Source organism: Lissotriton vulgaris, chromosome 5 (genome assembly GCF_964263255.1).
Source record: "Lissotriton vulgaris chromosome 5, aLisVul1.2, whole genome shotgun sequence".
NCBI lineage: Eukaryota > Metazoa > Chordata > Amphibia > Caudata > Salamandridae > Lissotriton > Lissotriton vulgaris.
Window position 1 is genome coordinate 1,607,599,060 of NC_141693.1, and position 144,179 is coordinate 1,607,743,238.

Sequence of the window (144,179 nt, forward strand, 5' to 3'; positions counted from 1 at the left end):
TCACGACAACTATATTCCACCCCTCTCCCCCTCCACAACCCCAAGGTCAGAATGATTGCAAACCGTGATATACCATGGAAACAAATGCAGAACAGACGAAACAAAACACAACCAAATCCCCAAGAACCAACCCCCCAACAGAAACCCGTTACAACACCCCCCTCCCTGCACCCCTGCTGACTAAAAAGCCACCCCCAACTGCAGTGTGCCTGTCGCCCCATCTTATCTACACAAAGAACCCCCCGAGGAGGAAGGGAGAAATCACCCGTTCCCGCACCGCCACGGGCAAAACCATAAAGCACACAGATAATTTACTCAGTACAGTACGTAGTCTCAGTCCGGACCTCCGGGGTCCCACATTATTCCTGGGCCGTTGCACCACCTTCCACACCACCAGGGCCTCCGCTTCCAGAGTCTTCTGTCGGCAAAGAGTCCAACCAGTCGGCCACACGCTCCGGTTGATCAAAAAAGTATGCACGTTCTCTAAATTCAATCCGTAGTCGGGCTGGAAACAACATGGCGTACTTGAGTCCTCTTTCTCTCAGGCGACGCTTCACCCCAAGGAACCCTGATCGTTGTCGCTGCACTTGGGGAGTGAAATCAGGATAGATAGAGACAGAGTTATTGTCATACTTCAGCGGGCCGTGCTTGCGGGCGGCCTGGAGGATAGCGTCTCTGTCCCGATAGTGAAATAGACGTGCAATGATAGGCCTCGGCGGGCCTCCTGGTTTCACTTGTCCTCCTGGAAAACGATATGCGCGCTCTACGGCGAAGAACTTACTGAGTCCCACCGGAGCAAGTTTGGCAACGATAAGTTCCTCGACCAATAAATCGATCGAGGCAGCACCATCACATTCCGGCACTCCGACTAGGCGTATGTTGTTTCGCCTGGCCCTGTTGTCGTAGTCCTCCATACGCTTGAGCAGCAGATCGTGCGAGGCACGCAGGTTTCCAATCTCAGACTGTGCCTCCGCCATGTCCGTCACCAGACTCGACGTCTTAAGATCCAATGCCTTCACCCGTTCATTTGTTTTGGCTAAATCGGCCCGAATAAGAGTAACGTCCACAGCCACTGTGTCTATTTTGGACACGATGGCCTCGTATTGCTGACTCATATCGGCCTTGAGTCCAGAAATGGCAGCCAAAAGTTCTTGAAGCGATACTTCCGAAGAAGACAGCATATCCGTTTGAGATCCTTCAGCTCCTGCACTTGGAACACCGGGGGAGCCTCGCGGCTGGGTGTAGCGTTCGATCATGTTAGACTGGATCGACCCCCCCCGGGTTGCAGCCTTCCTGCGCTTCTCGGCCTCGGCCTTCGTCGCCATGTCGCCTCTGATGTCGGCCGAGTGGTCAGGTGAAGCTGTGGAACGGAGGAGAAATCCAGCAACTCCGACGTGCAGTTCAAGAGGAGGTATCGCGGCCTCCTTGCCAGTCCAATGATGTAAAGTGCGGATCGTGAAGCAGCAGGCGAGGGCAGAGTAGGAGGAGACAAAGACCATGAGGCAGGAAACCGAAAGCGAAAGCAGTACACCTCCGGTGGACCAGATGCCAGGCAGCCGTTGTTGTTGAGTTACGGGCCGGCCACTGTGGGCAGCCGAGTCCCCGGTCGTGCCCGTGGGCAGGCCAGAAAGTTAAAGACGACACAAAAATGGTCCCCAAGGTCCGATTTCGACCAAAAAAGGATCTCCAGCATCAGGAAGGATAGGACTTCAAAAGCCCGTCAATATGATCAGGATAGGTGCAGGATAGGCGAAGAAGGGCGGCGCGGGTCTCGGGAGCTCTCTGCTCACGCGACCATCTTGGATGCCCGCGTAGCTCCTCCTTTACTGCAACTATTAACCTCTAACTTAACTCCCTAATGAACCTTTTACTTTCTGACTCGCCCCGGCTTGAGCTAGTCTACCCTTTCCCTTTGAGCCTGCATAGCCGCTCTCAACAACAATAAACTCCGGTAAACCATGCCAACTTCTCATTCAGGCGCCACCCAGAAAAAGGCCCTGTCTCGACTATTTCTGCACCCCCATCACACTGCTTATTAACGAATGTTCAACACCTTGGCCAACACGTCTGACAACCGAACCAAATACAGTTCCATACCATATTGTGATAAATGGACACCATCAACATTGTCCTACAGAAGATACTGAAAGCTCTATTCTACCAATCCCACAGTCCCTACAAAAAGATAGTATCTCCTTGTTGTGTTTTCTTAAAGCCCTGTCGATAGCAGCTAGCGAGCCCCGCTCCAGACCTGCCAAAGGATTAACTTAGTCCACAACATGTGGCAACCAGACCATAGGTGCTGGATCTCCTTTAAATCCTCCTTTATGGATTTTAACAATGCTAGCCCATTTCCTAAGACCAATAACATTCTACCCTAAGTGCAGTAAAAAAACACCCGGACATCTACCCCACCATCAACTTAATAAGACAGGGTAGCAGATCCCCCCAACACATGCCTCCTCTGCCATGCCAAATCACGCGATATACTTTAGAATCCAGGCCCAAGTTTTTCCCATGGTTGCTCTGTCTCGCCTGAGTCTCAGCCCACTTAACAAAAGAGTACCCCACAATCCATAAACACAAAACGCAACCTCCGGGACTGGAACCTCACCTGAAAGATACAAATAATACAATTACAACTGGAAAGGACTCAACACTCCCCTCCCCCCTCAAACATAACGCTGGAAATAGTGAGCAGACCATCTACCCAAACCCATGATACTGACCCTAGTACAACCTCTCCTACCCGCTTCAGTTGCTACACCAAGCCTAAATGATCGTGTCCCATTACTTCTTGGCTCTACTTCTAATTGTGCCAGTGCTATGCCCAATACAGTGAACAGTTGAGGTGATGTCACTGGCCTACCGTCTCAGTGCTGAAAGACTCTACTCACCACCAAGTGGTTCTATGCCTGTAAGGACGACACCCAGCGCACCAGGCAGAACGTCTTCACTAAAAATTAAGCAGGACTGATGTCTGATCTGTCTTGGATTTGGGTGCCAAACTTGAAAACCCTCTGCACACTGGTGTACCTCGTCCCATAACACTCCTCAACCCCTTCTATCCCCTGGTAGCTCTGAAACCCGAAACGCACCAAAGAACATCGAAGTCATCAAAGTAGAAAAGAACAGTGTCCTCTTCCCCGCGACAAATACTAGTATTCTGGCTGTCACAGTAATACCAGCGATCGCAACCAACCGGGCTGATACACCATTATTTGGTCAGCTAAACGTCAGGTCCTCTGAGCACTAACAGGTCATCAAACATCATGCACTAACCGACTTTGTGGTTTCCTAACATACATCCTATAACCCATATATATCTGGCCTTTGATCCAGGGTTAGTCGCTGATTCTACACCACCTTCATGTGGGAGCTCCCTGTTGTTAACTACCACATACGATGTGCATATACGCTGAAACGGAGAACATCTCACGTATAATGCCACATACGGTGCCCATAGAGACTGTGTCACCCTTGTGTACTTTTTATCATTTCCCTTGTGAAGACGACATAACTATAATCAGGAGCGCCCCTGGACAAACTCCTCGGTGGGTTCAGCTCGATACTCCCCATTTGTGTATCCCTTTAGCATTCACACTGTCTAAAACATAGATGCCACAGACTGTGCCCTTGAGAATAGAACAGCTGCGTGTATTCCACTTTGTTGCCCCAGTGAGCACTAGTGACCAGGATTGCGTCTTGCGTACACAAACTAGACAATACCACAGATTTAGTTTGAGTGCATTGTGTTGTCCACCTCGCGCAAATATTCACACACTTTGGGAGTTTAGGAGCAATTATATCCTTACTCTTGTCCCCGTGTTTATACCGGGATTTCAATAAAGTTATTGCAAGTAGCTAGGAGAGACAATGCGGTCTAGAGTTTTGCAAACGCCAGAGCCGTCCGTCTCCCCAGCGTGCAGCCTGATTGGTCGGAGGGACGTCTTGCGACGTAACCACTCCCACCACCGGGCAGGGCCGCACGAGCGAGCATATTCCTCATCCCCTTTTTAAACCACTTCCCCGCAGGTACCAAACATCTTCGGGATCCGGTTACAGAGGGAGAAAGCAGGTTACCAGTGAGTGCCTGGCGACTAGGGCGTGAGTCCACAGCTACCGCCGCCACTACAAAGAGCTAAGTACTATCTGAGTGAAACTTACTGTTGAATGGTGTTTACTCTGTTTTTCCTTTTCCTAAGGGTGTGCCGATTTCGCCTCCACCCCCTCCCGTGACCCCTGGTGTGATATTTTCTCACCCTACAAGTGAGAAATTTTAACCTTTCTCTTGTGTGTGGTTTTTATTATCTAATACTCCTGCTTGCCTCACTGGCCATTTTGGTCCATTGATCCTGCAAGCACACTTTCCAAATACTGAATCCCATTGTGTTTTGGCAACGTGCATGTGACTTGCGCCATAACTTATATTGCGGCGTGCATGTATAGTTCTAACCATAAACCCACAGTGTATCTTTGAACTCACACCCCTTGGGGAAGATTACCAAGTATAACTACCTTTCACATCGGTTTGGTATCAACAATATCACTACACTATGAGACGGTAGTCTCTTAACAACCAGAGCACAATATGAATCACTAGATAGACAGACAGTAGACATGCTTTTGAGCAGAGAATAATAACTAACTGTTTGTTATGTCTCCTTTTTGTGTGTCTTTGTCGCTTTTCTTTCAGGTGCATTTTTTTGGTTCCTCTGAGATTGAGGATACCTCAGAAGGAATTTTTTCTTCCTTTGCACTTTTTACATCAATTTTCACTTTCACGCCCCCAGGTTAGGGTGGGCCTTAGCGCGCCCAGACCGCCGGGATGTAGTTCACTTATGGTCCGAATGCCTGGTAAATTTACACCATACACGGCAGAAACATGTTGACCCAGCTATAAGTAAAAGGAAGCAGCCAAACTATCTATTCGGCTCTCTTCCTTCACATTGTTTTTAATATGTCTAATTGATCAACTAATAAAAACAATTTGATACAATTTAGACATTTTTAATTCTAAATCACCATCACCATTACTTACCACTTACCACTTCACGAAACCTGCTCCGCAGTAAATCTGGCGTTGTAGCACACTGGGGAGGCATTCGGCCTCTCCCTGTGGGGCCCAATGATGAAGCGTGTCACCAACCAGGTTGATGAGTGAGGGCCTTCTATACAGACCTAGTTGGTTTTGTATCCCTGTGCTATTTTTTCTCGTGGATGTTATTACAATTATAGCAATTACACTCTTTTTTTGTTTAAAAAAAAAGGAAGATTAAGGTAGCCAAGATTCCAGGTGCCAGATCGCAAGGTTGAGTTGATTGGGATCTGGATGTCTTATCTCTCCATGGTTCTGAGTAAGAAACCCGGGGGAAAGGTGTAGCTTTTGGTGGGGAACTACTGATAGCTCCAATAGAGTTGTGAACTAGGGTTGATGGGCCCATGTGAGAGCAACTAGGATAAGCATCAGAGAGTGCTGTTTGAGTTCCGAACCACTAACCTAATGAGTGGGAGAAGTGGTAAAGCATAAGCAAATATCCCTGACCCAATCATCCATAGTGCATTGCCTTTGGATAATAGGTGTGGATGCCTGGACGCGAGGTTTCTGCATTATGCGTTTAGGTGGGTGGCGAACAGCTTTATCTCTGGGAAGCCCCACATTTGGAAGAATGGGAGGAGAACTTGTGGGTGGAGTTCCCATTTGTTGATCTACTATCGTTGACGACTGAGCAGATCTGCAATTTGGTTGTTTACTCCTAGATGACGTTCTGCAAGGAGATTTATTTTTTACGGTATGGCCGATCTCCAGATGCTCTATGCTAGATGAAGAGAGTGTGTCCCACATTGCTTTTGTATGTAGTACATCGCTGTTGTGTTATCTGTGCGAGCCAGGACAGCTTTGCCTACTAGATGAAGTTGAAAGGCTTTTAATGCTAGAAAAATTGCTAGCAGCTTGAGATGGTTTATGTGGAGTTGTTTTTGTTGCAGAGTCCACATGCCCTGAATGGTACGTTTTTCCAGATGAGCTCCCCAACCAGTGAGGGATGCGTCTGCTGTTAGCACTATCTGTGGAACCGGATGGACAAATGGCCGCCCCTTGGAAAGGTTTGGTATGTTCCATCACTGCAGAGAGCGATCAGTATGGCAATCTACCAACACCAGATCTGCTAACTGACCTTAAGCCTGCTGCCACTCGTGTGCTAAGCATTCCTGTTGGGGACGCATTTGAAGTCTTGCATATGGAACGATTAAAATGCAGGAAGCCATCATTCCGATCAGTTGCATGAACACTTGGCCTGGTAATGAAAGTTGAGGTTGAAACTGATATTAGAGCTTGCATGTTGCGAATCATGACTGGGTTGAGGTACCCTAGAGCTTTGTGAGTGTCTATTGTGGCTCCTAGTCACACTTGTGTGTTGGATGATTGGAGGTGAGACTTGGTGAGGTTTACAGTGAACCCCAAGTCATAAAGCAGCTGGACTGTCTTTCGAGTGTGGTGTGGGCAGCTTTGTTGTGATCTGGCTTTTATCAGCCAGTCGTCTAGGTAAGGGAAGACATTAATGTGATTAGCTGCAAGATACTTGGTGAAAACCCTGGGTGCTTTAGTTACTCCGGATGGGAGAACTTGGAACTGATAATTTTGTCAGTCTACCACACACCTGAGATATGTTCTGTGAGCCGGGTGAATGGGAATATGGAATATGTATCCTTTATGTCTAGAGTGGACAGAAAGACAGTGGGAGGACCTGTTGGAGTGTGACCATGTGAAAGTGGCGCAGCTGACTGATGTCTAGTATAGGACTGAGAGAGCTGTCCTTTTTTGGGAAGCAAGAAATACAGGGATGGGGCCTGGCTTGTGCCAGAAGAAAATGGCTGCTCTCCACTGACGCTCCGCAGCAACTCAGGAGGTTTTCCAACCAATTTCCAGTTACCCATGTTATGTGACTGTTTATCCTTATGGAGATTTGAATTTTTTTTAAACGGTTACCCGCACTACAAACAATATTTTGAGGAGCCCAAATAAATATTTGGGAATGGCAATCATGGATATTTAATAAACTGTCGAAGATAATACAAATGTCTTGATAACATGCTGCACTGTTTCTATCAAGAATATTACTTGTAATTACATTTTACTCAAAAGGTGGCACAACAAAGAAGGGTTTGCCTATGAATATTATCCTTTGAGATGTGGCTTGACTCCAGAAGAGGTTGGTTGTTCTCTGTTGAAACTTTGTGGCATATCAAGAGGTTTTTCGACCTCCTTTCCAACTGCCTGCATATTTATCCGCTGGCTTTGACTCCCTCATTCCATAAACCTTGCTAAATTGCAGTAGTTTGGTTTAATTGATCAGTGAGCAGCTTTGGGAATCTTTTTTCCCTCAGTGTATATAGCACGTTTTTCTTCACAGGTCTCGCGTCCAACTTATTGAATTTCCTGACTGAATCTTTGCTCTTGTTGAATGCTCCTCTCAAATAATTTCGTCATCTTCTCTGTCAACATATCTCCTTGACGGAATATCCATGACAAATTTTCAGTGTCTTTTACTGGCTCACATTATGTGAAGGAGGTGTCTTTTCAATCTTTTGTTTTTTTTGCTATAATAGTATACTGTACAAAGTACTTTTCTCTCACAACTCTAACCTCTTCCAATAATTATTACCATCCTTGTTGTGTGTAAGTACTGTATGTTTTATGGGGAGAACAAAACCAGGGAGGTGTTCCACACAATTGTCTGCTTTGTCATCGCCCCTTGTAGACTATAATCCTTTCAATATTCGTCAGTCCAGCATGGAATAGAGTTCTAGCAATAATGTATCCCTCCCAGTGGGTACTTCTTCACCATCTTCTAATATTCCACTTCCAATTACTAAGCCTTTGCTCAAATCATCGGTTTCCTCTACTCTTTCATCTGGAAAACGTGTTAAAAAATACCCTCCATCTCCTGACACTTCTCTTCCACCCACATCTCTAGACTTATTTTTGGAAAAATGTGTGCTCTTCGTCTTCATATGGTAGAAACTAACAATCGCTTACGAGCTTCGGAGGATAAGTGGTCACACATGGAAAACAAAGTTGTACAAGTGAAACAACGTGTTAATTCTCTTCAAGTTGTGGTAGATCGGATTCCCACAATGCAAACAGAAATTACATCTCTTAAAAAACAAATTGAAAACCTTGAAAACCATAAAAGACGTAACAATCTGCATCTATATAGTCTGTTAGAGGGGCAGGAAGGTTTAGATACTATAACAGTTTTCAAATCTTTTCCTCCAAAAATTTTGGATATTGCGGAGTCTCCAATTCTCAATATCCAAAGATGGCACCGCTTGGGACACAACCCATGTTCTCCAACTTCTTCTACAAAGCCAAGAGTTGTTAATATGTATTTTTTAGAATACACTGACTTGTTGAGAGTATTTCAAGCAGCCAAGATTAAACGCCAAATATCCTGGCAGGGTTCTAATCTCTACTTTTCTCAGGACTATGCGAAGGAAACAACAGACAAAATAAATAAATTTTTAGATATGAGACCAGCATTGCGAAATCTTAATGCTAGATTTGGCCTATTTCACCCATGTCTGTTTAAAGTAACTTACAAAAACAAAACAAATTTTGAAAATCCAGCTTTGCTGCAACGCTTAATCAACAGCTGTAGAGAGGTGGACATGGACGTTTCCAGAGTTTCCAACATTTGATGTTATAATGCATAATTTCTTTCTTTTGCAAAGATACTTATACTACTTTTCCTCTGAAATTGGTGTTAATTGTTCGAGTTTCAAATTGTTTTTCATAGTTTCTTGTTCTCTTGTTTCTTCTATCAATATTAGGTGCAGTATCCTGTTTATTTGACCCTTGTGATTACTGATTTCATTTGGATGGAGTGTCTTACCCCCCGATCTTGCCCTGAGATGTCTGGTCAGTTGAGTCTTCTTCCTTATGTGGTTTCACCACCCTCGTTTTTCGTATTTCTTTTTTGATGTTTTTGTTTTGTCTTACATATATTTAGTGTTTGTACCATGGACCCTACTTCTCCTTTACATCTCATTTTTCTAATTTTCTCCTTTATAATCACATCTTATCTTATATTGCATATATATATTCCAGTTTCCTGTTACTTTTTCGAATCTTTGCTCTATGTTTCGACTTTTTTCTATCTTATTATTACTCCATTTTCTCTATAGTTTTTCAACTTATTTTGTTTAACATGTTTATTCTAATTTAGACGACTTTGCGATTTGTTTCATTGAATGTTAAAGGTTTAGGTTCTCCTATAAAACGTCAGAGAGTATTAACCTAACTTTTGAATTCAAAATGTGATATTGCTTTGCCTCAAGAAATTCATATTGTGGACAAAGAAGTTGCCAAACTTAAATGACAATGGGTAAGCCATATTTTTGCTTCCCCGGGTAATGGAAAATGTAATGGTGTAGCTATTCTATGTCACAAACACTTAGATGTTCAAGTGCTCTCGCTAGACTCTGATGACCTAGGTAGATGGGTGTCTGTTTCATTTAGTTAACAAAATACCCATCACTCTTTACAATCGTTATGCTTCTACCTCTCCGTTTAATGCCTTCTGGCCAGCACTTTTGTCCGAATTGATGACTTATAAAGATGATCATCATGATCATAAGTGGGTTGCGATTGTAAAAAAGTTATTGATCCTATACTTGACCGTAATTCTAAAACAAAATGTATTCCCTCTCTTATACACTCAATTTACTTCTACCATTGCACAACGATCTTTAGTGGAAGCATGGAGACTTGCAACCCCACCCTTTTAGAAGGTAGGCACTTACACCTATTTATTTACAAATTAAGCACTGGGCAATTTCCCTCCTATATCACTTGTTGAAGGGATGAAAAGCCTGTGATGTTCACATGCTTGTTATCGGGTTGTGCTAAGAGTTCCCTCCCGTTTAATCAAGTTTCAGATCAGTATTGGTGAAGTTTCTATTTGTGTGCCAGTTTGAAATTAGCTACAATTCATAGTTGTTTTACTTTGGCTGTGTTTAGAAACACCAGGGGTGGTACTACAAGCAGGAAGACTCTGACATGGAGAACTGCAGCCTATGCTGCTATGGACCCCTGTGCTTCATTAATTTCACTTGCAGATGTAAGGTACCCAAATGGTTTCTTCACCTCCAGAGAATCCTGGGCCCTTTGGACCTTTATTAAAAGCCATTGAAATTGTGCCAAGGCAGGCCCAAAACAATACATGGCACAGTCAGAGAAAAATCATAGTATAGTTCTTCAAAGCAATGATCAGCGAGCAATATGCAAATAGCGAACCACAGATGGTAAAGGAAATAAAGTGTGCTACCTCACAGTTGGTCAAGCGCTAAGAGTGGACAGCCACTGCAGCAAGCTCTATTTGTCTATAGATTTGGGAAAGTTTACTCTGTGGATTGAGATTGCATGTCTTGAAGAATGAAGTTTCCACCTTAGTGGTGGGGAGAGGACTGTCCCTGTTGATCATCGTCATTGTACAACTTTGCTTATTTTTGTACAACTTTGGTTATTTTTCAAAAAGCTGTAAGTATCCTTGTAGAATGGTCAACTGTCCTGCATTATTCAGGTTTGTGCCATAATCATGCCTCCAGTCCTGCAGAGCCACAGCAGGACACCAAATGTCCCGCCTTTTGGTTCCCTCTTGACCCCTTGAGATGCAGCCTTGACAACTGATCACGATCACTGCAAGACTCTGCCTGGGAAGCCAGTGATTTCATAGGAGTACTGATTGGAGTGCACTGGTTCTCTGTGCTTATAAAGTTGACGTGCAGCTGAAACAGTAAAAATGGGAAGGGAACTCCTTTCAGTCTGCTGCTTCCTTTTGCCTAGGGAGGAATGCCATCACCTGACCTGCTAGAGGCTTTTTGTACCATTGCCCAACCATCTCACTTTATACAGGTTTGTTCATTGCAAACATTATCTGCTGTGGGACACCAAATGCCCTGTATTTTGCCAGTCCATAAGGGAACACAGCAACTCCAGACTCATTTCTGCTTTTTTTGGGCCTTTTCAGTAGGGTGTGGCTTACGTCCTGTGGTACAGTGAGCACAGAGCCCACATCCATGTCCTGCATATGAAATTAAGTTATGAGTATAGAGGGGAGTGTGAACTATGTGCACACAGGTGAGCTTGGCCTTTGGTGCTAGAAGTCTACAAGTGAAAATGAGCTAGGTTCACAAGTCAGGCTTACGCATTCAACAGGTGAGGGATTTAATGGTAGACACAGGTGGCTGGTGCTATGTGGATGCAGGTGATCTGAGTCTCATTCCACACAGTTAAAAAGGGCTAACTGCACAGAGGGGAGACGGGTAGGTGCGCAAAGGAAAGATGTGGCTTGGAATGCACAAGTGAGAATGGAACCTATGGTTACACACAGGTGATGAGGGCAGAACATGTATACAGGAGTCATGCTGTGTTATGAATGCAAGTGCACCAGAACTAAATGCACAAAGCCAAGAGATGTGTAGGTGCATATATGTGAGACATAGTTTAGGTGTACAAATAGTGCACACAAGCAAAATTGAGTTAGGTGCAAAAAGGATTTGGGGCCATATTTAGGGCCAAGTGTCGATCGCAGTGCAGCAAGTCACCATGCTACACTGTGTAACAGGGAAAGAGCATAAATGTATCCCAATACGGTGCATTCCTGTCCTTTCCCCAGTGCTGGCACACAATAGGCTGCCTACCGTCAACGCAAGCACCCTTGCACCACGGTGCAAGGGTGCCTCCGTTGCATGATAGATTGTTTTTGTGCAGGAAGGGGCATCCTCCTGCACAAAAGCAATACCCTGAGGTATATTTTTCTTTCTACATGTGCTGCAATACGCATCACACATAGACATAGGAACAAACGAGGAAACAAAGATAAATCTCCTCAGCACGCCTCTCCTGGGTAGGCGCAGCATTTTGGCGCGGATCTATGACGTTACAACGCAGGCTATTACAACGCCTGCTGGTAAAACGCGGTTTTTACATCGCATACCATTACAACGCATAGTGCTTTTAGGCGCTGGATAGTGAATTATTTAATTTACTATTCCAACTCCAGTGCCCGTGGATAGTAGGGAAGGTGTTGGATAGTAAATTAAATATATTCCCTATCCTAGAGCGCCCCCCAGCGCAATGCGTTGTAATGGTTTGCGTTGTAATGGTTGCGATGTAATGGTAGTGCGTTGTAATGCTTGCGTTGTAAGTGATGTTTCCCTTTTGGCGCTTTCCTAGGTTTACCAATTCTGGTAAATCTGGGAATATGTCATAATCCATGGGAGTTGCATGGAAACACCTGTGCTAACGTCCCAGGGCAGAGTAACGCAACACAGCGATTTGTGCTTCTATGATTTAAACTCCAGCCCAAGCCAGTGCCCTCACCATCCAACAGGCCAGCGTGGGAACATGCTCATAGTACCACCTCATTAAAATGTCAACTCTGTCCTGCAGTTATACTTAGATGCAGTCACTGGATTTAACCCCAGACATCCTCTGATAATCATAAAGCGAAGTACCAATATACCCTGCAGTGCTGTTCCCCTTTCAGCCAGCATACCAGCTCGGAAACAAGTACCTTGTAGTTTCACTAAGTTGGCCCTGACATTTGAGTGTCAGGGGCCCACTCCGCGGCTCGTTTAAGGTGCAGTAACACTGTCAGGGCAGTGGTAGGAGGCAGAGGAGCATGTGTATTGTTGACGTATGCGGAAGAACTGAGTAAACTTTACCAGGGCCCCAACGGGACGAAAATAAGACAGTTTTGAACAGTAGAAGCAACCTCGCAGTTTCTCACTGGCATACAGATTCATATAAATTTATTACATTAAAAACGAAGGCAAAGTAAAATACAAAAGAAATCATAAAAGCAAACAAGAAGTACACGTTAGTAAATGATAATCTGAAAATTATTTGCCATAAAAATAGCTGAAGTGGTGTGAAAGAAACTTCCAACCATGTGTTTAATGTGGGGAGTGAAACCGGCCTCCTGCACGCCCCCTGATACTTGTGTTATTCTGGAGTGTGTTGGGCAGATTTCTGTCAAACAGGCCTAGTGTGAGCCTGGAGTGTATTTGGAGCCCATTGGGCATACCTACCTTCTGTGCATGATCAAGGAGTGTGTGTGAATCTGTGAGGACTCTTCAACCCTACTTCTGTGTTTAGCTTTTAATTCTGTTATGTTTTGATATGAAGTCTGGAAGGTGAGCCTTCACATCCCCAGGTGTGCGTGTGTGTGGGAGGGGGCACAGGGGACTCAGAATAAAAAGGTCTTCCATCCCACTCATGTCACCCATGTGTAATCTATCACTTCTCATCATCCATGCAGGTGTGGGCAATCTAAGAGGATCTAGCTGACGCGCCCACACCACCCTTGCTACTCACCTGCTGTCTAGGGAGCTTGATGGGGGGATTTTGGTAAGGGACTATCCCCTCCATTTGTCTATGTGTTACCCAGACCATGTCAGAAATACCGGATGACCACATTTCGAGTATGCTGGTGAGGTCTTCCAAATGGAACTCTAGAGTGCTTGGACTGTTTCCCCACACCATTAATCCAGAAGTGAGTAGCATAAGGTCAGAAACTGTTTACAGCTGCCCCCCACTCCTCGCACTGTTATGCAGATGATCATTTGATGTGAGCGGGAGAGTCCACTCGTAGTGAATAGAAAAATCTATTTAACCAATTTTCACTGCGGCTGTAGAGGAGGTAGCTGATTCTCCTGAGGATCTTTGGTTGTGGAAGGTGCATATCATACAAGGTATGCAGAGGTTTCCCTGTGGGAGGTGAAAAGCCTCACCCTGGACTTAAGAGTGGACTGACCAGGTTGTTTATTGCACAAGAGCCGGTTACAGAGATTTCGGTAGTGGAGCAGGCGTGCCTACAAAGGACTGACACACTGTGATTCTAGATAATTTTATGGGGTCTAGTGGGACACTAACTAAAATATGACCATAGTGTAGGACTTTAACCTATGTCCTCTTCTTTCAGACCCTGTCAGCACTTGCATGGGAATGATGTTGCCTGGGCATGACATCACTCTACACTGTAATACCACTGACGTATGTGTATTGGCTTCACTGAGGCACATTTGTCTTGAACCATAGCACGCAAGACGGCGTCACTACCTTACGTGTATGGTAACCACAAAGGAACATATAGAACATCCATCGCTGCAGGTGTAAGACATCACCGTTTCAATGAGATCGCGAAAGCACAGGCAGCACATCACATGAGGGGAAGGGGCAGGCACAGCACAGCCGCTACAAGTACAGGTTCATCACTGGAAAGAGAGGGGGAGTCAGCTGAAGGACAGCAAAAGGACCAGGGCTCAGCTGGATTGGAAGGGCAAGTCGCAAGTGACCATGCTCAAGGACATATGAAGAGGTGTGGGCATCTGTCCAGGGGCTCAAGTGGCCCACTGCTGCATTGGTCCATATCAGCCAGGCTTGCAGCACTCTTTAAAGCCACTGGAAGCAAAGACACCAGAGGCTTTGTAATCCTGGATGGGTGATGATAAAGGACTGAAGTCTGTAGATAGGAAACAGAAAGGTTGCATCAAACTGTAGCAGCAGTCTTTCTGCTCTCCTGCACCTGCTAGGCCAGCAGCCCTAAATGTTCCAGAGGGCTCTGGGACGTATACCCCTGTGGAGGCTGATTGGTCCGCGTGCATCCCCGCCTTCATTCGATTCCCCTGCCCCTGTGCAGACTGGCAGTCTATGACACCCACTGTCCACACAGGGTGTGGGCAGCTACAGAGGTGGCTCAGAGATCACCGCTGCCAGCAGCCTCCCCCTTCTCTGTGGGGGTGTAGATGGGCGCCCGCTGTTCCTTCGTCTCCTCATCTTCATCCTTAGTATCTGTCTGAGGGTAGACTACTACACACAGCTTCTGCCCGGCCCTTGTCATGGAGTCTAGAGATGGAGACAGAAAGAGAGAAACAAAGGAGTCAACCCTGGATTAGCTGTGATTTTACCTCGAAAAGTGGCATCAAATATTCAGTGGAGTGGTACCAGGCTCTACCAGGGTATTTAACATCCTCTATCTCTAGCCTGGTATTTGCGGTGCATCTTCCAATGGGCATCACCGTTATACACTTTTTGGACGTTTTTTAGGGCTATAAAAAGCCAAGATCGTCTAAACATAAGATACAGAATATCAATGCCTTCCATAGATTTCAGGCTGCAAACTATATGAATTCCAGCTGTCGAGCTTCCGAAGTACTTATAAACAAACTGATAGTTTGTTCTTCCCTTGAAATGTTATGTTATGTTATGTTATGTTATGTTATGTTATAAAATCTTATATAGCGCGCAGCTGCCCCAGCTAAGGGGCGTCCCTGCGCTTTAATAGACAATATATTGAAGTTCTTCTTAGACCTGATTAAAAAGTGTCACAAATCTGCTCCTGTGGGTTTACTATCTTGCAAGAATAGCGATTTCCGAATATTAGGGATTCACAAAGGTTTAGAAAAGTACACCTGGAATTCTGTGATAGCGACAGTGATCTGGAAGTAGTCCTGGAAAACTGGTAATCTCTTTGTATTTGGGTTTAGCTAAGGGCTTTCCCTATGCAGAATTGTACTTAGACTTTGCATTTTCCCTCATGAAGAAATCCCTTCCCCACTCATTATACTACACTGGGCATTGTTATACATTGGTACTTTTATTTAAGAGTGCAAATGTACCTTTTGCAATTTTTTCAGTAGTAAATCAAGCTATTTGTGGGTGTCTTTATGAATCGGGGGCTCTGTGTCCAGAAAGGGACTGTTATAAAACATTGCTGTTACTCATCTTTGCACTTACTGGGCCATGTTGGCCGTAATAAAGATCGACTTGACTTGACTTGTTATAAAACTGATTGGCTGATCTGTCCTTAGTTTGCAGAATGGTTAGCCTGATACCTTCCCTAAAAATATACTGTCATTTTTGTTTTTGAAGTTATTTACTTCTTAAATGTTAAGCAGATTCCACAAAATGTACTTATTTCCATCTTTTTCTGACTTCCTTCCCAAAGAGTTAATTTGCTCCATTCTCGTCGCTCTCTAGTGGGATCTTTAATCTGTTAGTTTGGAGCCTCCAATCCACCCACCAGCCCTGAAGATAATCTCGTCACCAACACTCACCCACAAAGTCGTTGAAGCACTTGGGCTTGTTCTGCCAGTAGACGCCCAGGAAATAGACGGGCACACCAGTCAGCATAATGGCGAGCCCAATGCCGCAGACCACAGGCTCCGACCAGAGGCTGAATACAAGCAGGAAGGCCCAGAACAGAAGGTAGATCACTGGGAAGATGAGGTTCACCTGCAAAGAAAGACACGTCATGAGAAACAGCAACAGACCAAAGTAATTGCTTACACCTCCCACTGCAAACCACTGAAACAGACGTGTACTGAGAGAACAACATACTAAAGACATCACTAGCACCTCCTACCACAACCCACTGGTAGGGAGGGGTTTACCTTCAGAGAAAGACTCGTCTTACTAGTCCCTCTCTGCTTAAACCGGTAGGCAGAGATTCACCTTCTGAGACAGACGTGCGCACGGAGACAGAACAACATACTATGGACAACACCAGGACCTCCCACTACAAACAGCAGTTAGACAGAGATTCACCTTCTGAGACAGACGTGCGCACGGAGACAGAACAACATACTAAGGACAACACCAGGGCCTACCACTACAAACAGCAGGTAGGCAGAGATTCACCTTCTGAGACAGACATGAGCACAGAGACAGAACAACATACTATGGACAACACCAGGACCTCCCACTACAAACAGCAGGTAGGCAGAGATTCACCTTCTGAGACAGACTTGCGCACGGAGACAGAAACATACTAAGGACAACACCAGGACCTCCCACTACAAACAGCAGGTAGGCAGAGATTCACTTTCTGAGACAGACATGAGCACAGAGACAGAACAACATACTAAGGACAACACCGGGACCTCCCACTACAAACCACAGGTAGGCAGAGATTCACCTTCTGAGACAGACGTGCGCCCGGAGACAGAACAACATACTAAGGACAACAGCGGGACCTCCCACTACAAACCACAGGTAGGCAGAGATTCACCTTCTGAGACGAGACAGACATGAGCACAGAGACACAACAACATACTAAGGACAACACCAGGACCTCCCACTACAAACAGCAGGTAGGCAGAGATTCACCTTCTGAGACAGACGTGTGCACGGAGACAGAACAACATACTAAGGATAACACCAGGACCTCTCACTACAAACAGCAGGTAGGCAGAGAGTCACCTTCTGAGACAGACGTGCGCACGGAGACAGAACAACATACTAAGGATAACACCAGGACCTCTCACTACAAACAGCAGGTAGACAGAGATTCACCTTCTGAGACAGACATGAGCACACAGACAGAACAACATACTAAGGACAACACCAGGACCTCCCACTACAAACAACAGGTAGGCAAAGATTCACCTTCTGAGACAGACGTGCGCACGGAGACAGAACAACATACTAAGGACAACACCAGGGCCTCTCACTACAAACCACAGGTAGGCAGAGAGTCACCTTCAGAGACAGACACGTGTGCCTTGAACACCATACCAATAAAGGACGGTGTCTAGCTGACAACTCCGGATTTTCTTTTGAAAATTAATAACAGTGCTTTTTATGTATATTGATTTACCGGGTCATGAATTGCAGACATGCTTTATTCTGCATCGTTGTGGTTTCTCTGATTCAGAAAAACGCAAGCTGAACTCATCTGCTCTCTGAATCGATCCAAAGTGCACCAAGTTTAGTTTTACGCCTCTTTTCCAGGAACCAAATGCAAAATAACTGCTAATCTTGGCACATGCTCAGGGAATGAACTGAACTCTTTGTATCAGGGACAGCTCACAAGCTTGATAAGGACTCCCCTTTCTAGGGAAAACAAATTGCTCTCACAGACACCCTGCCCCCTCCTGTGTATTCTGATGGTTCGCTAGTAAAGAGGGTTTGTGGAGTTTAAATATAAATATGCCAGAGGAATGTCATTGCCCGACTAATCTGTAAATTACATTCCATGCCTAAGGCACTAGCCTTGACGCAAGGCAGAGCAGGAGGACCTTGTAGGTAGGACAGGCTGCTAAGGGGGCCAAAGGGTTGGTGGGTGGGGAATTTTACTTGGCCTCTATGGACTTTGTTCAGCTTCCTACAAACTAATGCATGCCCCTCCGCCCCTGGAGAATACAAGGGGTCTCCAATGCCGGGGTCAGGCTAAGAGACAGACTAAGGGTCTGTCTCTTAGATAACAAGAGCTGGATATATATGCCTGATGGGCTCATAGCAGGTAAGATGGAGCCGCCTGTTCTCACCCCTCAGATTACAGGAGCAGCTGTAATAACCTAGGGGTCATGGGCACCTCAGACTGCCTGAGCTGCTTGGGTGACCCGGAGTCTGGGCCCTCAGAGCACAGATGCAGGCTAGGTGTATCAAGTTCCTGCCTCCCTCAAACTATTAAAGCACGTTATCTGGGATGGAGGGTCTTCGTAGTTCTTATTATTCAGGGCCATCATCACCCACAATGCTGTTGGGGATGAAAGGGCGCCCCATCACAAGAGGCCGCTCCCTTGGATAATAAAATCAGGTCGATTGGTCATGAGGGCTCTTATCGCTCAGGAAAGGGTCTAATAGTCAAGTTCTTCAGATTATAAGACAGGCTAGATCCGATCAAACCACCCTTATCCCTTGGATAATAAAAGCAGGTTGGACTGGACTGAAGGTCCTCGCCCTGAGATTACAGGGTCCTTTCATCATCCTCCCACTCTCGCTGTGACCTGGCTAAACTTCAACGCAGGGCGCTTCCAGGCGGGTGCATAGTGGATACGTGCCGAAGGTTGCTCATGCAGACATGGGAAAATGAGCCAACGTCAGCTGAAAGGTCCCTTCTGCAAAAGAGGAGTCAGCAGAAAACTGAGGCAGCAGACAGAGAAGTGAGGAGCCAGAGGGGCTGTTTTTACAGCCCTGTTTACACCTCAATGGAGCCATTCAGCAGGTGGACTATTGGGGTCAGGGGCCGAAGTCCTGATACTACAGGGAGAACAGATAAGGAGTCACGGGAATCACGAGACTTAATGGAGGGGAAGGGAGATAGAGGATGTGAAGGGGACAGGCGACAGGGAATTGGCCCCGTGGTGCCTGGCTGGAGACCGTGCCACGGGGAGACTAGATAACAAGTGCTGAGACTAGAAGATTAGCTAAATTGGACTGGGAGACAGACTCCTACAAGACACTGACAGACACCTACAAGACACTGCTAGGGGTTGAGAGAGTGACGGCTTGCTCTATCACTGACTTGATGCCACCTTGTGAAAGTCACGCCCGAGTTTCCAGACAAGGAATCTAAGAAATGCCTTCTAAACAGCAAAATAAATGTGCCAGCCTCATCACCACCATGCACTCCACTGTCCGCCTCCTTCCACTTAAACTGCACCCGAGTTCACCTGAACCCTCTCAGGGCATGGTTTAAGGTTTGATGAACCAGCTGCTAAGTTCTCGGTATAGCGGGGACACGGCCTCGCCAGCGCCAACCCTCCCACCCAAAATTTCGTTTCCTACAGCTGTGGGAGGTATTTTTACCAACTAAAATGATACAAAATTAATACCAAATACACAAAATGCAAATCCATCATTTAGCGCTATATTATTGCATGAAATGAGTCCTGATGACAACTGATGCAAGGATGCAATTAGCACTGAAAAAAGTGTGAAAACAAAGACACTGTGAACAATAGCTGCTCATGTTCTGCTGTTCGCATGCACCAGATGTACATTTTTACAGCAAAGGGCAAGGTTCATGGTAAAAAAAAATTAAATTCCTCATAAAGACGTAACGTGGCATAATGGTGTAATTTGGGGAATTTTTACATACAAGCCTAAAGTGAAATTCCTAAAATCATGTGATTTACGCCCCATAATTACAATTTCATTCAAAGCCTAATTTACATATGCAGAGCCTGAGTATGACTTCAACCATAAGCCAACAATGACCCATTAATTGCCTAGGTTCCTTTTACGTTTATTCTTCAACTACCCTTCTTCACTGGGGAGGTGGGGGGAACCCATATGAATGTAGACGAACTTCGAGTTGCAAAGCCATTATTACAGGTAAGTGGCTTCCTTTACAGCATGAAATCATTTCTAGATTCGGGTGGTGAGCACAGATTACATAGCAGATTTACCTCCCCTGAGGAGGTGGGGGTGGGTTTAAAAAGTAGTGGAAGTGGGTGAGAATAAATATTTTAGGACTGACTGTCTCAATGCTACCTTGTTGCATACTTCTATGTCCACAAAACAGTACCTCATTAAAGTGTGCTCTGAAGAGCATGTAGCTGCTTTACGATGTCCTGCAGTGAAATGTTAGCCACGTAAGCCAGCTTTGCCCCATTTTTCGTAGCGGAATGTGCTCTAGATTAAACTTTTCACGTCTTATCAGCCATTCAATAGGAGTGCTCAATGGTTTGCACTATCCATCTTGCAATTACGTGCTCCATCACAGCTGTGTCCAGGGCCTGAGGCGAATGTAAATGTAAATTGATACTTGTATAGCGCACTACTCACCCGCAAGGGTCTCAAGGCGCTTGTACGAATACCACTGTGGAACCCTTCCTGGCTTTACCTGTGAGGCATCCACTCCTGGGCACCCCCCAAGGTGGAGGCCAGGCATCCTTAGCATTGTGGGGGCCGTTGTGGAGATTAAGCAAGCTATTGCCCAGAGTTGCAGAGTGGGACTCCATGATTTGAGTAGGCACCGAGGCGAGAATGATCAGGTCCATGGAATTTTTGAGCCCAAGACCCTCCGAGGTGGGGAATTGAACCCTGGTCGCAGGCCAAACCTCTGCAGCAGGGTCTGCCGCTCTAACCATTGTGCCACACTTGTCCATTACAAAGGCAGCACAGTTTGTCTTAGCTCTGTATCACGTGCTTGTAATACATTACTGCTCTCCTTACATTTAAGGCTTGCAATGCTGTCTCTGCTGAGTTAGTCGGCTTCTGGTGGAAAGCTGGTAGAGCTGTGGTCTGCTTGATGGTAGTGGGTGAAACGATGAACTGAGATGTGGCCCGTGTGATTTGCAGTAGCTTAGATTCATTGAAAGTTTCCAGCCACCACTTTGTTTGTGTTGCATTAAACGACCTAGGTGCGCTGGGTAGGCCCAGCCCTGGGTCTTGTGTGAGGTTAGATATGAGAGTCTGTAAATCATGTACTCTTCTCATAGATGTAATCGCTAACCGGACATTTGTCTTAAGTGAATGATATCTGAGTGATGCCTTTTGCATAGGCTCACACGATGCCTTCATCAGATCCGCTATTGCCAGGTTTAGACTCCACCGTGGTGCTGGGGATGTACATGTGGAGAAGAGTCTCTTCACTCTCTATAAACATTTTAATAACTGGGATTGCAAAAACCTTTTTTTGCATCTAATCCTTTTATATAAGCTGCGACTGCTGACAAATACGCACTTATTGAGGCGTAAATTCGCTTGCATTCCACCACACAGGTGAGGTATCTCACGATCAACATCTTGTCATACATATGTGCTTGGAATTTATACCTGCGGTGTCAGAATAGGTACCTTTTCTATTTCAGGGCATAACACTTCTAGTGGAGAGCCTATATACTTTTTAATAATGGCAAGTGTTTTTTCTGGTAGTTGCAAGCGACTGAGTTCTGCAGTCTTTGGAATCACACCATCGGTGGCAGCTCCCTTGGGTTTAGGTGAAATGCTTTTTCTCCTGCCTTCTTAGTGTGTCACTTCTTATTAGAATCTTGGCAGCATAGCTCACTTGAGCGCTGCACTGCCCACCACACTGCACTGACTAGGGGTTCGAGTCAGCACCTCTGCCCAGTCATACACTTTTTATTTCTTTATTTCGTTATCCCTTTTTCTCTAGTAACATACAAGGCAGCAAATTCTTTTATTGCATAAAAATCCTTTATTGCATAAAATTATTTATTATGTAAACCATTTCGGAGACTTTTTCTTCACTACTGCCACGACAGCCATCTAGGGCACGAGCGCATGCATCTTTCTTCTCTGTCTATCCCACAGATGCTGGCTAGAGAGAGACACACCCACTGAGAGTAGCACTGGGAGCACGCTACTCACACAGACCACACCCATCCTCAACGAGCCACACCTGTGATCAAGAGAGGGTATTTAAAGCCTCCTTCTCCAAGCACTCAGTTCCTTCGGACCTTGCGATCGATCACAGGTGTTCCATTGGGCCTGGAGACACAGCCAAGTAAGTAAGGAGGCCGGTCCCCGCTCGCGGACTTAAATTTTCATTTAGATGATCTCAGCTCGAAGGATACCCTCTCTTTAGTGGACCTCATGACCGCCTGCGGCCTACACCAGCTGGTAAACAGCTCCACCCATCTGGCCGGCCACATCTTAGATGGGGTGTTCTCCAATGACCCCAGACTCTCTACGGGCCCTCCCATCCCCCTGGTATGGTCTGACCATCTGGCGGTACCCTTGGAACTTGAACTTCCCCCCTCCCCTTCCCTGTGCCATGGGTTCATGAACAAGGAACTCAAACAAAACTAAAGGGGTATCACGAACGACTCTCTCACCCCCCTTGTAGCTCAGACCTCCACTTTAGCTGAAAAGGATGCCAGCGATGCTGCGCTGGAGTTTGCAAACTCTATCTCCAGAGCAGTAGATCTTCTGGCTCCTGCCTCCTACCGCTACTCAGCGAGGCGGAAACCATCAGCCCCCTGGTTTACCGAGCCTCTTAGGCTCCTAAGACAGAGCTGTAGGAGGCAGGAGAGGCTATGGCGGACAACCTGGAACCCCAAAGAGCGAGAAAAACACAAGCTTTTGCTGGTAGACTACAAGACAAGGGTCATCAAAGAAAAACAGGCTTATTTCTTTAAGTTCACAACGTCCCTTACCTCCTCTAGGGATCTATTTAAAATTGTGGACTCTCTGTGCTCCCTACAAACTCCTGATCCCATCACAGGATCCCAAGAGCTGTGCGACAGGATTGCGCAGTTCTTTCATATTAAAATTGTGGACATTTACTCTACTCTTGAAATTCAGAGAGCCCAAATGAGCCCTATTCCTCTCCCGACTCTACCTTCCTTAGAATGTTGGGGAAAAGTACCCACAAAGATCCTGTCCGATTTTCCACCCTAAACCCTTGAGCAACTAGATTCTCTCCTAAACAGAACCAAATCAGGCTCGCCACTGGATCCCTGCCCTTTGAAGATCCTGAAAGAATGTAGGGAAACTCTCTTGCCCCCTATTTTGGAGATAATGAACTGTGCCATGATCCAGGGCATTTTCCCTGCTGTTTGGAAGAAGGCTATAGTCAAGCCGCTGCTTAAAAAGCCGACTCTGGATCCTGAAATCCTCAAAAACTTTCGACCTATTTCACTGCTGCCTGCCCCAGCTAAAATGCTTGAATGCGATCTCAATCAGCACTTGACTTCCTTTCTTGAGGTCTCTGGGTTTTTGGACCAATCTCAGCACGGCTTCAGAAAGTCTCACAGTACTGAGTCGGCTCTTATGGTAGTGGTAGACAATATTAGATCTAAGGTTGATCGTGGCCAGACTATTTTGCTGGTCCTACTCTACTTGACTGCTGCTTTTTACACCCTATCTCCTTTGACTTTAACAACCCGGCTAAAGGAGATAGGGGTGGAGGGCCCAGCACTGAGCCTCCTGTCCTCTTTCCTCAGTCAAAGAGAGCAGAGGGTCAAGCTAGGAGAGTTCCTCTCCCCTGCTAAGCCTGTGCAATGTGGGGTTCCACAGGGGTCGACCTTGAGTCCGACCCTTTTTAACATCTATGTGGCCCCACTTGCCAGGTTAGTAAGATCGCATGGGATGGAGGTGGTGTCTTATGCCGATGACACGCAGATCATGGTGTCTCTCTCCCACTCGGTGAGTACCTCCGCGCTCAGCTTCAGGAACTGCATGCAGGCAGTCTGCGTGTGCTTCACATACAGGGCACTGATAATCACATAGATCCCTGTATCACCCCCACACATAGGTCCTGAAGAAAGCCAGTTTAATAAAAAGGCCTGGCTGCAACTAGTCGACCACACTGGACGTGGGAGACCATAAGTCAACCCCTACACGTCCCAAGCCTTTGTTTTTAACCTCTGCCTGGGGCCCACCAATAAAGTAACCGTTAGGGACCACAAGGACAGAATTTTAAAATCTCACGCAACACACCTGCACAGCACACTCACCTTCCAAAAAACCCGCTCCGCAGTAATCTGGCGTCACAGCACACCTGAGGCGCACTTGGTGCCTCGGGTGGGGCCCGATGATGAAGCATGCCACCAACTAGGTTGGTGGGTGAGGGCCTTCATACTAAACCAAATGGTTTTCCATGCAGACACATAGAATACAGACATAGCTAGTTCTCTTTGATTAACCAAAATATGGAAGTACTCAGGCAGGATATTCATTTAGGGGTCTAAGGTCCAGAAAAGGCCTGAGGGACCCATTTTGTTTGCTTATCAGGAAGTCCAGTGAGTATACTCTACTGCCTTGCTCAAAGCAAACAACAGGTTCTATAGCCTATTTGAGGAGGGGACCTTTTTACCGCTTCCATGTGTAGCATTTAGTCTTCTGTTGAAAGCCTGGGTTTGCGAGGTGGAATGGTGGCAGGAGTGGTAGGAGCTCCTGACAAGAACCATTTTGGATAATATCCATCACCCAATGGTCTGAGGTGACGGTTTGCCATGTGGGAAAGAAGCCTTGTAGGTGCCACTGACTGGTGTTGTGTGCTTAGTGAGAAGACCAGGCAAGTCGGGGTATGGTGGTGGTGTAGCTCCTTTTGGGGAGGCACCCTTGCCCTTGCCCTTGCCTCTAGAATTGTTGCCTCTACATGACCTCTATAATACCCACAGGGGAAGGCTTGCTGGCCCTGGGTTTGCTGAGAGGAAGCTGAGGTTTCAGGGGAGGTGGTCTTGGAGCCTCCACAGTAAGGTGTGCGACGAAAGGAGCCACGGGGAGCGGGTATAAGAAGTTCCCCCATCAGCTAGGCTGTTTCTGTATCTTTTTTTATTCTTTCTAAGGTTTGGTCCACTTGTGGACCAAAGAGATGCTGTCCATCAAAATGCAGGTCCTGCAGAAGTTCTAGATTGAAGCCATAGATACGAAGCCAGCATGTCTGTGTAGCAGGATGGTGTCTGCTGTATCTAGGGCACAGAGAATAGAGGTATTAGTTATCTGCCTGCCCTCAGAAACTATTTCTTGCTCCCTTTCCCTGTGCTCCTCTGGGAGATATTGGAGGAGCTCCTCCATCTCTTCACAAAGTGAATCATATCTTGGATGGCTGACAGAATTAGCTATGAGCCATGGGTTTATTTTTGTTTGTGGGATTGGTAAATACTTTTCCACTTCACTCAGGACCCCAGCACAGGCACACATGCTCACTTTTACTAGCCGTTTGTCCAGAAGGGGATACACATGAATGGCTTTCTTTCTTAAATGTGTTGCTACCACTGCTGGAGTTTTGTGAAAGAACCGCAGTGCAGCTTTATGCCAAATGGTAACACCTTGAACTGGTAAGGTACTCCTATTATCCCTAACCTTGGATATTTCCTGTGCGATATGTGTATCTGGATATGGAAGTCATCTTTTAAATCTATAGTTGCCTCGTAGTTTTCCTTTCTAGCATCAATTTCAGGAGAGCTGTCATCTGGAACCTCTGAGTTATGATAAAATGGTTAACAAACTGCAGGTCCCATAATAGATCGCATAGTCAGGTCTTACTCTGGGACCAGAAAATTAATGGAGTACATCATCTGTGCCTTTTTCCTCTTGGGGCAATATTTATATTAACTCTTTTTGTAGCAGTTCTTGTCCTTCTGTTTGTAGTACTTGCATCTGGTCCTTTTGTAAATATGTTGTTTTGCAGGTATTGTGGGTTTTATTTTCTTTACAAAGAATATTCGTGTCTTACCAGGTTTAGCACCTACTTATCTACTGTGATGAATTTCCAAATTCTTAAGAAGTCGCTTAGCCTCTCTCCTACAGTTTGTCTACATGGAGGGAACATCTTGTGAGTCACGTGGAAGACGAGATGAGTTTGCCCCTGTATAGATGCTGCCTCTGCTTTCCTCTGCCTCAAAAAAAGTACATTCAACTGCAGAGGCTGTTACCACTGTGTAGGTGAGGCAAACAGAGTCACTCTCTTTGTGTTTACGTGGTGTATGGTAGTTTGCCCTGCCCTCTTCTGTCAGTAATTCTCCTTGGTCTCACTGAAGGTTTGAAAGACTGCAAAACTCCACACCTCTGGCTGTGCACCTAGACGTCTTCATGGCATTTAATGAGTGTTGCACTTCTGGCCTGAAGAGGTGGTTACCCTTGTGTTAGGCATGTTCACTTATTTCCCTGAGACTTGGATTTAAACGCAGACATGAGTAGTCATGCATATCTTGTTTAAAAAAGTGGCTTTGGCAAGGTGCCTGCTGGCTGTGTCAGCCGCATTGAGACATGAGCTGGCAATATACCTGCTCTCATCTATCACCGCCTTGGCACTTATTTAATATTCCTTAGGTGAGTGTGATATAAGGTCCTTCATGTCCTCCCAATGCTGGTCTGCGTACCTGTTGAGTAGAGGGTTACTGTTTCTGATATGCCATTGTGCGGCCAATCTTTACATCTTCCTTCCAATCACTTCCAGCCTCTTACTGTCTTTGTCTAAGAGTGGCCTCAGAGAGGATGGTGACAATGGCCTCTTCCTAGCCGTTGAGATGATCATTGAGTGTGGTTCTACATGTCACTGCATGTACTCTGGATCCTGGGCGGATGGCTACAACCTATTTTCTATACTGGAAATCTTAAATGTTGCAGAATTGTTAAGAACCTATTTTCCTTTCTTGGGAATTCTTGGTAGCCTGTAGACAGGACTTAAGGTCTCTATTAGAAAGCAAAAGTCTTCCCTCTTTACTTCCATCTGGACGCCAAAAGCATCTGAGGCCCTATTGACAAGTGCGTGGCCCATGGATTTGTCATCCAGAGGAGAAAATCTTGTAGGATCAATGTACACCTCTGTCTATGGAAATCCAGTCTGTTTCCTCCAACATTGTTTCCTCCTCCTCATATGCCTCAAAACCTGACCACTCTGCCTTACAGTGTGTGTTCTGATACTCTTCCTCTCCAGCTCCATTTCCAGCTTTACTTCCTACAGTCTGTCATGTGCTCTATGTGTTTCTAGATCCTGCTGTGGCTTCTTCACCCCTAAAGGTTTTGTCCTCTATGTTAGGACACAGCTTTCTTGAAAGCCCTTTACTTTTTAATGAGGCATTCGACCTTGAACTCCTGTGCCCTCTTCTTCTGGACATCAGTGATGTTGGGGGCCTTTTCATCTTTTATTTTTTTAGGGTATGTGGCGCTCTTCCCCCTTTCAAGTGAAATTACACTCAGAAGATGAGCCAATGCCTTTGAGCAGATCCTTACGTGCTTTTTTCTTTCAATGCCAGGATGGGAAGAATCATAAGCTCCTTCAACTGGATCCTTTTTTGGCATTGAGGGCTTGTGGCTTGTGTCTTTTGTGTCTCAATGCTTTTTGCTTGAAGTCTCCAGCTTCTTTGGTGGCCTGGATATCTTTTATTTCGATGGCTCTAATGATTTGTTTGTTAGGGGCACTGTATATTGAGGAGCTACATTTTTGGGGACTGAATCATTAACCTCATGAAGAACTTCCTTGAGGTCATAGTTCTGATGTTCTCCTGGACTATCCTCAGTGTTGACTCTATTGAAGAAACCCAGATCCTACAGTCCCGGAGCACTTATTTTCAGACTCTCAAGCTCTGAAAGGCCAGCCATGTTTGCAGCCTCCCAAAGGGCGAGTAAGACCTTGGCACTAAAGACTTGGGCTTAGACCTGAACAGGCATAACAATCCTCAGATTTATGGTCCCTTAAAAGGCAGAACATGCATACTGGAAGTTCCTTGTTAAGGGCGAACTTCCTGTGGCAGTTTGGTAAAATTTTAAGATCATGTTCATAATGCAAAATGACGTAAAGGAATACTAGGACACCACCTTCGTCAATGATAATTCTCAGACTATGTTGAATTACCCCGAGAATATCCCTGAAAAACCTCGATTTAGCATCAAGCTTTGATCCCTCGTGCTCTCTCGACCTCTTTGATGTTCTTTCGAGGTCCTTTAACGAACATTCGGTGACATCTTTAGGAGCTCTTTCAGTGCACCTCCAAACCCAATGATAAAACAAGTATCTAAAATAGTGGATATATAGGGTAGTCAACATCATACTCAGGCTCTGCCTATGTCATTGCAAACCAGGGGTAGGAAAAAGTTGTGTATTACAACAGTTCCTGAGTCAACCACTAGACATCGAATTATGCACACCATGTGAATGTAGAAGAGATTTTATGTTGCAAAACCCATTGTTTCTTTACCACACTGATCACAGTCAACCAACAGTCCAAGAATCATGTGTTTATCTCAAAAGTGACTTAAGGATGCCGACCTAAATCATTGAAGTAACCAAGAACTCACAGAAAAAACCCATCCCTCCCACTTTATCCCAACTAGACTGGCTCTCACTCAGATGTAGAATAAAACTGAAGCCCAGTGACTCATGTACAACAATAATAGCTGCCTAATAGTGCAACTTAAATATAAATACATAGGCTCTCAATAGTCACCGCTAGACCTCTCTCATGATACTACTCATCACACCCAGAACAAACTACCTCATAAGAAAATAAGAGATACCAATGCTTCTCAGTGCATGCACGATCTGTAGGACAACTTTCTTGCCAAAACCAGATCATACAACTAACTCACTACTGTCATCTGAGAAAGGCTCATAAACTTTTTTTCTCCACCAGCAGAACCTTGATTTAGGACAGGCCCTTGGTGCATGGCTAAAACTTTCAAATGCTTGTCATGAAACAACCAGGATAGGGGGGAGACACTAACGCGCTACACCCGCGCTGCGACCACTGACCGCCCCCCATCGCTGCGTTAGGCTAGGAGGCCCCTCCCCCCATGGGATGTCGCTCAGGGGTGCTGCCGCACAACGCCCCAGCCTCGGGGGAGACCGCCCACCCTGAACACCGGACTACAGCCGGTAAAGAAACAAGATCATACCCACATTGCGAAACACGGACACAGCGCCTGCTCACATACCCTACTGAACATGTCTGGATAGCGTATCCTCCTCACGTTATTTTTTCTCTTCGATTTCTTTCTACTCCTCCTTCTACATTATAATTCCATCTTTCTCTTTCCAGTTCGCCTCACATGTTCCACAACATGGGAAGGAGCCTGACCCCGAGTTCCCACTTAAGCATTTCCCCCCCCCCCCCCGAACCTGTTTAGACCATACTCCTGGTCCCCCTTCCCGGTTACACCAGTTGAATGTTTAGCAGAGAGTTGACAATGGGACACCACAGTTATTCTGGCAGCCACCAGTTAAGTCATAGACGCGCGACAACACTGACAGTGACAGCCACACCGCTAACCTATATCGCCAGATACGCTCGCGAACCACATAATAAGGCATGACTAAGCAACAATAATCATTTCTCAGACGAGATGGAGGTAACGACTCTCGACTAAAATTGGCACAACACTCAGTGAAGATAATGAGCATGAGCTCACACTGTAAAAAGGAGAAATTGTTATGTGAACTTAATGATTCATTACTACCAGTACTGCTACCTGGGGCATAAGACTAATACAATGTGTAATACTGATGATATCTATGCTTAATGCAAAGCCTACCATGATACTATCTCCGAATGTGTTAATCAAATGCCTGTACGGTGTGATATTTCCTTGCTATACTCTCAATAAAATATATTCAAACAAAAAAAAATGAAACGACCAGGATAGCAGGAAGTTTTGGAGGGTGTTCATGACCAATGTCTCTCAGTGTATGTACCTTGGACTGAAGAGCAAAGTCATAACTAAACCCAACCTACAGGAAGTCCCCCACCTCATAATTAGCACAGCCATATACTATGTCTGCTCCCGTTATGGTCCTCGGCCGCTTCTGTTCCTTTTACTGAACACAGTTCCTGCCGCAGTGAGTTTTTCCTTGCTGTCAATGATATTCACTTTCATCACCAGGGGAACTTTTTCATGTGACAGTGTCTATGTTCAGGTGCCCAGTTAGTAACACTTTGGTCTGATTGGCATGTAAGCTACAGCTAGTGCACACAGGAAGCGGCATTCATAATTTCCATTATTCTTTGCAAAATCTGTCTGAAACAAGCTTTATTGTCTGCTTGGAGCTCCAGACAGGGTTTTTCATTCAAAGCCTACCCTACTGTCTTGTATCTGCCCCAACATAATGCTACATCTAAGCCCATGCCTCTATCTGCTTGTGTGTCCTGCTTTGATAAATAAAAGTCGACATGATTAAAGACTGCCTTATCCTCTTCAGCTAATGATACAAACCCAACTACAGGGCTTGGTCAAATGCATCTGTGTTGTTCCAAGCTCCCACTAGGCCTTAAGCACACAGTGTGCCAAGGTCATATTTTTGTTTAAAAGGCCTGACACATACCTAAGGTGCCAGAACATGCCTCCGCAAACGTAAATGCTTGACTAGGCCTAGGGCCTCTACTTACTCCAAACCTCTGCAACAGTCCCTAAACTCCTGGTGTAACCTACACCGGTATGGGCTGGATCAGACGTTCTTTACGTGCAAACTTGGCCACCTACACAACTGCCAGGTACCTCCAGCCTCCACTTCAGGCCAGCCTAGTTGCTCCACCCATGCTTCTGAATGCAATTCTGGTCTGCTGACCTCACCAAACCTAGAGATCCCCTGAGGCCCACGAGCTCTTGCATTTCTGGAGTGGCTGTCCGAACCCACTTTTGTCTGCTTTTTTGATGCTTTATTGATATTTATTGGTGAAATTGCTTGTTGCCCTATGTTTGATTTTTGGCACACATTTTTACACATAGTTGTTGCGACGAAGATCCACAGCCACTCCCTGGCATGCTGGCAACCCATTGAGTGGTGTCTGCAGGAGAAAGTTGAGGCTGGCCATAACTTTAGGGCAGGTAGCTCTACGTTTCAACCATCTTACCTTGATGGGCCGATGCATGTCAGGCTTCTTCCAGCGTAACACGATCTGACCCGCAACAGTGACACCATAGAACAGGTAGTTAATGAAGCCCACGTAGTTAATGAGGGTGTACATGTCGCTGGTGACCAGCATCAGCAGGGTGGACAGGCACTGGAGGAGGAAGAGACGGTAGTAAACAGAGAGTGGCACTGGAGACAGCTGCATCAAACCCACAGTTTATTTGTGTTTGACCCATCAACCTTCGCTATCAGCTGTCATCTTTTTGTCCAATTGTTTGCGTCTCCTTCTCGCCCTTATTTATATCCCTTCTTTATTTTCAGCCCTGTATTCATCCAATGGTTCCTTCCCCTCTTTTTTCCAATCATATGGTTCTCCTCTGTTTCCTAAAAGGCTTCCTTACTGCTCTCATTTTATCTCCATTTTGTTTCTCTTATCCCTCCCACTCCCCTTCACCTCCCGCCCTGGGTTTCCTTCTTTTCTCAGCATTCCTCGATCTCTAAGCTTCTCTCCTCTTTTTTTAATAGGTTCCCTTCTTTCTTGCTAAATGTTCCCGACACCTCACAGGATACCTTTTCCTCTGGTACGTTACCTTTGTTCCATCTTCGTCTGTCCATCTCATGTGTTGCATCACACAGGTGCGCTTGCCTTTGTCTCTTTAAATAGATATGCCTTGCTTATGCTTTTACTCTCTCTAACCATCCCTAATTTTCTGTCTTGTAGTTTGTCTCTTGCGTGCCCTCTTGAGGAAGCCCCAATTTACTGCCTTGAATGCAGCTGTGCCATGCATGCAACAGATAATCAATGCACAACAACGCTGATCAATAAACAAAGCAAACGTTAGAGAGCAGTCCATAGATGATGGCCGTCGTAAGTAAGGTAAGGAAAACTTGTAAAAGATTACACATTCTTTCTGCTAAATGAGGAGCAGAATCTGAGACTGCATAAGATGGTGGGTCGTTAGTTATAGGTTGCTGGAGTGCTGGTTGTGGTGGAAAATGCTGAAAACGTTAGTGGTTAGTGGAAAAGGCGGCTGGTCTTAAGTTTCTAAGTGACTGTGGTGGCAGACAAGGGTGCAGAGTATTAGTTTGTGTGTGATGGAGAAAAGTAAGCAGCAGCAGACCGTTCTATCAGGAAAGCACAACATTGCCCGACAGGCTGGTGATCTGGAGGTGCAGCTGGGAGCACTGGAGATGTCACATAGTAGAGGTACTGAACCTCCTTCTCAATACAACTCATCCCACCTCTCACTCAATCCACCTCTACCTCTCCCTCTCTGTCCTGTGCACACTTGTCTCTGCCATCCATGCAGTCGTTCACTCTCTGGTCACTCTATCCTTCGCTAGCCCCTCTCCCACTTCCTTATCGCTCACTTGTCCCCTTCCCTATCTCTGCCTCTCCTATGATCCCTTCCCAGTCTCATAGGCTCCCTTGTGCCTTTACATATACCAATTTTCTCTTTTTCGTTTTTCTGAGGATTGCAGGTTTATCTTACTTTCAAACCTTGGTTCTCTCATGCGTTTCTCTCTCTCCCACGTGTTCCCTTTCCCCTCATTCCCCTTTTCTATGTTGTGGTTGAACATTTTCCCTCTCATATTTCCGTTTAATTTACTTTGTCTGTAACTGGAGTAATTCCTTCACTGTCATGCTCATGTGCAGCCCCCTCTGTCATTCATAATCTCTCTCACATTTCCTTCTCGCTCTCATACACTCTCCCACATTCCATTTTCTGGCTCTCTTGTCATTATTTCTCCTTTCTCTCACTCTCTCGTTCCCAACATACTGGTTGTAGAGATGCTTTAGCCAATTACAGAATGGGGGAGAAGGCGGGGACAATATGGTGGAAATTGTTCATCCAATGGAAGATGGATTGGGACGGCTGAACCAATGGAGAGGGAAACAAAACGAGAGAATGGGGGGATGTGATCAATATAAAAAGGAAGGAGATGGTGCAACTATGGAAAGGTGATGGCTCGGCCGGTCTAGGGTGGGATGGCTCGCGGTTGGGAGAACATGAAGTTGAGGAAAATGCTCCAAATAAAAACGAATGGGAAAGAAGATAACTACGAGGGACACTCTGATCAATGGGGTTAATGGATGGTTCCCTGGTTTGCACACAGTGAGAAAAGCGAGGCTGGGATTGCCAGAGGACACCGACTGACTGCTAGGTGGGGCGCTTGATGGGTGAATTGCACAGGGATCGGGAAAGTAATGGATAAGTATGCTCTGAAAGCGTGGATATCTAAACAGTAAAAGCCAGATGAGATGCACAGGGGTTGTAAACATATGAGGATTGTTATGGGTGAGAGGGTTCGATGTATAGGGTGCTTGCATGGAGTGAGTTTTAGTCATGAGTAGATTAAGAAGGACCCAAAAGGTGGGTGAGTAATTGGCTTAAATGATTCATGGTAAAGAGTTGAGAGGGGAGAAGAAAGAGTTAAGTAGACAGATGCATCATGCTTCCTTACGGTAAAGAGCAAGGCTGGGATGGGGGTGCAACGTTTGATGTGGATCATGGCCAAGACGCTGGGCAGGTGACCTTCACGAGCGCCAGCAAAAAATAATCTATAAAGAAACAAAAGAGCGAGGTCAAAGGTGAACAATACTTCACACGCCTAGGAAGAGGTGTGTGAGCAGAGGATGAACGAATGCATCTACCACAACACATGTAGAAACAAGGCGCGCCTGTGAACAGCCCAACACAGTTGTGTGAACACAAAGCTAGTGCTGCCCTGATGTACACTCTGCAGCCAGGCACAATCACACAGAATATACTGCTGAGAAAAGACAATATTTTCAGGAAGAACCACAAGTGTCCAATGAGGTTACCTGTGGCTGTCCTGGACCTTACTTTTCACATCCAAATAATGCAACTAACAGATTTGCTCCAAGACCACTTCCTTTTGTCCAATTCATGGGGAAGACATCAAATCTGGGATAGTTTTCCAACAGGCCAAACTTGTATCTCTTGAATCATAGAGCGGTACCTACTAGTTAAGGCTTAATGACAGCAAAACTGAAATTATTACCTCAGGTTGTCTCCATATTGTTTATTCGTACTCTACACTTTTTGAAGTATGTGTACAAATTAAACGGGTGGAGAGGACACCTGTTACATGCCGATGCCAGCGGATTACAAGGGTGCACTGAAGAATGGTTCCATCTGATATTTCCCTACATTCCAGGCATGGTCATGTTGCTCTTGCTGGAGACTTGGTAACCCTCAGGATATTATTTACTCCTTCAGTCACTCTATTAAATCGGACAGAGGCGGTATTCAATTGAACTTTGGCAGAAGGTTATTTCACTCTGTGAAGTTCACTTCAAAATCTGTGTACTGGCTTCCAAATACAGGGCCGGGTTCAAAACCCAAAAGATAAATCCAGCGCTACAGTCCTAACCAGGCACCAGGCATATCTGTCATTTTTCAATGGCCCCAAACCCCATGTATCTTAAGAGGTGCCAGTTTACTTTCCTGTGCTGCAACAATATTGTGGGACTTCTTGCCATGATGATGGACCTTTCAGACTCTCTCCTGGACAACTGCTTGGTTTTGAAGACTTAATGCTTTGAAGCATGAGTTAAAGAAGATTCAAACAAACACACATACACACAGCCAACATACAGCAGAGAACCATAGCACACATGGACACAGGCTATGGTCCTAGAACAAAAGCCTATGCTCTCCTGGCAGCATGGTAATATACAACCCAACAGGGGCCTTCAGGGCGATCAGCAGGTATTAGCGTGGCTGACCTCTCCTCAGTACTTGCTCACACTCATATGATACTTCACCTTGAGGATGTAAAGAGCGAGCCATTCACGCCTCCAAAGGTGGACAGGGCGACTGATATGGGCATGATCCAAGCCATGACACCAAGCAGTTTCTCACCAAAGGTCTGGAAGAGAGGGAAAGGAGACAGACATGAGAGTGGCCTTGTGGACAAAAAAGGAAGAGAAAAATAGTACAGAGTTCAAATGAAGATTGAAGTTACACAAGAAGAGGGCAACAAGTGGCAACAAGTGTGAAAGGAAGGCCCCCAGACAGCAAAGGGAAGAGAGAAAGGAGTTTTAAAAGGGGAGAAAAGTTAAAAGAGAGAGGGAAGAAGATTGGAGAAGAAAGAAGAGGGCAAACAGGCCAAAGGACATTTGAAAGAGGTGAGGAAGGAGGGCAGATGAACCAGGTAGGATAAAAGAGTAGAAAGAACGAATGATCCCAGAACCAGAGAGTAGTCATGCCAAATATGATCCACAGTTCAAAAAAAGGAACAGGCAGGAAAAATGCAAAGATCTCATCAAAGACATCTCTAGTTAATTATTCTATTTTTCGCCTGGACAGTGAGGTAAGGAAACTCAACAGTTCTTTTCCGTACAACTCTTAATGATTCTCGTTTCACCCACACTTCATGCGAGGAGCAAAGTTGGGAAAGTTTAGAATTATCTAACTAGCAGTGAGGACAATTATGGAACAGGCGCCTTAGAGTGAATATGGGAGTTCTTCCCTAAGGAGCTGTGCCGCACTTCTGCCCTTGTCTTTTGGAAAGACTTTTTAAGAAAACAGTTGTGCCCAATGAAAAACTGCCATAAACTACAAAGGGGTTATCGATTCCTAAGTCTTTTTTTACTTGTCAATAACTCTCACTGATCAGCGAGCTCCTACTCTAGTTTATTACTCCGTGTCCCCTACACCCCACTTTACCCAGGACTTTGTAAAATAATCATTGTTTCGTACCCACTTCCACCCTAAAAGCGAATTATAGTCAACCTGCTGCTGAACAGAATCTTAAGTGGTAACCAGAGGTTTTTTAAAACACTATAGTTGTGTTATATCCTACCCCTCTGACCACTCCGTCTACAACCTCTTGCTTCTTTGCATGTGAAACGCAGGATGCAGTTTAGTGATGCTACCATGGTCTATCTATAGTAAAGCATTAGACATTCATCTCCTATCTTCTCCTCTCTCAGGAGACATATCTACAAACAAACTTTCTCCTCTTCTATCGGTTTCATCACTTCAGGATAAATGATTTGAGCTCATCTGAATATCCAGTCTGATGCCCAAGTAGCCTTGAAAGAGTCAGTCCTTGCAAGGCCACCCTCTGTACTCCCTACAGACATGCAATGCGGCTGGGATCTACTCAGTCTTCCACTCTTACTGACTCTGCGATGCTTTGAGACTGCCCATCTGCAAGGGTGTGCAGTAACTTGTACCTAGCCGAGGCCGCCTTACATCTAACTAGTCACTCTTCCCTCGCTACCTCAACCATTCATGCTTCCCCTTTCACCCACAAGTACTTTCTCCTCCCCTTCGTAACCCAACAGCTCCACTATGACAGATTTGTTATTTTTGAAGCATCATTGGTGCAGGCTGAAGAATACTAGTGATGGAAAGGTAAGCCAAATCACATTTTGCATGGCATTGTCTGACTAGCCATATTTTGCTTTGCTTCTGTATTCTAAAACACTGTCCCACAAAGAAGTCAACATTAAGGATAGTTTACATCTAAGTTTGTGTTTTTATGTCCTATGGCCAGCTGTGAGTAGAGCGAGGATGGAGAAAGATGGCAGCTGTAAAACTTTAACTTTCAGCTTTTAAAATTGGAAAAACAATGACTGAAGTTGCATTAGAAAGCATAAAATTGCTTGATGATTCTAGGGATGCGTGGGACTTCTTTATTCACGTTTCTCAGACGACTAAATCCACTTTTCAAGAGACGCCACTTGTTGTCTAGAAACACCTTCCCTCTATTGTGTGAGCACGGAGAAAGCTGATGGTGTCCTGGGGTCTTGTTCCCCCCCTTTCTTCACTTGCTTTCCCCAGCATGAGAGCTCTCTGGGATTGGCCTGAGCGGCCTGGTTTGCTGCTCAGACAGTGCCTGGGACTCTGTGCGGTTTCTCCAAACCAGCTTTGCAACCAGGCTCGGGTTGGAGAAACCTAAGTTCTCATGTCTTTTTGGTTGGCCTAAGATGGCCGGCCAAACTGAGATGTGCCCTTACAAGTGCATCTACCACTCCTCCTCCCAGTCCCTGCCCTGTTCAGGATTGCCTACCCCACCCCGCTATAGACTGGCGTCGGCTGTCAGACAGAGAAAAATAAAATAATAATAAAATTGTTTGACTCTGCATGCTTTTAGCAGGGTGAGCGACGCTCCTTTGCCATTACAGAGGAGCCGCCACTGTTCCCTGCCCCTGCCTGGGGCACCCAGAGCCAGGAAGGTGAAACCCTCAGGGGTGGGGAGGTTTTTTGGTAATCCCTGTGTAACTGATTCTAAGGGGGGAGTAAGAGAGGCCTGCATTTCCAGATAAAGGGTAGAGGCCGGCATGCGCTGCATACCAGCCCAAAGAGAAAAGACGAGCACTAGGGAAAATGCCAAGAAAAACAGGAGAAATTTGCAAGCCCATACCGAGAAATGAACACACAAAAACAACAACGGTTAACTGTTAAAAATATATTGGGTTGGAACATACTAAGCTGCTGAACAGGGATAGGAGTCGGTATGCGGCCTGGTTTGCTGATTCAAAAACTGTAAAAATAACATTACTCAATTCCTCAGAGGAGAAGTACGTGGAACGGAATACTTCCAAACCTACAAAGTTTTAGGTAGCATCTACTGTTACAGACCACTTGTTAGAAGTAGAAAGCAAGAGGCCAGGTTTTCCCCCCGAAAAAGATGACCTAGTAAGCCACACAACACAGACAGAGCAGGAAAAAGAAGCAGCAGGGAAATTAAAGAGATGTAGGAGGCAGGGACAGCTATAGCATAGCACCATAGATGGTAGAGGAAGCAGTAGAGGATCATAAAGAGTAGGTAGCACAGCAGATGACACCATAAAGAACAAAGCAGAGAGGGGAGGTTGGAATGCACTTACCACAGCAACAGCATTGGAGGCCAACAGTTCTTCTGGCGACATGGCAGTGATATAAGCAATATTTGCAAAGACATACACAAATGTGACCAGTGGAATGGAGATAAAGATCGCCCGAGGTAGATTCCTGCAAAGAGAAAAAGAAAACGTCAGAACGAGTTGATGAAAAACTGATAGTGGACAGGAGGGAAGGCTTCAAGCTAATCACAGGCAGGTGAAGGTTGGTGTGACCACTATGACTCCCTGCTAGCACTTACGCTTTCAGAGATATGTATCTAAATAGGATTTACATCACTGGATGTAAAATAAATCAAAATGACGCCTACCGACTATTCTTCAAAAGACCTATGATACTCTATTTGCAAGCTTTGGGATCAAGTGAAGTAAGACTGGTAGAGATTTCCAAGGCTACTTAGAGGGGTTTTCAGCTGTTGTGGCCTTTTAGGCCAGAATTGTTGAAGTAAAATGGAATAATACAAATTTGTTGACAAAGTGGTAATTCAGGCTCCTGTAATTTCTTTTATTTTTGGTTAAGCTCACTGAACAAAAGATGAACAGAAAGTCAATAACTAGTGGAGGTCGAGTTTTTCTGGTGGTGGTATCTCATAGTCAGGCCTGGCAGGCTTAGTAGTCCTGTCCCTCTTAAGTGGCCCGCCATGGGCATGATCTTTTTGGTGTTCTGGGTTTACTGAATTGCCGCTGCTAGGGTTACGCTATTTCTAACCACCCACCGGGAGTTCAGTAAAAGTACTGCAGGCCTAAGTAAACTTCTGCCAACCAGTCAGTCCCCCAAAAGACTGAAAGGAGGAACAAGGTATGAGTTCTTAAGCCAGAGAAACTACAGAACTCTGCCTGATACAAATTAGAAGTTATATTCTAACATTGATCCTGGACCGCCTCATTGAAGCTTGCACTACAGACGCTTGACTCCTGGGCCCAATGGCTCCCATGCCAGTCTCATACTGCAAGCTTTTTATCTGGCGCACTCAGTCTCCCAGTGAGTTCTTTTTCGAGGACTACTCTTCTGCTAAGTGCAACCTTTTGTGCTGCAGAAATATGAAAGATAATGTCATATCGAACATCCCTTTGGCCCACTAGACTCTGCATTTTTATTTTCTTGAGCTGCCTCTTCATAGGCCATCGTGTTGATATAATCCACTATTGTGATCACCTATTTTACCACTATCCCTAGTATATGCTACGCTATTTTGCAGTAATTTATGGGACACCAACAAGCCATTCATTGGTCCCCATCTTATTTTCCACGTGTGGCCTCTATAATTTGAAAGAATGCTCTAGATGTAGCCTTCAAGCTGAACAAGCTTCTCCAGAAGGGCTTCCTAAATGGGGACAACACTATGAAATCTCAAAGGAGGAGAACCTCTTCTAGAGGAGGTCTCGCCAATGAAATCAGTTTTAATGTCACTTACTTGTGAGGGTCAACCAGCTCTTCAGTGACATAGTTCAAGAAGTTCCAGCCGCCATATGCAAAAGAGCCCTGTAGGAAGGCAAGCGCAATCAGCCCGATGTCTGGCTCCTGGAAATTTTCAAAAGCGTTTTTCGGCTCCAGCCAGAAATATTCCCCTGGAATGCAGCAAGAGGCAGATGGAAGAAGCGAATTAGGAGTTGTGGCATAAGGATGAAGAGGTGAGAAAACAGGGCAAAGAGAAAAAAAATATTAACCCAAGACAAACTTTCTTCTGGATGAGTTCAAGTGCAAAACACCCACCTTTCTCTTCTGCATAAGCGTGAATAGAAACTACAGCAAGTAGTTAGTATTCGCAAACTATATCCAAGTTACAGACTACAGCGCCACCAATTCAAACCCTTCTCAATAATCATGAATACAAAGCATTCAACCCACCTATGCTGTTAACACAAACCCAATATACTGCATAAGCTTGAATTCAACAAATCTAACTATTCCTGTGGGTCATGCTTAAGTAGAACACACAAACCAGTTCTTGGTACAGCAAACTCACATGTCCGTTACACACAAACCTAAGAATAAATAAATAAGAATAACGCTTTCTCTTCTGTGTGCACCCAAACACAGTGCATCCACACGACTCTTCTATGTAACCTAAAGTGTAAGACTGCCATATCTATTACCTCTGTATATGTCCAATTAGAACACATCTTATGAACAGACCAGAGTACAACACGGCCTCCTCCTCTATATTGTACAAAAGTCCAAGTACAATTAATCTGCTGGTTTCTTCCACTCTAGTTCCTATCCACTGGTCTCTTCTGTTTGCTACCTCTTTAAATACAATCACCAGTACCTTATGCAGCAACCACTCTTCATCATTGCCAACAATACCTCCTGTGCCAGCAGAAGTACTCAGGGTTATTAATCCATCGCATTCACATCTTACTTCTGTATAAGTGCAGGTACAACCCAACATTTCTGCAGCAGTCCAATACAGCCATCTTTCATTTCTGCCCAAGCCCAAATATGACACACCTGCTTTTCCCCTCTACACAAGCTGAAGGACCACACAGCCATCTGCTTCTGCTACACAAGACACAGTACAACACACCCATATGTCTCTTCAGCATAAGCCCAAGTACAGGACATTGAGTATTATTGTCTGATTAAGGGTGTGTACAACACATCCACCTTATGCCCCTTCTGTGCAAGTAAAAGTACAGCATATCTTCTATGCAGGCCAAAGAGCAAAGCATTCACCTGCCTTTCTTCGTAAGCACATATATTCCACCTGTCCTTTCTATGCACGGTGGTGCACAATACACTCAAGTATCTTCAGTGCAAACTTGCACCCAGACGATTGCCTGTCCCCACAACATACGTCGAAGAACAGCACATCTGCCTTTCCCTTCTGTATATGTCCAAATAAAAGACATACATGAACCTCTTCTGCATAGGTACAAGACAACCATAAGTATATTTTAAGCATGTCAAAGTCCAACATATATGTATATCCCGTTTGCACATGTATAGTACATCATTTTGACCACTCCCACCTGGCAGGCAATAACGAGCCAGTATAAAAACTCAGCTTCACTCTGCTAGTTGTGAGTTCTCTCACAAAATTGGGAGGTCTCAAACGCACCAGTGCCTCGAATTACTCAAGCAGACCAGTGGGAGCTATTCTTGACAGTGTAGAGGGGACAGCTGAAAACGAATGCACGTTTACGACCCACAAGTTGAAATACTCTGTACCTTTGACTCTTCCCCCAAGTCCCTTTTCTGTCTTCGCTACCTCCTCTTGTGAGTGCACGTACCAACAAGACACCCCTCTCACCTTTGCAGATCTGTACTATGCCCATGATAATAATAAGTCCCAAGGCGAGCAGTTTGCCAGCAGTGAAGATGTCCTGCACCCTTGTCGCCCATCGCACACTGTAACAGTTCACCCACGTCAAAAGTACTGCAAAAAAGAGCAAAAAGTAACAGCATTAAACATAGTATGTTCAACTGACAGGTGTCTCTCGTATTCTGTCTAGTGAGGTATTGTCTATTAAACAGGGAGCATTAAGAGTCAGACATGATAAAGTGGAGCTCTGCCCTAGTACCCCTAAATCAGTATGCTCACACAATGAATGGTATTTTGCTAGTGTATTCTTATTCACTATGCAATATCTGGCTACTAATTAATTATGTGATTCTGAATAATCTTAATTATTATAAACAGCTATGCAGATAATATGCAAATGAAGAGTAATGGTAGGTAAACCCTGATCACACATCCCTATCCAACTAGACTAGTCCCTACCTACATTGTCTAAATACTGAGAACCAACATGCATGTCTGCATTAGTATGCTGCGCCTTAATTATGCGACAAGTACAGTTTCCACGTATACTTATGCTATCATCATGTCAGTAGTCAGAATTCACCCATTCAGCATCTTTCCTCCGCAGCCGGTCCATGTATGTAACCCGGCCACTGCAGATTATGTACCTATATCACAAATGATATCTTGTGGAAAGAGGCGGGTTCACTCGTGCTCCTGCTTTACTAAAAAAACATGCACATAATGCTCTTTTAGAGAAGCATACAGAAACTAATGCTGTTTCTCCCTTCATCCTTCTACTTCCATCTCCGTTGCAGCTTTGTTTACAATATGCACACTAGAGGAGTTGAAAGTTATTTTTTCTCTGTCCTAACAGTTTAAACGGTACCAAAAACATACAGTTTCCAAGTAGAACATATGGTGTTCAAGAACAGATTACTAGCATTATCATTTAAATGATTAGTCCACTTTTCTAGATCCTAGGCCTATTAAATAAATGCCTTAGTGGTAAATGCGGGGATGTATACATGCGACAGGCCTGTCTTGCATAGCAAATCTATTAGTATTATGTGATAGCCTAGCAACACACGACAAGAACACATAGAGCAATATACCCTCAGAGGAACAAACTTTACAAAAAACAGCAGGTGCAGGACAGAAGTTTTAAATATGATAACAGAAAGTCTGAAATGCAGTGGTTGTTCTAGATGGGCACATGGACAGATTCAAGATATTGGGTGGATTCCTTTTTAGGTCTTGTCTTAGCAGCAGAGGCGCTGTTCGTAGGAACTATCTCTCCGAGACATGCTGTATCTCCTCTGTGAGCTTTCAACACGCCCATCAATTGTCATTTGTTGGTTTGTGTGCCTTTCTAAAATCCTTACTTTTCATTTGTAAATTGAGGCTATTTGACCCTCCTTTTAGTGTGTCTCTCCCTCCAATGGCTATTGGCCCTGTTACATGCCTTATTTTGTTTCTTGGCATTTGAGTTAGTTACAGCACACTATTTTTTTTTCGATTACGTTGGTTCGTGTGTTTAGAATGTTGTGTTTATTGGCTTTCCGAGGTGAACTAGCGCAGCTGATGTTTTCAACCACAAGCTTTTCTTTTATTTAAGAAATTCCCTAGTTAGTTGGATTACTGTGTCGGTCTGAAGTATATATATTTTTTTTTAAAAAGACAGCATACCATATGTGGTTTTTTTATTTGAGAAACTCACTAGTTACTATGATTGCTGCGCTCCACTGGCGGCATTCGCTTTTTTTGAACACACATGGCACTCACGTTTTTTTTAATTAACAATAAATACACGCCAATGCCAAACCCTTCCGACTGTCCAATGCCAGAAATAAGCAACCAGTGCAGCTCACGCAGTCGGAGCTGCAGCACCAGCACTACCGAACTACAAGTGTTCTGTAATTTGTTTCAATTCAGCATTGTTTTATTTTTCATGTGTTCCAATCTGCATGCTTTTTGTAGGCACGGGGATAGCCGATGCTGAGATTCGAACCTGGTTCCCCGTCACAAAGTCCACACCTCTGTACGTTACACCACATCCTCTCAGACTGCTAGCGTGTTCTTTGTTTACAGGCAATGGGCACTAAAGAATGAGTCGTGGTTCAGCAATAGATAAGACATTATTTCTCAATTATTCACTGGCTCTGGCATTAGGTGCATAGACAGACTTCATGCCTAGCACTTAGCTGCTACAAGCCTCGCCTCCCTAGGCTGGGCGGCCTCCTGCTCTGGAGTGCAGAGATACGGACTAGGAACTCACTTTTCATTATAGTTATTTGTTTGGCTACGCACAAAACCACGTGTGTGTGTGCCGATTGTTATGCTGACCTTTCTTCAGTTTGTTGCAGTAAATCAACGTACCATGCAGCCCTGTTTTCAATCAAGGGAGCCAGACTGGACTGTAGAAAACAGTTTGCTTTTCTGAAGCACACCTGTTTGGTTGGCACCGAAGGCAGTCTTTTATCTGCTCTGGCTGGCTCTCTCGCTGACATTCTGGTACCTGGAAGTGATGTCTCTAAAGCCAATTTTCTTTTCACTTGGAATGCAGCAGTGTTGATGGACTACATTTAAAAACCCAGCATTGCTTTGATAACATTATTATGTCATTGTTTTTTTGTTTGAATCAGGTGATGCGTTTTGTCAGGAGCTTACAGTAAGATTGCAGTGCTTATCTTACAACAATTTTTCTCACGCTGTTGCATGCCCACTCAACCATGAGGTTATCTTCAGGATAATACCAAGCACTCGTGGCGGGGAACCTTGTGATTCATTTAAGAACTATAATGAAAATGGTCCGATTTCGCCAAGGTTTGCGTGGAGATACTTTTTTCTTTAAATGTTTTTTAGATAGTTTTGTATGGTCTTGACTCCAGAGCATTTTACAGGATGGTATTTGACAAAACAAAGTATAACTATATAAACACACAGTTTTAACGAGTGTGCCAAACTTCTTATCATTAGTGGAGTAGGGTGTGTTGGCATGAAACAGGTGTAGAGGGAGTATGAAAATAAAGTTTAGGTAGAAGGAACTTTGCAAGAGCACGCATTATCGGCATTATGCGATCAATGCATCCCGAAACATGGACTATAAATATTCCACTATTTGTATAATATACTTAATGACACACTTATCTATCGCCCACCAACAGCTAAACCCATCTTTCTAAACTCTAAAGGCCAGCTCCTTGAGCTTAAAGCAAAACTATCTAACTTCACCATTCTAGGTGATTTCAATTTTCACATTGAAAACACTACGGACACAGATAACGAGGCGCTCTAAGATCATATGGCAAGTGCATGACTCAATCAGCTGGTCAAAGAAGCAACTCACTCAGATGGGCACTGCCTTGACGGAATCTTCTCTGACCATTCTAACTTATTATGGAATAAAGCTCTGCCACTCATCAGGTCTGATCACAGAGCAATAATGTTCAAAATTAGCTTACCATCTAAAAGGCCCACCTATGTACCCAAGAAAGCTCTTAGCTCTCGACCCTGGCATAGGATTGAGGGAGACGAGTTAAGCAAGACACTCCTAGGCTCTCATCAACCCACCCCTGTGAACCTGGACGAGGTAGTGAAGAGCTATCATTCTTGGATTGATCTCTCGGGGCAGCAGTTAGCCCCCCTCAACTATGCGGAGGTCATCCAGACGTTCTGAACCTTGGTTCAATGAGTCTTTGAAAGAGCAAAAACAAACTTGCAGAAAACTCGAAAGGAAATGGAGGCTAGCTAACAATGCCCAAACCAATTCAGAATATAGACTGGCCATGCAAACCTATAGCAGCTCATTCTGAAAGCTAAATCTGATTTCATCAAAGAAAAAATTGAAGCAACCAATGGCTGTGCTAAAAGAGTGTTTACCACGGTAAAAAGACTTTCCAAGCTTCCTGAAATTAAAAATCAGGTTAATAGCCAGCAATTTTGTAACAAGCTAGCAAATGCCTTTCAACAAAAAGTCTTTGATGCCTTCGTTCCCCAATCTAATCTGTCTGCTCCCACAGATAAAAACCCAAGTGCTAGTCTAGCCCCTCATGCCAACACAGATAGCCCTTCCACCACCATACTGCCTATGTTTCCGACAATCACACTTGACCGGACTATCGAGTTAATCTCTTTAGTTAGGTCTGGATCCCCCTCTGAGCCATGCCCTCCCAAAATTTTGCACCTGGTCCCAGAAATCGAGGCATTCGATCTCTGGCCTATCTTTAACCACATGATTTCTTTGGGGAACTTTCCCACCGATTGGAAAAGAGCCTCCATATTGCCAAATTTGGATCCTGATGACCCCTCCAGTTGCAGACTAATTTCCAGGATACCGTTTCCTGCTACAATTATAGAAAGATACCTATATGAGGAACTGCATGCTTTTCCCGCGAAAGGTGACATCTTGGACCACTCGCAATTTGGCATCCGGGCAAACCACAGCACTGAGCTGGCCCTAATTACAGCCACAGAGGAACTTAGGCAAACCCTTGATAGAGGTGGGAGTGCTGCCCTTATCCTTCTAGACCTCTCAGTGCCATTCGACACTGTCGACCACAATATGTTGGTGGAACGCCTTGCCTAGCTGGGAATCAGGGATAAAGCACTCCTACTCAGATCCTTCATGTCAAGCAGGCCACAATCAGTAGCACTTGACTCATTTATCTCCCCGGACTTCTCACTCCCTTGGGGAGTACCTCAGGGCTCTTCGCTGAGCCCCACTCTTTTTAATCTGTACGTTACCCCGCTGGCCAAGCTGATAAGAACCTTTGGATTCACGCTGGTGTCCTATGAGGATGACACACAAATCATTGTGTCCATCAACAGTTCGTCTGCAGAAACATGCATCTCAGTTCAAAAACTGTATGTCACATAGGAAAGTGGATGCAGACAAACTGCCTAAAACTTAATACTTCAAAAACGGAAGTTATGCTTTTTGGCAACACGACTATTATCTGGTCACACTTGGCTGGTGTCCAAGTTTCATGGGCCTTCCCCCAACACCAGCCAACAAGGTTAAGAACCTCTGAGTTCTCTTCGACTCTAAGCTCTCATTTGAACCCCAGATTAATCACACCACAGCAGCCTGCTTTTTCATTCTCAAAATTCTGAAAAAAGTACTTCTGTTCATCGCATTAGAGTTAAGGAAAAAAGTGGTCACAGCCCTAATTAGTTCGATGTTGGACTTCTGCAACTCCCTCCTTACCAGTGCAAGCAAGTGCAGTTTACACAGTGTAAATGCCGCTGCCAGAGTCCTGCTTGGGCTCACTCGCTTCGATTCAGCCACCAAGGCTCTCGCAGAGCTACATTGGCTGCCCATCAGTAAGCACATTCAGTTTAACGCCTTATGTATTGCATTCAACGCCACACAAGGCAAGGGCCCATGGCAAATGTCGCAACTTTTTAGACCCTACACCCCAGGCAGATCACTAAGATCATCTAAGAGTGGCAACTTATCTATCCCCAAGATATCAAAAGTACAATGGGGAGGCAAAAGTTTTGCTTACACCACTGCTAAACTCTGGAACTCCCTGCCCACTTCCCTCAAAAACGAACCTAACTTGCTTCAATTTAGGAAGCGTTTAAAAACCTGGCTTTATTAACGCACCTTCCTAATAAGACTGCCTACTAGTCTATACAGCGCCTAAACACCTTTGGGTTTTGTCGGGCTTTATAAATCCCTCATTTCATTTCAATGCAAATAGATCCAACACTTCACTTCTGGTATCATGTACTTGCATGTCAATAACAACTGTGCAAATGTTTCCTGAGGCAGGCATGTATTCCCGAATCACAATGCATGACCCAATGTGTAGTAATTTTATAGAAGTTCAGTCCCTGGCAGCAAAGCACCCAAATAATGTGCTGCATGGCTAAACACTTATAAGGTCCCCAAGGCGAGACCTTTTGGCTATGCCAATGCTTGTTGGGAACAGGCCATCCAGCTTACATTTTAGTACAGGCATAGGTCTCACTCACACTCTCTCACTTGGCAGCTTTATGCACTCATTTCTCTGTAAAGGCTTGCAAATGTCTCCTGTTTTTCTTGGCATGGTTCCTAGTGCTTGTCTTTCTTCTTTGTGTTGGCATGCTGCCCTCTTTAAGTGGAAATCCAGGCCTCTCTCACTTCTCCCCTTAGAATCAGTTGCATTGGAATTACCGAAAAACCTTCCCAATCTTGAAGATTTCACCTTCCTAGCACTGGGTGCCCTGGGCAAGGGCAGGGAACAAGTAAGTAGCACCTCAATAATCACCTTACCCTTGGAGAGACGAGACTGGGTAATGCCCCGGTTACTTACTGGTAATCTTCATTACTCCGAGTCCTAGTCTTCCTCGCCACAGTATTTACTAATGAGCATTCTGCTCCTACAGAAACACCAAGCAAAAGTTAACATACTAGTCTCCCTTTTCCTTCAATATGGTCCCCAGTGGCAACCACCAATCACATAAAAGGATACAAGATCCACACCACGACCTGTAAACCAAAGCTGTATACATGAAGCCACAACAAAGGGCCGGGAGGGAAGGGAAACCATACTGTGGCGAGGAAGACTAGGACTCGGAGTAATGAAGATTACCGGTAAGTAACTGGGGCATTACCTCCTCATCCGTCTTCCTTGCCACAGTAATTACTAATGAGCAGATACCAAAGCAATATCAGCTTCATGGATAATAAATACAGCCTACACACGGAAGGCAGTACAACAAAAAACATCAGTGACAACAACGGAGAGAGACACCTCTCAAGAAACCACCGAGTACGGAAACAAAGAGGCAAAGGCAACAGAAGCACCAACCTGAAGACGGCAATGAGAAAGAAGGCATGAGGCGAAGACCAAGTGTCTGTCCAGCAAAACACAATTCAACAACAAAAGAGAGACTAACGGCGCAAATTAAAAGAACCAAATGGGAGGGCTAGTGATTGCGACCAAAACAAAACAAGGAATAAAGGAGGTATGCGATTTGTGGAAAAAAACTTTTCTTTTTTAAAAGAACCCTCACTCACCAACCTGGTTGGTGACATGCTTCATCATAGGGTTCCCACCGGGAAGACCGAATGTCTCCCTGGTGTGCTGCGACACCTGTTTTACAGTGATACAGTGGCATATGATAATGAATGCAGATGCCTCCTAAATAACACAACCAACTATGTTCGTCTTAGAGAGGATCCATCACCGGCCCTTCGAAAGGAAATTTCGGATTTGGTGACCGAAGCCAAACACAGTGGTCAAATCACTAAACAGGAGGCCGGTTTCCTGACCACGTCAGAGGGGAAAATCTCATATTTTTATACCCTACCTAAAACTCATAAAAATAGGGCACCACCACCTGTATGACCGATTGGCTCTGGCATTGGTTCATTACTTGAACCATTGTCAAAATACTGTGATTTTTTCCTGAAGCCTCTAATACAGGCCACCAGCGCATATATCAAAGACACAAAAAGCCTACTGTCCATGCTCCGAGATATCGTGATGGCGGATGGACCTTGTTTTCTGGTATCCTTAGATATTGAAAGTCTCTACACTTGCATCCCACAGGATGACACCATCAGTGTAATAACAGAAACCCTTAACCAATCCGTTTGGGATTTTAGAACTCCAACGGAATTTGTGGTTGACTGTGCTCCTTTGGCACTTAAACAAAACTTTTTTGAGTACCAAAGCGAGATCTACCTGCAGGTCACCAGCACTTCTATGGGCAGCACATTTGCTCCAAGTGTGGCTGGCCTGTAAGTGTACGACTTCGAATGCAAGTACATCCCAGCTCCCTCCAACCCTTTTTCATCTCATGTAACTTTTTGGCAAAGGCATATCGATGATGTGCTTGTCGTCTGGAGAGGGACGGAGGCACTTCTATTGTATTTCCTAGAGTGGATTAATACATGTGACCCACATTTTAGGTTCACATATAACTATGATAAGAATGAGATGATCTTCCTGCATGTAGCCATCAGCAAAGTGGGTAATCAGTTAAGGACGAAAACCTACCAAAAGCCCAATGCAAAAAACAATCTTCTACACTTTTCGAGTTTCCATTCACGCCCATTAAGGGAGAACCATTCCATTGGGCAATATTTACGCCTTAGACAAAACTGTAGGGAAGTGTCCGATTACAAGAGACAGGCGCAGGACTTAACTAACAAACGACACAATCGTGGATATCCCGAGCGCATTCTGAAAAAAGCTGTAAGAGGGCCAGGAACCAACACAGAGATGCTCTATTAGAGGACAATCCTAAGGACCCGGATGAGAATGTACCACTAACGTGTGTCACCACTTATAATTCCATTTCGAATGCCGTGAGCCGTTCCATTAACAAACATTGGAAGATTTTGAAAAACAACAACCACGACTGGGAAAAACCTCTATTCTCTTACAGACGGGCAAGAAGTTTGAAGGATTCTTTAGTCCACACACGTCCCAAGAACAAACGAAGTGAAGATGAACAGACTGTTCTGAACTCATGGGGTCTTCCCCCGGTTACTGGACACTACCCCTGCGGTGGATGTAGTGTATGTCATCTCACCACTCCCACCAAAGTTTTGGATTTGGAACCAGGCAAACAGTGGTTCCAACGCAAGCACACTAACGGCAACTCGTGCAATGTTGTGTATTTAATCGTTTGCTCCTGTGGACTCCGGTACGTGAGAATGACCACTAGGAGAATAAAAAAACGGGGGAACATCGTTTACATCAAAACATTTACCACGCACTACCATTACAACGCAGGAATTACAACGAAAGTCGTTACAACGACTTTCGCTGGAAGGTGCTGTTGGATAGGGAATAGTCACATTTTCTATCCAACACCTTCCCTACTATCCACGGGGACTGGAGTTGGAATAGAAAATTAAACTATTCCACTATCCAGCGCCCCCCAAGCAAGTCGTTGTAACAACTTGCGTTGTAATACCTGTGTTGTAAAGGCATGCGTGGTAAAAGCATGCGTTGAAAAGTCATACAACCAAACAACGTATCTGCGAACATCGCAGTAATAAGATGCCAAAGAAACACTACAAAACGGACTGCGCACTTCATACAATCCAACCATACCCCTAACGAGGTGGACCATCATTGAGCAACTTCAGTGCAATGCTGGGTAACAGGAGGCCCTTTTTGAAAAGGAACAATGGTGGATATACCGTTTTTTCACCCATCAATCAGGACAAAATGATAATATTCCGTGGGGCACTGTGATGCAACATTAATTCTTCTTGTGACATCACAGGACATTATTCAGTTGCCATTAACAAAAACCCCTTTTAGTTACTGTAGTTGCCTTTCGTCTGCTTTAAACTTTTTCTTAAGGACAGTGGGCAACAATTAATAAAATATAAAAATGGCTGGGTGGAATCGACCTTTAGAGCATCCTTATGACATCCATTTCAAACAGTTTTTATATTATCAGGGGTCTGTATCTAGATAGCGCCAAGATGGGTCAAACACTCACTGTATTTATTGGCAATTCCGGCATCTGCCATATCGCCACATATGCAGGGCTTAAGAATTAAGAGACTCTGAAAGAATGATGCCTGAGACGTTCCAATCTATGTTTTGTTCCGTCTCAATAACGTTTTTTACAAGTTGAAATACACTGGCCCTTTAACCCTTCCCCTGCTGATGACGGAACCGCTCCGTCATCAGCTACGGTTGGGCTGTGCTGATGACGGAGCGGTTCCGTCATGGCCCGGCCGCCGCGCCTGCGCGGTGCTGATTTCGCGCCTGCGCGGCCTTTGTATTGAGCGGGGCGGGTCATGACGGAACCGCTCCGTCACCAGCACAGCTCAACCGCGGCTGGCGACGGAGCGGTTCTGTCACCAGCATGCGGCCGCCGCGCGGCCGCCCTGCCCCGTAACGCTGCGGTGGAATAGCCGCTGCAGCGAAAGGGTTAAAAATTCCGAGTCCAGAAGACACACCGCTCCGTTCGCGGCGCGAGAGTCATGTGACCTTGCTTACATACTTGAACATCCGCACAACGTCCAGTCAACAATATTCGGGCCGCGGATGTGTACGAAGCAGGTCACAAGCGGGATGTCTGAGTAAGTAAATGGGAACCGGGTGGGAGAATGGAGTGTCGGTTACAAGCACTTTTAATTTAACACGCCGTTAGTACAACCGATGCAACTTTTCATCCGACAAACACCCCGTTTTTCCTGATAAACTCTAGATTTACCTGGCCTGAAGATTACCCCTGTCGCGAGTCCCAAGAAGTGAAGCCGATTCTGCCTTCACATAAATCACTTTTTTATTTACTACCAAGTTTCTTCCATACTACGGTCGCCACAATACTTGTTTACATGTGGTAGAACTCTGTAAGCCTTTGGGGACAAGCACAAACTAAACAGGCTGCTAAAGGAAATGAGACACGACTGAATAGAAATCGTGCACCATTAGAGGGCTTGTGTTTAAAAATTGCTGAATGTTTGCATTTCACAAAACGCATGTATCCTAGAAGCCAAACTATGTCACAAAAATGTAAGAATTAACAAAGGGCACCATTGGGTGTATACGGTGTGAGAAACAAGTGTGACCCATAATAAAGTGGTTACAGGTGGAAACACACCCTGGTACCTAAATAAGAGAGAGCAATTTTCATACCTAAATGTTGTTATGTTTGTATATCTTTTCTCTCTTTACAGGTTAGGGTGCCTGGAAATCCCTGGAGCATCCGGGTAAAACCGTGAGTTTTCTCCAGTTACACACAAACACCCCCGAGGTTAGGGTACACCTTAGCGTGTGTATACCGCCCGGGTGGTCCTTTTTCTTTTTGTTCCTGATGAAAGCTCAGCTTAATTGGCATATATGAGCAGAAACATGTCGACCTCCTTACACATTTAGGATACAGTTGGTTCAGGCTTATAACCAACCCGTGTCCGCCCGCTTGTTTTTAACGATCGCTTACTGTTCCTTTATTAAAATTAGTTTTGGAATCAGTTTGCTTTCTTTTAAATCACCATTCACAATTGTAACATCACTTCACAATCCCACAAAAACCCAGCTCCACTGTAAAACAGGTGTCGCAGCACGAATGTCTCCCCTGGTAGGAACCCTATGATGAAGCATGTCACCAACCAGGTTGTTGAGTGAGGGTTCTTTTAAAAAATAAAAGGGTTTTTCCACAAATCACACACCTCCTTTATTCCTTGTTTTGTTTTGGTCGCAATCTCTAGCCCTCCCATTTGGTTCTTTTGATTTGCGCCATTAGTCACTCTTTTGTTGTTGAATTATGTTTATAAGGGGACGAGGAGTGACTCCTAATCCTACCTCTCCTATTGTTGGAATATGTCCAGCAAAACACCCATGGAAACAACCGGAAAGGCGGTCCAAGAAACAGCCACAAAATGAGTAGAACGCCACTGAATCGGACGGGAGGGAACCACCTACTGAAAGAAAGACCAAAAGGAGATCTGCCCAAATCCACTGATAGAGAGGGGAAGAGATTGCAACAGACCCCGACGGAGCAGCCAAAACGACAAACATTAGGCCACCACAGAAAAAGCAGCCGTGTGAAGCAATAATACACCAAGGCACGCTACACAACCAAAAATGTGCAAAGGAGTCAACAGGATGCACCGATCCCGCCAACCGACTAAAGAAAGAGCACACACAGGCACAAAAGAAGAAAGGACCCGCAAGAGCACCCAAACCTTCACAACGCCAAAAACAGCCAGTCCCCCAACCGCAACAGACCAAAGGAAACCCCTTGCAAAACACTCAACACCAAGGAAGGTCCCTCAGGGAGGAGACAACACAGGACAAGGGCGTAGAAGTGCCAGAGACGCGAAAGATGAGTCTTCAAAGGCCCCAAAGGCAGACCAAGAAAAAAACTCCAAAAGGTAGCCCCCCCCCCCGAACATGGAGGGCAGAAAGGGCCACGCCCAACCTACACCGACCCCTTAAAAATATCCAGGACCCGATCATGAGCCAAACCATAGTGCAGACACCAAATAGCAAAGGAGACCCAATGCGTAGTGAAAGATAACAAAAGCAGAGGCGCGCCTGCACAGCAGGATAAGACCCGCAACCCCAAATGAACAATCATCCAGGAACAGGGAATGCATCACAAGAGCCAACCCAGAAGGCACACAGACCGGAACACCGGAAGGGGAACCAGAGGGTCCATGAAATGGAAACAAAAGGAAACAGCAACGTCCAAAGAGGACGCAACGCCGCCACCAACAACTGAGGAAACCATGGGGGCGAAGCCAACCCGGAACCAACAGAGGCACTTATGCCCTATCACACCTAAACCTCAGCACAATCGCCGGAATCAGGGGAACCAGAGGAAGGCAGACAACAGGACCCTCGGCCACTGGAAGGATATCGCATCCATCCTCCAAGCCCATGGAGAAGGCATAAATGCGTAGAAACAACGGAACGTGCCCTGGACCGAAGACGTGAGCAAGTCCACCATCGGACACTCAAAACACCACATCAATGGCTGGAACATATAAAAAGACCCCAAGGAGGGCAAGAACCCAAACAGACAGTCCACCATCATATTCCCCCGGATCGGGAGAGAAACTGCAGACAGGGAGGCCAACCACAATCCCGGCCTGGAACCATGGAGTCGACAGAGGAAACTGAGGGAACAAACATCGCAACCCTCCCAATAGAATCCCGGACTCCAGGGACCGAAAACAGATGGCAGTGGCAATGTCAGTGCATGATGCATGAACACCAAACCAACAGCATCTCAAGAGAGCCCCAATGCATATCCAATCCAGAGAAGGAACCAGGAAACAAGAGAATCTGTGAACCACAAGGACAAGGCAACGCACACGGACGTGGAGCATAGCCCCAGAGAAAAAAGAAGCATACACAACCAAACAACCAGGTAAGGAAGATCATAATCCCCCTCCCATGAAAAAAGCCGAACCAGAGGTGTCAGAACCGCAGCAAAGACACAAGGGGAGGAACACAGGCCAAAAAGCAAAACCAATATGAGAGGCCAAATAGACAGGGAAATGGAGAGAAGCATCCCGCAAACCGAAGGAATCCAGAAACCCAATGAATGAGCAGAGGCAGGAACACCTGCAAGGACACCAACCTGAATATGACGGGATCAAAAACGTCAATCCAACAAAGGGAGATCCACCACCGGACACAGGCCCCGTGAGACATCCCAATAAGAAGAGAACAAAGAATACACCCGGCCCCCGCCGATCCACAGACACCGGAACAATAGTGTCACAGTCTACAGGGCAGCGGAAGCACCCAACAGTGCCTCCAATCATAGAGTGACCTGGGGTTAAGGGGTGACCCGAAACCATCAGGGGGAGACAGAAGGAAAACAAGAAGAAAACCTGTCAACACCACCAGGAGAGCCCAGCGGACCGACACAGACCGCATCCCGCTGACCAGAAAGAGAGACAGCTGACGTCCCACAGGACCCACACCTGGAGCAACTTGCGGTAGTAGAAGATGAGGGAGAGGTGGCAGGGAACCGGGACCAGTCCGAGGAAGAAGTACCCCAGCCACGCCCAAGACCAAGAAGGCCGGATGAGCCAGTCCACGACGAGCAGGAGCAAGTGCAGAATCACTGATCAGAACCATCAAGTGAGCACCAAAAGGCGAACACCAGAAAGAGAAATGCCCAACCAGGCACTAACCAAGCGTGACTCATAACTGCTGAGAGTAAATGAGATCAGGTGTGGGAAAGGACAGAATGGGCACAGGCAAAAGGAGCCAAAGGAAACGAAAGAAAGAAACCGCCCCATTATCCAATCCTGGCGAGAGTGGGAAAATGTCCACGCCCAGTCCAACATCCACCACAACCGAAGTAGGGAACCGAACCGCAAAGTCCTGCAAGGGACAACGTGTACACAGAAACCGGGAGAAATACATTAATCAACATCTCACCATTCAGCCTTCAACACCCTCAAAACAGATGAGTAGAGAGGCAATGACACTGGCACCACATGCCGAAGGTGCACAAAGAAATGAGAAACAACAGGGTGGAACAGAAGCGTCCAAGAATATCCGCAAGAACCGACCCCTGCAGAAAACGACCATTGAGGTCCACAACATCCTCCCCCTCTGAGTCAAGTGAAGGACCCGGAACACATCAGGCCGTTATGGGAGGAGGAAGCAAGCCCTGAACATGCAGGCAGCCGCCACTGCAGTAAACATCATCTGCTGAATCAATGCAAGGTAAGGGACAGAGGCCTGAGTACCAGAAAAACCCCCGTGGCCGCAGAATACAATACAGCATCAGCTTCCATAGCTGAAAAACAAAGAATGACCAGCAATATCACCACAGCAAGTAGGAGCACACAAAAGCGTACCATCATGGAAACCAGAGAAAATAGCCCCAGTCCGGGAGCGACACCCCCAATGTAAACATGCCACAGCATGACCCCAAGAAGGATCCCAGCAACGAAAGGTCTTAACAATGAAGAGCGCCAACTCTATGGGACTCCAACAGCCCTGGTAACACACAAAGCAGAAGTGCAAGCTGGGAGGAAACCCGGGATTGAACCAGGGACACTGAAATCTCCAGGCGAACGCTTTCCCAAGTGTGCAAAACAGGGAGGCCCAAAAAACAAAGCACTTCGGGTACTCTAAAGCAGGACCCAGTAGTAATCAAAATGAGAGGGGCATGTGGGAGAAGGGAACTCGTATGCGACCCACCAGCGCAACCAGGAGGGAAGTCAATAACACCCTCTGAGCTTGCATAAGCGCAAGTGGTGCTGCAGGACCCGAGAAGTACCCGCGAGGCAAGCGACAAGAACCCATATGCTGCAGCGCGACTGGGAAAAAGAAACACACGCTGCATCAGAAGCGCAGACAAACCGCAAGAGAAAGCAGCCCCCCGCACTGCATTAATAAATGACTGCTATCAGGAAACCAAACGCCATGGCATCAATCAGGAAGGCGTGGAGAGCAAAGCACTGCGGACCCAGAAAACACGCCGGGTCTGCATCAAGCATAACAGCGGCATCAGGTGGCACCAAGAAACATGCAGAGTTCGCTAGAGCAGGACTCGTCAACGCTAATAACCAAATCCAGGTACCCAGACAAGACGCTGAGTCCGCTAAGGCAGGACTCGGCAAAATGAGGAAACAAATACAGGCACCCAGAAAAGACTCTGAGTCCGCTAAGGCAGGACTCGGAGTCTGAAGCAGAAACATTACCTGCACTGAAAACAAGACCCCGCGAGCCGGCTAAAGCAGGACAGGGGAACATGCATAAAGTGACCAACAAGGGGGTACAAAAACAGAGAAAAAACAACATTGCATCGCCCCCCAAAACGGGGTTCAAGAGTCCGCTAAAGCAGGACCGCCGCCCCCAACTCACCTGTAGAACAGGAACATGAACAGCACTCGGAGTAGTGCAGAAACAAAAAAACAGGTTGCGGTGTGGATCTTGTATCCTTTTATGTGATTAGTGGTTGCCACTGGGGGCCAAATTGGAGGGATAGGGAGACTAGTATGTTAACTTTTGCTTGGAGTTTCTGTAGGAGCAGAATGCTCATTAGTAATTACTTTGGCGAGGAAGACGGACGAGGAGTTATACTAGTAAAAATTGATACTTGTATAGCGCACTACTCACCCGCAAGGGTCTCAAGGCACTTGCACGAATACCACTGTGGAACCCATCCTGGCTTCCCCTGTGAGGCGTCAACTCCTGGGCACCCCCAAGGTGGAGGCCAGGCATCCTTAGCGTTGTGGGGGCCGTTGTGGAGATTAAGCAAGCTATTGCCCAGAGTTGCAGAGTGGGACTCCATGATTGGAATAGGCACCGAGGCGAGAATGATCAGGTCCGTGGAATTTTGAGCCCTAGACCCGCCGAGTAAACACTTCTCCACTAGTAAACAAGAACCGATCATGCCTCTGGAGGACTGTAGACCACTTGGGCAAAGATCCATTCTTTCATTTTGTTCATTGTCGTCTGGTGAGGCTTCAGGATTGCAGGAGGCAACTTAATATGAAGAGAGGGGAGAATCAGACCCCAGGACACCGCCCCTTTTCCCCATGCCAAAATGATAAAGGCAACAAGTGGCGTCTTGCGAAAAAGTGCATTTAGCCGTCTGAGAAACATGAATAAAGAAGTCCCACCCATTTCTAGAACCATCCAGTAAGTTTATATTTTTTTATGTAACTTCAGTCGTTATTTTTCCTAGTTTAAAAAGCTGACAGTTAACGCTTTGCAGCCGCCATCTTTCTCCGTCCTTACTTCACTCACAGCAGTGCGTGCCTCCACATAGAGAAACAAAGTAGCACATGCCTCTCGTCCACTTGGGGTGCACCAGAGAATAGCAAGGAGGGGGAGAAAGATGGTGGCTCCAAAACTTTAGTTGCTTTCAACCGTTAAAGTTGAAGAAAATGACCGAAGTTACAATGGAAAAAAATAAAATAACCAACCTAGTGATTTTAGTTTCTCTTGGGTGGAACTTCCCAGTCAATTGTGTTATATTAAATGTGCATATCTTACAGCTTAAGATAGCCTTTACCCCACAAGGACTTCATGTCGGGTCTGGTGGCTTGGTGGACTAATCCACCCACTGGAGAGGCCTGCGTTCGACCTCTTGGTCACAGGTTCAAATTTGGGTGGGTCCTTTTGAGGTCGATAAAATGGGTACTATTGTGTAACAATAAACAGCTGTCATTCAGCGCCAACATGCCCTTGGGTGCATGTGTGCTTTTACAAATACACATACGTTTTTCGGTGTTTGCACAGTCAGCCTTCTGGGGAGTTATAGTCCAGGTGGAACTAGAATGGAAGCGGCAACACTACTAATCATTCACAGCAGGGTATCTGCCCAAAACTGGAGCAGGTCTGTAATCCATCTGGAATACAGGAATACTTATAGAGGCTTACAGCCTTTTTGAAAGATCTCCCATATTTTTCTACGGAATTGACTGGTTGGACATTAACAGACACAGAGAATTTACCTTTTTGCCTAGTATTTTCTACAATTCACAGAAAGGACCACTATAAGCTTTAGCAATTGTGCATCTATGCCCTGATAAACTACTGTTAAGCTTCAATTCTCCAAGCCCAGGTCTTGCTCGTCATAACCCTGGAGTCCCCGGCCTTATAGCCACGCCCGGGTACCAAGCATAAATGAAGCTTAGTAGTAATCATGGAAAGTGGAGGACACAGGGCCCTTTTATTGTAACACGTAGGGGAGCCTTGCATGGGGGCGAGTTATAGGAAGAGCATTTTTCTATTTTTTTATTCTTGGGCTTGCTTAGGCAATCCTGCCTCCCACAGGAGGCAATACTTCACTCTGTTAGGGCTGCGGTGCAGAGGTGGCAGTGTGGGGCTTCTGTTAAAGCCGGTTCTGAAGTATAGTTTCTTCCAGATAGCTTACTCCCCTGGGGTTACGGGAGGCTTGCCCCCAGCTGCACTTTACCCCTTCAGATCCTGCATCCAGAACCTAGGTGCCCTCCAGCTGCTCTTTACTCCCACACTTTACTCTCGACCAACTCAGTGCCCATGGGCAGAGCTCAGAGGCCACCTGAATGCTCTTTACCCCTGGACCCTGATATGAGCTGAGAGCAGATACCTCTATCTACCCTTTACCCCTTCTCGCCCGCATTCGCGCAGCTGAAATCCCCTGGCTGCACTCTGTGACCTCATGCCCAAGAAGTAGGCACCCTCCGGCTGTTCTTTGCCCCCTCGCCAAGCTCCGTGGCATTCTGTATGGCTAGCTCTCGGTTCCAGCCTTCAGACACCGACCTTACTGTCGAGAAAGCGCAGATAACGAGAGAAGAGCAGCTGATACGAGCCAGCCTTGAAGACCTCAGACAGACCAAGATACCCGCGCGCTGGAGCCAGTGACGGGAGGGGACGTGCACGTGCAGCGTCAGTCAGGGGAAGACGTCTGCACTGCACACAGGCTGCAGACATGCTCTGCCTGGGCACAGTAACACCAGGGCTGTCTACAAACCCCCTCCTCTGTCTGAACGAGGGTCCATAAAGTTGGATATGTTCGGTTCACAAAGCACACATGGCTACAGGGCGGTGCGACCGGTGCCACCGCACCATGACTCTTCAGGGGGGCGCCTGTTTGGAAGTATTTTATGGTTTTAAAAGCACCTGCTGCTGCATTGCTAGTCTGCGCAATTTTCATATAAAAATAAAAATCCCAAGCTAACTCGGTGATTAATGTTCTTCCTGGAGAGAGAAGGAGTTTTGTCAAGTGGAAGTTTTAGCTCATTTTATGGAAGCACAGAGGATTAATGTGCCTGCTGCAAAGAATGTGTACCATGCAGATCACAAAGTGCATATAGTTTAAATAGGTCAGTGCTTTTGTCAGAGAGATCCTTTTGTTACTACTAGTGTAGATGTTAAAATCCTAAAATGGAAGACTGAGCTAAAAACTGTAAGCGTAATGCGCTAATCTACACCTTACATTCTGCAAGGCATAGATTAGCGCATTATGATGTTTTCCTCAGTCTTTCATCATTCTACTGTCTCAAAAAGGGTTCATTTCGGTTTTAAAAAATCCTTATTATTAAATGTAAACCCCAACCATAGGGTTATGTTTTAAATTCTGAGTCTGTGCTTCTCCAGACCAAGCACTCTTAAACTATACTGTCTACCAGTATGGATGACATGCAACTCCTACACCTTGTAGTCCTCTGTATTATGTAACATTTCCTATACACTGATTTACACACCTATGATTGATTGTCCTTGTGTGGTGTTTGTGATATAAAGTGCTCTGACACCGTAGACTGGTATAGGTGGCGCTATTAAATACATCTGAGAGAGTGGTTATGGAGACTTGAGGGGGTACTGTTAAAGGGTAGTAGTGTGGGAGTCTATGGGAGGCGCCTTTGGGGGAAGCCAACATAGATTGTTACACAGGGCGCCACCAGCGCTTAACCCGGCCCTGCATGGCTACATGAAGACGCATGCCCACACAACCTAGATACTACTCTGCACGCCTGTACGTGATACTGACACAGCGTCTCAAGGTGGTGTCAGCTCACGGTAACAGAGGGGTGGTGCCGACACGTCACACATTCACGGCCTGTCACTGGGCCACAATGGTGATGTCGGCATGCATATACTCGGCCTGCAAACAAAGACGCACCGGTAGGTGATGTATTTGTGAGAGAGCAGCTCAGTTACCCTGTATCTATTGGGAAGTGGAACCGTGAGGAAACATAACACAGAGGGTGGGAGATCAAGAAATTGGAAATAGTCGAATCAGTGTGAACGACGAGGAGGAATGAGAAAGGAGAGATGCAAAGAGAGAGCATAGTGGCGGCACGGGCGTTCGCATATAGTGCCACCTGGTGGTAACTGAGTGCCACTCATTAATCCATTGGACATGGTTGTAAATCGAAATACAAGCACCTACATATTCAAAACACCAGGTCTGACTTCCTTATGCACACATACACAGGTTCACAAGCAGCAGACGCCCATGATTATATGAAATGGCCAGAGCTACATATCACAGAAATGTGTTTTGCGTATATATCGTCTTTAGCTCTTCTATAGAGGAAAATAAAATCGTGCTGGAGAAATGATTGCAGTGCTATTGCTCCAATCGGTTCCTACTGATTACACACTTTCTCACACACACGCCTGGGAGATCACCAGGTGACATGTTTGAGTGTGTCCTGTCTATTACTATAGTCCTGTTGCCATGCCTTAAGAATTACTATGTGTTACGTGGTCCATAAGAAACATGCTTTGAAGATAAATATGTGTTGGCTAGGAAGCCTTAGCAAACCCTGAAAATTAATATGGATTGGTGGTAAATCTTAGCATGCACTAAGAATTAATATGGATTGGTGGTAATCTTAGCATGCACTAAGGATTAACATGGATGGGTGGTAAACCTTAACATGCACTAAGAATGGATATGGAAGGGTGGTAAACCTTAGCATGCACTAAGAATGAATATGGATGGATGAGTGGTAAACCTTAGCATGCATTAAAAATGAATATGGACAGGTGGTAAACCTTAGCATGCACTAAGAATGAATATGGATGGGTGGTAAACCTTAGCATGCACTAAGAATTATTATGGACAGGTGGTAAACCTTAGCATGCACTAAGAATGAATATGGGTGGGTGGTAAACCTTAGCATGCACTAAGAATGAATATGGATGGATGGGTGGTAAACCTTAGCATGCACTAAAAATTAATATGGACAGGTGGTAAACCTTAGCATGCACTAAGAATGAATATGGATGGATGGGTGGTAAACCTTAGCATGCACTAAAAATTAATATGGACAGGTGGTAAACCTTAGCATGCACTAAGAATGACTATGGATGGATGGGTGGGTGGGTTGTGAACCTTAGCATGCACTAATAATGAATATGGACGGGTGGTTAACATTTAGCATGCACTAAGAATGAATATGGGCAGGTTTGTAAACCTTAGCATGCACTAAGAATGAACATGGACAGGTGGTAAGCCTTAGCATACACTAAGAATTAATGTGGATGGATGGGTGGTAAACTTTAGCATGCAGTAAGAATTAATATGGATGGGTGGTAAATCTTAGCATGCACTTAGAATATGAATGGGTGGTAAACCTTAGCATGCACTAAGAATTAATATGGATGGGTGATAAATGTTATCATGCACTAAGAATTAATATGAATGAGTGCTAAATCTTTGCATACACTAAAAATTAATATGTGATCGGTGGTAGATCTTAGCATACACTGAGAATCAATATGAATGGGTGGTAAGTCTTAGCATTAAATAAGAATTAATGTGCATGGGTGGTGAATCTAAGCATGCACTAAGAATTAATATATGATGGGTAGTTCATCTTAGCATGCAGAGAGAATTAATATGGATGAGTGGTAAATGTTAGCATGCACTAAGAATTAATATAGATGGGTAGTGAATCTTAGCATGCACTGAGAATTAATATGGATGAGTGGTAAATGTAAGCATGCACTGAGATAATGTGAACGAGTGATACATCTTAGATTGCACTAAGAATGGTTATGGACGGGTGGAAAATCTTAGCATGCACTAAAATGAATATTTAAAGGCCAGTAATTCTTAGCTTGCACTAAGAATTAATATAGGTGGGTGATAAATTAGCATGTACTGAAAATTAAAATGGATGGGTGGTATATCTTAGCATGCACTAAGAATCAATATGGGATGGGTGGCAGAACTCTGCTGCCACTCAACTGATTAATGCTGAGTGACCAGGTCAAATCTAAGCATGAGCTGTTGACTGCTATTGAGTTACTGGCCCAGTATGGGAAGCAGCGTCCTTACTAGCAATGCATCTCTAGAAATAGATGAAACAACATTTAACAGTAGAGAGAAGGCTTGGGAGCATACAAGAACTCGTTTTCACAGAGAGTAGGGGCATATATTGCAGGAGAAGTTGAAAAGTTAGCAAACGACTGCCTGTATAAAGAAGCAAGGCGAATATAGTACTTAAGCAGTAACGTAAAGATTGTACCCGTGCATGATCTATGGTTAATGAAAACACACGAAATGGGAGGACCACTGTGGACAAGCAGTCTTTAAATTATTTTTAAAACATGCCTCCTTAAAGACACACGGAAACAACTGTACTGAGGAAACAAAGAACTAGCTTGAAACCATATATGGGGCTGTGCTGGCACCTTTAGCTAACAGAAAATGGGCAGGCCAGTTCTGAATAGTCGCCCGTGTGGCATGTACGGATCTTTAGGTGTCTTTAAGTAATCCCTCGTTCCTGCGGGCCCCAAGAAGATTTGTCTTTTTCTCTTGCAAAAATAAATATGTGAGGAGAAACTATAGGGATGCTCATATAGTGCTTTTGAGAGGAGATATTAGAATAAATGAATAGTCCCTCTTCACAGGAAAGCATATTCGAGGTGGAATCAGAATTACAGTGGCAATGCTATACGTGGTCTCTTTTTGGAGAATTCATTTCCAGTAGATGGAGGAAGACTATAGTTTCCAATCCCATCCAGTCCTTGCCATCTTTGGAATGAAGGCCTGCACCCAAAAGTACAGTGCACTCTCTGTGCCCATTCCATACTTGGTTTCTTTGCTGTAATCAGTCATGCCCAGTACCACAATTAACGTATTCCACCTCAAAAGAACTATTATGTGACAAATACTGTGGCGAGGTCGCTCAATGTACACCAAAAAAAAGCTTCCTGTTCTAAGCTTTCTAGTTACAAAATCATTTGCATCATGCGTATTGATCTAAATTGATCAAATGGAATACACAAAGTCTGCAACTCCCCGAATGTATTGATTGTTTTAAAGGAAAAGTTAAGTCTGGAAACCGGGGGTCTATTCACAAAGGGAAATTTGGTTGTAAACATATGTCTAGGACCAAATGTATCTCTTTTCATGCTTCCCCAAAATTGACAAGGGATTCCAGGCAAGAGTGAACACATTTACAGTGGCAGAGATCTGTCACTCCCAGTTGAGAGTCCCACTTAAGGGGTAGGAAGTGGTCTTTCCAAGGTGTGATTTGCTGTGCATGTTTGGAAACACCCACAAACTCGCATGTTTGTGGGCATTCCCAAACTTTCCTCCATAGAAACGGTTGTGGTTGTACTTCAGCTCAGGGCGGGTGTAAATCCTTGTCCAGGATGGGAAGTGGAATTGATCACCCCCAGATTTGGTGGGAGCACGTCTGTAGGGCGCTTTGCACAGGGGAAAATATTTCCCCTCCGGCACAGATTTCCAAGCGGACACTTGAGAATGACTGTCAGTAAGGAGAAGTGTCTGGAGGTGGGGATCTCCACCCATAGTTTTCTGATTTCCATGGTGCGGGTATATATGGCAATTTCTGCCAGTCCTCGTTGCATAGTGCAATCGAATGCATTTCTACACTAAGCAGCCAGGTAGCAATTTAATTTAATTCAACTTGTTTTGCTGCTTCCAAAGAAAGAAAGGGGCTTTGACTTTGGGAACAAAGCAGATGAAACTTTTACGAGTGTTGCACTGTGCAGGCTGGCTCTCCAACACCCAGGCTTTGTTTCCACTGCAAACAATGGCACTAGTACACTAGGGGAGACAGCTCTTAACTGTTTGTACTCGGACAGATGCCTTTGTTTGCTGCAAACAGCCCACTATTTACAATCAATAGAAGCAGTAGAAGTGTGATATGAAGCACTATACAATCAAATATTTACAAAGCCACCAGATCGAGTTTAAAATGCAAATGATGGCATCTCAGTCCGGGCAAATGCTATTAGCACATTAAAGCCATATGTATTGGTTTTGCCGATGTTAGGTGTCCGAGACAAAGCAGCACAAGGCTTCAGCACAGGCTGTCCAGAGAAAAGGCAGCACAAGCCTGTTTTACCGCTGTCTGTTACTAAATGTTGAGAGATTAAAAAGAGCAGCTGCAATGTATTGGTATGGCACCGCAAAGTAACTGATATAATTTGGAAAATGTTCAGTAAACGAGGCTAAAATAATTGTTTCTATGATATAACTATATGTAAGATGGGCAACATTAGCACATACAACCAGTGATATAGAAGAAGGACTATAGAGGCGCTTACAACCAACAACAGGGAAGGAGGACAACAGTGATCCAAGGGAACCAGCAGCGCTAAAAAACGACCACAATGGCGGATACCTGCGACAAACAAGGCCCACAATAGTATATGCAAATAGCTACACTGAAGAAGTATCACAATTTCATTTACAACTAACAGCATAGAAAAAAGGCCCACAATGGGACGATATACAATCTTAGTGAGTGGTCACTGACAAAGAAAAGAAACCAGACGATCTGACCTGAAGCTAAAGCAGGACCCTGAGAGAAATAATGGCACAGCTCTTCACTAAGAAAACTATGTAAACATAAGTATTTGTCAAGTGTATTTTTTAAGACCATTGTATTTTGTGTGAGATTTTTTTCCTCACTAAAAATTGTTTTCTTTCCGAATAACCCATAATGCATCACATACATCTACATACTTCATTTTTAGTTCATAGCTCAAAAGAGCATTCGTTTCCAAGGCAGATTGTTTTTTAGACAGGGAGGGCTCTTCAAGATAGCTTTTCTGTTTGCCAAACAGTCTATACCATATGCTGATAACAGGGCATCTAATGCACTCTAATGAGGGCACTTCCTAGGATGCAGGAGGATACAGCAAACAGCCAATAACATGAGTTGAGAGCAGTTTAATTTCTGAATCTCGATGTAAATACTGCATGTATATTTTTAGAAGCTATAAAAAAAGGTATACCCGCCTGCCCATGTTACTGTACCAATAACCTGCTACACCATGCTTTCTTACACAGGATAAACCCGCCCAGAGGAAGTGTCCATCTCTGATGATGAATCACCCTGTGTATCCGCTGAAATTAGTGATTAGCTTGTTCAGATGAAAACTGTTTGCATATGTGTTACTGAGTGAATGTCTTTCTCCTGTTCTAATGGTCTCAGCTCTGCATACTCTGTGTAATCTCACCATGTGACCAATCATAGGGTCTTGCGTAGAGCAGGGTGTACATGTGGGGCTTGTCAGCCCTTGTAGATTATCACAGAGACCTTCTGGCCGACTGACTCTGTGATTCACAGACTTCCAATGTTTCTTTTATCAATAAACCCTGTCAAACTACAGGCAGGGGTGCATGGAGATCTATTTCCCAAAGTGTGGTGACAAAAGCTTCAGCATATAGCTGCACTCAGCCAGACCTAAAAAGGTTTATTAGCTTCAGCGCTGCAAGTAACATTCATAAATCCAAACGGTGCAAGCATTGGCAAAGCAACTGGGTAGGTCTTTTAGTTTGGAGAATTGTTTTGTAATAGCTGGGTGACAGTGTGTATGTTGCCCCTCAACCGCCCTACAAAAAAAATCTCATAATGAAACAATATATTGTGCTACAACAATACAGAAGCTGGGAATATGGCCCCTTTCCTGGACGGACTGGGCTGCATAACAAGGTTTACCTGATCTCAAAAAATAAGACTGCAATGAAAAGGAACGGGGAAACTAAGTTTTCATTGTAAGACTTGAACATTGAAGATGCAAGCAACAAAAGGGTCACTATTTTCCTTGCATTGTTATGTAGGCCTATGCACACCAGTCTGTGTAGCAAATGAAAACCATTTAAAACAATTGGGCGCACAAGGGTGAGAAGCAAATACCACAGTCTTTATGACAGGCTAAATCATCCAAACAGCTACATTTCCTGAACAAAACAGTCTTAAACCAACAATTAAAATGTCCAGCGACAGAAAACAAAATGCATTAAGGAACACAAAATGAGTGCAAAACTACAAGCCATAGTTTGCATATCACAGCTGCACTTTAACCAAAGGACGGTTTGATGCTCCGCCACCAAAACCTAAAGGAAACACACATTATACAACGTAATCCATGAAATGCTATAGTCTTGATGGAAAACCCTCTTAGCAGTGGCAAACTTTAAAAAACTGACTAAGAGGTCTATAGCAATACCAAAAAGCTGACCTTAGAGAAAGATGGATAGAAATGGGAAACTTGAGGGTGGGGAGAAAGAAAATAACAAGAAGAGAAAAAGGAAATAGTCAGAAATAGGTGTTGAGGAGGAAGAGAAGGAGAGACCAGGGTGAAGAGAGGGAGAGACCAGGGTAAAGAGAGGGGGAGACCAGGGTAAAGAGATGGAGGGATATTACAAGAAAGGGAAGGTAGGACAATACTGAGTAAGAGTAATAGGTATTGAAGGATGAAAAGCGCGAAAAACAACGGAGCGCAGAGATGACGATGATGTCAAGAGCAATAGAAATGGAAGGGGTGGAGAAAGATTAGGAAGAGTGGAGAAGGAGCGAGGGCAGAATGAGGGGATGAGTTGGGCTGAAAGGAGGAAACTGAGATGAGAGAAGGAAGAGAGATCAAGAGCAGGGTAAGTGGTAGTCAACAGAGAGGGGGTACTGAATAAGAAAAGGAAGAGAGTGGAGAGAGTGAAGAGAAAGGAAAGTCAGAGGAAGACAAGAAGTGAGAGGGGCAGGAGAAAGAGAGGCAGATAGAAGTAGGAGACAAAGAGTAGTAAACACAAGAGGGGCATTTTATGAGGAGATGTAGGGAATAAACTACTCCAACACAGTGAATGGCACGTTTTAATTCTCCCAACCTATGAGGCCTGTTTGAGCAAGCTCTTTTGCAAATAAAAGATTTAGAAATGTTGAGGGCCAGTCCATTGTAACATCGCCATGTTATGTCTTCTACTGTTCAATGTCTCCATGCTTGCATCAGATCTTTCCTTGAGAGGCATGATAGTTATGATGGGTTAGAGATGGCAGCAAAGTGCCTCTAGGGGAAATTATCAGATGGCCATATTTTATCAGGGACATGAGATCTCAGGTGGTACTTGTCACCTGCGGATGCCTCTAGCGTTTCATCTTGCCTCTCAACATAGACACTGCACTCACTGATAACAGCATCAAAATCCACCAAAACACAGATAAAACACGATTCTGCTTGAATGTCTTCTCCTATTCAGCCATCCTATGCCTCAAACACTGCCTCCCCCTCACCTAGACTTGGCTGTCCTGTACTCACCTAAAGCTCAACCCCACCAAGACAGAATTCCTACTATTTTCCAAGAAGCCTAGCCCAATCCTGGCTCAATGACATGACCCTGGGTGAATTCAAACTAAAAATGTCACTTACTGCAAAGTCAGTTGGATACATCCTGGACACCAGGCTCATTGTCAAAGCATACACAGTGAAAAAGCCCAGGACGGCCTAGTACCTGCTTTTTCTACTCAAGAAAGTGTAAGCACCCTCTCCAGAAAGCGACCCACACCATTTTCAAAACTATTTGCATCACTTGCAAACAATCACCCACGCATATCTTGCAGACTGGCTTCACCATCTCTGATGGTTCTCAGTACATCCGCAGCCATGATACCAAAAGACTGTAGAAAAAAAAATGTAATAAAGAAAAAACAAGGCATCTATGCACTCAGGATCTGGAACAATATCTCTGTAGCCATCAGATCTGCACCAACGCTGCTCCCATTTGGGAAAGAGCTGAAGACACATCTCTTTAAAGAACATTATATCACAACAAAGTAACAGCGGACCTTCACTCCCAGTACCTAACTTTCCCTCCATCTCTGTCTGGCTGTCTCTATGCCTTTGACCGTGTACAGCACTCCGCTGCCTTTTGGCTAAGTTTGAGCTATACAAATTCCACATACACACAACATTTTCTGAGTCTGGACTTTCCTTTATCATCCTAAGTGCTCTGAAAATTGTGGTTCATTTTAACTAAAACAATTGGACTAAAACGCCTGAAAATAATGATGCATTAAAAGAAATCACAGGCCTGGAATGTGGACTATTTTAATTGTAGAGCACAGAAGGCATCACAGCATTAGTAGGGATTTTACTTCCAGGTATGGTCAAAGGAGTTGCTTTAGACAGTCACTTTCTTTGGCTTTTCGTTAAAGATACTGATTCAATTCAATTCATGGCATTTATAGAGCACACAGCTGCTTCCAAGGAGGTGTCCCGGTGCTATCGGAAAGCTTGTGGAAGTGTGGGAGGAACTAAAGATTACACAACCGTAAGAGGGGTATCAAGCAGAAAGGTTTTGTGATTGAGTCTGAAGACAGATTTTGTAGGGCTGCAGCGCAGACTGAGCGGCAATGTGTTCCACAATTTGGAGGACAGGTACGTGAAGGAACGCCCGCCTCTTCTGGCTTTGTGTATTTGGGGAACATATAGCACCTTGAGGTTATTGGACCACAGAGGTTTGGCTGATGGTAAGGCTTAAGTCTATTCCTATGGTAGAGAGGGCTTTTATGACTAAAGGATCTAAAGACAAAAGTAAGTGCCTTAAACTGGATTCTCTTGAAGACAGGAAGCCAGTGAAGAGGCTGCAGGTAAGGAGACACTGGTGAATGAGCGAGGATCTTCAAGATGAGGTGACCAGCAGTGTTCTGGGTAATTTGGAGCCGCTGGATTAGGAAATCCGGTGGGCCTAAATATAAGCAATAGCATAATCCAGTTTGCCGTAACCAGAGCGTGGATGCCGCATTTACGGGATTCCACCAGAATGAGGTGGAGCATCCTTTTGAGAGTAGCAAAGCAAGAAGCGGAAAAAGACCCAATTTGGTGCTCAAAGGTAAGATTTGGGTCAAATTTTACCCCGAGGTTTCTGGCCATCAAAGTTGGGGGAGGGGCAGCACTGAGTACAGGTGGCCACCAGAGACTCGCCTTGGGGAAAGACTTAGTGCCAAGAAAAAGTTCTCTGCTTTATCTGAGTGCAGCTTGAGATAGCCTCCCTCCATCCATTCCACGACAGACGTCAGGCACACCTTGAAGGAACTCAAATTTGCAGATGTGTTTCACTGAAGGCCAAAAAAACTGGGTCTCATCAGCGTAGGAGATCACCCCCATCCCCAGGACTCCAATAGTCTAGCCAAAGGCTCAAGATCGATATTAAAAAGAGCGGGGCTAAGCGTTGAAACCCTTGGGGATGACGCAAACCAGAGGTATGGAAGAGGAGATGAAAGGTGGAAGGAAGACTGCTTGGCAGCGATCAGATGTGAAGCATTTCAGCCAGCGCAGAGCCAGCCCTCTAATACCAATTCTCTCGATTCAGTCAAGTAGGATGGCTTGAGAGACAGCATTAAAGGTCGAAGACAAGTCCAAAAGTATGACCATCACAGGAGAGCTAAGATCAAGTCTTTCCTTTATGAATTCAGAAGCCTCAAGTAGGGTGAATTTGGTACTATAGTATGTGCGAAGACCTTATTGGGAGGCGTGCAAAAGAACATTAGGTTCTAAAAAGTGTGACAGCTGCTTGTTGACTCTTTTCTCTAAAGGTTTGGCAGCAGTAAGGAGAGGAGAAATGGGCCTAAAGTTGCTGAGAACTAGCAAAGGGTGCAAGAAAGCATGTTCCCAGCAAGGCGGAACCACGTCCAATTCCAGGGAATCATTTAGCAGCATGTTGAGGATTGGATTAAGGACCTCCTAAGTCAGATTTTAAAAAGCCACAGGACAGGGGTCCAGAAGGGATCCAGATTTGCACCTTGCCAAGTCTGATATTGAACCAGTCAAAGAAATGAGGTCAAACCTCGTGAGAATAGGGCCTGGCTGAGTGAGAACAGGGGTGACCACGTACGGTCTGGTTAGCAAAGTGAATTGGTCATAGAATTGTTTTACTTTCTCATAAAAGAAATTCGAACGGTCTTGTCAGAGTTCCCGCAAGGGAGAGACAGCGTTTTCAATTAAAAAATATTTTTTACATTACTGCTGGCACAGAGGTGATCACTGCTGAAACTGAAAGTCTTGCTTGGGGTGGCCACTAATGTAGTCTTTCCTGATGTGCTTAATATTATAACATTAATACTATCAGTAGCTCGTGTTGACTTTCATTCAAGATAATTAGCTCTTATTACAGGAAAGGTTGGAGACCTGCTGATCTCGAGTTAGATGAGGCCTCTGTCACTCATACAGCTAGTAAAGAAGGTGAGGTCTCTGTTCATCGATATCCTGAGTTAGATGAGGCCTCTGTCACTCATACAGCTAGTAAAGAAGGTGAGGTCTCTGTTCATCGATATCCTGAGTTAGATGAGGCCTCTGTCACTCATACAGCTAGTAAAGAAGGTGAGGTCTCTGTTCATCGATATCCTGAGTTAGATGAGGCCTCTGTCACTCATACAGCTAGTAAGGAAGGTGAGGTTTTGTTCATACATACTGAGTTAGATGAGGCCTCTGACACTCATACAGCTAGTGAGGGAGGTGAGGTCTCTGTTCATCGTTAGTTAGATGAGGCCTCACTTTCTCATACCCATCTTCACATCCTAAAGTGAACATGGCCATTTGTCCTATAGATTCTAAGTCAGGTGGCGCCCCAGTCCTCCTACAGGTCCTACAGCTAGTGAGGGAAGGGAGGTCTCTGTTCATACATATCCTGAGTTAGATGAGGCCTCTGACACTCATACAGCTAGTAAAGAAGGTGAGGTCTCTGTTCATACACATCCTGAGTTAGCTGAGGCCTCTGACACTCATACAGCTAGTAAAGAAGGTGAGGTCTCTGTTCATACACATCCTGAGTTAGAGGAGGCCTCACTTTCTCATACCCATCTTCACATCCTAAAGTGGCCATGGCCATTTGTCCTATAGATTCTAAGTCAGGTGGCGCCCCAGTCCTCCTACAGGTCCTACAGCTAGTGAGGGAAGTGAGGTCTCTGTTCATACATATCCTGAGTTAGATGAGGCCTCTGACACTCATACAGCTAGTAAAGAAGGTGAGGTCTCTGTTCATACACATCCTGAGTTAGAGGAGGCCTCACTTTCTCATACCCATCTTCGCATCCTAAAGTGGTCCTGGCCCTTTGTCCTATAGATTCTAAGTCAGGTGGCGCCCCAGTCCTCCTACAGGTCCTTCGGTAGATGTGATCTCCAGTCTTCATACACACTCTGAGACAGATTAGCCCTCAGTCCTCACAGATCTTAAGTTAGCTGTAGCCCCAGTTCCTCATACAGATCAGGTGGCATTTTTGCCTTCCTAACAGGTGCTGAGTTCGATGGGGTGTCCTTCCTTACACAGAGGCTGCTTCCGAGGTAGATGATGCGCCTTGAGGCCGCAGTTTCTCACACAGGCAGCCCGTGAGGCAGGTACGTCATACAGTAACAGCGTCAGCGGATTGGAGGGCAGGGAGTTGTAATGAGCTGCTCAGCCTGGTTATGTGTGTTTTGGAATGCAAATGCATTTAATTGTGCACTGTTCTTTAAATTTATGGTATTTTATTACGTGTGGTTCCTTGAAATGTAAATGCATTCGACTGTGCACTGTTCTTTAAATTTATGGTATTTTATTACGTGTGGTCCTTTAGAAATGCAAATGCATTCGACTGTGTACTGTTAACCACACCAAGCTTTTAAGCTCCTCGTGTACATTTCATGTATTGCAATTTATGCACATGTTGCACTGATTTTATGGTGTGTCCCCACATCTACTTATGTGGTGTGTCCCCATCTATTTAATGTGTTTAACACACATTCGTACTTTCGCACACGTTTCTTTGTGTGTTTTACTGTTTTCATGGTGTGCCCCCACATCTCTTTATGTGGTGTGTCCACATCTATTTAATGTGTTTAACACATTTGTACTTTCACACACGTTTCTTTGTGTGTTATACTGTTTTATGGTGTATCCCCACATCTACTTATGTGGTGTGTCCCCATCTATTTAATGTGTTTAACACACATTTGTACTTTCGCACACGTTTCTTTGTGTGTTATCCTGTTTTTATGGTGTGTCCCCACATCTACTTACGTGGTGTAACACACATTTGTACTTTGGCACATGTTTAATTGTGTCATGTTGTGCGTTTTGCTTTTCGTACTCTTGTATTTATTTCATGTCGGCCCGGCCAGCTTCCATGATTTTTGTACCTGAGTCGCTTCCTGTTCTTGTTGTGGGTGTGTTTTGGTTGTTTGTTTTCAGAAAAACGGAGAATGGTGATTTAGTTGTTTTTAGTGCCTCCTGTCTTCCTTGCTTCTCGCACTACTTTATCTTGTCATCTCTTGTCTATTTTTCATGCAATCTGTTTCATTTATCACATCTTGTCATGTTTTCTCTCGATTCAATTAATGTGATTTTTGTTTTGTATTTTTAAAGTTTCTCCTTTTCATTATAAAAAAGGGGAGATTATGTAATGAGCTGCTCAGCCTGGTTATGTGTGTTTTGGAATGTTGGGAATTAGAATCTTGGTAAGGTGTGAGTCAGTTGATCTATGGGCTGAGCGGCATACAGACTGCTCCTGGTGGGGTTCTTTATTTATGTATTTTCTTTCCTGTAACTTCAATCTTCAATAAATATACATGAAGTTACCAACCTCAAATGGACAATGTTATTTCATAACTTTACAGGAGTACAGCTCCCCACTGTTAGATGTTTGCAGGGCAGGGGTGCAGATGAGAAGGGCATAAGACAGGTACCAGAAGATGCTAGGGGGGCGGGGGGGGAGGGCTCAGACACCACTACCTCCACCCTCACGTCCTGCAATCATTAGATCCTGCCCCCCCCCCCTCCCCCTCCTCCCCAGCACCTGTTATCTGCTCTGGATACCAGGCGCTCCTGCCAGCCGGGCCTCTTGTTTCCGTCTGACCTCCTTGACCTCCTCCTGCCGCGGGGGCCCTTCCTCCCTCCTCCGCAGGGTCACTCTGTCCTCTGAACCTGCTGCCAGGAGACCGCTGGAGGACGCCTACGTTCAGCGATGTCCCCGCCCTCTGCCCCCCCCCTTCCCCCAACACACACTTTATCCCATCGCCTCCATAAAAATACCTTGATTGCATTTGATTAGAAGCAGAGCAGAGAAATGCGCAGTTACTTTGATAAGATACCGTTGTGTGGATTGTTATGTTGTATGCTAGCGCTCCATGAGGTCGGAGCCCCCTCAGAGTGCTAGAATCTGCGCACGCGTGTATTTGTGCATCCGCCCTCTCTCGCTGTTCTTTACCTTTCCCTTTCTCCTGCTCGCTCTCATCTCTTGTTCTCGCCCCTATCTCCGTTGTCTCTTTCTCCCCCGCTCCAGCCTCCCGGAGGAGTCATTTGGTTCAAAATGAGGGCGTGGGCTTCATTTTTAGCCGGACAGAAGGAAGGAAAAGCGCACACCATTTTATGTTTTTTCTATATTTTCAAGTCATGTTCTTGGGAAGCACACTTGCTGTGAAAGTGCCATGTGACAGTGGGCTGTCAGAATTAACCTGCAACCATTAGTGCAATACACGGGTCGTGGCCATGCTGTGTCCATTAACCCTTTGCACTAACCATTGTTGTATGTCGGTAGATTAGAACAGTTGTGTAGTGAGGCTCAGAGAGACCATTGGCGTTGGGGTTCATCGGTCACGTGTACCTGATGTCCAATCACAACGACGAACGGCGGGCTTCTGCAGCGCAGGCTGACGAACACGAGGTGTGAAGGCCGGGTTAGGACAGGCCTGTGGGGTAGTCTGGCAGGTTAGTGTGCGGGCCCTTGCTTTGGCTGGTTGTGGGATAGTACGGACTGGTTGGCCGGTTTTTACTGTTGATTCCCCTCATGTTACCTCAAACAGCCCCCATACCTTGCAAAACACCTATACAGTATATCTTCACAAGTATAAATATGCCCCGATTTCCTAATGTGGGCCCCTGTTTTTAGCTTTCAGGTTCTCTAATGGGGCCAATTTTATTTTGGTTCCTGGGCCTATTTTCTGTCCCAGTCTCAACCTGGTGTCCAGTGGGGGAACCAAGAGGACTGCCAGTAGGTGGGGCACGACCTCCGCACTTGTGCGCCCGAGGCCCAGGCGAAGGCGCTGGAGACTCCCATGGGGTGCCCTGTGAGTGGAGCGCGGGGCACTAAGGAAGCCGCCCAGCCCTCTTAAAAGGGCACACTGCGTGCGCCGCGGGCGTTCTCACAAGCGTCCCAGCAGACACATCATTCTATCCCTGCAGCCGCCATCCTCATGCAGACAGCAGACTCCTCTCCCTGCCGTGACGTTACGCTACAGCCCGCCGTCGGTGCAAAGATCAACCCTTCCTTGCAGAAACTCCACTATTCCTACAGACCAGCCCCCCGACATAGAAGACACGCCATCTGCCCAGCAGTCACGAGACCCGCATGCCGTTCCCTGTCTTCATCACAGAATGTCCCGTCCCAGCGGGCTCTCAGCACCCCGCCTTTAGACTCCCCGTGACGTGACTGTCCTCCCGCGTCGAAAACACGCGCACCCTCCAGCAGGAAATGCAATACTTGGAAAACAAGCGGGGAGCGAGCCAGCTGCTAGCATAAACACACACAGCACAGGCAACGGCGGCCAGAAGAACAACAACAAAATCCATGGCCCCAAGATACACACAGCAGGGCCACGCGCGCGCACATCGCGGACACTACAAGGTACAGCGCCTAGTGCAAGGCACACTGAGCACACACAGCGCTGACAACACAGCCATTGACAATATGAGGCACGAACGAACCAACCACAAGGCAGCACTGACAAAACACACCTACACACATATATATGAGACACCACTGCCGAAGCCAGGTCTGGCAATACCTCATACTACACTCACGCACACTCCACCCTACCCTACCCTATCACCCCAACCCCTGTATTCTTCTCCTGCCTCTGTCCTGCTTTAGTTTAGTGTTGTTGGCCAAAACCAGGAGAGGCTGAAAGGCCCCCTTTGGGAACGGATCTGATGTGCACAGTGCTTTATTTGTAAAAGCACAAGTGCTGGGGCCCAAAGGTTTGCTCAGAAACCGACGCCTGGCGTGGTCAAAGGCCGGGGTGCCCTAATACCAAGGCTGTGCAGTTTTGATTCCACGCCGGGCCTCCCCACCCCCTTTTCTTCACTCCTGCAGGTTCTTCCTGCTTCCTTCCTCTGAGACTGTTTTCTCGTCTTTCTCTTCCTCCTTCTTTTCTCCTTTCGGTATTTCTCTCTCTCCTGATCTGGAGCAGTCTGTAGATGAAAAATAAGTGCCAGTGCCCAAAACGGTGTGCCGGTAGGTCCTAGCAGCAACCACCGGCTCAAATTAAGCACTGATTGCACCCTCCCCTCTTTGGGGCCCTCACCCCGCTCACCTTGAGCGCCCCCATCGCTAGCCTCGAGTCATCTCTCTAGCAGCCCCCTCCTGTTTTGCCTTGTTCCTACTGATTATCTGCTGATTCAGCAGTGGCCTCACATCCTGAAAACAACGAAAATAACCGCTGGCCTTGCACAACCCCCCCTCCCGCCTCCCCCCACCATAACCCGCATACCACCTTCTTCAGATCTCAGAGTATGGAAACAGAACCGGACAGAGCAGGTTCTACACCCCCCATCCCCCTTTCATCCTACAAAAACAGCTGAGTGAACTGTGACCTACTTTTGCAAATCAACAAGGTCCGCATCACTCCGAGCCCAGCAACACGAGCATCAGCGTCGCCGCCAGCCAATAGCGAGAGGCCCCTTGCACCCTGTACTTGCCTCGTCCTTCCTAAGGCTGCAGTGTCACGGAGACGGCCGCCGGCGCTGCCTCTTTAGGCAATAGCGCTGCTGCCAACAAGGCGGGCTGGAGATACAAAGGAGACGCTTGCCTTGTGTTTTTTTTTAATTCAGAGTTTACACAATAGTGTTGCAGCCTTTAGGCGCTATAAATAGCAGGTCCTCCCATTATCCGATGTGATGACACTTATACTACTGACGTCAGAAGGATGGAAGGGCGGCTTAGGCGGCCTTGCCGAGATTTTCGGTTGTGACCTACACAGTCGATGTAAGCGGTGACACTTCGCACACCGCGCTGTCGCGCCGGCTCGGCTTTTTCTAGGGTCTAAGGCTCGAGTGCTCCTTTCTGACAGTGAATGAGGTGACTGCTGAGAGGTGACGTCGCCATGTGCTCGCTACACTGGTTTTGTGTTAGGGGCGAGGGCGACCTTCTGGGGATTCCAAGGAGCTACAAGTCGTTCGGGTTGTTGGGGTCCCCGGGTATAGGCCGGGGACCCCCGAACCGGCGGAGCCTGGAGTATGTCATTATTGAGTGGATCAGGCTGCGCACGCCAGACTCCCAAACTAAGGCTAGCGCGCGCGAGCTTCCTATCCCGGATAGTGGCTGGGGGCAGCTACCAATGGTGCAGCAGGTGGAGTGGCACCGGGGCCCCGAGGGGCCCATGGAAGACTGAGAATTCTATAATTAACTACCACCACAGCAGCCTAAGGGGCCATTTTCCTTGCTTGTTTCAGGGCCCATAGCATCCTTGGGACACTACTGTAGAGTGCCAACGAACCGGCGCGTGACACCCACGACACCCTCCTTCAAACCCCAGGATGTAGAAGGAAGACTCAATTGGTTAATATTAGCGCGTTTCATACGTGTTGCCATTTCTAACCGCTGTGAACAACGCGTGTTACTATTAACCAAGTCAATAGTACCGAATACACTGGCAGCAACGGGCGGAAGGTTGGCTGGCCAGGCCCTGCTGGGACGTCACATCTCAGCGTTGGCGCTCAGCCCCGTCGCACCCTCACGAGAAGAAAGAGAACGCGGAGACAGGGCTTTAAACCAATCTTACGTCTTGGAGCCTCGCATGTACATTTTACACATACTATTGGGTAATTGAAAGCGTATACATTGCTCAAAGCAACACCGTTTTTAAACTAAAGGAATGGGGCATGTTGACAGTAAAACATTTCCATACGAACATTTGTCAAATGAGTAGAACACCGTGTGAGTGTAAATAAAGCGCCTCTGAGCTGCTCCCAGCGCTCTGCTTTAGCCGCCGTTACCCCGGCTCACCGCCCTACCTGAGGCCTGCCGGTGATTTAATAGAAAGGAGACGCCTTGCGCTGTGGCAAGTCGGAGATAAAAGGGTCCCCCGGGTCTTCTTCACACTTCGCGGTCCCTTCCTCCAGGACTGACAGGACAGGGAGGGAGCACTCCCTCCCCGCCGGTCAGGCTCGCCAGGCAAAGCAACGTGAAAGGCCCTAGCTGGGCCTCTGGCTCCATAACAGGAGTTATTGTAGGGGCCCTGGCGATGTTTGAGGGGAGAATTCTGTCTTTTCACCTCACAAAGATAGATGCAAAAAAAACACCCCCAGCAGGAAGCAGGATGTGCCCACGCAACAGATATATATCTGGGCTTGGGAAGCATGATTGCGACCCGAGTGACATCACAGGGATACAGAGTGGGTGGCTATGCGGATGCAAGCACAAACTCGCATGAACACAGCCCTGTACACAGGGAAGCCCGCATGCAGTCACTGCAGTTGTCTGCACAGAGGCGCACACAAGGTAGACACGCACACGCAGTACAGCGATGCCCACACTGGATTTACTGAAGGCCTGCTTGGTTAACATCTCTAACAGGGATACAGGAACCCATCTGCACCTCCACTATCTTCAGTCAGTACCACCAAGAGTCACCCCTATACACCAGGTAGGATGATGAAAGGTTGAGTATGAGGCTCCTCCTCTGCCAGGCAGTATCTATATCTGCCCTGGTGTACAAAAAGTGATGGAGGGAATGCTAAATTAATCTCAGACACTGGTAATAGAGGGAATGCTAAATTAATCTCAGACACTGGTAATTACCTGGTGCTTCATTCCAGTCCATCATTATTGTCACACCATGTCACCTCCGTTTGGACCAAGCCATATGCAAGTCAGTCTTCACCCTGCTCTAATGGGGATAGTCCAGCCTGAGTTGTCAAGCCAGGTCCTCCCTGACCCGGAACAGAAGCAACCTAGGGACAGATACATCCTAATTAGGGCTCCCAAGTCAGCTATAGCTTGGTTTCAGTGAGATAGTATGCACCTGACCCACGTCTGGACATACCAGTCTCACTTATGGCGACTCACTTAAGTGTATAAAAAAGTGATGGGTGGAGTGCTTGAATTAATCTCCGCCACTGGTAATTATTTGGGACTACAGTCCATTGTTATTGTGCACACCATGACACCTCAGTGTGGACCCGGCCATATGCAAATCAGTCTTGACCCTGCTTTAGTGGGAAAAGTCCAGCCCCAACTGCCAGGGCAGGTCCTCCTTGAACCAGAACACAAGCAACACACGACAGGTTTTGCCCTAGTTAGGGCTCATCAGCCAGGTATAGAATGGTTCCAGTGACACAGTGTACACTAGATTTTGTTGCATACCTAGTGTGTCGTCCTAAGTGGGATGGATATGCCTGCACGTGGGCCGAGTGCACAATGCGTCACTGGAACCAAGCTAAGCTATACCTGGCTGCTGAGTCCTAAGTAGGGGGAAACCACTTCTGGGTTGCTTGTGATGTCATGTATTCCATCCAAAGCATGCTACAGTAGTCTTCTTTCGACATAAACACACATACGCACATCATAAAGTCACAGTATCAAGTCCGGACCCTTTCTTAAGAAGCTCTGGCTTGTACCAAATCATACAAGATGGCTGTGCATGTAAGTTCCGACTGGCACCAAACTCGCCAAAGTTTCTGGCAATTCTGGTCCAGCTTACCCCATACTGGAGAAGACAACTATCCATGCAAGCTCCAGATCGCACATAATTGAAAACGAGACTACCCAAAACTGTAGAGCCACCCCGTATTAGCAACATACTTTATAGATAGCAATATAATACTATTGACTGATGCTCATTTATGTAATAATGAGTGTAATGCATGAATGAAGGTCTGATCTGCCCCTCCATGAAAAAGAGGGATGGCAGGTCTAGTCAATCATGGTTGCAACTTGCAAGGATGTCTGCAAGTGGCTGCAGGAGTTGGCAGCGCATGAATCTGAATTATTGGGGTCTCTGAAAGTGTGGGCAATTTATGTGCAAGATCCTCAGGTCACTGTGGAATGCAAAGAGGAAGACATGCATATCTAACAACGTGCTCTCATCCTTGGGATCACAATTACTTTCCGAGGTCAATCAAAACCCACATCACCTCCATCCCCAATAATCGTCCAACCCAATCCACTAAAATTGGATTCAGTTTCCACAGTTTACTCTGTCCTCAGATATGGACATAGCACTAGTAAGCCGCTTCAAACTGATCGACTGGTGTGCACCACTGACCATTCCCTGTGCTACTAAGCGCCTTTGAAATGAGACCATGAAGAATGCCTTCCTGGGCTAATTGCATACCCTAGTATTCCTTCTAACTGAATGATTCCGGCATCATAGATCACCCAGCTTAAATTCTTTTCTGTAGCTTTTCTCTGTGAACAAACATGGGACCTTTTCACCAAAGCACTACATAAATAAGGATAGCTGAGACATAGGCGATGAATTCCAAACAGCAGATGACGAAAAAAAACTGCTGATTCCTAGCACAGAGCTTGGGCTAGTGTTAATTAATCCCCGAAGCGTGACTCCACGCTGCTTGATCACAAATCCTTTAAAACCTACTTTTTCACATGCAGATCTTTCAACGTGTATGCCTTACTTGTTTCTGTTTGTTTTTCAAATGTACCATTTGTTGCATTAAACACAGACTGTCTTTGCTCGCTTGTCTTGCACAGTGGTTTTCTGGGAGCCAGGAGGCACCTTCATCCTAGCCCACAGCTTTCCAAACTTTTGATGTTGGTGACACACTTTCTAGACATGCATCATTTCTCGATACAGTAAAGCAGTGTAGGGAGCGAGCCCGTACCACTTAAGAACATTTTGAAAAAAAAGTGGGCAAATGGTGCATTTTCAAGCAAATTTGAGAAAGCAGGAAGGTTAATAAAGCAATTGTGAATCTGTTCTAACAAACACAGTGACTGGCAAAACTGGGTGTTAATCAGTTTTTCTCTTATTTTCTTTCGCCCTCTTGTTTTGGTATCTTTTGTCTCCTGATTTATTTCTTGCTTTATTTATTTCATTTCCAGGGTGAGAGCTTTTCATTGGAGTTTGAGAATGCCCACAAATGTACAAGCATTTTCTTGAGAGATTGTTATTGAATGTGTCTGCATGTACTTGTCAGTTAGTGAGATCTTGGCAGGGCTCGAGTCTGGGTACCACGTGAGTGGACGGCGTCCCCCCACTTATTTTACCAGGGGGACGCCATCCCCCATGCCAAACAGCTGGACTTCACTCTTTGGCCTCTCTGGGACGAGGAGCTCGGCACCTGTCGTGAAGTCACTTCCTGTCGTGACGTCACTTCCGGTGACAGCGTCCCCCCACTTCTTTTTTTACGACCTGTGCCCTGGATCTTGGGTTACACAACAAACTCAGATTACTGTGGGAAACTATTTATTTGGAACATTACTGCAAGTTTTGGTTGAGATGATTTGTGTTTCCATATCTGTTAGGTGAGTGGTTATCAGGAGTGACCGTCTTTCCTTTCTTCTGCGTTTGTTGTGGGGGGGGGAGGGTGCGGGGGTGAGCTTGAGGGTTAGCGTGAGGGTCCCCCCCCCCCCCGGAGCCGAACAAAGTGCAGGGCAAATCAAAGCTAGTTTCCCCCTCCCTGTTTTTCTTTATTCAGACAAAGTCCACCAATAGGATACTTCTACACACAACTGAATTGAACTAGCTTTGATTTGCCCTGCACTGTGTTCAGCTCTCATCCTGATGCAAATGAAATGTACAAGCACAGCAAAGAGAACAAACGAGTGCCTGCAATCACCCATCTCATCAGCAGTATCCACACGGATCTTCTTAGCAGCTGCGAGACGAACATATGCCGAAGGAGACAACAACTAGCAAGTTGAGCTAATGGAAAACAGCGCTCCAATATTCAAAGTCTTATTCGAGCAAATTGTAGAGCTCATCAAAAGGTGTAGCCTTCATTCTTCAAATGAGCTTTTACTGTAAAAGGTGGTAACAAATGACAGGATGTAACCCTCGCCCAGAAGATATGGCTTACTGTCAAAATTAGTTTTGAACTTTCAAGTTACTACTTGAATCAAATTCAAATTCAAAACAACTTTATTCGGTTTTCAGTATGAAAGCCACAAAAGTACAAATATACACAGTAAAAAAAAAAACCATTAAAAATGTTAAAAGTTCATGATATGTTAAAATTAAGCTCTCTTATACTAGAATACTTGAATCAAGGCGCAGGAAACTCCGCCTTTCATCTTTCCTTATGCTGATAATTTGAATGCAGCTAGCTTGGGTAATAGTAACACGTATTATCCACAGCGGAAACACACGGAAAAACTGTGGTGTGAAACTGTGCGTGGGTGTTTGCTTCACATATCCCTAAAAACAGTTACATTGCTTTTCTGGCAGAGACAGAATCCCAATGTGATTAGCAAAAACACTATATTACACACACAGGCAGCATAAATAATCGTGTTTTATAAACGCCGAGAGAAACAGAATCGTGCTCTGTTAATATCGGTGCTGTAGGTCATTACATTTTTGTATTAGAGTGACAAAAAGCACCGAAATCGCGCAGTTCACCTCTAGAACGTTTACTGTGCGGTGTGGTCAAATGAATGTATCAATACTGTTTTATTTGGAGAAATTAGGGCCGGGTATTTTAATCAGCTGGGGCATATCTTCTCAAATTTGAATAGCGGATTATTTTTCTTATCTGTTTGCTTTTATGTAATATGTTTCCTGCGGCCTTTGACTTATCGAAAGGAATGAATGAACATGTTAGACCCTATGGCAAATACAGGACTTGTTTCTTTGAGTAGCATCCTAGCGTACGACCTCGGTTACTTCTGCAAGAGCTTAAAGCCAAACAAGTCTTGGCTTGAGGTATCAACTGGTGACTGCCAAGAGGAAGGACGAGCCACATGCTCAGCTGATGTGTGAGCTGGTATTTAAACTGCGGCTGCACTTCTTCCTGTTAGCCTTCGCTTGCAGTGCACACCTTGAGGAAACGAAGTAAACAAAGAGTCCAGTTTTTCTGCTGCTTTCCTCGGGAGAAAGTGTCTCTCATACTCGTTGAAATGTCACTCATCGTAACCCTGAAATTATTAAGCATGGGCGAATTTTGCGAATTCGCGATCCGCGAATTTGCGGATTTGCAAATTCGCAATCCGCAAAATTCGCGAATTTGCTCATTTTTTATTTTTGCGTGTTCGAGGGTGTTCGCGGGGAACTTTGCGTATTCGCGGTCGCTTTGCGTGTTCGCATGGTTTTTTTTGCTGGTTCATCACTGCCACCCTCTCGTTTTTTATGCCCTTCTGCCCTCTGTACCACTTGTTTTTGTGCCTTTCTGCCCTCTGCCCCACTCTTGTTTGTGCCTTTTTGCCCTCTGCCTCACTGGTTTCTGTGCCCTTCTGCCCTCTGCCTAACTCATGCCCTCTGTCCCACTTTGTGACCTTCTGCCCTCAGCCATAAGTCAGCTTCAACAGGAAGCACTAATAGATAAAGAATAGCAGGTGCTTGAGTTGAAGGTCAAATTAAGTTACAAAGCCATTAATCACCCCAAGTTTGGGGTGATTAATGATTGTGTAACTGAACTTGAGATTCAACTCTAGCACCTGCTTTACTTTATCTATTAGTGCTTCCTGTTGAAGCTGACTTTTTGTCACTATTTTAGAGGCTCTGGCAGCTTGCCGGCGCCCTTCTAAAATAGTTACAAAAAGTCAGCTTGAACTTTTGACCCAATCCGTTCCGCTCGCGGATTTTGTGGGGAATTCGACTAATCTCGCGGATTGCGAATTTACCGAAAATCTGCAAAATCCGCGAGCGGAACGGATTTTCCGCCCATACTTAGAAATTATGAAAACGTCACACATGGCAATCTGAAACCTTGACAGCTATGCATCATTAGGCGACACATCCACACATGGCAGGCGACACAGTACTGTGTCCCGACACAGAGTTTGGAAAGCTCTGTTCCCCTGTACTGTCAGACCCTTAGGAAGGAGCCCAAAGGCCCACTCGGGTAACACTTGTATTTGGCGCCAACTCTCCTCATACTGCACACCTAATTGGACCCGCCATCAATGCATCAAAGCAATGCCCAACGGTAAATGGTTGAAAAATGGAGGAGATACTCACGCAGACAGACGGCAGCCAGCAACCGCAGACCAGACTCGGGTGCGAAGCAGGTGGGGAAGAGTGGCTGAAGCACATAGTTGGAGAAGGTGAGGGCGATGACGGCCTGGTTGGTGGGATACATAACCAGCACAGCGATCCACAACCTAAGGAACCTGGGAGAAGGACAGAGAGAGAGCCAAGGGACAGGGAGGGGACATGAGGGAAGCAGAGCATGGCACAGAAAGGAAGAAGAGGCAGAAGAGAGCGAAAGGACAGAAGGCAAATGAATGAACAGATGATGAAGGAACACAGAATACAAAGAATCAGTGAGAGGACCAATGAATGAAGAGAGAAGGCAAAGGGACAGAGGGAGGATCAAGGGGCAAAAGGTGAAAGATCAGGTGACAGAAGGACACATCCAACAAAAGATAGAAAAGATAAAGAGGAATGTGGAGGAAGAAGGGACATAGGGTGAATCAAATGAAAGAGAGATGAAAAAGAGATAAAAAACGAAGAGACAGATGAAAAGGCAGAGCCAATGAGGGCGAAGGAAAGAAGGAAGGGTGGTAGACAGGACCACAAAAGAGATAACAAGAGATAGATATAGGGCGAGTTGTGAGGAAATGGTAAGAAGACAGCAAATCAGTCACACGATGAAAGGTACGGGTCAGAGAGACGATGACATGGTCACAATAGGGCCGAAGATGCATCAACATGGGAAAGAAAGAAGTGGAAGTGAGGGATGAAGGGAAAGGGGAAGCAGAGATGGAAGAAAAGAAAAGGTACGTTTAGTTAAAACAAGGTTAGCTTATATTATCCATACATCAATTAACTGAATGCAAAGAGCCTTTATCTTTCTAGTCTGCAGGATTTATTTATTTATTATTTATTAATTAATGAGATTTGTTAAGCGCAGGCAATTGCTCGAAGGCGTCTCGGCGCTAGATAATGACAGCTCAGAACGGGAAGATAACAAAGGTTTATTGGTTAAAAAGCCAGGTCTTTATTTTCCTTCTAAAGAGAGTAAGAGTAGGGCAGGATCTGATGTCTGCATCAAGTGAGTTCCATAGTTTCGATGTGGCAACAATGAAACGGCGATCACCCCATGAAGCTGTTTTGGTTCAGGGCACAGTCATCAACAGGGCATTCATGGAGCGTAGTGTTCTGTTAGGGGCATAGAATGCCAAAGAGTTGATGAGGAAGCGAGGCCCTAGCTTACGGGAGGCTTTATAGGCTATACAAAGTGCTTTAAATTTGATTCGATTGTTTACTGCCAACCAGTGGTAATTTTTAATCACTTGGGTGACAGATTTAAATTTTGGGGTCCCAGAGAGCATTCTAGCAGCTGCATTTTGCACAGACTGTAGTTTGCGAATGACTTTCTGTTGAGCATTAATGAAAAGTCCATTACAGTAGTCCAGGGTTGACATAACAAAAGCCGTAACTAATGTTTTACCTGAGTCGGGAGGGAGAAAAAAGAATCTTTTTGATAGATTTAAGTTTATAGAAAGCAGTTGAAACTATGGAGTTTGCATGAGCAGCAAATGTTAATTTGTCATTTAGTATTTACCCCAGGTTTTTAACTTTAGTAGTATGTATAGGCGCCGCGGGGAGCCTAATTCATTGGGCCACCATGCTCCTGGCCAATTGGGGGACAGATTTCCAAAAATCATTACCTCCGTCTTATTAGAGTTTAACTTAAGACAGTTGGTCGTCATCCAGTTGCTGATAGTCATCATTCTTTGTTGAAAATAAGCCGCAATTTTATCTCCGTTATTTTTTATGGCTAGTATCAGTTGGGTATCATCTGCGTAGGATGTTAGGCTCATCCCAAAGTCCTTGATGACCCTTGCTAGATCTGTCACGTAGACATTAAATAGCGTTGGACTTAGGGATGAGCCTTGGGGGACGCCACAGGGAAGTGTCATCCGGGCAGAGCTGAAATTTCCCAATTGCATTCAAGTCTTTCTCCTAAAACCCGTACAGTAATATGTAATTATTGCTTCAGTGCCACAACCTTCGTTGTCTCCAGCACAGGGCTTAACCTAGATGCTTCGAATGGAATACTAGTTACAAGACTGTATCAGGAGGAGGGCACTACAAACTGAGTAACTGCCTCAAGTGGCTTTTTAAAGTAGACTGACCAACTTGAGTTCTTTCCTAGTTTTTGCCAAAGCAACAGGGCCACATAAAATGTAAACTGATTTTTACGTGAGTGCTTTGCAGTGGTGAGGGGTGACAGGCATATCAAGTAAATGGATGGAAGGGGCAAGCTGGATAGCGAACACAGCACAGACCCTCTGGTGATGGCAGGAGACATTGGTAACAGAATTTGATGCAAGAAACTATCCACATGAAGATCTTGTTGCAAAGCCTCTACAATAGATCCATAATCTATAAAGAGTTGCCTTGTTCATTTCAAATGCCTTGCCCTTGCCACAAATGGCACAACTTTTTATCACAGGTTAATCAGATGTTGTTAGGCTGTTGCAAGAAATGAAAAGATAGAACTGCTGATTGACATAAAATATAGAAACTATGCTCAGCCTATAGTAGGAATCATTTCTAACAACTGTTAATCCTAGGAGGTATGTTAAGTGGTTCTTCAACAGCAGGAATTTCACTAAGGAACCTAATTACATGTGAACAGGGCAACTACAAACGGCACTCAGAATTATGCACAACATGGGGCATGGAAATTCTCGGGTGCGGTATTACAGCACCTTTTCAAGTTCTACCATGAGGAGAAAGAACTACCACAGAAACTGGTGTTTACTGGGGAGAGTATGGATGTTCCTGAACACCTAGCTGCCCTATTTTAGTGAGCAACTTCGGATTTACACTAAATGTGTAAAGAGGGACTCCCTATTCTAGCAGCAATGGAAATCTGCAAGTGAACCATCTGGGTGTTTAGCATATGCCCAGTTGTAGTCTTCATGAATCCAACGTTCAGCTCCCAATCGGAAAGGAAAACCTATTTGGACCAGTGTTTTCTTTAACCCTCGAGAACACTACAAATGGCTGCCACTTTGAAGGAAAGCTCATCATTTGAATTTTCATGACAACCAACACATCAACTTTATAACAAAGCATCTCTTTTATTAGAATCCTATAAACCTATCACACTCCTTACTAGTGACACCAAGCTGTACTCTAAAATTTTAGCCACCTGATTGAACAAGGTAATGCCACTCCTTGTTTCAGTCTGGCAACATGGCTTTATTCAGGGGAAGGGTACGCCGGATCACATTAGGGAAGTAATTACATTACTGGATGCCACGGAGGTTCTTGCCAAACCAATGGGGGGTGCGTTTTTAGGCACAGAGAAGGCCTTTGATAGGGTGTCATGGCATTATCTATGGAAGATCATGGAAGCTAACGGCCTTGGCACACCTTTCATCAAGGCAATACAGGCTATGTATATTAAACCTACTGTCTGAGTGCGTGTAATGGGAGAAGAGTCTAAATCGTTTGTAATCGAAAGAGGAACAAGGCAGGGGTGTCCCTCCTCCCTTTTGCTGTTTGCTTTATACCTAAATCCGCTCCTTTGACGTCTGGAATACTCTAAAGATATTATCCCTGTAAGTCTGCAGGGTTGGGACACTAAGATATTGGCATATGCCGATGATGTGGCCCTAATTACTACCGATTCTCATAGGGCAATACAGGCGGTTGAAAACATAGCAGATAATTTTGTGATCCAATCTGGTTTCTTATTGAATAGGACTAAGACCCAGATCATGATAAATAGGTTCACCCCCACCTCTGGCAGCAGAATTGTAAATGAAGCAGTTGATCTCGGAATAACCATTACAGCAAAGGTCGAGGCAATAGTGGATTTAAATCTGTCCCCTATAATAGGGAGAATCAGGAAAGAATTTCGAGGCTGGGACAATCGGAGACTCTCGATAATGGGGAGGTGAAACTTAGTAAAAATGATGTTTCTGCGAAAGCTACTTCATATTTTTCGAACTATACACCTTGCAATACATAATGACTGGTTTAAGTTAATAGAGAGAGAGGTTGCTAGGTTTAACTGGTCCTGCAGGAAAAAAAGGAGGGCTAATGCATTCTTATGTCTACCAAGGGATAGAGGGTGGTGGTGGCTTCCTAACTTTAAGCTATACTATCTGGCAGCAGTCTTGCAGTACTATGGTCCCCTATTCAGTAATAAGGTAATGTAAGGGCCCAACCCTTGCTACCTCCCTCCAATATTTGGGATCTTGATAGGTGCCAGGGATGAAGGTTGCCTCGTGAAATTCTACGAATCTAGTTACTTAAAAAAAAAAAATTTAAGACCTTAATCACACCATTCCGGAATCTGCCAGGGATCAGGAATCGGCTTAGGATAGGCAGATTTAGCGGATATACCCCCTTCCGCAAGGAACAATCAGGTACCTAGGGCCCTGCAAGATGACTGTCTGGCAAGGTGGGAGAAGGCTGGCTTTTGCAGGGTAGGGGATATTTTGGTTGGAGATCATATAGCGCCCTTTGAGATAGTCGGGGAAAGATGCAACATTAGCCCCTAAGATTTTTTTTTCTTCAATTAAGGGATTTTTCTATACAAGAAAGCTCATGGAGCATCAAGTTTTACACAGGTCCCTCTAATGGAACTACTTATACAGGATGAGAGCCCCTCAATTTCACAGATATATAGTTGTCTATTGGAGGAGGCCCATGATAACCTGGATGAACCTAGCCTGAAGTGGCAGGTCAGGCGAGGGCTCTTAGATTCCTTTTTTGAGGAATCATTAGCAATGAGGGGTCAATATTATGCTCTGCTAGCTTACAGTCACATCGTTTTAAAACCTTGTTTGATTTGTATATAACACCTTCAAATATTGTGAAATAGGGAGGAATGGGAAGGAGCTACTTTTTATAGCTATGTCAGTCTACAGGCTGCGTGACGCTTCTGCCTGACTGGACCCATTACCGCCAACCTTCCAGCAATGGAAAGGGCGCTGCATGTTTATAAGCCAGAGATAGCACTGTATGATCGAAGAGGCAGGAAGGAAAAGTTCAAGGGAAATAGGATCTGGGGGCCACTTTCAGCCTGGATCTCTCAGCAGAACTGAATCAGCTATGTTTTAAGATCACATGTCTGTGACTGCTTTTAGTAAATGAAACTGCTCACCCCTCCGTATGGCATTTAGGATTTTGTTATCCTCCCATAGCAGATGCCTTTTATAGGATTATGAATTATAATGGCTGAATTTTTATGATCAATCTGGCTAATTTCCAATCTTTGTAGTGTATTTATGCTTATGATAATTTTTTTCTAATTGCTGTAACCTTTCTTTGCTCATAAAAAAAACAAAGCATCCCTTTTGTCTAGACACCAAAGATCATGAAAACAGCCCCAGCATAGCACTCGTGAGAGTCAAAGCCTTTAAAATCACCAAATCGAAAAGTCTTTTACATTTAAATGAGTCCCACGACACATGAAATTGTTTCCTGGCTTCTTCAAAAGCTTACATTAATTCCTGAGGAGATCTTCTTTTGAGCCAAAGAATCCAGTATTGGTCAAAGGGGCTAAGAAACCAGCAACTAGTCAAGGGGTATAAAAATCCAGGATTGGTCACGGGGGCTAACATTCCAGGATTGGTAAAAGGGGCTAAAATCCAGGATTGGTCAAAGGGGCTGAAAATTCAGGATTGGTCCAAGGGACTCAGAATCCAGCATTGGTCAAAGGGGCGAAAAATCCAGGATTGGTCAAAGAGGCTAAAACTCTAGAATTGGTCAAGGGGGGTAAAAATCCAGGATTGGTCAAAGGGGCTAGAAATCCAGAATTGGTCAAGGGGGGTAAAAATCCAGGATTGGTCAAAGGGGCTAGAAATCCAGAATTGGTCAAAGGGGCTAAGAATCCAGGATTGGTCAAAGGAACTAAGAATCTAGCATTGGTCAAATGAGCTAAGAATCCAGCAGTGGTCAAAGGGGCTCAAATCCAGGACTTGTCAAAGGAGCTAAAAATCCAGGATTGTTCAAAGGAGCTAAGAATCCAGGATTGGTAATAGGGACTTGTTTGGTAATGGAAATACAAGGATTTATTGGACCTTCACTGAAGGATGAGAGGTCTCTCTTGCTCCTTTTTATACAAGGAAGAGAACATTTCTCGCAAAAGCCACTGGTGTTTGCTGGTATTGGAAGAGCCGATGGGCTAATTGTGATCGAATAGCATTAACACTGAAGACTGGTTCAAAGCTATGATTTGCAGGACCCAAAGGACTTGCGGTGATTTGATCTCAGACAGACAGAGAATCCTTCACCTTTCCCTCCCCAATTTTAGGGATGTGAATACGGAGGAGAAGATGCAATCATTCTCCCCTTGGAAGTGCTCTGAGCACAGATGGGGAGCAGAACGCCATTGCCCCCATCTCAAATGTTAAACGTAGGAAGGGAATGAGAAATGGAATCTAGCTATAAAAAAAAAAAAACCCTTCTATTAGAAAGGACGGGAGGAAGTCACTTCTCCAATCCAAGCTCCTCAAGCAATGAGACAAACCCAGAAGCCATTTCACCCAATGTTGGTGTAGTGTGAGAACAGATGTCGGGGGGTGAATTAGGCTGAGTGTGATTAAGCAAGGGACTTAGAAAGACCACTCATTTTAATGTGTCAGTTTTGCTCACAGCTCCTAACATTTAATTGGCATAACATAAAATACTGATAAATTAAAAGCTAGTTAGAACTCAGTAGCACCCGTCCCAGCCTCATTAATCTAACGTATGCATGCCTTATAACTTGCACATAATCTTCATTTTCGTTCAGAGTAATTTATTTGTCTACTAAACTTAGTGGACCTTTTAGTTGCAACATTAATTAGAATTGTAGTAAATTCTGGTGCCAGCCTTAATTTGTCACAAATATGTTTTCTGGGGTTATGTGTCAGTATTAAAAGTAATGGTGATACCAAATCCTGGATATCTGAGTCATCGTATTCCTCCTTTAGAAACTGTGCGAGGGACAGGTTGTATGGTTCTGGACCAGGGTTAGATATTAGACACAGACACCATATAGCGCTTACTGCTTGGACAGTACCTAATGTCCACAGCTACCTTGATTGTTTCCAGTTTTCTGGGCAGAACCCCTCACCGGTGGGCACTGTACTGGACCCAGGTGTCCACACCTTATGTCCTTTATGTGTGCGTGCCGAATGTAGCACTTTACAACGCGTACTTTTACCACGCAGTACGTAACAACGTGGTCGTTACAATGACCATGTTGTTACCACGCAAGGCATTACATCGCAAGTCATTTCAACGACTTGTGCTAGGTAGCGCACTGGACTTAGGAATAGTATAAATTACTATTCCTACTCCAGTTAGCGCAACAGCAGGGAATGTGTTGAATTTAAAATCCAACACATTCCCTGGTGTTGCACGCCACCTAGCGCAAGTTGTTGAAACGTCTTGCGATGTAAAGGCACGCGTTGTAACAACCGCGTTGTTATGTACCTGCCTGGTAATGTCAGCGTTGTAAACGCTGTTTCTCGTGCGGTACTAAGTAGGGGGGGGGTCTTTCCACGGATGCAGTTTCAAACAATGTGTCCTTTGCAGAACTATTCTGGTAGTGCACGGTTCTGTTCCTCAGTGTCCAGTCCCCCATTTCTGGAAAACTGTGGTGGTCAGATCACAAGAACTGGGGGCAACAGTTCTTTACAATTGCAAAATGCAATAGACCTGAAGTGCTCTTTTAGTAACTTATATCATAAAGTAGGCAATGCTGTGGTTTTGCCATTTGTATTGCTTCAACTCTTCTCAACATGAACTGTCTTAGGTTGTTCTGATAATAAATATTATCAGTCTTTTCTATAGAAGTCCAATATTCAGTGTGGGTTTGTTGGTTTGGGTGGATGGACTGCATTACAATAGGACTTATAAAAATTTAGCATGGTAGTGGTTTGCAGAGCCCTCCTTTGGTCTGGGCCTGTTTCATTCTATTTCTGCACAAACGGCTCCAAAAGCATCGGGATTCAAATCTCCAGAGGCATTTTGGCAAAGACTGCAACAGGTGGTGGCAGCGGCATGATAATGCTGGATTTAATCAGACCCACATAATGTAACAAGAGGAAGCGGAACAGAGCTCGCGTGTGCCTGGGCTGGTGGTTCTGGCAGTGAAGGTGGCTTGAAAAGGCTGTGAGGACAAACAACCTTTGTTCTGTGTAGGAAAACAGGGTACTACTAAAATGTGGAATGAAGATATGCACAAATCTCTGCAGGTTTTCTGGAATAATGCATGTTTTTGGTCTCATGTGAAAGCATGCACTCCTGAAGAATAGCAGAGTTTCTTTGGTGAGTAGCTAGCAGTAAAGAGATGCCTCCCAGGAGTCCTGAATAACAGAGACCATGCAGATCCTGGATGCCCCTGGAAGAGTGCAGCCAGGAGTAAAAGCACAGCCCAACGTTTTGCACTTGAACCAGGTACCTGAGAAGTGAACCATTTTTGGCCTTAAACCAGTTAAGCACGTCTAAGGTTGCCTCATTCAGCAGCAGTCATCGCACTGTGTGGCACTGCTAATAACGTCCTGCTTAAAGGCACAAAATGCTGCTGCTATGAGGGACTTGTGTGATGTTTGTGTTGTGCTTTTCTAAGGATGCACGTGCTATTGAGATTTTCTGCCTGGATCTTAAAAAAGCTTGATGGCATGGGGGTTTTATCTGGGTGAAATTAACAAACAACAATGGATGGCAAAATGATTGATAACATATTTAAAGTATTAATGAAATGCCGATCTTTTGAACACTTTGGGTAGACGAGCAGCACTTATTGTGCCATCATCGTAGTGACAAAGTGAGAGCATGGCTCTAGGTCTGCCACTACAAGTCGGGTAGCTTTTAAACTGCCACCTCAACATGGAAAAATAACTATTTGTGCAAAGTCTAGAACTTCTTTTTTAATATTTGTAAGTGACTCCTAAAATAGGCCTTAAAAACCTATAATGCAGGGTGCATGATATAAAAAAGAACGAGTTGTTTCTTTTTATGTTTTACATGTCCTGACAGTAAAAACTCACCATTGTTGTTTTTAATGTAGCAAGGTTGGTAGTCTGAATGACTAATATGGGGCTATACATTTACACTCCTAAAGTGCTAACTTCCATTTGGGACTACCAAAAGTAGTGCTTCAAGGTATCAAATTAATAGTAACTTTGGAACAGAAACGTTGCTAAAGTTGGATTCAAAGTAACTATTGATGCAAAAGTGACTTTAGAAAACCAACACTTTCTTGCCTAAAGTTTCTAAAAGAAGTTTCTGATTGACTACACCAGTTGTCACCTAAGGCAGCCTGTTGCCTTCCATTCTGGAGGTATGAATGGCTTACCGGGCAAGAGGAAAAGGGCCTGTTGGGCAGATGAGGTGTGACCTTCTCTTGACAGGATGGCCAGAAGGCTGTGGCCACAGGTAGCCCAGCTTCAAAGGGGGCAGCCATCATAGACAAATGCGACTAACACTGACCTTCTCTTTGCAACGGTAAACAGGCTGGCATCTCCCCCAAAAGAGACATAACATGTTGCAGAAGTGCTTTTCCAGGAGGAGTTATTCATTATACATGATACACCTACAGGGTATACCTAGAGGTCTGACCAAGGGAGGAAAGATTGTGACATCTTTGATTTGGGCAGAGAAAAGCACAATGAGATTGGCACTAAACAATCAACCAGGAGGTGATGCAAGAGTGGGTATAATTGAATGGTGGAATTTTATCCTCATTGGCTAGGGGGTCCTCCGCTGCAAAAACTCACAACTGGCATAACAGTGACAACCCTGGGTACCAGGCCTCAGAACACTACTGGACTCAAAAAGAACTGAAGAATGACCACACCTGCTGATCCTGTGGACCTCAGAAAGAAAGGCTGTGCCAAGGAGGACTGCATCTGCTGAACCAAAGTCAAGACTTTGCTCCTGCTGTTAAAGTCATGGAGAGAGACCCCAAAGCTGGACCTGCTCTCACTTGTGCAAGGACCAGTGAGAAGACTCCAAGGACTAATTGTCTAACCTTCTGTTACACTCCAGGAGCACAAAAGCTAAAGAAGCCCTGCAACTGCAAAGTGCCCAGCTGACCAGTTACAAATGGATCTGCCCTAGACCCTGGTGGTGCAGCCAGGGAGATCAAGCTCTAGTCCCCAAGAGGTGCCCCTAAGCCTTAGACCATTCACTGGTGCTAGAGTGTACTCGTCGTGCTGAAAATAACTAAATCTTGTGAGCCTGGAGCTCAAAGATAACAGTTTTACAAAAAAGAACAGGAGGATACCACACAACACAACTCAGCTCCCCATCACCGTTGAAGCCGTCCTGGTACGCTGAATTCAGATTGTACCTGCTGAAATGACTTGCCAGTTTGTGAATAGCCTCAAACTCCCATTGAGAACCAAGGGTCACAATGGTCACAATGGACTGCGGTGTGACCTAGCTCTAGGACACCCCCGCGCCGCACGGCCACCAGCTGCTGTGTGCGTGTTCCCTGCCTTCTGCCTCGCTGCCTCGCTAGCCGAGCTTCCGACGCGTGACCACGCCCCCTGCCTTCTAGCGGCGTGGTCCGCGACCTGCCCCCGTCGTTATTGCTGTTATTTAGTGTTTTTGTAGCCTGTCTCCCTGTAACCTGCTTTTTTGCCTTCTGTTTGTGCTTGTGCGTTTAGCCCCTTCGTCCCCCCTCCCCGCTCCCCGGTTCCCGCCACCGCCGCTAACCCCGCCCATTTTGCCTTCTGTACCCTCCCCGCTCCCGCCTCGCAGCTGCTCCGCCCCCCGCGCACTTGGCCATATATGGCGACCGTGCGGCGCAGGTGAGTGTGACCTAGCTCTAGGACACCCCCGCGCCGGACGGCCACCAGCTGCTGTGTGCGTGTTCCCTGCCTTCTGCCTCGCTGCCTCGCTAGCCGAGCTTCCGACGCGTGACCACGCCCCCTGCCTTCTAGTGGCGTGGTCCGCGACCTGCCCCCGTCGTTATTGCTGTTATTTAGTGTTTTTGTAGCCTGTCTCCCTGTAACCTGCTTTTTTGCCTTCTGTTTGTGCTTGTGCGTTTAGCCCCTTCGTCCCCCCTCCCCGCTCCCCGGTTCCCGCCACCGCCGCTAACCCCGCCCATTTTGCCTTCTGTACCCTCCCCGCTCCCGCCTCCCAGCTGCTCCGCCCCCCGCGCACTTGGCCATATATGGCGACCGTGCGGCGCAGGTGAGTGTGACCTAGCTCTAGGACACCCCCGCGCCGCACGGCCACCAGCTGCTGTGTGCGTGTTCCCTGCCTCGCTGCCTCGCTGCCTCGCTAGCCGAGCTTCCGACGTGTGACCACGCCCCCTGCCTTCTAGCGGCGTGGTCCGCGACCTGCCCCCGTCGTTATTGCTGTTATTTAGTGTTTTTGTAGCCTGTCTCCCTGTAACCTGCTTTTTTGCCTTCTGTTTGTGCTTGGCGTTTAGCCCCTTCGTCCCCCCTCCCCGCTCCCCGGTTCCCGCCACCGCTGCTAACCCCGCCCATTTTGCCTTCTGTACCCTCCCCGCTCCCGCCTCCCAGCTGCTCCGCCCCCCGCGCACTTCGCCATATATGGCGAACGTGCGAACGCGCAGCGGTCACGCGCAGCGGGCGCGCCGATTGTGCGCCGAAGGCGCGCCAAAGGTAAGCCCGTCTACGCCCCTCCGTGCCTGGACAGCGCCCAGTGCCAGGACCCCTGGCCCACGAGGGCCCCGACCGACCCGCCTGACCTACACCGCCGCCACCCTCATCGCACTCAACAACGGCCGAACCCCAGAATGCTACCGAGCCACCCCACGACGCTCCCACGGACCCTTCAGCTGCCACGCCTGCAAGTTCACCTGCATCCGGACCTGCCCGGCACCAGCACCTGCCAAGCCGAACACCAGCAGCAGCAGCAACCACCTCAAGTGCATCCTCCTCAACACCCGATCCGTCCACAGACACGCCATCGAACTCTGGAACCTCCTAGACGCCACAGCCCCTGACGTTGCCTTCATCACGGAGACCTGGATGAACGCCTCCTCAGCGCCCGACATCGCCATCGCCATCCCAGAGGGCTACAAGATCACCCGGAGGGACCGCACCGCCAACCAGATGGGAGGAGGCATCGCCATCATCCACAGGAACACCATCCGAATCACGACTAGCACCGACAACACCCTAACCACCGCCGAACACCTGCATTTCCAGATCCACACCGATCCGAAGACCACCCTCAGAGGCACCCTGATCTACCGACCCCCGGGACCACGCACTCAATTCAGCGAGGACATCGCCGACTTCGTGAGCCCGCATGCCCTCCCCTCCGCTGACTACATCCTCCTGGGGGACCTCAACTTCCACCTGGAGAACAACAACGACCGCAACACCAGCACCCTGCTCGACAACCTCGCCAACCTCGGACTCAAGCAACTGGTGAACACCCCCACCATCGTCGGACACACACTCGACGCCGTCTTCTCATCCAGCAAAGACATCGCCTTCAGCCACGCCACAGAACTCCGCTGGTCGGACCACAGCTGCGTACACTTCACCTTCAAAAGAACGACGATCCACTACCACCAGCAACAGGTTGCCCGCAGAAGCTGGAACAAGATCACAGCCGACCAGCTCGCCACCTCCCTGAGCCAGCGCCCTCCTGCCAGCTCAGCGAACCCCAGCCAGGCCGCCGACAACCTCACGAAGTGGATCAGCAACTGCGCGGATGAACTCGCCCCTCTGAGGACCCCGCCCAGCAGACCCGGCAGCAAGAAAGCCCCATGGTTCACCGACGAACTCAAGAGCTCCAAGAAGAACTGCCGAGCCCTCGAGAAAGTCTGGAGAAAGGAACCTACACCGGACAACATGACCACCCTCAAACTCGCCACCCGGAAGCACCACCAACTGATCCGCGCCGCCAAGAAAACTGCATTCAAGGACCGGCTGGACAACAACGCACAAAACTGCAAGGAACTCTTCAACATCGTCAAAGAGCTCTCCAACCCCAACGCCGGAAACAACGACATCACCCCCTCGCAAGACCTCTGCAACTCCCTCGCCTCCTACTTCCACAACAAGATCGCGGACATACACAACAGCTTCAGCACCCAACCAACGCACGCCACGACCCCAGCAACGCCGCCCACCACCACCCTCCGAGCCTGGACTCCGATCAGCACCGAAGACACCGTCCGCATGATGAACTCCGTCCACTCCGGATCTCCGACCGACCCCTGCCCTCACCACGTCTTCAACAAGGCCGACGCTGTCATCGCACCCCACCTGCGGGACATCATCAACACCTCCTTCGACACCGCCACCTTCCCCGAGAGCTGGAAACACGCCGAACTCAGCGCTCTTCTCAAGAAACCTACAGCAGACCCCACGAACTCAAAAATTACCGCCCAATCTCGCTACTCCCGTTTCCAGCCAAAGTCATCGAGAAGACCGTCAACAAACAGCTGGCCGCCTTCCTCGAGACAAACGGATCCCTCGACCCCTCGCAGTCCAGCTTCCGAGCCAACCACAGCACCGAGACCGCCCTCATCGCCGCCACCGACGACATCCGAGCCCTGATGGACAACAGAGAAACAGCGGCCCTCATCCTCCTAGACCTCTCCGCGGCCTTCGACACTGTCTGCCACCGCACCCTAGTGCAACGCCTCAGCAACGTCGGAATCCAGGAGAAGGCACTGGAATGGATCGTCTCCTTCCTCGGCGGAAGAACACAGAGAGTCCGCCTACCACCGTACAAGTCAGAGGCCACCGAAGTCATCTGCGGCGTCCCCCAAGGATCCTCGCTGAGCCCCACCCTCTTCAACGTCTACATGAGCCCCCTCGCGGCCATCGCACGCCAACACGACCTCAACATAATCTCCTACGCCGACGACACCCAGCTGATCCTCTCCCTGACCAACGACCCCGCCGCCGCCAGAGCCAACCTGCACGAAGGGATGAAGGAGGTAGCCGAGTGGATGTCGACCAGCCGCCTGAAACTGAACTCAGACAAGACGGAGGTCCTCATCCTGGGCTCCACGCCCACCGCCTGGGACGACTCCTGGTGGCCCCCCGCCCTGGGCACCGCACCCAAACCAACGAACCACGCACGCAACTTGGGCTTCATCCTGGACTCCTCCCTCTCCATGACCAGACAAGTCAACGCAGTCTCCTCGGCGTGCTTCAACATCCTGCGCATGCTACGGAAGATCTTCTGGTGGATCCCCACAGAGACCAGGAAGACCGTCACCCAGGCCCTCGTCACCAGCCGTCTGGACTACGGCAACGCCCTCTACGCCGGAACCACCGCCAAGCTCCAGAAGAGACTTTAGCGGATCCAGAACGCTTCAGCCAGGCTCATCCTCGACATCCTACGAAACAGCCACATCTCCGGACACCTGAGAGACCTGCATTGGCTCCCCGTCAACAAAAGAATCACCTTCCGCCTCCTCACCCACGCACACAAAGCCCTACACGATCAAGGCCCGAGCTACCTCAACAACCGAATCAACTTCTACGCTCCCAAACGCCACCTCCGATCAGCCAGCCACGCCCTCGCCGCCGTCCCACGCATCCGTAGAGCGACAACAGGAGGAAGGTCCTTCTCCTACCTGGCCGCCAAGACCTGGAACTCCCTCCCGACCGACCTGCGCCTGACCCAAGACCACCTCTCCTTCAGGAAGAAGCTCAAGACCTGGCTGTCCGAGCAGTAACGGCACCCCCCTCCCCTAAGCGCCTTGAGACCCTACGGGTAAGTAGTGCGCTCTATAAATGTCTTGATTGATTGATTGATTGACTGGACTGCTGGACGTAAACTATCCACTGACAGCCCAACACCGAATCCAAGCTGCAGAGGACAGCGCCTACAAGTTCCATCGACAAAAAAACGAACCAGAGTCTAAGTGCAGGTAAAAGTTTGACAGGGAAACGTTTACTTTCGCCAGATCCTGATGTTCGAGGCTCACAGACTACCACTACAAATGAAAAGCAGTGATTTATGAGACATTTTGAGTGAACTGCAGTGATTTATGAAAACCTGTTTTTTAAAAAAAACAAAACTCCTTGTCAGATTTTTGTAATTTCAGCCTATATTTAAAGATACAAATATATATTATGTGTATAAATTGGAGTGGGATTTTTATTGCATTGTGTCTTTTACTAGACTTAGTTTCCTTCGAGTTAAGCCTGACTGCTCTGTGCCACATCTACCTAGGACTGGACTAAGGTTTAAATCAAAGTTACGTAACCTAACTGGACCTGATACAGAACAGTGACATTATTAGTTGGTATTGTTTCACAGCCACCCCAACTAATACAATTTCTCACAGGGCTTTTTTGATGCAGACACGTGGAAGATGCACAGGGTCAAGCAGATAAAGAAGGTGCCAAAGTCAAGAGAGAAAGGATCAAAGTAGCCTAGCTAATCAGCTAAGACCAAATGCACTGCAATATTTTTCCTCTTTCCAACCACAACAAAAGTGCACCCAGCTAGAAAGGGGCAATTCACTACAATAGCAAACCTCCTCACAAAGAGGGAAAGAAACAAAGGGCAGCCAGCCATGTCCACACCAAAAGTGGTGAAGAGCATGCTAGGCTCCTACCTCTCCCTCGGTTTGGCATCTGAGCTGGATGAAATCTTTTGGAAAGTATTTTACCAGAGAAACTGTGCTGTCAGAATTCTGCAGACTGCACTGGGCAACACAGTTCTCACCTTCACAAATTTGTGCATAGGTTTGCTGCCTCTGTTGGATACAATCCTGGAGGGGGCAATTGGTTAGTCCCTTACTAAGAATGCATTGAGCAATAGGCCAATTCCATTTGTTGTCTGCATTGCCAGGAATTTATTGAAGTAGCTGTGGACTACTCCTGGCTTTGCTGAGAGGCAGCAACTTAAAGGGTATGTTATGTGATATTAATTAGTAGAGTGCACTATCACCCTGGCATAGAGCAAGTATGAATAATGCTGTGCCTATGGCCTAGAGAGGCTGCTCAAAGACCCAGGTCTTCAGCTTCCTGGTGAATTCAGGAATCAAAGAGGCGGCTTGGGTGTGGAGAGGCAGGTGGTTTCATGTTTTAGGAGCTATGTAGGAGAAGGCGTGACTGCTGGATCTAGCTTTCCATATATGTGAGATGTGTGTGAGCAGGAGTCTGGCTGAGTGGAGGTACCTGGAGGGGTTGTGAAAGCAGAAGAGCTTGTTGAGGTATGCTGGGTCTGAGTTGTGTAGTGCTTTTAAGGTGTGCACGTGTGTTAACCCAGTATGAGACTCACACTGCATTCCATTTTCACACGTTTTTCCCACACATGTTGTCTCTGGATAAAAGCATTCAAAAAGGCTCTGAATGCATTTTCCTGCCTGAAATGGGACGGAAAGACATTTTCCAAGACGTTTTTCATTTTACTCACAGGAAGCTACCCCAAGACAGCATGCAGTACTCCATATTCGAGCAGTTGTTTAGAAAAAGTATGAGAGCCACCCTAAATTTATCAATGATATCTGGGAAAGGTGGCATGGAGCTGTATAAAGGTAGTGTTGGCTTGTGCTGACTCTTTCAGCAACAACCTGTGGAATGCAGGGCACAGCTTGGCAGCAAGGTGAAGAAGCACTACCCTGGCCTTGCGTGGCACAGAGAAAGTGGAAAGGCTCAGTTCTCTGGCAGATGCAATGCTGGCTGCCAGTGGGTGGAGGTGGCCGGCCACTGGCAGACCAGTGAAGTTTACTCTTAGCTTTGAAAATGGCCCAGCAGTAGGAGTACAGGGGCACAGACGTCTTCAGAGTGGTGAGGTAAAACACTGCCCCACTTCCCCAACCTCTGGTTTCCAACTTAGAGAGTGAGGCAAACTGCCTAGGCCGCAGTAATGCCAGCTGGAAAAAAAAACACTCCAAAATAAGATACCTATCCTCTAGTAGATACAGTCTCTGACTACTTGCTTTAGCCCACCATCTGCCCCACAGCGGCATTGTTGCATCTGAGCAAGGCCTGCGGCTGGGATGGAGAATGCTGATGCATTGGCGGATACAACCACCCAGGTGAGGACAACGTATGCTAAAACTAAATTTAGGAGAAACAAAGTCCTAGTCTTCCTCCACCTCTGTACCAACCCCACTGGCTATTGCTCTTGCTTTCTTCTTTTGTCTTGATATCGTTACTCACAAAGGAGCTTATAGTGTTTGTTTGGATGTAGCTTCGTCCCTTGCACATCTGCATTCTGGGCACACACCCCATGAGTGACTGAGCTATCAAGCTCCTGCAAGTAAGGTTTAAGATTGTTTTGCTCTCCCCATTGGTCAGTGATGGCCTAGTTTCTGATTTGACAATCCAGGGGTTACGGACCAGGACACCTCGGGATAATCCAGAGCGCACCAGGACGCTATCAGAACCACATGGAGAGACACAAGCCTAAAATAATCACTGCTGACCCCTGGATTGGGCTGCATTATACATGTGTGCACTGCTGAACGATGTGAAATCGTCCTCTCTGACTTGCGTGTATTTGGGTGACTGTGGGTCTCCCCACACTGGTCTCTGCTACTGTTGGCGTCAGTTCATCTTTGCTCTAGAAATGAGCTATTGAATTCTCATTCATACGTGCTCGCTAAATCCCCTGCATGTCAGTGGTTTTATACAGAGGAGGTGGACCAGCGTTTGCCTAGCACATACACTGGTCCTGGGCTCTATTGTACATCCATGCCATTTGCGTACATGAAATCATTTTCGCTGGTTTCCTGCACATATACAAAGAAAATGTGTCTACATTGGAGAATGGAAATTAGGATCCTTCACCTTGCAGCTAGCAACAGAACATGATGTGCTCTGCCCTGACTCAGAAGTCAAAACACCGTTTTTCTAGCCCAGTCCCGACTTTGAACACACCCTGCTGCAAGTTGGCATCCTGTGCCACCATGGATAGGTGTAGTCTGTTAAACGTTTCCAACTTGCAAACAAATATCCCAAACTGTTGGGGCATGCATTTCAGGCTTCCACCCTCTTAATTGCATGATGCAGTCATCCCATGGCCATTTTAGAAAATCCTAGTAAACACACCTAATAACCGAATTACTATAAATTCCTTGGAACACTGATCATGGTTGGATGAGCTCCCACTGCACACCGGGGCGTGTACCCATGGAAAAAGCTGGATACTTCTGTGTCTCAATCTAGTCAATTGAAGGCAGCTAGAACCCGGCAGAAGCAATGTGATTAGAGTGTCTGTGAGGTGGGGCAGGTGGTCTTATTGGTCATAATATTCAATGACAACATGCAAGTGACGTGGCTTGGACCTTACAGTGTCTCACAAGTTCACCTTATGGCTGACAACACCAGCCGTCCTGTAACCTGGCACAGATGCCACACTAATGTGATGACGCTCTACTTTAACAAGGAGAAGTTAGAATTGCTGGCGTCGCCTTGGATCAGTGCACAATAATAACAAAGTCAGAACTCTGGACAGATATCCTTCAGTCTCAGAAGCACGTATTCTGCAGGGTCATAGAAACATCCCATGCGACCTTCTCCAGACAGCCAGGGAGAAAAATGGACTCTGAGGTCTTCAGAGACACCCATCTGCAGGTCACCTAAAACAGCCAGGCCTTCTATGCAAGCAGCAACGAGGAAGATATTGATCTATGAATCCTATAACAATTGCTCTAAAGATCACCCTTAAAATGATCAGCTTCTAGCATTTCTGTATAAATTTCAGAAACCTTAACGGGGCGCTACCTAAAGCAGGCATGCTGTTAGACACCCTTCAGTGCGCAACACAGTTTGGGCATTGCCAGTAGTACCTGGCAGGTGTGGTTGAGGACTAGATGGCAATATGGATCAGGGTATGCCTGTCACCTCAGCTTATTTGAGTTTAATGTTGCACTCTTTGGTATAGGAAACACCGCGTGCAGGAGAGACTGAGAAATTCTGTATGGCATATCACCTGACTTCTAGCCTTCCAGAGCAGTCTTCAGTTAGGTCTGATAAATGCCTGGTAGTTCCAGAGCAGGATAAGAAGGAGAGATTGCCTTTCAACATTTCTGGGTAAAGTAAAAGTTAAGGCCACTGAAAAACAAAATGGAGGTGATCGGCCCACCCCTATATTCAAGATCCAAGATGTCTGGAACCTAGGAATTATTTTTGCACCCTCAAGCAATATGCTTTGCCACTGATGCATCAGTATTTCATGGAAACACAAATGAAGGACTAGCTTTGCAGAATGACATTTGAAAATTCTTCAATCCAATGTTTGCAACTGGAATACTGTACCTCAAACGTGTCTTTTACTTTAGCATTAATTTATGAACTTCATTATGATTGGAACTTAACAGTAGTGTTTTAGCCGGGTCACTATATGTCTGTATTGCCTGAAAAACAAAATAATCCAGCTAAGTAAATGTATATTTACTGGCTAGCCATTATGATAGTGGAATGTGGAGATGCAGCCACCACTTGAACAGTGAAGGCCCGCCCTGTATCAGCCACAAATTATCTCCCTGGGAAGGTGGGAATCTGTGGTACTCTGGGAGATCAAAGATGTGCTTCGTTGTGGGGCCATTACAGGCTTTAAGTTTATTTGCAGTAGCTTCCAAAAGTCAAAAAGGTATTTAGGGATGGGAAATCTGGTGGCATCTTTTGTGAATTATTATTTTGTCCCCCTCTATCTAGCTTTGTCCAGCTCATATGAATCCTGGCCAGGTTCCATAAAGGCTAAACATCCCAACTAGGTTCCGTAAAGGCTTAACCTGGACCACTCCTATTTCGGTGCTAAACTGGTTGAACTGAATTTGAATCTGCTTGAGTACTTCACCTCTTCAAGAATGATCTTGCAAAGCCTGAAGGATTCCAAGGAAGACCAAGGTGTTGTCACACCTGATTAACTGGACAATTTTAAGCTACCTGTGGTTTCGCCAAAGCCCTGGGCCCAGTCTGTTCATAGAATTCATCATGGATGGTGCTTAGAAAGCACTCCTGTGTCACAAGGTGGATAACACTGCAGAAGAACAAGCCATTAGCCAATGCTAGAAAATCTTTTCTCAAGCCTCTTGAAGCCTTAATATCAGCCGCCTCAAGTACTAAACAAGAAGCGTAGATGCCAACTTCGGCTCAGAATTTGTTGTCTTGGGAAACCGACTTACTCTGGTGGCAGGGTCAACACTGTGCCCATAAGTCAGCATTCTAAGTCCTGAAGCAGAGAACGGCTTGGATTTGTGTCCGTGATGTGCGGGTGGAGAGGCATCAGAATGTCAAGAAAACACCATGGAATATAGTCAGGGTGGAGACAGGTCAGTAATGGTGCATATCCATCCACCAGCATGCACCAGCCCCTAATCCAGGGAAGTTCAATGCTGTTAAAAGACTGGATCAGAGGCAATTGCCAAGCTAATAGGAGAATTGTGCGAACATTTTCCACCAAGGCAAAATTCACCCCACTCCAGCATCATGACTGGGTCCACTGAACAAATCTAAGGCGTTAAGCATTACTCCACAGCATAAGGTTCCTCTCAAGATTTGTTTGCCAGAAACCAACTAAATCTGATGTTCCAATAAGTACTGGCACTAGCAGTCTACTTCCCTTCATAGTCCTAACTATAAATTTGTATTTCCCGGAATACCCTTGCTTTCAGTCCTTTACTGGTATTTAATACTACATTTTTGTTATTGTGGAAGTTTAAATTGTATCTATTGAGCTGATCAAAAGGCGATCTTTTATTGCCCACTGCCTCCTACAGGGTTTAAACATTGATCTTGGCCAAGCTGCCAGTGGATAAGCCAGTCACACATTAAGGGGCTATATTAATCTGTGACTAGAAAGCCCATACGCAGGTGGTACAAAAGGAATGTTGTCCAGGATTTCAGCACCTCAGAGGAGTCTCTGTTAGACCTGCTGGACACGCAATAACCAAAGATGGCGGTATGTGGAACTGATTACCGTATTAAGAGACCACATCATTATGCAGCATCGCCGTGAGTATGATAACAGGAAAACTTGTAACACACTCAATGAATGTGAATGTGCGGCTAGGGGATGTGGTCCATGGAAGCTTGAATATACCTCCTGCTCCAGGACAGAGGTTGTGCACGCTGCAGACGGTCTAACTGCAGGGGTTAAACATAAAGTTGTCTTCCTCATGTCGGCTTACTCTGGATACTAATGTGAAAACTAAAAAAAGGCCTGTCTCAAGTTCAGAGCTATGCACGTGTTCTAAGAATCAAAACTCAAAAACAATTTCCAATCCTCTTGCAAAGTTCTCTATTAAATCTGGCAACATGCACAGCAGTTCTCAAAGCCAACAATCATATATGTTAGATCAAGTGTCATCAGTGGTCCAAGCTCTTGCTTTCTCTGTGTGAAGACATGGAGCTTGGAAGGTTGTAGGGGCAGGGCTTGCCTACCCGCACCCAGCTGACCCAGGGCACGGATGTCCTCGAACAAGGGAAGGATTCGATGTTACATGGATCACTATACTTGCACTGCACAGAGGAGGAAGCAAATTAGACATTCACAGTGGGCTCTAGCACATTCTGCAATAGAACAAGACAAAGGAGTTTCCAAGGCATGTGGGTGAACACTTCAGTACAGGCTCCTTTCATTAGAGTTGAACCCTCCAGCAGCCTTTTGATGAGCCCTAAGTAGGAAATTATACCATCAGCTAAGAAATAATTGCAGGAGGCCCTCTTGCTCTTAAGTGGAAAGAGTTCTACAGGAATCCCAAACATTTTTGGATCACAGATGAATGTTTGACCTTTGTTGGGCAAACAGCAAAGTCTCATCCTTAAAATCCTCATACACCTCAAAGATGTGTAAAGGAGGCAATATGTGTATGTCAGCATAAGCATTGATCTTGCAACCAAATGCCATTATGAGCTGCCTTTGTGCCAAATCGCAATATGTTCACCTTTGACGTCAATTATAGCAATTGAGAAAAGTTAAAGTCCAACAAGAGCAACGGTCCACAGATCAGCATTTAGCCGGAGCAAAGTCTACACATCTGTGGTGAAGATCCAGAGGTTTTTAGCACAGAAGATTACTTGCCAACTTCTCCAATCTCTCCTACCCACCTGACGGTAGCTCCCTAAAATGTAGTACAGGCAAAGAGGGCTTATTTTGTGTTACAACTGTGTTCAGCCCGTCAGTAATCACTGAAATATCAAAGGTTCCATGATCTCAGTAAAAAAGAAAACAGGTATTGTAGCAAAAATTTCGAAACAGTGCAACATAAAAAATAAGAGTCACAGAGAAGCATACCTCCCGGCAGAAATTAACATTAGGTAGATGGTCACCTGTGGTGGATGTACTTAAAAAACAGTATTGGGATTGGGTAGCCCAGGGTTCAGTTACTAGCTCCTCATGGGGACGTCTAACTTTGGATTTTATGAATTTTAAAATTGTTGGATTTTATGAAATTTATCTTGCTCTTATCACCATTTCTTTGGACAGGAAACTCTATATGCAGTTTGGCTTTGGATCACTTTGATTAAACTCATTTACTAGCTCCTGGGGGCAGGTATCCACTCCTTCTCCCCATTGTCCCAGGTGCATTTCTGCTATTGAAACCATTGCCCATGTATTTTTGGTTTGCCCCAAGTACTTTATTCCAGACGGAAATTGTTGAAACCAATCTGTAAGTTGCAGGGCCCGCGTTGCCATGTTGAGGCCCTACGTATTCTAAGAGCAGATACCACCCAGACAATCATTTGCGCCATTGCCAAATTCTTTGGTCACATGTGGGCAATAAGAAGGCATTTGTCTAAAGTATGAACATTGTATGCAGATCAATAATTTTTAGATATTGTATTCAGCTATTCACATGCAACTGTTTTGGGTCCATTGTGTAATTTTCTTGATTAGCTCTGAGTACGTAAAAAGTGTAGATACCAGCCAGCATTGTGGGCCACTCAGTTAATTTAGTTAGGGCCCCTTCTTTGGTAATTCTAGCCCAGCACTGAAGCCCTCTTATTTATTGATGGATTTTTAGATTGTGTCCTTATTGTATAATTTTAATTTCTTTGTGTTAGCTTATTGTATTGTATTTATTCATTGTTATTTGGTAGACAATATGCCAAGATTTACTGTACTGTATTCCAACTCATGTACTCATCCATCGGGTTTTGATTGCATTGGTTGGGTTCTAAAATCTGTTTGTATGTTGTTCTTTGCACGTGCACTTTATGGTCTAAACGACCGAAATAAAGTTGAATGATGAAGATAATGATGACTAGAACACAGTGTGTTGGAGAGATCTTTTCTTCCCCAAAATGAATTAGAATGGGGCACAACTCTAAGGACGGGGGTCAATGTCACTCCATCAACTGGGTTGGATCTCATGAAATAGACTTCTAGGAAGGAGGAATCAATGATTTGAGAGTAGGGGGTGCACACACTAGGAGGTGCCCGCACTTCACAAGGTCTGGATCTGAGGGTGTCTATTTCCTGAGGGTTTGGAGGTAATTGCTTCCAGCGAGGCAATGGATCTGACAAAGCGCCCTTCCATGTGTTTGCAGATTTCATCACATTAAACAATAGGTTCCAGTTCCTACACATGCTGTGAGGAGGCGAGTGCCTTCAAAGGGAAAAAACAAAAACTAAGTATGCTAGGCAATGATAAAAAGCAGCCACACTTACCCTGCCAGTCCTCCGAAGATGTCCTTTACATAGGAATAGTCACCTCCAGACTTGGGAATGGTGACCCCAAGCTCAGCGTAGCATAGTGCCCCCACGGCGGTGATCACGCCAGTCACAATCCAAACGATGAGGGCCAGCCCCACCGACCCAGCATTCTCTAGCACACCCTTGGGAGACACGAAGATACCAGAGCCGATGATGTTACCTGTGGGTAGAAGACAAGGGCGTGCAAGCAACAAGTTAATGGGGAGAAAATCTCTGCCTCCTGAAAGAAAAACTTGATCTCCAGGGGGATTGAGCTGCTGTTTAATGTTCAAGTCTCTGACTATAGAGTTGTTGTAAAATCTGAGCTAAGTCTGCAATATGAAGTCTGTAAGAAGGATAAAACTAGACCTAATCCTAAATTATATAAATGCAATGTATTGCCACAGTAGATATTTGTTGCTTTTGTGCATGAAGGAAAGCACTTAGAAACCCAAAAAATATATTTTAAGACATGGGTATTCGGGTATCATACTATCAATTATTGGACAGAAATATTCACTATGAACTATCACACATTGTTGTGGGTCGTTAGGTAATAAAGGTTTTGAAGGCTGAACTACTTACAGGTTTTCATGGGACATATACAACATACTAGGCCTGATTCAAAAAGGTAACTTACACTTTTGAGTAAGTTTACTAATTTTCGGTATTCACAAACTGCACTTTTGTAGCAACTTACATAGTTGTAACAAACTTACACTTTTGCAGTAGGTCCAGCACCACACATTGCCAACCACGTGTACTGCAACTCCCACTGATAGAAAATAATGGATGCAGGTACTTACTACAAAAGTGTAAATAATAGCACTATGTAGCAAGTGCTACTGTAGTACTACAGAACGTACTACAAAGTGCATTTGTGACTCAGGCCCACAATGGTTACCCCAAGAAGTAGCTCTGCTGTCTGAAGGTTGAACCTGTATGATTTGTATAACCTGAATATTAGCTTAGCTGTCAAATATCTGAACCTGCAAAACACATATAACCCTCTGAATAGCTCTGTCCAGAGCATTAATTACCCTGTCAGGTCTAAACGCCAAGGTGTCCTGGGGAATAGATCTTCTGCGGCCGACCTCAACCTGTAAACACTCTACTCTAGGGACAGCAGGGATTTCTAAGTGGGCTGTGGTGCAGGCTTATTCGAGATCTGCCAACCATGGCGGTTCAGGCACGTGCGCTGAGCTTTCACTTCCTTTAAGATTTTTTTTCTTGAAAAGCACTTTATGTACCCAAACTACTGACTAAACCAGTTTTTAAGTCCTCGCCTGATCAGCACTATTTTCTTAAAGAGAAGTGAGACTGCGTCAGAGGAAGAACCCTCAGCACTGGTGGCACATGGGCCACACAGGCTGGCATGAGGTGCAGAGATGGCGATAGTGAGCCAGGGGGTAATGGCCTCCTTCGGACAGAAGTACACATGGGTAGTCATGGCACAGGAGAAGATACAGACACAAAGGTCTTGTTCGGAATCAGGAGGCCTAGCCAGACTTAGCTCGCAGAGCACTGTCTCTACTGCAAGGACTGCCTGCAGTTGCAGGGCGATTGCCATCATCAGTTGCAGAACCCTGGCTGACGCTGGGGAACTTTCCACAAAATATTAAATGCATTCATAGAGCTATTGACGTTGTTGCAGAGCATTGGCTGCTGTCTCGCGACCACTGGCCACTAATAAGGAGCCTCTGATGCTACCTCAAGGGTCTGGCCATAACATATTTGCAGCAGTCACAGAAGCTGGGCTGCTGCAGGGGCGGCCTTAGGCATGTGCAAGCTGTGCACCTGCACAGGGCCACCAACCCCCAGGGGCCACCACGCCAATATATATCCTTAATATAATAATCCTCTGAGGATGGATACATATTTGCGTGGCGGCCCCTGGCAGGGATTTGGCGGTCTCTAGCTCTGTTCCACTTCCAAACACCCTGACAACCCCCCCCCCCCCATCCACGCTCTACCCCGCCCGGACCCCCTCTTCCGGGGCCCCCTACCTACGCTCCCTGCACATTGCCACCATGATCCTAGAGCCGCCCCTGGCTGCTGTGAGGTGAAATTGTTTTTAGGATCTGAATAAATTGACCCAGTAATTTTGGGGTCAATCAGGTCTTTCCTCCTTGTTCCCCCAATTTATGAACCCCCAAAAGACTCTGCCCAACTCACCAACAATGATGCCACAGGCACTGACCAGCCCAATCTCCTTCTTCAGGGCCACACCGCCCCCGTCTCCGGTGCTCGAACCCGAGGCCGAGGCTGTGTCGGCGCTGGACCCATTCCCTGTGTTCTTGTCCGCGCTGCTTCGGAGCCTGGCGCCCTCCTCCATGGCTGTGGGGAGAAAAAACAAGATGGTGGCAGGGGCATTTAAGAACAGGTCTCTAAAACCCAGGTTAAAAACAGCTGGCTAACAATGTCTGTCCCGAGTCACCTAAAGCCAGTCCTGTTTTTTAGTTTTGTTTTAATAGCCAACAACACTCTACTGAAGGTCATATCAACACACTCAAAAGGCCAAAAGGTCAGACCCAAAACCGACTGTTAGGCTGAAAAGTATGAGTCGCCATCACCACAACAAACCTCCAGGTCAGAACCAACAAAGACTTCAAGTAGCAGGTGACAAGCCACCTTCACAGAAGTGATCTCCGAGGTAAGGAGAAAGAATGCGGTAATCTCGCTTTAGCACAGGTTCGGATCGGAATCAGTGGCCAGAGATGAACCTCGCGAGGGAGTGGGGGGCTGGACTTCATCACCCCCCCCCCCCCCCCCCCCCCCGGGGTACAAATCATGGCAAAACAAAGGCTAGGATAGGGCAGGTGGTGCACGATTGCTTTAACGACGCTCTGGGTCAAAATCAGAGAGTGCGGGAAGGAGAAGGGGGTCGTTACTGTAACCCCGCCATCAGAACCAGAGCGGTGGCGGTGAGGTACTGGTGGGACCGAAAACAAAGGTGTCAAGGGAGGCAGCGTCACTTCCGAGATCCCGCCCTACCCCTTGGGTCAGATACAATAAAGACACCATGGGGGGCGGGGGCAGCTGGGGTTATCACCTCTGCGCCCCCGTCTGGTTAAAACCAGGCCATAAACAACCAACCAAAAATGCTAGGCTGCTGTATACTGGGTGTGGGAGGCAGGGGGCCCCAGAGACTCGGGCCCGACCCCACACTCAGTGGCGGTTCGTCCATTGGGGGCGTTGGGGCGTTGCCCCACTAGCCATGGCCCATGGACGACCGTCACGTCACTGACACTGCGCAGGGCATACCAAAAATTTGAACTACGAGCGCAGCGCGGCCAGCGCCGACAGTCATAATGAATTATTTCCGGAGTGTGAGTCACTAACTGTAATGACATCATCGCGTGGCGGAAGGGTGGGGGCGGGCCTGTGGCAGTGAGTGGCAGGCTGGCAGATAGCAGCGTGTCAGGGAGAGCAGCAGTGTGTGCGCATTTAGGACAAGTCATTTTTTTTGACTTGCCCACGCATGCGCACACACGCAGTAGCCCCTTCCCTCCTCCTCCATCTCTAGCAGGAACACAGGCAGAGACCCGGGGGAGCCGGGTCTCATTATGGGCAGTATAAGCCCTGCACGTTAACCAATCCTGGCGCAGTGGTGATGTTATGCTGCGCCAGGATTGGCTGAGTTACCGCCACGCGCGAGCCCTAGAATTTAAACTAGGCCCACCACAGGCACGGGGAGCGCTGCGGCCGCATCTCCAGCGCTGGGTGTCCCACAGCGTCAGCGATGCCCGGAAGATTGCTGCGCCTGCGAGTGTCAGTCAGTGAGCAGCTCATGAAAGCTGCCCTGCAAGACCACCAGAACAGTCTGAGGATGCCACAACCAGGATGAGCGACAGGGCACGGCAAGCCCCGATGTGGCACTGAAGTTAACAAAAAAACAAAAAAACAAAGCCAAACTGTACTCCCGCGGCCCCGCCTAAACTCTCTGAGTAGTACGTACCGGTAGAGCTGCCAGCTGGGTGAGATCCGATTCCGACCTAGTCTCCTGCTTTATAATGCGGGCGGGTCGCATGAGCTGTTAAGGAAAGCTTAGACAATGGATGAGAGAGCGGCGCGCTGTAAGTGTATGCCCCCCTGGGGTCCGCCACCCAGATGTTCCACTCGGGCATGCTGTCGGACTCGGAGAGGAAGGAGGCCGAGATCAGGGAGCAAGTAGCAACAGAGGAGGAGGATAAAGAAGTTGGTGCAGTTCATGCACAATTACAATGACCCAGCCGACCTGCTGCCTTTGGACGGGCTGAAGAAACTGGGGACATCAAAGCCGGTAGCCGGATACTGTGAGTCACTCTGTGAGCATTTACTAATTACATCCCTCCCTCACCCTTACTTTTACGTAGGAACATCTCTCGTAACGTACACCTTTTCCTCCCATCATGGTGTACAGTGGGTAAAAGTAATGTTCAGGTGGGTCTTCTGGGGTGTTTTTTTTTTGCTGGGTTATTTCATCAACGCCTGCCTGCAGGCACTCCAATACCCCATGCGAGCTGTCGGTGTTCCCCCAGTTAAATCGGACTACCTTCGCACTTATCCTCCTGTGCAGGGCCACACGCAGATTGTCTTCACCCCGATGACGTGGTCTTCTGTCTTGCAGATTGTCTTGTTGCCTGAAGTGGTGCAGTGTAACTGAGCTCAAACTCCTGTGTCACCCAGGTCACTTCGCAGTGTTCATTGGGTTCTGCCCATTACTTGTCCCAGAGCTCTGTAGGTGCCTCAGTCATCTCTCACTCTGAGTGCCTTGAAGTATTGTGGTGTAGTCCGCTCGGCACCGAAGACGTGATTTGCTGCAGTGTCGAGGGCATGCAAGTGGAGCGGGTGGAGGGAGAAGGGAGAAAGCCCCCTCATTAGACGGAGACATGCTGCAATGTGTTTGGTGGCCTGCGCGCACTCTCTCACATGGCAGGCCTCTGGTATTCCAGTCTGCGTGCCTGTAGCCATTCTTCAGTCCTCACCATCGTGGGCCTCTAGGCTCCTGACTATTCCACCCCACCCTCCTTCACTTTCTCGGAGAGCTCCCAGCTTGCCCCAGCACTCACAGGTGTAGCAGCAGCACATAATCACCGGTGCTCCAGACAAAACTGTGACCTCCGGCTCCCGACTGCCAATAAATGTTGTGACTGGAGTGGGGAAAGGACGTGTTCAAGGTGAGTATCCATTTGAAAGTAAATACATTAATACAATTGAGTTTTATAAAAATATCCAGAGTCAGTAGGCGCTTAATAAATATAGAGTGTTTTTTTAGAAAGAAAAACTTTGAATCATGGAATGTTTGTATTGTTTTAAGGTGAAGGTGTGTTAGCCTGTGGCAGAAGAAGGTGGAGGGATTTGTAAACAAAAAAAAAGTAGCCCTGCTACTGCATCAGAGATCTAATGGAAGTCCTAATTTTGTTTTCTGTCTTGCGAAACACTCTGTAATCTGCGGCTTCTTCGGCTGTTTCGAATCCAAACTTCACGTAATGTGGCCCTGAAGGCCTGACTTACACAGTTCAGGCAGAAACCTCACTTCCATCAGTTTATTTCTGCATCTGGACTGGAGTGTACAGTTCTACCTTTTTCAGAATTCAGAACTGTTTCAAAAGATGCTCATGTTTAAGCACGAGTAGATATATAAACATGACGGCTCCTCCACGTGAAAACGAAGGCACATTTACAGAGGGGCTGGGGTATATATATGTCCCTTGCTCAAAAGGTGTCTGTCATTGTAGCATGGCTTATTGGAGGTATGCATTGGTGCTCTGATGCCCAGCAGTGGGTACGCCCCCATCCTCAAGCGCCACCTTGCCTGCAAGCGTTTGCTTGCTCGAGAGGTGTGAATAGTGTGCAAATAAAAACAACCCGTATGCCATTTTGCACTCTACTAACAGACACAGTCCTAGATCACATACTCGGGAGTTTCCGATTCATGGTGTAGCACGCAATAATTATTTATACAGAGAGACTGTATGAAATGGGGGAAATGACTCTTTCATTTGTTTTTGTCCCCTCCCCCCGATTCTCTTTAGTGGGATATTTACAACAGCAGCCCTTAACCCTAGAGGGAAGTACGACATGAATATTATATGTTTTAATAATTATAGTATTGCTGTGCCTGTGTCGAAGTTTTATAGATTAAGCTTTTGTTTTTTATAATTTTGTGAAGTGTCACCATCCATCCATGTCGCAGCATAGCACTCAATTACGAATCTTTTACTTGCTTTATGGGACACCGCATTATCGCATCAGTTTATTGAAATGCAGCCTAATCTCAAGCAATTCTAATGTATCCTTACTTACACATGAGTTTAAAGAAACACCACTCGACTAGCAGGTGGCTTGACAGTACAAGGCAGCAAATTTGACATTCCAGTGCTTTGAGTCTTCGCCACAGGGCATATTTTTCCACAGAAATTGTACAAAGTCCATAAGGGAAAACGGAAATGCTAATTTGCGACTATTTATAAACATCTCTAAAATGAGTTCCCACATTTTAGAATTAGCCTGGGTGAGTGATGTCTGTGTGAGTGCAGTTTGAGCAGTGTGCCTGTGTGAGTCTAGGGTGAATGTTGTCTGTGAAAGTGCAGGTTGAGCAGTGTGCCTGTGTGAGTCCAGGGTGAGTGATGTCTGTGAGAGTGCAGGTTGAGCAGTGTGCCTGTGTGAGTCCAGGGTGAGTGATGTCTGTGAGAGTGCAGGTTGAGCAGTGTGCCTGTGTGAGTCCAGGGTGAGTGATGTCTGTGAGAGTGCAGGTTGAGCAGTGTGCCTGTGTGAGTCCAGGGTGAGTGATGTCTGTGAGAGTGCAGGTTGAGCAGTGTGCCTGTGTGAGTCCAGGGTGAGTGATGTCTGTGAGAGTGCAGGTTGAGCAGTGTGCCTGTGTGAGTCCGGGGTGAGTGATGTCTGTGTGAATGCAGGTTGAGCAGTGTGCCTGTGTGAGTCCAGGGTGAGTGTTGTCTGTGAGAGTGCAGGTTGAGCAGTTTGCCTGTGTGAGTCCAGGGTGAGTGATGTCTGTGTGAGTGCAGGTTGAGCAGTGTGCCTGTGTGAGTCCAGGGTGAGTGATGTCTGTGAGAGTGCAGGTTGAGCAGTGTGCCTGTGTGAGTCCAGGGTGAGTGATGTCTGTGAGAGTGCAGGTTGAGCAGTGTGCCTGTGTGAGTCCGGGGTGAGTGATGTCTGTGTGAATGCAGGTTGAGCAGTGTGCCTGTGTGAGTCCAGGGTGAGTGTTGTCTGTGAGAGTGCAGGTTGAGCAGTTTGCCTGTGTGAGTCCAGGGTGAGTGATGTCTGTGTGAGTGCAGGTTGAGCAGTGTGCCTGTGTGAGTGTTGTCTGTGAGAGTGCAGGTTGAGCAGTTTGCCTGTGTGAGTCCAGGGTGAGTGATGTCTGTGTGAGTGCAGGTTGAGCAGTGTGCCTGTGTGAGTCCAGGGTGAGTGATGTCTGAGAGTGCAGGTTGAGCAGTTTGCCTGTGTGAGTCCAGGGTGAGTGATGTCTGTGAGAGTGCAGGTTGAGCAGTGTGCCTGTGTGAGTCCAGGGTGAGTGATGTCTGTGTGAGTGCAGGTTGAGCAGTGTGCCTGTGTGAGTCCAGGGTGAGTGATGTCTGTGAGAGTGCAGGTTGAGCTGTTTGCCTGTGTAAGTCCAGGGTGAGTGATGTCTGTGTGAGTCCAGGGTGAGTGATGTCTGTGAGAGTGCAGGGTGAGCAGTGTGCCTGTGTGAGTCCAGGGTGAGTGATGTCTGTATGAGTGCAGGGTGAGCAGTTTGCCTGTGTGAGTCCAGGGGTAGTGATGTCCATGTGAGTGCAGGGTGAGCAGGGTGCCTGTGTGAGGCCAGGGTGAGTGATGTCTGTGTGAGTGCAGGGTGAGCAGTTTGCCTGTGTGAGTCCAGGGTTAGTGATGTCCGTGTGAGTGCAGGGTAAGCAGGGTGCCTGTGTGAGGCCAGGGTGAGTGATGTGGATGGGTGAATGCTGGCTTACTGATGTGTCAGGGAAGGGTGAGTGATGGGTCTATGAGTGCAGGGTGACTGTGCCTATATGAATGCAGGGAGAGAGATGTATCTGTGCAAGTGTAAAGAGACATGTCTGGCTACTCCCAGAGATGTATTCGCCAAGCCACCTCTTTCTCAAATGTGCTTGAGAATGCACCATTTGCCCACTTTTTTCAAAATGTTCTCGTGGGAGAAGCCCCAACCCCCCCCATAGGTGGTTCGGCCTCACTCGCTGCGCTGCGCTCGCCACAGTGCAGTATTTACGCCCCACCACTTTCAAATGTCACCAGCCGCCACTGCCCACACTCGGAATGTACTAGAGGGGATTGTGGGAGACAGGGACCCGAGAGGCTCCCCACTGGGACTGTAGAGTACTAGAGAGTATCACCGGATCGGTCACGAGGCGGGGACGTCACTTACATCCAGAGCCAGAAATAACAGATGGTCTTGAGAAATAACAAGATGGGGCGCCACTGAATTACCCCCTCCCTCAACTCGGAAAAATATATATCTAGGGGATTTCACCTGAGAGAGACCCTCGGAAAGAGAAACCTCAGACCACTTCCCTTGGAGAAATCACCGTGGCTACTGTGTCCCGTCGCCTCCAGAGGAAAGGAAGCCACCCGTTCTATACCGCAAGAAAGGCAGGTTGCGCAACGAGGCTACTTGTTCATTTACACAGTGCGCTATGCAGACCCCACAACACTCTGCCTGCCCTGGGGACAGACGCCGCGTCCATCGGTCTCATGACTAACACCTGTCAGTGCTGGCACTGCTCCTTGGCAGCGTCACCTGGATTACCGGGCCTCACTGCCAACGCCACCGCCGGCGTACCCTACCAGCTCCATCCACCCAAGGGCGCGTGCCAGGCCTCCGGGACACCCCCGGGTCGAGGCAGGAGTAGACCGTAACGCGAGCAGCCTGCTCATATCGGTGGTACCTGGCCATAGGGTTCATGCCTGAACCGTACATACACTGCGTGGACAGGACAGGGGGTGCCAACACAGGGGCACACGCAGCCCAAATAGACCGTGTGTGTCGGTGGCTATTGCTCGGGCACGAACATTTTATTCAGCACCAGGTAAAACAGCCGGATCCCGTAGAATGCAGTCCTTTCTAGAGGCACGCAGCCGGCACTTGTCGCCCAGCCCCTCTTCCCTCAGCCCCCTTCTGCCTGATGGAGCCGCACGCAGATGGCGCCGCCGTACCTGCGCACCGGGGTCCTCTTGCGCTCCAGGCACCTGCGCTGACAGCCGCTCCGTGTCCTGGCGCTCTGGGGTTTATCAGGACGCTCTGGGTCCCATCTCTAAGGCCATTCAGCCGGGTCCTTGGTCTCCACGGAGGACCGCTCCTGCACTCCGGGGTCGGGCCTGAGCCCCCTCCGAGGCGTCCAGCCTGCGCTCGTCTCCCTCCGCCTTGTTTACCGGCCGAGACTCCCCAGTGTTCCCGAACCGTGTTTATCAAGGAGCGCTGGTTCACTCTGTCCGAGGCTGCAGGGTTTTATTTGCTCACCAGGCTCCACCCGGCCCCGCCTCCTCCCCCAGGCCTGGTCCCCCCTCCTCCTCCGTTGACATAATTTCTGCCATGTTCAGCAGGATATCTTCCTCCGGCTGCAGACAGCTTTCCATCCTCTTCCTCTTATCGTGACAGGTCAGGATTGAGCCGCTCGCGACCAGATCCAGACAGAGATACACCAAAGAATACGATAAAGACACAGCGCAACACAACGCGGCTATACATATGCTCCAATGAGAACACGGCGCAGGCACGAAACAAAAAGAGCAGGCTCCTATGGATATCTACACAGTTCAGGACCAGGAACCTCTGGATATGTTCACGCGGCATTCAGAAAAAGATATAGGTACCATACAATCGAAAAATGCCCCTATGGATGCATACACAATACCCTCAGTTCAAACCGCTATGAATACGTATACCCTCTAATAAGAACAGGTGTCGAAGAATAGACCTCTCTGGATACATATACCCTAAACAAGCATTGGAAATGCAATAGGTCTCGGATTTATTTGAGTTTGAGCTAATGGCATTGTGAATGGCAATGTCTTTTAGCTATGTGTTATGGAGTGTATGCATGTGGCGTGTAGTGGAATTATGTGGGTTGGATTGGAATTGTAATCATGGTGGCATGCTGCGCTTTAGATGAATATGTTTAAAAGTAAAGTGCGCCATGCTTCGATTGCTACAATAGTTAATTGTGGATGCGTTAACAATTGATGTGTGCACTGATGGCTGGTGGTGTGTGTGCCTGTAGAAATTGTGCACTGATGGCTGGGGGTGTGTGTGCCTGGTGGAAGCGTGCACTGCCGGCTGGAGGTGTGTGTGCCTGGTGAAAGCGTGCACTGATGGCTGGTGTTGTGTGTGGCTGGTGAATGTGTGCACTGATGGCTGGTGGTGTGTGTGTTTGGTGAAAGCGTGCCCTGGCGTCTGGTGGTGTGTGCCTGGTGGAAGCTGCACTGATGGCTGGTGGTGTCTGTGCCAGGTGAAAGCATGCACTGACGGTGTGGTTGTGTGTGTGTGGTTGTGTGTGTGGTTGTGTGTGTGGTTGCGTGTGGTGGTGAGTGTGCGGTGTTGAGTGTGTGGTGGTGAATGTGTGGTGTTGTTTGTGTGGTGTTGTGTGTGTGGTGGTGTGTGTGTGTTGTGTGTGTGTGTGTGGTGTTTTGTGTGTGTGTTATGTGTGTGGTGTTATGTGTGTGGCGTTATGTGTGTGGTGTTATGTGTGTGGTGTTATGTGTGTGTGTGATGGGCTTAGTTCGAGTTTTCGTACCCTGCACACTCACACACTGCCCCCACACTCACACACACTGCTCACCCTACACACTCACACAATGTTCACCCTGCACACACACATACACTGTTCACCTTGCACACTCACACAATGTTCACCCTGCACACTCACACACTGCTCACCCTACACACACACACTGCTCACCCTACACATCTCACACTGCTCACCCCGCACACTCACACACTGCTCACCCTACACACTCACACACTGCTCACACTACACACTCACACAATGTTCACCCTGCACACTCACACACTGCTCACCCTGCACACTCACACACTGCTCACCCTGCACGCTCACACAATGTTCACCCTGCACGCTCATTCAGTGTTAGCCCTGCAACTCACCCACTGCTCACCCTGCACGCTCACACACTGCTCACCCTGCACACTCACACACTGCTCACCCTACACACTCAGTCAGTCAGTCAGTCAGTCAGTCATTAAAACTTTATTTGAGTTATTACAACCATAAAAGTATACACTATACATTTATAAAACTTTATAAAAACACAAATTAAAATTTATAAAATTGCGATTCAGTCTTTTCCCGGAGGATAACCCCGACAACATTATTTCTAACAGTATCCTCCTGAGATATTAAAAGCATATGAGAAAACATATCTGACTAGGCCTTCCAAACACAATACATACATTAAAGTACAATCTTGATAACATACGCATATACCTCTGTATTACAATGTTCACCCTGCACGCTCACACACTGCTCACCCTGCACACTCACACACTGCTCACCCTACACACTCACACACTGCTCACCCTACGTAATGCGAAAAGACCTAGCTCTGCTCTTTGGCCTGTGTTGTAATCGTACAGTAGGTTGTGAGTAGTTGCGCTTGATTGGTTGGGGCGTCCCCTCCTTGCTGCTCCCCTCACAGAGCATACGCAAACTCTGCTCTCTCTGGAACACTCATTCTGCTGAGTCACTCTCACTCTGCTGTCACTCTCACTCTGCTGTCACACTCACTCTGCTGTCACTCTCACGTCACTCTCAGTCTGCTGTCACTCTCACTCTGCTGTCTCTCACTCTGCTTTCACTCTCACTCTGATGAAGGTCAGTGGTAGCTGAACCTTCTATAGGAGGTGGAAGGGAAAAGGGGGTCATCTGAGTTTCATCACTGGGGTTCAGCACCATCAATGGGAACTGAAGGTCAATGAAGGATAAGCATACCATTGTTAATATGAATTGAGCATACATAAGACTCGTGGCATAATCAATAGGTGCTGAGCTTAATAAAGGTGAACTTCACACATAGGTCTGGATAAATGCAGGGGACAGCAGCCCGGGGTGACGTGCTTTAGGGGGTGACATAGAGGGATTCCCCTGAGGGAAGTGCCTCCCTAAGGTGGGGGAGGGTAAATGAAATTTGTGATATATTTTATAGGTGTATACATTAGTGTGCACGTCGGTGTGCTCGTCTTCAACAATAAGAATCTCGAGGACACGTAAAGGATGAACCCCCCCGCCCCCCCGAAACAGATCCAAGGGGGTCTCCCTCACCCAGGTCGAAGGCACAGAGCCTTGGTACCCTGCAACCAGAGGGCTCTGCCAAGCAGAGTGGGAAATTGCGAGTGATACTTGTTTTTAAAAATAATCCCCACCCCACCCCCGAAAACGTAAAGAGAGCGAGTTGTCTTGCGGAGGTGTGGGGTGGGGGGAATGGTGGCACAGAGGGAGTGGGCCTCTGCTAACTTGTCAGGCAGATTAGAACATAGTGTGGATTCTCAGAGCAGATGGCGCTTTAAAGAGACATGGAGGGGGAGGGGGAGCGAGCAGGAGACTGTCAGCATCTGGCTAGGGGCAGAGGGGCAGCAGGAGAGAGGCGCAGACAAGAGGAGACAGAGGGAGGGAGGAGGCAGAAACAACATAGGGGAGGGGAGAAGAAGAACCAAAAAAAAGCGTCACACTGGCCGAGGAAGCAGCCTCGCAGCTCCGAAGGATGCGCACGACCCCCGGGCACTTCTGGCCTCCAGTGACCGCGGCTGGGGTCCTGCAACAACCGAGCTGCGGGAGGCCGGGGGAGCGGACTGTCCCTGACGGCACTGCGAGATGCGCAGCTCCGTGGGGTGAGGAGAGACAGAATCCCCGCTCGGAAAGGCAGGACCTGAGCTCCCCACAGCAGCGGAGACCAGGGGCACCTCAGCAGGAGGAACCGAGGGGGCGCCCTGGCATCCGAGCCTAGGGGAGGAAGGCATTGGTCGCAGGCAGCGGAGCTCGGAGGAAATGGGGCATGGGGCTTCACGGCATCGGAGCCTGGAAGGGAAGCCGGGGTCCCACAGTATCAGATCTCTGAAGGACGTGCAGACAGAGCGCCACAGCATCCGAGCACGGCGCAAAAACCACAGCGCTAAAGCCACAGAGACTGTTGAAACTGAAGCATAGAGGTCCGCAGAGCCTGGGCCAGAAAGTCTGAGCTCTTCAGCACTGGAGTTTACAGAGGCAGCAAGAGAGCATCAGAGTCTGGAGAGACAGAAGGACATAGCGCCTAAGCGTCCTAGCCTGGAGAGGCAGAAATACTACGCTCAAAACGTCAGAGCGCAGAGAGGCAAAAATACTGCTCTCCAGACTTCAGAGCCCGGAGAGGCAGAAAGACAGAGCTCGTAAGCATCAGAGCCTGGAGAGGCAGAAAGCCTTGGTACCGGCAAACAGAGGGCTCTGCCAAGCAGATTGGGAAATTGCGAGTGATACTTCTTTTTAAAAATAATCCCACCCCGAAAACGTAAAGAGAGCGAGTTGTCTTGTGGAGGTGGGGGGGGGGGGGAGTGGGTGGCACCGACGGAGGCGGTCTCTGCTAACTCACCGCACCTCACAGCGAACTAGACAAAAAAAAGCCCGCGAGTGGTGCGCGCGCGCCACTGCGAGCACATGTTTTGAATTATCGCGGCTTGACAGCCACGATAATTCAAAACATATGGCGTCTGGTGCGCGTAACAGACACCAATAGGCCATAGGCGGAGCTACACGACCGCCTATGGCCTATTGCATGTTTTGTTAAAAAACAGCACACACGCAAAGGCCAATGAAAATGGACCTTGGATATCCACACGCACAAGCTATGTGGAATTTCAAGGTCCATTTTCGAAACGCCGGGAATAGGACTCTCGCTGCGCGACACTGCATGCGCAGTGTATGCAGAGCCCGGGCCCTAAAAATGAATAGAAGCCTAAGGCTGCATATACCCAGGGTCACTGGAATTATGCAGCAGGGCCAAATTACGAGGTAGAATTAGTAAATTATCCAACAAGAAAATGCAGATTATGCAGCATTATGCAAGACATTTTGTGATAGTATTACTACATTTGTAATGATTAGGTCTAGATTAGCAGCACCCACGCACTGCTTTGAGAGACATGTTATATTCAGTACATGGGCTTCAAGCTGGCCCATCGCGTGTCATTGGTTGTTCTGGGTGCCTTTTAACATTCCTAACTTTTGGTCTGTGGATCCCTCCCATAGCGACTGGCCCTGTAACAGGACTCATTTAGTTTCTGTCCATTTCAGTTTGTTTCACACATAATTTTTTTTAATTGCCTACCCCATGTTCTGTAAATGATGTAAACACGAGCAGCTGACTGGTGTTAATGCTTTGCCCTCCCACCCACCGTTTCTCTGTGTGTTCTCACCTTAGCTTTCACTTATGATCTACAGAGTTTGGGTCTCTGAAGAGCAGTCACAAAGTTAAAATGTTAGAAATTTAACTTTACTCGCTAGCTCCTTTTCACCCAATCTTTAGTTCTTATAATTAATTATGTTTCATTCGCTCAGAGCTCCCCCGTGCTCCATTTCTGTAAACAGGGCTAGTGTTCTTTACCTGGTCACAAATGTGACAGCTGTGTCTCTGTTCAAAGTGATGATTCCCCATTCTTAGTCCTCTAGGCGTGCTGAAGCTGTGTCTCCATTTCCAGTCGTAATTTATCTTTCTTGATTCCTCTAGCTAGTGCTGCTAGCCGCTTCTCTGGTCCCAGTGGTAATTCCTCATTCTTAGTCCCCTAGACAGTGCTGTAGCTGTTTCCCTGGTCCCATTGGTAATTCCTCATTCTTAGTCCTCTATGCAGTGCTGCAGCCGCGTCTCTGTTCTCATTACACACTGTATAAAATAGACTGATACAAAATGTGAAAATCATTTTGCGATAAAATGGTGCATCCAAGATGTAGCTTTTAGTAATACCATAGTGTATGTAGTGCAATTATGTTTTACATAACTGTCCCTTCAACACTTCCTTAGGGGTTCTAAGGGCTATGTAAGGAATATGCTACTTACCGGTATGCATCTGTTCTTGGCATGTAGGGCTGCTGACATTCATATCTGTGCATAGATCGCTGCCTAGTGTTGGGTCCGGATGATTGCACATTGTTGTCCTGGAAGCGTCTTCGAAGTATCACGAGATAGGTGGCTCCTCCCTTGGACTACAGTGCGCATGGGCATCCTCTCCATGCACAGATTGTTTTTCGCCATTGTGGCAGAGATCGAGTATAGTACAGTAAGAGATGTCCATGCAAAGAGTGAATGCTACAGTTGCGACAGGCACCGGGGAGGCGGGTGGGCGATATGAATGTCAGCAGCCCTACATGCCAAGAACAGATGCATACTGGTAAGTAGCATATTCCGTTCAAGGCATGTGGGCTGCTGAATTCATATCTGTGCATAGAATGTATAGCAGTATCTCCCATAGCGGTGGCTGCCTGTGCCAGCTGCAGCAGTCTGATAAAGAGTTTTGAGAACAGCCTGTCCTATAGCAGCTTGCTGTTTGGAATGTACATCTACGCAGTAGTGTTTGGTAAATGTATGTATGGTTGTCCATGTGGCTGCTCTACAAATTTCGTGTAAAGGAATATTTCCCAGGAAAGCCATGGATGCCCCTAGTTTGCGTGTAGAATGCGCCCTAGGGGGAACTGTTAAGGTGCGTTTTGCCTTTAAGTAACATATCTGAATGCACTTAACGATCCATCTGGCTATACCTGATTTAGAAATAGGGTTGCCTTTGTGTTGTGGTGAGAAAGCAACAAACAACTGTTTTGTCTTTCGAAATGCCTTAGTTCTATCTATATAATATAGCAGAGCTCTTTTGACATCTAGAGTATGCAGGGCCCTTTCAGCAACTGTCTGTGGGTTTTGAAAGAACACCAGCAGGTCTATTGTTTGATTTATATGGAACTGGGACACCACTTTTGGCATGAATTTAGGGTTTGTTCTGAGAACTACTCTATTTGCACTACTTGAATGAATGGCTCCTGAATAGTGAGGGCTTGCAGCTCACTAACTCTTCTAAGTGAAGTAATGGCAATAAGGAAAGCTACATTCCAAGTAAGAAATTGTAGTTCGCATGAGTGTAGTGGTTCAAAAGTTGGTCCCATAAGTCTGGATAAAACGATGTTCAGATTCCAGACTGGTGAAGGTGGGTGTCTTGGGGGAATGACTCGTTTGAGTCCCTCCATAAATACTTTAGTTGCTGGCACTCTAAATAGTGAAAGGTGTTGCCTGTTTTGGAGATATGCTGCTAACGCAGCTAGATGTATCCTGATGGATGAGTAGGCTAAATTGCAACGTTGTAGGTGCAAGAGATAGCAAATGATGTTTTGTGTGGAAGCGTGTAATGGGTTTATGTCGTTGTTACTGCAGTAAATGACGAATCGTTTCTACTTAGCCGCATAGCATGCCCTGGTAGTGGGTCTTCTTGCCTCTTTGATAATATTCATGCAGTCTGGAGGCAAGTTTAGGTATCCAAACTCTAGGATCTCAGGAGCCAGATCGCCAGGTTCAGCTGTCGCGGGTCTGGGTGTTGGATTTCGCCATGGTTCTGAGTTAGAAGATTGGGTGTTAGTCGCAGTCTTTGATGAGGCACCACTGACAGTTCTAGGAACGTTGTGTACCATGGTGCTCTCGCCCATGTGGGAGCAAGTAGGACAAGCGTTAGTGAATGTTGGCGCATTTTGCTGGGGGAAAAGCGTACGCAAATTTGCCTGACCAGTTTATCCATATCGCATTGCCCTGCGACTGCGGATGTGGGAACCTGGCGGCAAAGTACTGGCATTTCGCGTTTTCGCTTGTGGCAAACAGATCTATTTCTGGTTGTCCCCATTTCCGGAAGAATGGTTGGAGCACATTGGGGTGAATCTCCCATTCGTGCATCTGTTGACTGTGTCTGCTGAGCAGGTCGGCCATCTGATTGTCTTTGCCTGGCAGGTGTTCTGCCATGAGAAGCATGTTCCTTTGAATGGCCCATTTCTACATGCTTTGAGCCAGGTGCGAAAGCTGTGGGGAGTGTGTCCCTCCTTGTCTTTGAATATAATACATCGCTGTCATGTTGTCCGTCCGGATCAAAACAGTCTTGTTGCCTAAGTGTTTTTTGAATGCTTTTAGTGCTAGGAAGATTGCCATCAACTCCAGAAGGTTGATGTGCATTTTTTTCTGTTGTATAGTCCATAGTCCCTGAACTGTGTAATGCAGGACATGGGCTCCCCAGCCTTGCAGAGATGCTTCCGCTGTCATCACTATTTGTGGGACAGGCTCTTGGAACAGTCGTCCTTTGCAAAGATTTTGTGGATTCCACCAATGCAGTGAGTTCTATGCTTGACTGGTCACCAACACTAGGTCCTGTAATTGCCCTTGACTGGTTCCACTGTTTTGCTAGGCATTCCTGAAGCGGACGCATGAGGACCAGGCATGAGGGACTATGAAAATGCACGAGGCCATCATGCCTATGAGTTGCATAAACACTCGAGCTGGCAATGAGTGATGGGGTGTGAACCTTTGGATTAACACCTTAGCTGCGTGTAAACATTTCTCCCCAGTGCTGCGCTGTCCATTAGAACTAGTGCTGAATGGACGTTCAATGGTCGTGCGCAGCACTGGGGAGGTAGCACTGCTGATGACCATTGGCCGTCAGCAGCACTTAAGGGGTTAATGTCTGCATTCCGTTTATACGTGCTGTGTTCGGATATGCCTTTGCTCCTTGTGTATCTATTGTTGCTCCCAGGTACTGTTGGACGTGGGAGGGTTGCAGGTGCGACCTCGGGGAGTTCAGTGAGAAACCTAGACTGTGCAGGAGATGAATGGTCTTTGACATGTGGCTGGCACATTGCTGGGCCGATGGCGCTTGTATTAGCCAATCGTCAAGGTATGGATATACATGAACGTTCTTTCTCCTGAGATGCGCCGCCACTGTTGCTAGGTATTTTGTGAACACCCGTGGAGCTGTTGTTACACCGAATGGCAGGACTTTGAACTGGTATTGTTGTCCTTGAATCGTAAACCTGAGATACTTTCTGTGAGCAGGGTGTATTGGTATATGAAAGTACGCGTCTTTGAGGTCTAGAGTTGCCAGGAAGTCTCCCTGCCGCAGCAGTGGTAAGACTTGTTGCAGAGTGAGCATGTGAAAATGTTCTGATAAAATGCACTGGTTGAGGGGCCTTAGGTCCAATATTGGTCTGAGAGACCCGTCCTTTTTGGGAATGAGGAAGTATAGTGAGTATACTCCTGTTCCTTGATGTTGGAGTGGGACTGGTTCTATGGCCCCCTTTTGTAGCATACTGATGACCTCTTGCAGCAGTAATGTTATATGTTCCTGCGACATTGGACGGTGCATGGGTGGTATGTTGGGTGGTGTTGACGTGAGTTCTAGGCAATAGCCATGTTTGATAATTTGCCATACCCACCTGTCTGTAGTGATGTTTAACCAGACTGGCAGGAATTGTTGTAGTCTTCCCTCGATTGGTGTTATATGGTCTGGGGTAGTGGCAAGTAGTCACTGTTTGGTGTTAGTGGAGGATCTATTGCCTCCACGACCCCTGTCCTTTGTGTTATTTCCTCTGTATCCACCTCTGTTCGTGTTTTTATTATATGTGGATTGCGTATTAGTTTTGTAATTTGAGGATTGCTGCGATGTGTTACCTCGCGCCATTCCTCTGTAACTTGAGCGACGAAAGGAGCCTCTGTGTTGTTGGGATTGAAGGGCTCCCATGGACTTTGCCATTTCGTTGTCCTTTTTCATTTTGTCCAGAATTGAGTCAACTGCTGGACCAAACAAAAAATCTGGATTTATAGGCTGGTTAAGAATTGTGGCCTATACTTCATTTTTAAATCCAGATATGCGAAGCCATGCGTGCCTTCTAAGCAGTGCGCTTGTGTTAATAGATCTGGCAGCTGTTTCTGCCGCGTCTAGAGCACACTTAATGGAGGCATTGGTGATGAGCTTTCTCTCTTGTATAAGTTCATCTGCCTGCTCTTTGTAAGGCTCGGGTAAATGTTGAAGAAGTCCCTCTAAAGTATTATAGTGTGCCCTGTCATATCTGGCCAGCAAGGCCTGTGTATTGGCTATTCTCCATGAGTATGCTGCTTGAGCTGCTACTCTTTTGCCTGATGCCTCTAAAATATTAGACTCCTTGTCAGGAGGAGGAGCCTCTCCAGTGGTTTGTGAATTTGCACGCTTTCGTGCGTTGGATACCACCAATGAGTCTAAAGGAAGTTGTCCCCTGATGTATGTAGGGTCTACAGGTGCAGCCCTATACTTCTTCTCTATTCTAGGGTTGATGACACGTGCCCTAGCAGTGTCTTTGAAGATGTCATTTTCGTGCTTTAGGACGCCCTTTAAAATGGGGAGAGTTTTGACACTTCTTTCTGATGTTGCCAGTGTGTCAAAAAGAAAGTACTCTTCTATAGCATCAGAATGCATGTCTACATTATGGTAGCTTGCAGATCTGTCTATTAAGGAGTTAAAAGCCACTGTGTCTTCTGTGGGTGATGGCTTAGTTGGGTATACAGTAGGGTCTGTAATGGGTAGAGCCCCCTCATTGTCTGGCTCATCTCCATCCCCCCATGGTTGTGTATTGGGGTCTACATATGGGTTTTGTATATCTCCAAACCCCCCCTCTGCATCCTGATCTTCATCTAGGTTGTAGTCAGAGCGTGCAGGTGAGTGTGGTATGTATGGAGTAGCAGGCATAGCTGGAGAGATAGATTGGAAAAGAATAGGAGAGGTAGCACAGTCTCTCTTCTTTTTTAGTGTTATTTTAGAAAAGCCTTCACTTGGCACTGGTCTTTTCTTCCTTGTATAAATAGTCACTTTCCCAGTATTTGGGTCAATATATAGTTTTGACTGATTTTCTGTGGATGGGTCTGGATGGATGATCTCCTCTTCCTCAGTTTTTTGCTTTGGCGCCGTAGTTTTTGGTTTTCGCTTTTTCGGTTCAATGCCTTTACTCGGTTCGACCGCTTTTGGTGCCTGGATCGGTTTTTGAGGCTTGCCGACAGGTTTTGTCGGTCCGACGTCCTTTACAGGTTTCACCACGGTTTTTGGACCGAGTGGTTTTGTCGGTTCGGTAACCTGTTTAGGTGTTAGATGTGTCTTCGGAGCCTGCTGTTTTGGCTCGATGCCCCTTTTTGGATCGATGGGCTTCGACTTGACCGATTTTGTGTCGTCTACTTTAGGTTTCTGTTTCGGTTCGACGATCGCCTTGGGCTTAGCCCTTTTGTCTTCGTCGACACCCTTCTTTCCTTTTTCGACCGTTGGACCCAATTTGCTCGAGTCGACGGGCTTTGGCTTCGAGGTCGATTCGACGGCCCTTGGCTTCAAGATCGATTCGACGGCCTTTGGCTTCGGAGGTGTTGATGGAACGGTAGCCTTGGGGTCGGCGCCCTTTGGCTTTATCACCTTTGGTTCGACGACGTTCGGTCCGAAGACTGTCGTGTCGACGAGTTTCGGTTTCGATGGGCCTGGCCTTGGAATACATGTCTCAGAAGACTCTTTTTGTATGTTCTTAGCCGGGCGGGGCTGTAGAACCAGTATTTTGATCTTGGCTAAGGCCTGTTGGCTATGCCTCGACCTGAGTCTCTGATATTGGTGTATAGTCTGTATGGGGCAGTGTACTCACGGTTCGCCCCTCATCGTCATCGGAGTCGTCTTCGACAGCTACGATATCTTGGTTGTAGTCTTCGACATCGACGAGTTCTTCGTCGTCGATATAATATTCAGAGTCGTGCTCGGAGAACTGATCTTCCTCTTGATCCGAGTCTTCGGCGTCAACCAGTTCTTCCTCGTCGCCGAAGATATTCTCGGGCTCTGGTGCCGACCTCTGCATTTCTTGCCTTGCCGCCCGTCGATTCCGGATAGTCTTTTTGGACCGGAACTGGGCACAAGCTAGGCAATTGTCTTCATTGTGATCTGGAGACAAACATTTGTTGCACACTGGATGTTTATCGGTGTGCGGGAACTTCGAGTTGCACTGCTGGCAGTACTTGAATGGGCTTCCTTCCATTGACTGTCGGTCCACGTGGCGTTGAGAAGGCCGAACGGCCCGATTCGACGACCGGAGTGCAAACTAATGTTAAAGAAGGTTATCGGTACCGATCGCAAACAATACCGACGAAACCGAAGGCCTTTTGGCCTTTAGAAAAGTTATCTTGATTCCGAACTTGGAGTGCTGGAAAGTACATCCGAACCCAATGGCGGAAAAAAACAATCAGAGCATGGAGAGAATGCCCATGCACACTGTAGTCCAAGGGAGGAGCCACCTATCTCGTGATACTTCGAAGACTCTTCCAGGACAACAATGTGCAATCATCCGGACCCAACACTAGGCGGCGATCCATGCACAGATATGAATTCAGCAGCCCACATGCCTCGAACATACAGTTATGATTAAAAGCACTCACTTCACGGCCCAGTTGTTAACTCTTTGCACTACCACTCAAAAAAACAAATCTTTGTCATCATAGGGCTTTGAGTGATTCAATCGATTAAAACCAGAACCGGCTCCCAAGCACCCTTTACACTTGCAGATTAACTAATAGCGCACATTTGCATTTCATACAGACAAGCAGGCACAGTGGCATGAAAGCTTTTCACAGCACAGGAGACTTAATTAATGAAACTTCAGCCAAAGCATTTTAATGATCAAAATTAGCCATCCCAGGTTGGCTGTCTTTTTCCAAAACGAAAGCAAACATTTTGGATTCCAGGTACAAGTGAGGCTGAGGAATGCGTGCCCCCTGCCCAGGACTCCACGGCCCCCTGGGGGTCACGCCCCATAGTCTGAAGACCTCTGCTCTAATACAATATGATTAGGAGATTTTAACCTGCACTGGAACAGTGATAAAGGCCCCACAGTGGCTGCTCTCAGTAACCTGCTCCAGGACCTCAACTTGATTCAAGCACGCAATGAATCAACCGACAAAAAAGGTGCCACACTTGACCTAATAATCACTAAACGTGGATCAGTAAACATACTAGACATCAACCCAATAGACTGGTCAGACCACCACCAAATTCACTTTCAAATCTCCATAAAAGCAACTAAAATCAAGGGTCAAACAAGAAGGGAAGAAACATGGGTGAGGGATTACACCTGCATTAACAAAACAGAACCAGCGGGTCTATGCCAAACCTTCTTGATGCCTCAGGCAGACCAAACATTGGTCCAAGAACTGAGACACCGCTACAACAGCAGTATGACTGACACAATTCTGAAGGCTGTTCCATTACAAATTAAGCCGCAAAAAAAAACATCAGTACCGAGGGTCAAACAAAACATAAACAATGAAAAAAGACAGCTAAGACACATGGAATGACTTTGGAAGAAGGACCCAAACATTTCCTACCTTGAACAGCTGAGAATGCACAGAAGTTCATACAACAAGCATTTGCAATGCAATAGGTCTCGCATTATTAAAGTTTGAGCTATTGGCATTGCTAAAACATGCAACACCAATAGCTCAAACTTTAATAATGCGAGACCTATTGCATTGCAAATGCTTGTTTAATGTCCATTTTGTATTACCATTAGGTCTGAGACCAACAGCACACATGCCACCAAACCCAGTTAAGGAGGTAGACTTCTGATTTTTTTAAACAAACAAATTGCTTTATTTTAGCTGTTTCCTGCTTAAAATTGCCTCTGCCTCAACAAAAGTCAGTGGGCAAAACATATTCTCACAATTTTACCCTTTTTACATTTTACAGGTTTAATAAGCCCACCTAATGCCCTGCAAGACTATACATCCCACAATACATTCTGCCGCTCTCTGTGCAAACAGCCCATAGAACTGTAGTAACATAGAAGTGGAGTGAATGTGCACCTACCTGTCCGAGATTGGTATGCTTGTAGTATTACATGCAGAGCCTGCACCTGCCACGCTCTCGTGTCCTTAGCGCGTGCCCCAGGAATGGTCCCTTGGTTCTCAGTCTCCCAATCCTGCCAGCTCAGATGAGCAACAAATCCTTGCTGCTGCCGGCCACATGTGCTTTTATAGCCTTCCAGCTTACGGATGAATCGGATAATGTGGTATAATTTCTTGTTCCTCTGAAGCATCCTCTTCCTCTTCCGGTGAACCTGCCCTGTGTATCCTGCTTGTAGTAGTCCTCGTTAATATATGGGTACGTGATCTTTTTGTCATAGAAACGTATATCCTTCGATAGTTTGTCAAATTTTTTGTTCTGAGTTGTAGTCTCAAAATCCTTCAGACTTTTTCCCAGATTCTCAAGTGCCTCCTTAGCGTTGGAAAGTGCTGTGTCTCCAGCAATTTCTTGTCTCAATGTTGCGATCTCACGGCTCTACTTGTGAAGAAACCCTCATGATATTTTGGAACACTGCGCACCGCACAAATCCCTCCAGAAAGTGTGCAGTTGTTTTGACTCACTTTTGGTTTATTTTCAATGCCTACTCCATTTAGGCTAACTGTCACCTTTATTACACAGGTGACACCTCACTCATACCAACACCAAATACCTTGGAGACACACAAAGCCCTTGTTCTCTACAACTAATCTGCGAGAAACACCTTCCCCCCCCCCCACTGCTACACCTTTGGTAATTATTAATTTTACCCTGACTCATGGAATTCGGTTCCTTTGTTACCCACATGTCAGGTACTCACATACCACCCCTTGCTACTTTTTTAGCTGTCCCCAGCCCCCTTCACTTCACACCAGTCCTGAAGAAGACCCCAGTTGTAAGGTTCAAGATACCTACGGTGATAGGGGTCGAAACGTCGACTTTCAGAACATCTGCCAATACTGAATCGACAGTGATTGATAAACTGTGATTTCATGTGTGATATGGCTTTTATGTATATATGATGATGGACATAGACTATCGGGTATATCATCAATATATACCAAAACTGTTTGTGATATGTTTGTCACCATCACAAAAGTCTTTCCTCCAATACTTACCACTTAAACCATCCTCCTTCACAACCCTTTTCACCCTCCTCTTTCCACCCCCTGGACACCAACAATTAGACTGTGATACCTTGTTAGGTTTCTCTTGAAAATGTTTAAAGAAATATATTCCCAGTGTGATTAAATAACATTGGTTGAACATTTTTGTTTCCCCTGTCGCATTATCTCCTGATTTATGCTTCTTTTAATAACCACATTTTTCCTTCCCTATTTTGTTAAAGCCAGTAAAACACTGGGACCACACGTTGGAAGGTAGCTGCTCACTGGCTGTACGTGTAGTATGTCACAGGTACCGCAGCCAGGAACCCACCCCAGTGGATTCGTGCATCTGCTGCTGTTGAGATCTGTCTAGTTGGGTTTGAGCTGACCGTCTTAGCCGTTCATCCTTGGGAGGACGATTAAACGAATGACTATGAGTTGGTCACTAGTAAATCCTATGATTAATGTGCCAAGTGAATTCAGTTTGTTATGTATTTTTATGGGAATGGTGGTTGTGATAGTTATATTAAACATGTTCCACTCTAACCAAACTCGACTTGCTTGCGTGTGCCCCTCTTCCGAGTCAGATTTGGCAATTGTAGAGCCTTATACCGAGTGCTCGCCCCTAGGCGATTTCTCGAAGGCTGCGTCGGGCTGCTCGTGTTCTCTGGTATACTATTTAAGGGAAATCGGATGCTCTTTGGGAGGGTGTTGGCATTTCTTTTTCTGAATTACGTACATTTGAGCTCTATACTAAGACCGTGGCTGATCAGTCTAATAAGCAGACAATCCACAGTTCATAATGTCACACCGAGTGCCATGGACGGAATCACAGTGACCATGACTAGCCCGAGACTCAGGTAATACTTGGCGTTAGAACAGTAAGGTAGCATTGCCTGAGGCCTTCACCTTCTGGGCTTAAAATGCAAACGAATGTTGACATTAAGAAAATGCATACTCTATTTTACAGGTGGGATAAACAAAAGCTTCCCTTGAGGCTGTCTGTACCTAGTCAGGTGAAGTGCATTGTGGAGCTTGTTGTCCTAAATATTTGGAAATGTCACACACCAGTGTAAGTTGCGCGCCCTTACTCAGGACTTTAAATGGCCTCAAACAAATAGGGGGTAGGTCTCTCAGGGGGCATGGTCTTTGCAATTAAGGGTGTGGCTTAAAACACGTAAGCTAAAAATCTGCATTTAGCATAGTGTGCTGCCCCACTGGTATTTTGCAGTGTCTGCTCATTCATCCAAATATATAACACAACAAGTGACATTAGACTTACAACAAGCCAGAGCTACTGGCTTTGCCAATGGTTGTGAATTGCATAAGATAAATAAGAAAGATCTATCGCTTCATTGCTTCATTGCTTGTGGGTGAGGTTGTGGCGTACAGGTAGAGCTGCCAACTTTCGAGCTGAGAAAGCAAGTTCGAGCCTCCCCTCCGCTCAACATCCTGTGATTCACAACATAAATATGTCCTAGTGTAATGTTCCTGGTGCTCGTGTTTGCTCCAACTTTGGGTCTATAAAACTGAAAAATTTGTCTCCCTGTAATTACCTCAAAAGCAGTGATGGATGCAGAGTTAAGCTTTTGGACAAAGGACTGTTGGAGCTATCCATCCATACGAGGTCTCCTAAAGACTTAACTTTAAGCAAACTAGAAATAAACTATTGTTCTGAAAATATTTTCTGATGCTGGCCCAACTTTCAAATTTTCTCCTCATGAATTCACATTTATGACTGGGAGAAACCGCAGGTTCAAGCCAAGCAGCTGTGTAAAACCTGCAGATTCTGGGCTGAAATCCCCACGATGCCAGCTCGGCTTTCACTCTTTCTAAGTTGAAATGAATACCAGGGCCTGGCTCTTTAAGAACACCTGCAATTTAAGCAATAATGGATGACTCAAGAGTCTGAAGGCGCTATAAATTGTAAATAGTATTGCTACCCGCAGCCCGCACGGCCATTGGGTGATGTCACCTTATTATTCAAGCGCTAATGCCCTGGGGCTGAGTTACCAACATGATGTAGCATTGCTGCCCAGATGAAGCTGGCAGCAGGTTTTTAAACGCATTTTGTGAAGTTAGCTGATAAGAGGAGCTGTAGGTGCTGTGGGGCTGTAGCTGCGAGCCATCGACTTCAGACCATCCCATAAATGCATCAATAGATTCAATACACCTCGGTCCTGACCTGCAGCGCCACCTGCTACGTAGAGCACCAGGCTGTCGCCGTTCCTCTCATTACCGACCTGCCCCCAACACTGGCGAGTCACAGGGTGGGACTGATAAACCGCTTTGCTGTTGCACCTTTATTTATGACCTACATTCACATAACTCTGGATACATGTTGAAGCCCCCCAGTGATGCGCGCGCACCACAGCGAGCCCTGGTTTCGGTTTCAATTATCGTGCCTGTGTCTGGGCACGATAATTGAAACCACGTGACGGCCTATTGGTGTCTATTACGCGCACCAAGCATGTAAAAGACACCAATAGGGGGTGGGCGGAGCAATACGCCCGCCTTTGGCCAATAGCGTACATTCTTTCATTAAAAGATGCACGCTAAGGCCAATGGGGTAGTTGAATAGGAAACGCACATGCACGAGTGTGTGCGATACCTCGGTCTGCTTAGATTCCCCATTTTTCCCTTAAAAAATGTCTCACGATGCACGCGCACTGCTGCGCGGTGCACCGCTAGGCGCGAGACCTAAATAGGTTATCTTGACAAAACAACAGTGATCATCAGATCACAACTAGACTGAGCAAAGAACAGGCCCAGGAATGTTTTTAACATAATAAAACAACAATCAGGAAAACTTGCAGAACCCACATTTACAAACAACTTGATGGGCATCTGTAACACATTCTCCACTTTCTTCAATGACAAAATCACAACCATTAGCAACTTTATTCCCAGCTAAGCTAGTACCCAACCTAGGGTCTCCATCAATTCCACTCTCTCAGAAAGAATACTAACCAACACACCCCAACTGTCTCAAGAAAAAACAGAGCCTTCTGGAACAGTTTCGGAGCTCTGTCGGAGGGCGAAATCCAGAAAACTATGAGGCAATGAAGCCTCCCACAAATTTTGACAATCCTATTCTCTCCCACCTTCTGAAAGAGATCCATTAATCCTTTTCTCCCTTATGGACAAAAATCGTAGACACATCTCTCCATCAAGGATGCCTCCTAGAATGCTTGAAGATGGGCCAAGTATCTTCCCTACTAAAAAACAAAACGGGCACCGATCAGAAAGACTAAAACAACTTACAATCATTATCCAGTCTGCCTTTCCTGGCTAAATTGATAGAAAGATGTGCCCATGATCAACTATTCAAACACATTAAGAATTATGACCTACTGGGCAAACCCCAAGAAGGTTTCAGGCCTGGACACAATACAGAAGTTGCCATTCTAAACATCCTATATAATCTGCAAACATCATTAGACCAAAAAACATCTTATCTCCTAATACTTCGAGATCTATCTGTAGCGTTCAACATGAGCTGACACAAATGGGCTTATCAGGAGCCGTCCTTAACTGGTTTACCTTCTTTCTGCAGAACGGGCAACAAAAAGTCATAATAGGCGTCTCCCTATCTGTGGTAGCCGGCATCGGGAGGGGCATTCCACAAGGATCTACAATTTCACATACGCTGCTCAATCTATACATGAAACAACTCCTTGAAATCCTTACACAATCAAAAGTCTCATACCACATATATGCTGATGATACTCAGCTCTACATTAAACTCTCCTCTCAAGATGATATGGCGAGACTGGATGACACCCTGAGGCAAACAAAGGACTGGCTGGCACACTACCATCTAAAACCAAATCAGCTGAAAACCGGATTCATTCTTTTTGCCCCACCCCATAGGTTCCAACAACCGCAATCTTACTCTCTGATGCCTAATGATTTTACAGAGCCTAGCCACAATGAAAGCGACAACAAATGCAGCAGCAAGACTTTTAGCAGGTACCTGCAGTTAGGATAGCATCACTCAGAGTACTCTACTGTCTCCCAGTTGAAGCTAGGATCCAACTGAAGGTTGCTTGCATAACACACAAAGCCCTACACAAATCTGATCCTAAACACATGACAAATAGGATCAAGCTTTCAGGAGGTGGAAGGATTTCTAGACGTGCTAAATCCCTCATACTAGAACCGCCCAGATTAAAAAAAAGGAAAACTCACAGCCGCACTCTCACTCGATCTGTCCCAAACATTTGGAACTCCCTACCACCGTCAATGGAAGCAATTACCTCACTCAGGCTTTACAAGAAGGAATTAAAAGTCATACTACTAGAAAAACATGTGCCTTAAGAGAACTATTTTAAAACTCACTCTATTTGATATTGTATTCTATTGGGTTACCTTGCTCTTCGAATTCTAAGTACAGTGTAGCTTAAGTGACAGGTGTTTTAATGTACTGCAACCTTCGCTGTACAGTGCTCTGATACCATGATGGTCATGTTTGTCATAGCTGCCAAGGTTTCAGATTGCTATGTGTGACATGTTCATAATTTCAGTGCACATATGAGTGACATTGCAACCACTATTAGTGGCACTTTCTTGCAAGCAAAAATCAAGCAATGAAGATGAGGAAACATAAATATCAGAAATTAGACCCATTTGAGCAACGAGAAACTCTCAGAAGATATAAAACTGCTCCAAATGCCTGCCGCAGCTTACTCATAATTAAAATGACAGCTATGGACATCTAGAAAGCAGGTCACATGGCTGTGCTAAGAGCTAACAAGAAAAAGAGTGAGGACCTGCGTTTAGACCTTAGAACCACTGGAGCGAAGCTGTGCAATAAGTGCCCCTGCCAATACAAGACAATAGTTTAGTGGAGAACACAGATCTTTACTTTAACATACCCCACCAAAGTAGAAAGGGTATTGCTGGGTGCACATGAGGCATTCAGAGTTGTAGTGGCATGAGCATCACCAGAGCCTGCCCTGATGTCCTGGCATAAATATCCCTAGTGTCACACAGCGAGTGACAAGTTACACACCAAGTGTAAATACACCAGACGACACTTCAGCCAAAGATTGATTTTTCTTTTCTGTCCATAGCACAGAAGCAGCTTGGTCTTAAGTCAGGCATTCAGTCTACCCTGCATTGCTGTTTACAGCCTGCAGCACAGCAAGTGTCGAAAGACCCTTAAATCCAACACCCCGTCTTCAGATCCAGATACACGCAGGTAAGTGCAAAAGTAGTCTGTCTCGAATGACAGTCACAATGCACGCTGATGAGAGTACCTGTCTGTGAACTAGTGGCATTGCGGATGTTTAGAGAGAGCTCAAATAATAAACCAGGAGAGGAGTATAACTAAGCTCCATGCCGCTCTCTCTGCCCCATGTGGGACCTGGGCCCAGACTATAACAGGGTGTGAGAGGCCCTAACACAAATCTTAATTGCCTCAGGAGTATACCATAAATTAATTAGATTCAGCTGACTCGTGGACTCTGGCCGCTGCAGTCAGCATGTGTGTGATAGCATGATTGCTGGGCAAGCCTCAGGAGAGCCTGTGAGACACACATAGCGGTCACAGTAAAGCAGGCTGACAAATATTTTAAAAAGTATTTCAAAAATATCACACCAGTATAATCAAGCGAGTGTGCGGTGCGCAGCCCTCTACTACTGCCAGTTCAGATAGTTAACACTTACTTGCACTAGTTAATAGACTAAGAGACTGGAGCAATTAGCAAACAAAAAACAGTTGTCATTTTAAAAACACAGACTTTTTACTGAATATACGCTTTGCTGGTTCACGCTTCAGCAGAGCCTCTCTTTCTGCTCCAGAGTACATCTTCCTCTCCACGCTGTCAAGACTCCGCCTCAGTACGTGCTCTCTGAACAGATATCAACTTTTCCAGTTAGATACTGTCAGAGTTATGACGTTTCCCTTCATGTGAAAGAAACTCTTGCAAACAGGTTTGTTTCTGTTATCATGACGCCGCCCGCAAACCAGGCAGAGCGGAGCCGCACCGGCTCTTCCTCAAAACTTCTCTCTCTTTGGCAGCAGGATGTGAATGACTTCCTCCACTGCACCTGACTAGTCGCAACTGACTACTTCGGGTCATGGGGTCATGAAGTCAGGCTGCAGGCTGTCAGTCAGCCACGCTGCCCTGCGAGGAATCTGCTCAAAGGAAGTTTATCCATGATAGGTACTGCAGTTCCCTTGTCACTATGAGTGTAAACCTGCCAAGCCTGACTTAGCTCCTCACAGTGCTAGAGTAAAAAAATGCTGCGGGAGCACACCGGCCCTGTGCACGCCATGGGTGGCGTGCTATCTTGGCGCTTTATGTGACAGCTGAGACACAACACATGTGCGTGACAATGCATTTCAGTGCGATAATGTGGATTTCCACACTGAAATGCGCTAGTCTAACTCCTGATGAGTGGGGGAAACAACCTTTACAACGCAACTTTTACAACGCACTACCATTACAACGCAGTCATTACAACGCAACATCCCTTACAGTGCATGCCATTACAACGCAACCATTACCACGCATGACACTACAATGCATACAATTACAACTCATGTCATTACAACGTATACCATTACAATGCATACCATTATAATGCATAGTACCCTTACACTATCCAACACTTACCCTACTGTTCCACCCTCTGGAGTTAGAATAGTAATTTTTACCCCTACACTATCCAACACTTACCCTACTGTTGCACCCCCTGGAGTTAGAATAGTAATTTTTACACCTACACTATCCAACACTTACATGCAATGTAGTATGCGTTGTGTTGGAATGCGTTGTAAAGGTAGTTTTTAAATATTCTTTGTAATGGCATGCGTTGTAATGGAATGCGTTGTAATGGATGTTGCATTGTAAAAATGCGTTGTAAAGGTATGCGTTGTAAAAGTATGCGTTGTAACGTCATACATCCATGAGTGGTACTTGACAGGCCTGGTTTGTGCTTTATAAAATAATAAATAAATAAAACTGACAAACTGCACAATTATCTTTGACCCTTAACTTCTCAAAAACTACTAAATGGATTCAGACCAAATTAAAAAAAAGCACAATTTGCGGAACAAGATCTAGCTTCCTGCCAAATTTAGTATTATTCCAGTCAGCAGTATTTGCTAAAGAAAATTTGCCACACAGGGCTAAAGTTAGTAGCGCAAACCAAAAAATGCTCGGTCTATTGAAATATATATATTCTGCTCCAAGCAAAGAGCTGCACTCAAACGCTGGTTCAATACTTTATTGGGTATGAGCAGACTCCTGTCAGCTGATAGCATAAGACAGTCCTTCCCTCTTGTTTAGCCTGACGCGTTTCAGCGGTACGCTTTCTTCAGAGGCAGCATTCATGAAAGATTACCTGTTGAACCCGGTCTCCGTTCCTCTTTCGTAATGCTCAATCCCACGCCCCCAACTAGCCGGGTCAAATGACTCAACAGGGCATTGTGCGGACAGTGGTCCCGGTAAATTTGCACCTTGGATAGGTAATCTAATTTCCAGCCCTCCAATGGGCCTCTGCTGGCAGTGTCCGCTCTCAATCCCTTCCAGTGATTCCATAAAAATGGCTCGGTAAGCACCCAGCCGCAGGGCCCCCCTCACATCGTCGGGTGGTGTAAGTTCGGCAGCCGGGCCGCCGCCTAATACATTCTGCTCCAGTTTTGCCCTAAGCAAAGAGCTGCACTCAAACGCAGGTTCAATAATGTATTGGGTATGAGCAGACTGCTGTCAGCCGATGGCATAAGACAACCATTCCCTCTTGTTTAGCCTGACGCGTTTCAGCTGTATGCTTTCTTCAGAGGCAGCATTCATGAAAGGTTACGTGTAGAACCCGGTCTCCGTTCCCGTTTCGTAATGCTCAATAACACACCCCCAACTGGGCGGGTCAAATTACTCAGCAGGGCAATGTGGGAACGGTGGACCCGGTAAATTTGCACCTTGGATAAGTAATCTAATTTCTGTCAAAACAACCTCCAGCAAGGTAGTACAGCAGACAGCACAACTGTACCAAAAACATTACCACCACAGTTCCAACTATCAGTAGTATATGAATGTTGAAGTGGAAACCAATATTGCATCAGTGCAGATTTCAGAAATAGAGATCCACATAGCTTCAGGCCAAGCAGCTGCCATGCCTTCGGTAGACCATAAGTGAATTTGAGCAGGTTAAGTCAAAGCAACTTTATCTTAGGACACCAAAATGACAGAATGAAGCATGACTACTGAGAAGATACAGAAAGCTTAAAACTCCAAACTGATCAGTCAAAATGAACAAAAATATTGTCAAGTCGTCAAACCCCTCAAGTGCAATCTAGGTAAATACAAACAGTCAGATGGACATCAAGAGAGAGTGCTCTAATCTCTTCTGAAGATGAAGGATTCAAGAAAAAAACAGCCAAATGGTCTCTTGGTTAAAATGAAATTCTGAGAGACTTTGTGCACAAAACCTAGAACATGCCTAGGAACCAAGTAATCTGGAAAAACACACAGATAGGAGCTGAAGTGATGGCTATTAGAAATAGTACTTTGAATGAAAGCAAATGTAAAGAAATGGATTTCAATGGTTCAAAAGGATAATCTTTCAGAGCATCAAAGGCAAATCCCAAATTGCAGCTCGGAATTTTACTTGAGGACAAGACCAGAAGAAGTTCTTCAGCAATCTGGGAAGAAAACCTTCAATGGCCTGAATACTTAACTAGTGTTCATGGAAGCACAGTGTGGCAGTCCGTTGTACCCTATGATTAGAAGGAGCAAGACCCAAAGCAAATCTTTCCTGAAGATACTCCAGAATCTGAGGAGGATTACAGTCTCAGGCCTGATAATCCTTAAAATTACACCAAGAAGTGAACGAGGTCCAACCATGGTCACAAGTCCTGAGAGAAGCAGGTTATCTAGAGGCTTTTAGGATGTGTAAGTCTATATGCAAATGTGACACCATCCATGGATAGACAAGCATTATATAAGCCTACAGAAAAATACAATTACGAGAAATCAAAGAGAGTCTGTAAATGATGGTGTATGTAGTGTCCAACCTCATCATAATACCCTGGACTTGAAGCCAATCCAGAGGTGGAACAGATTTTTCCTCCACAAATGATCTAACATACGATTGTATTTAGAAACACTGCACTCAGACCTATCCAGAAATTAGGTCTGATGAATGTAAATCTAGTGCTGTGGTGCAGTTGGACATGGCCAGTTTGATAAGGAACCCATAATGACAGAGAACTTCGCAGACAGCACTTTGGGCATGTTAGGCAGATGAAGTGTATTATCCTGTAACTAAAGTCTGGATAAACTGATATGACCTTGTTGTGGAGAAGACTCACAAGTGATGCCAGCATTTTGGTGAAGATGGGTGTGCTGACGTGAGACCAAACGCCAGAACCTGGTATTGAAAATGTGGATTGCCTACAATTATTCTAAGATACTGACAGTGGTCATGGTGGACAGATGCATTAAAATAAAGCCTTCCGGGGCGTGGCCAAGATGGCGACGGAGTAAGACGTGCCTGCGAGCTCCTCCGGCACCCCGAGCACTTCATCGCCTTGTGTAGCTGTACTGGGGCGATCCTTGCTCCGGAATCGACTTTCTTGGGGTTACTGAGGTGCCATGAATGCTTTTGAGCCTTTTCCCGACGAGCTACGACCAAGAGCAGCAGACTTAGCCGAGGTGTCAAGGCGGTGACGCACGTGCGCTGGTGCGGCCTACATTGCATCGCATCGCCTGGTGTGCATCGGCTCATAGCCTGGGGGTCCCTGGGTCACAGCGAGTCGCAGTGAGGAACGATCGCACTGCAGGACCCCCGCTTGGGGCCGTTACAAACTTAATCTGCACCCCTGTGGCTAACGTTGCCCGGGCGGAGGTGGCGAGGAGGCGCCGACCTGTCTAGCGGCTGCTGGACAGCGCAGAGGAACGAGCGGAGAAGAGGTGCTGATCCGTCCCTACCCCTTATAACCCGGGTGTGACCTAGCAGACATTGAGTGTGCACTGCGATTGCCCCGGCCGCCCGGTGTCGGCGGAACGAAGATCTCGGGGGGTGCGAGGGAGCGTGGCCTGATATCCCGGGACGCTCCTAGTGATCGCGGAGTGCGCGGGGGCTAGCCGAGGCTCCTCATCATGACGACGAGGAACCGCATGAACAGGACTGGGAAGGACGGTCTGGGAAGGGTCCATCCGGATCTCCCCCCGGCTCCAGCAAGTCCCCTGCAAAGGACGACAGGGATGGCCCAGTCACGAAGGCCTTCCTGATTGAACTTTTTGCGTCCATCAAGGACGACATCACGGAGCTGAAGTCACAGCTGGCCTCCGATCTGCGCGAGGTCCGCCGAGATGTAGATGGCATCGGAGAACGGGTGGCGACCCTGGAGGAGCACGATCTAGGCCTCACTGGTGACGTCCACCAGTTACAGCTGGACATGCTCAGGCTTCGAGAGCACAATTTAGACCTTCAGACCCACTGCGAAGATTTGGAAAACCGGTCCCGCCGCAATAACATTCGAATCCGAGCGGTACCCTGGGAGGGGGAAGGTGAAAACTTGCAGGAATATGTGGAGGCCCTGTTCCTGCAGGTTCTGGCGGAGGCGGACCTCTCGGAGATCCGCATGGACAGAGTGCATTGAGTTGGGCTGTCGCGTGGCGCGCGCTCGCCACCGCCGGACATTTTAGTCTGTGTCCACGACTTTCAATTGAAAGAGAGGATCCTACGAAAAGCCAGGGATACCAACAACCTACAATTTCGGGGACACAGCCCCCAGCTCTTTCAAGACTTGGCGGCCTCCACATTGCAGAAGCGGCGGGACCGCGGGGTGTCCTACTCCTGGGGCCACCCCTTTCGGCTCATCTTTAGGTGGCAGAACAGGCTGGTGCAAGTGAGATCTCTGGCGGCTGCCAGGGAACTTCTGGGCATGGAGGAGGAGGCCGCGTCGGCTGGCGCCAGCGCCTCTCCAAGAAGACAACGCCATTCCTGCTCCCCGGCTTGGCAGAGAGTGGGCCGGCATGGTATGGCGGAGGGCCCGACTCCCTCGGCGAGCCAAAATGAGAGGGGAGAGGTTCTGGCTTCGGTGGCCTTGGTGACTGATTCAGGCCGGATGGACAGCTCTTCGGCAGCCTAGGCTCTCCAACCAGCGGCCTGTGGGGCCGGGGGGGCTCTACCACCTCAGGTACATTGAGGGACTGTGCTCCATTGGAGGGTTACCCCGACCCTGAACTCGAGGGGGGCATTACCCGGGTCTTCTACCCCCGACCCTTATGGTCATGTCCAGCTGTATTTGTTCTCTTTCTGGTTCTGGAACTGTTTTCTCTGTATGTTGTTTTGGGGCTCCTTTGGACTGGGGGAGGGTTGCTTTGGAACGGGCTCAGTGGTGGTAGCAGTGATCATGGTATGATTGCGGGTGTGGTCGGTTTGTTTATGGCACTATGGGGGGCACTATGTGGAGCGGGGTGGGGGAGGGTAACGTCTAAATGATGCCTGTTACAATAGGTTCATGGAATGTTAAAGGCCTTAATTCCCCTCAAAAGCGTCAAAAGGTGTGGATATACATTATAGATCATCATCTGGATGTGGTGGGACTGCAGGAGACTCATTTGGCCCGTAGAGACGAAACCAGGCTTAAGAATAGGCAATACCCACTGATTTACAAATCCTCTGCCACTACTAAGCACCGGGGGGTGGCACTCCTGTTCCGCTCTACACTGCAATTTCAACCCATGGGGGTGCGAAGCGACAAGGAGGCTAGATGGCTGATGGTGAAGGGGATGCTCCTTGGCAAGCTCTGCACGTGGGTGGTTCTCTATGCGCCGAACGCGGGCCAAAATGGGTTCCTTGAGACTTTCATGAGGGAGGTGGGGGATTTTGGGGAGGGTGAATTGATAGTAAGCATGGGCGAATTTTGCGAATTTGCGATCCGCGAATTTGAGGATTTGCGAATTCGCGATCCGCAAAATTCGCGAATTCGTGCGAATTTGCAGATTTTTGTTTTTTTGCGTGTTCGCGGGGTTTTTTGCATGTTCGCTGGTTTTTTGCGTGTTCGCGGGTCTTTTTGCGTCTTCGCGAGCTGCTTGCATAGCGAAGTTACCCATGCAGTCGTTTATGGGAGAGGGAGAGAGAGAGATAGATAGATAGATAGATAGATAGATAGATAGATAGATAGATAGATAGATAGATAGATACATAGATAGATAGATAGATAGATAGATAGATAGATAGATAGATAGATAGATAGATAGATAGATAGATAGATAGATAGATAGATAGATAGATAGATAGATAGATAGATAGATAGATAGATAGAGAGGGAAAGAGAGAGGGAGAGAGAGAACGAGAGAAAGAAAATGAGGCCGGATCTCTGAAGGGCCAGATTCCTGAGTTGCCCCTACAGAACATACAGCTTTTTATTTTTAGCAAAATGCATATGAAAATTGTGCTGTAAAGGTCTCTTTTAGTTTAACCCCTCCTGACAACTCAAAATGGGTGTATTTGCCATCCTCTCCCTTCTTCCTGTTTTTTATATCTGTAAGTGCTTCCTGATGAGGTTTAATTCCTTGGACAGGTGCCTCGTTGCCTACTTGTAACTATTCTCTGACCCTGCTTCAAGGGTCAGAGCAGGGTCAGAGAATAGTTGCAGGTAGGCAACGAGGCGCCAGGAAGCAATTAGCAGCAGGTGTCCAAGTTGAAGTTAATTTGTTTGTAACCCTTTTGTAAAAGGTTACAAAGAAATTAGGTTCAACTTTTGCACCTGCTGCTGTAACCCTTGCTTGGGTGAAAATTCGCCCCCGCTGATTCGCGGATTTTACCGCGATTTCGCGAGATTCGCGGATCGCGAAATCGCGGAAAATCCGCAAATTCGCCTGCGAAACTGATTTTACGCCCACCCTTAATTGATAGTAATGGGGGATTTCAATTTGGTTTGGGACAAAGGCCTTGATTGCTCGCACCAACAGAGGACAGAGGCAGGCCTCTTCTCCCCTGAGTTGCGTGATGCTATAGACAGTCTGGGTCTCATTGATAGCTGGCGCGCCCTCCACCCCCACGCTAGGGACTACACGTTCTTTTCCCATGTTCACCAGACGTATTCGCGTCTCGACCACATCTTTCTGAATCAGTCGTTACAGGGGGACTTGCGGGAAAGTAGGATATTTCCGCTCTCTGTAACAGATCACAGTCTTTTGGCAGTATGCCTGACTTGGGCCCCGGGGACGTCCCCCCACCGCAAATG

At 46.5% G+C, this 144,179-nt stretch overlaps 1 protein-coding gene across 1 annotated transcript; it reads right to left on the reverse strand.

Moving 5' to 3' along the window:
• Positions 1-12,799: 12,799 nt before the first annotated feature.
• On the reverse strand, positions 12,800-116,544 carry SLC7A8 (solute carrier family 7 member 8). The gene is made up of 12 exons (XM_086923757.1): positions 116,198-116,544; positions 109,208-109,369; positions 107,009-107,213; positions 83,486-83,637; positions 41,187-41,312; positions 39,348-39,501; positions 37,921-38,044; positions 34,846-34,949; positions 33,519-33,615; positions 31,054-31,203; positions 16,123-16,300; positions 12,800-14,911 (listed from the first exon to the last, which is right to left on the reverse strand). Exons 2-12 carry the CDS (start codon positions 109,365-109,367, stop codon positions 14,763-14,765), a joined length of 1,599 nt encoding a protein of 532 aa, XP_086779883.1. The 5' UTR covers positions 109,368-109,369; positions 116,198-116,544; the 3' UTR covers positions 12,800-14,762.
• Between the last annotated feature and the right edge of the window lie 27,635 nt (positions 116,545-144,179).

What these genes read in the sequence shown, in the direction of transcription:
- SLC7A8 (XM_086923757.1), bottom strand. Translation starts at nt 109,367, where the DNA reads ATGGAGGAGGGCGCCAGGCTCCGAAGCAGCGCGGACAAGAACACAGGG. An exon ending in CATAGTACAGATCTGCAAAG is followed by an intron (nt 39,502 to 41,186) that starts GTGAGAGGGGTG and finishes GCTGCATTCCAG; the next exon opens with GGGAATATTTCTGGCTGGAG. An exon ending in CCTCCAATGCTGTTGCTGTG is followed by an intron (nt 34,950 to 37,920) that starts GTAAGTGCATTC and finishes CCTCTCTTCCAG; the next exon opens with ACCTTTGGTGAGAAACTGCT.